This window comes from Desmodus rotundus, chromosome 3, assembly GCF_022682495.2.
Source record: "Desmodus rotundus isolate HL8 chromosome 3, HLdesRot8A.1, whole genome shotgun sequence".
Taxonomy (NCBI): domain Eukaryota; kingdom Metazoa; phylum Chordata; class Mammalia; order Chiroptera; family Phyllostomidae; genus Desmodus; species Desmodus rotundus.
Window position 1 is genome coordinate 155,407,381 of NC_071389.1, and position 123,811 is coordinate 155,531,191.

The 123,811-nt window shown below is 50.0% G+C and overlaps 1 protein-coding gene and 2 long non-coding RNA genes across 4 annotated transcripts; all 3 read left to right on the top strand.

Annotated features, from left to right (window-relative positions):
- The first annotated feature begins 7,950 nt into the window (after nucleotides 1–7,950).
- LOC123478182 (uncharacterized) lies at nucleotides 7,951–14,682 on the top strand. The gene is made up of 3 exons (XR_006653321.2): nucleotides 7,951–8,873; nucleotides 13,406–13,804; nucleotides 14,468–14,682. It is a non-coding gene; the product is annotated as an uncharacterized lncRNA (long non-coding RNA).
- Nucleotides 14,683–26,025: 11,343 nt separating this feature from the next.
- Nucleotides 26,026–40,349, top strand: LOC123478183 (uncharacterized). 2 transcript variants are annotated; one of them, XR_008426501.1, is made up of 3 exons: nucleotides 26,026–26,144; nucleotides 36,799–36,937; nucleotides 40,240–40,349. It is a non-coding gene; the product is annotated as an uncharacterized lncRNA (long non-coding RNA). The 2 variants fall into 2 exon arrangements; XR_011651031.1 differs by lacking the exon at nucleotides 40,240–40,349 and adding an exon at nucleotides 39,081–39,345.
- Nucleotides 40,350–46,745: 6,396 nt separating this feature from the next.
- On the top strand, nucleotides 46,746–102,281 carry VDR (vitamin D receptor). The gene is made up of 10 exons (XM_024575542.3): nucleotides 46,746–46,836; nucleotides 67,520–67,601; nucleotides 70,455–70,602; nucleotides 81,145–81,275; nucleotides 88,308–88,492; nucleotides 88,723–88,846; nucleotides 91,339–91,510; nucleotides 97,114–97,265; nucleotides 97,461–97,577; nucleotides 98,927–102,281. Exons 3-10 carry the CDS (start codon nucleotides 70,457–70,459, stop codon nucleotides 99,184–99,186), a joined length of 1,287 nt encoding a protein of 428 aa, XP_024431310.1. The 5' UTR covers nucleotides 46,746–46,836; nucleotides 67,520–67,601; nucleotides 70,455–70,456; the 3' UTR covers nucleotides 99,187–102,281.
- Nucleotides 102,282–123,811: the final 21,530 nt, after the last annotated feature.

The following is a 123,811-nucleotide window of genomic DNA, read 5'->3' on the forward strand; positions in this document are numbered from 1 at the left end:
CCTGGCTCCGTGTCTCCCTGCCCTCCTCCTGTTTTCCTTCCTCTCTTCAATGGCAGCTCAGGAATACCTGGTGTTGCCTCCCCAGCAAACCAAGCCACTGATGGAAGATGGTTCAAGTGAGTCTTAAAGTAGTCTTTGAAGAACTATGTCTACCCCACAGAAATCAAAGTAACCCAAAGGGCTGTTAGTCTTTGGAACAGGAGGCAGAAGAACATGGAAAACCCGAACATAAGCTAACAACCAAGGGAATGCCCGAACCAGGCTCCTGTAGGTGAGCTTGCAGGCTGAGGAGACTGACGCCTGGCCCTAAACACTACTAACAACCGTCCCCAGGCTCTGTGTGATGGCTGTGGGGGACTCGGTCCTTAATAATTGCCTGAAGTCCCTGCAGTGCCAGCAACCTGAGATGATGCACCCTCTAAGTCACACCAGAGTGCATGCTATACACCTGCAAACTGCATGATCCTCTCCCCCCACCCCCAGAACTGCCACCCCTAAGCACCCCTGCCTCAAAGTTCTGGACCTCCTCCTGAGTGTGAAATCTGTGAGCGGTGGGCACCCTTGGGACAGGTGTGGCAGGAAGGTTGCCTGTGCTGGAGAATTCGGGAAGCTACGCCTGAGGGCTAGGCCGGGGGTGGGCTTGCTGGATTTTAACTTTGCAGTGTTTGATGAAACCCAGGCAACAGTCAGTGAGTCTTTGTGGTCGCCCTCCCCCAGCACTGCCCTTCTCACCCCACCCTGCGCCAGCGTCAGGGACAAACCTGGGGGCTGGACAGACCCACATGTGCCTGTCACCGCCGCTGACCTCCTGCCCCCGTCTGCTGTGGGCTGGGCACTGTGCCTGGGGCCTCAGCCAGCAGAGCCTCTGCTTTACCCCAAACAGCCTCCGCCTGAGATCCAGCCAGACAAATGGAAGAAGGACAAGCCCGGAACGAGGGAACACCCTGTACAGAGCAGGCAGTGAAAACATGCGAGGGTGATAGGAGCGAGGGAACCACAGGGCAGAGCCTGAGGACAGAAAGCAGAGATGAACTCCAAGAGGCTTTCAGAAAAACAAAATCCAAACCCAGCCCCGTCCCAAAGCCAACAGTCTGAAATAGCTCTTGGTGTTTCCTGCCCATCCGCAGCCACGGTGAAATTCAGGCCCCTACGCTGTTTGCCTAGGTAATGGCAGTGGCTTTTTGGCTTAAAAAGTTATAACTTAGTGTTTCGTTTCAGGTACTAGAGTAGGTACTTCCAGCACACGATCTCGTGTAGTCCTGTCAACCTCTCCTGGCTGGGGGTCAGCCCCGTTGGATGGATGTGGCCTCCGTGGCTCAGAGAAGTGAAGTGGCTTGCCCAGTGTCACACAGCTGGGCTACAAGTGCTACGTCATTTCCAGCCACGAGCCCTTCCTCCACATTCCACTGGTCTAGTGGTCTAGTCTCGTGGTCCTTTCCTAAAATGCAAGTGTGGTCATATTGTTCTATCTGTTAAAACCTTCAGTGATTCCTCACAGGCTTCAGGAAAAGACCCAACCCCCTCCACAGCTTGCGAGTCCCTTTCCACCGTCCTGCTGCCCTCTTCCCACTAACCACAAGCTCCTACCACACAAGACTATTTGTAGCTCCCTAAACATGCCGGTACTTTATGTGCTTGCTCGCTCGCTCTGTCCTCCCCGCGCAGGGTATTCTTTTCTCCCTGCCCCGCCCCGCTCCACAGCCCATTTCCTGTGCCCAGAGAGACCCCACACCACCACCCAAGCCCAGCCCCCATGACACTGTGAAATCTTCCCTGCAAACCGTCAGCTGCGCCCTTGTACGGACCACGCTGGCCCTGTCTGTCTCTTCCTCCGAACTCTTCTCTAGTGCCTGTGCTTTCCCCACTCCTCTGTGTCCTCAGCCTGCCTGGATGTCCTGATGGACTGTAAACCCCCTGAGGGCTGGGATGGTGTCGCCAGAGCCCAGAGGAGAGCCTGGCAGAGAGGAGGAGCTTCGTAAATACTTTATTGATTGAGTGAGGGAGCTGAGTGAATGAATGGGGAGCACCTTGGGGCAGGGACAGTGTCGTAGTGCCAGGACAAAGTCTGTGTTCCCATCTAATGGCGCACGAGTGGACGTGGAGTCAGGGTGAATGAGTAGAGACAAAAGGAGTAGAGAGAATGGAGGGGAGGAAGGGAAAGGAAGATTGGACTCAGACGGCAGCCTGGGTGCAGCTCTGTTTCTCCACCAGGGGGTGCTGGAGGCCCTAGAGTTGTGGCCTCCAGACCCGTAGTTTTCTCCCTGAGGCTCAGCTTTAAAACCCAGAGGTGTGGGTTGGTTGGTTGGCTCCACAGAAGGGTTCAGGAGGCAGCCAGGATCCAAGGGAAGGAGCCCACCCAAAGCTAGGTTACCGCAGCAGCAGGCAGGGGGCTGGCCTGCCCTGCCCTTGCCTGGTGGGACAGGAAGGACCCAGGTCCCTGTTCTGGGATCAGGGTACACCCAGGTAATGCCCATGTTGGGACAGATAGGTCCTTGACGGCTGTGACTGGAGTGGCATCGGTCTGGAGCTGGGAAGAGGCTCAGAGCCCTTTCCATCATGGGGGGAGGAAATTGGCACAAACTCCTTAGAACTCACAGCTTCGTCTCCCTTCTCCACCCCATGCCGGTCAAAGCCACCCCAATCCTCCATGAAGTCGGGGCTCTGGGAGACGTGAGCAGCTGGACACTGTCCCTGCCCTCCAGGAGTGCCCCCGATGGACACCCTGCTCCTGTGCCCTCCCAGCGGCTGCTGGAGCCAGGCGGCCTGCATGGGAATCCTGGCCCAGCATCTCACCTGTGCCTCAATTTCTTCATCTGTAATGCTGTTAGAATGATGAAATAAGTTATTCCATTGGAGCCTCTTAGATCATGCCTGTCAAGCAGCAAACACTCAATGAACAGAAGCTGTCATCGCAAGGAGGGTTCTGTAGAGGCAGGACCTTAGGAGCTTGTGGGTAAAGACACCAGCTGGGCCTGTGCCCTGGCGGTATTGCCACCGTCTTTGGATTAGCCTTGAGCTTCCACCAGCTGGTCATTCTATGGCAAGTCCTCAGCTGTTCAGAAGAGGTCTTAGTAGTCTGAGTTCACGGGGCTTTTGGACTCAAAAGGGAACACACCAAACAGATCCAGAGAGAGAACTGTAGCCCAGAGATGCCACGTGACCTGGAAAAGGTCACAGAGACAAGTGGAAGCAGGGCGGGGAGAGGGGCCCAGTCCACTGACCAACCACACCATCTTTGGGTTCTTGGGGCCACATGGCTGCACAGCCGCTCCACTGGGCCCTTCATCCCGACCAAGACAGCTTGGTGCCTTTTGCCTACATTAGATGCCACCAATTTTGTATTATAAAGAGTTTTTGCAATGTTGTGGCTTTTGTCTTTCACCCTTCCTGTGCCAGGAGACCAGTACCAATAGTTAGAGTGAGAGAGTTGAATGGGCAGCGAGGCCTCGGAGGGAGGTGAGAAAGTAGCTCAGGATGCTGGGAGATGGAGTGCGGCCTGCAGCTGGACCTGGCCTGGCTGTGCATCCTTTCCCCTGGCACAGGGCTACTGTGAACACAGCCTCTCTTTTTTATGTCCTTTTTAAAAAATTATATTTTATTGTTTATGCTATTACAGTTGTTCCAATTTTTCCCCTTTTGTTCCCTCCACCCGGCCTCCCCCAACTCCCTCAGGCAACCCCCCCACCGTTGTCCATGTCCGTGGGTCATGCATACATGTTCTTTGACAGATCCCTTTACCTCTGCCAATCAGTCCCCTCCCCCCCCCTCCCCTCTCACAGCTGTCAGTCTATTCTGTGTTTCTGTTCCGTGATTCTATTTTGGTCATTAGTTTATTTTGTTCTTTAGATTCCATATATAAGTGAGATCATATGGTATTTGTCTTTCACCAGATGGCTTATTTCATTTAGCATAATGTTCTCCAGGTCCATCCATGCTGTTGCCAAAGGTAAGAGTTCCTTCTTTTTACTGCTGTGTAGTATTCCACTGGAGCACAGCCTCTTGAGTGGTGGGGGGCAGTACATTGGGAGGTGGGCCTCTTGGATCTTGTTTCTGCCTCTGCTCCTGCTTCCGCTTTCTCTGCTATAATATGCCTTCTGACCCTCTCACTGAACATAGGCTCAAAATGTCCACTATTCTTCCAGAAGCAGCACATGTTACTTCCTCCATGAAGCACTCCTTGATTCTGACCCTCTGCCAGAGACCATCTCTCCCTTCTTTGAATTCTCATATCGGTTTGTTTGTACTTCTCTCCTGGGTGTGTAGTTCTCAAGGCCTCACTCCTGAATGATCGTCTACGTAGAGGTGCGGAGCACAGCACCTGAGGGTGTGGATTCTGGATGGGCCCCTTGGGCTCAGAGGCTGCCTCCACCGTTTACCAGTTGTATGGTGGTGCGACAGTTTGTTAACTTCTGTGTGCCCCAGTTTCCTCTTCTCTAAGATGGGGATAACAGTAGTGCCATCCTTACAGGGTTGGTAGGGCTCTAAATGAGTTCGTGACCCGGTACGTAGGAAACACTTTCTAAGTGTGTGCCGTTATGTCGCTGGGGTGTTTATGCCTGTGTCCTGCCTCCTAATGAAGCCCACAGCTTCTTGAGGAGATTAATCTCTTACTTCAACCAATCTGTGCCCCCCCTGGTCTCAGCACAGGGCCTGGCCGTGGGGAGTCCTCACTGACCCTCTGTGGAATGACGATGGGACCCGAGTGTCCTCCTCTCTCATCTGCTGTCCCTGCTTCGGTCCCCTGCAGAGCAAGCAGGGCTGTCTCCGTGGCCATGGCCCTTCCTCCCACAGCCCTGACTGAACTCCAGCAATTTTCCCTGGCAGCTCCCACGTTCTGGACTAACTTTAGAGTTGGTTTCCAGCTGTGGTTGGATTTTTCTGTTTGAAAAATATTTTAAGCAGCTGATGGAGAAGAGGTGGAGAGGTGGGAAAAGAATAATAAATAAGCTAGTGAAAAGAAGCTTGTCTAAATGTCTTGGAGCTGCGGTGGCCTACAGCTTGGCTGGGGGTCATGCCTAGGACTGGGGAGCTCTCAGGGGGTCAGGGGTGGGGAGGGGACACACTGGTGGCTTCAGGCCAAGGAGAACGATTGCCCTCATAGGCACCTCCTTGTGCACGTTCCACTTTCTGCCCTGCATGGATTCTGAGGATGCAAGAATTAAATGAATGCAAAAGAACTAGTTTTGCAACAGGCAAGATTGAGGTTAGACACTGAAAAGAACATAATATCAGAACCTATCCCAGAAACCCACCTTTATGTCACCCAAGACTCTGTTTTCTCCAGAACTCAACTTTCTTCTTAGCACTTATTACACAGCAGCTCATCCCGAACCACACCGTCCCAACCGCAGGCACCTCAGGTTTCCTCAGTCTCCTCTTCCCTTTGAGTTCCACTCTGCCACTGAGGCTCTTGGGCTTTTTTTGGAAATCTTCACCTCAATCACCTCCATGGGCCTGAGGTGGGGAGACCTCCCCAGCAGGAGCCTGCAGCGCCAGGCTGAAAGCCAGGGGTGGAGGCCCGTGGGCCACCCGGCACGCCCATGGAAGGTGTCCGCTGCCCCTGCGCTGGCTGGGGAGGGCTGTGGAGACAGAGACGCACAGAAAACCGGGGATGGGAGAGAAACTAAATCACAGAGTGGAACAGAAGCCGAGTCAGAAAGAGACAGGGAGCAGGTCAGATGTGGGGGTAGGGAGTGGGCTGTCACCAGGCAGGGCCCCTGGCCAGGGCCACATGGAAATTCCTGTGGCCTCTGATGGCAGGGTGGGCTCGGCCCTGAGGGCTGCCCAGTGCCTGTGGGGCTGGGGCCCGGCGTGGGGTCTCAGGCCCCGTGCAGACAGGGAAGCCCTGCCCTCTACGCCCAGTTCTCCTGAGCGCTCCCTCCACCGGAGTTAGAGCTGGCAATGGGGTGATGCCTGGAAGGGCCGTGGGTGTCAAGGAGTGCCTCACAGTCTAGGGGAGCCAGAGGCAGGGTGCAGGGGGAGTAGGAAAGTCTGGGAAGTGGGGAGCTGACCTTCTAGCACAAGGTGGATACCAGTGGAACAGGTAAGTCCTGGGCCTGGGGACCAATGAAGGGCTGTGCTGCTGAGGATTAAGGGGTGGTGGGCAGGTGTGTAAAGGAGGTGGTTTGGGGTTCAGCTTTGCAGGGCATGAGTATACACCAGCCAGGGAGTCTGGGCAGACGGTGCGCCTGCAGCTCTCAGCAGTCTGCAGTGGGGAGGAACTGCGGGGCAGGGAAAGCTCGCTCCGATTTGAATGGGTTGACAGATTTCTTCAAGGCCACCCCTATAGCCATCCAAACCCCTGAGGCAGCTCTGCCCTCCCAGGCCTCCTCCAGCAAGGAGAACTGCACTGGTCCACATTTATAACTGAAATCTCTGCTTGTTAGCTCATCCTTGCCGTTGGCTAACTCGGACCACAGCAAAATCTGAGAGTCCCAGGAGCTACTCAGAGGGTGGGGAGATGGGAATTGGCGCTTCCTAACACCATTTTACATTTACGCGGAACATGAAAACTTCCAAAGCATTTTTTCTTACTGTGAATCATATTATATATAAACTATTATATATATGTAATAGTTTAATAAATAATTATAAAGCAAACACCCGTGTTTCTATTGCCCAGGTCACGAAATAGAATCTTGCCAGCACCTCAAAAGTTCCTGCATGTTTCCCTGATCACAGCCCCACTTCTCCTCCCTGGAGGGAACTGGTACCCTGACTTTTGTCAGGCGAACGTGATAACCACTACACTACGGAAACAGGTACCCTGACTTTTGTGATCGTCATTTCCTTGTTTGTCTTCCAAAGCATTTAGTCTCTCAGATATTATCATCTCTGAGTTTCACAATACCCCTATTATTCCCATTTCACAGATGAGGAAACTGAGGCTCAGGAAGGTTAAGTAATTAACTAGTTCAAGGACACCCAGTCTGTAAGCGTCAGAATGGGAATCGTATTTGGATAGGCTGATTGCCCCCAGGAAAGTTTCTTGGTCACACCAGAATCCACAGGAAGTGCTGGGCCAGCCCCAGCACTGGAGGCCAGCACTGCAGGGCCCCAGAGAAGGGGAGGCACCTTCACAGCCAGGCCAGTACTCCCCTCCGGGACTGGTTGCCTCTTGACTCCCCAGGGTCCTGCTCTCTGAGTACCTGGCAGGAACTGATGGAAGCCCAGTGGAGGGCAACTGGAGGTCTGGGAGGCAAGCGGAGCTGGGAGTAATATGGGATGGGATCCCTGTGGAGAGGGAGCTTTGGGCCCTGCCTGACACGTGCCACGGGCTCCCAGGACTGTGGGGATGTGCCCAAGCCAGGTGTGTGCCCAGGTGTTTGCCACATTTACCAGGTGTGCCCTCCTTGGTGGGCCAGGTATGCTTGGTTTGAGTATGCGTGTGTGTGCACCTGGCATGTCCGTGTGTACACCCAGCTCTGGCCACACACTGGAATCACTCTGAAGCACTCCCCCCGCCCCCACATCTTTTTCTCTTCATTCTAAAATTGTACCTGCTCATTATAAAAAATTCTAACACAAAAGTCTCTCCTCTAATTCTAATCCAAATGATCCCAGAATGATCCCATAATTTCCAAAAGCAGTAGTTTTAGGTTTAATTATTTTTTACAACATAGTATCAGAATCTACTTATTTTTCAACTTCTTTTTTTACTTAATATACCTTTGCCATCTTTCCTGTCAGTATGTATGGGTATATGTCACTTTTTTTTTTAACAGCTGAAGAGTGCTCCGTTCAACAGATGCACCATCATGTGTTTAGCTGGGCGGACCCCTCTGTGTTCCAGCTCCCCTAGTCCCCTGGAAGAGCAGGGTGCAAGGGAGGGGGTGACAAGGAGACTGGCTCCTCAACAGTCAGCCTGCCCTGGGGGCAGCCCAGTCCCGGCTGCCCTTTGATCTGCAAATAGATTCCCTTACAACCCCACCCACCCAAAGTCCACCCTGTCTTCTCCTGTCCTCTGACCCTTCCCGCTCTCCCTCCTGACCCTGGACCTCTGTGCAGCGCTGCAGGTTGAGGGTCAGCTGGGATAGTCTCCTGGCCTCTGAGCCTATCTGATCTCAGAGAGCTGTGAGGAGCCAGGCTGAGGGACCAAGAGTTCAGGGGGCTCTGAGCAGAGAGCCTGCGTGGGCCAAGGCTGCCCCAGGAGAAGGCACTGTGCCGATGGCAAGGCTGGCGCTGCCTCGCCCGCAGATGGCAGCTCCCTGCTTCCCAAAGGGCCCGTGTGATGGGAGCTGTGCCACAGAGGCATGGTGCCCCCGCCTCTGCCCCAGTGTCATGGAAAATCCGAAGCCTTGATCTTTGTTCTTGATTGCTCCTCCCCGATTTTTACTACTGGAAACTTTCGGCTTCTTTGTTCCCATCAGCTTGGGAGGGAGGTGTTGGGGGTGCAGTGGGAGGTGGCTGGGTCAGCAGCCAGGGTACAGAGCTTGGAACTTCTGAGGATCAACCCGACCCCTTTCTCTCCCTTTCTCTCTCTCTCTCTCTCTCTCACTTACATAGTTGACCTATAGACGGACTGCACTTCTGTGGGGGGTTGGGCAGGGGAACAGGGTGGGCACCGCCTTTGAGGTCCTTGGTCTTTCCCAGGTAAGCTGCTTCCCCGCACCCAGGCTTGGCCTCCTGTTGTCCAGGGCCGTGGTTCCCCTTGTTCCAAACACCCCTGGTGTCCCTTTGGCAAGTGGTTCCCAGCCCTTCTCCTTCCTCAGGGCAGGTCTAGAGTGTCTGTGTACCACGGGATCCAATTGGAAGTTTACGGCAGGGAAACCACTTTGCCAGTTGCTTCCCTCCCCAGCGCCTTGCCCGGCTCTGCTCTGCTGCCCTCTCGCCTCCCTCCTCCCTCATGGCCAGAGTTCACGGAGACTTCTCAGGTCAGTGGTTCTCACCTCCCTTTCCTCCTCAGCAGAGAGGAGTCCACCCCATCCCCCATTCTCTGAAGCCTGCATCTTCCCTCCTCAGGGGCAGCAGGCTTTGGGAGAGGCGGGGGTGTGCCTGGGGGTTAAACCCACAGCAGAGCACCCCCTCAGGCCCCGCCTCCTCTCCCGGTATTGTCTGCTGGATGAGCAGATGTCTCTTGCTTTCTGCACCTTAGAGGTGAGCCTGGGGAGGGAGAGGTGAGGCAGAGAGAGATGGGGGAGACTTCAGCCCAAGACGGGGGAGGGCGGAGGTGCAGAAGCAAAAAGGGAGAAAGCCCAGATTTTCTTTCAGCAGCTTCTATACTCGAAAACCAACCTGTCCCTCATCAATTCATAGATTCATCTGAGGAGCTTATGATGTCGCTGTGTGTGGAGGTGTGTGGGGGGGAGATGTGTGGCGTTGGAGGGGAGGTGACAAGCTCAGAAAAGGGAGATCTGGGAGAGGCTGGCGCAGTCAAGGCCTGCCTCCCAGCGACTGGGAGACTAGGCCAGCTGGAGTGGTCAGAGAGGGTGTGGCAAGTGGGGTGGAGGGAGGCAGGGCAACCTATCTGCACTCCTGTGCTCAGGCCTTGTCTGCCCGGCTGGGGCTCAGTGGGGCTCAGTCCCATTCGTCTGTCTGTCTGTCTGGTGCACTGGCCTGGAGACAAGCAGGCAGTGCTGTGTGGCAGAGGCAATCACACTCACTGGCTGGGTGCTGAGTGCACAACCTTCCTTTGATGATGCTCTGTCTACTGGGACTGGCTGGGCCAGAGCAAGACTGAGAAAAGCAGTGCTCACCCCTGCAGGCCAGAAAGGGGTGCTGCCGGCTGAGGGACTACTGGCCAGGCCGCTCCACCACCCACATCCGATTCGCCTCGCTGCCCAAGCGGGACAGATTATTTTTGCTCCTTCAGACTCTGCCAGTGCCTTTGCCCCCTTTCCAGGAGTTACTCAGTTACCAGTGTCGGTTTTCTATTTCCAGAGCAAGGCAGGCCCTCCCAGCCTGGCTTCCTCCACCACAAGCCTCAGGAGCCCTTTCCCTTCCATCCTGCCCTGGACAGGCTGGGTGCCTAGGGCCAGGTCCAAGGGCCGGGTTGCCCTGGTCGAATCTGAGGGAGGGTTAACTCCTCTCTCCTCCACATCCTCATTCTCCTGCTTCCTCCCGACTGTTCCCATCAGGACAGGAACATGCTCTAACACTCATCGTTAAAAAAATTCCCTCTCTAAGACCCAGGCCCCACCCCGCCCCTGCTAGGGCCGGTCACCCTGCTCCTTCCATAGCCACACTCTCCCCAGCGTGGGGGCACTTGCCACTTCCTCCCCAGACTCTCCCTCTTCACCCCTCCACTGCGTCTTCTGCCCCTCCACCCTCTCTACTGCACCTGTCCAAATTTAACTCAGCAGAGCTGTCAGACACTTCTCGGCCTCCCTTATCCCTTCTCTTAGCAGCTTAAACTCGGCTGGCCGGCACCAGGAAGCCCTCCCATCCCAGTTCCCCCACAAACCAGGTGCTCTCCTGCTTTCCTTCCTGCCCTGCTGGTGGCTCCTACTTAGGCTTCTTGGCAGGTTCCTCTTCAATGCAACTCTACTGCCAGTGCCCTTGGACTTGGTCCTGGGCTTCTATCTCTATGTTTCCATGGCTGCAGACACCACCCATGTGGTGGCAAGTCCATGTTTCTGACCCTAGCCTGCTCCTCCTCTTTGAGCACCAACCCCCAGGATCAGCTCCCACTTTGTGTTTGTACTTGAGGTCTCAGGCATTTTGAAATTCACCTGCCCCAACAAGAACTCTTGATTCTCATCCCGTTACCCTCCAGTCTTGCCTACATCACTGCCACCTTTTAAGTTGCTAAAGATCATGGACCTTGATTCCTCATCTTTCACATCCAATTTATATCAAGTCCAGCAAATCCTACCTCCAAAGTGTGCTTCTACGCCTACATTTCTCTCAGTCGCCACCCTCAGCATGCTTTTCTTACACTACCACCCTCTCTTGCCTGGATTCTGCGGCGGCCTCTCTGCTTCCAGCTCAGGGCTCCTTCATTTCAATGTCCATCAATGTCCATGAAGCATTAAGACTCATCATTCGGACCCTAAAACCCTTTCCCCGTAAGGCTTTCAGTGTGTGTGTGTGTGTGTGTGTGTGTGTGTTCACAATGTTACTGAGTGTTTCTGGGCTTTTCCATTTCCCCAGCTTCATCTCATGCCTTCTCCACTGGCCAGGCATGTGGGTCTTCTTCTAGTTCCTAACTGTCAGTTATTTTCCTGCTTCAGGGCCTAGAATCTTCTCTCCCCACAACCCTCAGCCAGCCCCTTTTCATCCTTCAGGTTGGCCTGAGCATCATCTCTTCAGAGAGGGTTTCCTCACTGTCCTGTCAAAAATTGACCTCCCTCCTTAATTTCTTTTCTTTTTTCTTCCCTCCCTCCCTCCCTCCCTCCCTCCCTCCCTCCCTCCCTCCCTCCCTCCCTCCCTCCTTCCCTCCCTCCCTTCCTTCCTTCCTCCCTTCCTTCCTCTCTTTCTTTCTTTCGAATACAGTTTGTATTCACTCTCCAAGAAAGGAGAGGGGCATGTGTGGAGAGATACACCAAATCCCTTGTTTAATTTCTATTTCAACCCTCTGTTTGGTTTATCGACACACTAGCACTTACCCCATTTATAATCATTTTACTCATTTGTCCACTTGCTTTTACTTTTGTCCTGTGTCAGTTCTGTGTGGGCGGAAATATGACATTTTCCCTCTTGTGCCCCAATGCTTAGCAGAGGGCTTGGTGTTTGGTGGGCATGCTGGCGTGTTTGTTGCATACCAGCGCCTTACTGCGTGTCTACCAACACGAGTAACTGAATGACTAGTCTCAGCTGCTAAGGCCAGTCAGGTTCTGGTGCCTCTGGAAGAAAGGTGTGGAGGAAAGGAAGACTATGGCTGGTAGAAAGACACTCCCCAAGGGAGGGAGGTGGGTTTGGCTGGGGTGGGGAGAAAATGCAGACAAGTGTAATTGAACAACAATAAAATAATTAAAAAAAAAAAAAAAAGAAAGACACTCCCTAAGTAGGGTTTCCAGATTTAGCAAATAAAAATACAGGATGCTCAGTTAAATTCAAATTTCAGATACACAACGAATTATTTTTTAGTATAAATGTATCCAAAATTAAATTTAATTGGGCATACTGTATTTTATCTGGCAACCAGGCGAGTGAGGAGGGTGAGGCGGGGGCGGAGCCTGATGGGATAAGGGGCTGAGGGACAGCATGGAGAACCAATGGAGTCAGTGGGAGCTGTCATGAGACCTAGTCATGAGACCTCAAGTAACAGCAGGGCACGTCAGAAGTGTACCAGTGTGCGGTGCTGTGACTGAGATTGGCCTGGGGATGCGGGACTGGGTCCTCAGGTGGTGGTGGGAATTCTGGTCCTTGAGGTCCTTGCCCTTCTAAGGTCACAGGTAAGACCTGTTGGACTCTTCATTTTCCATGACTTCTGACTTGTCAAATTTAGTGTGTTCAGCATCCACTTACAGGGTGCTGTAGGGCATGCTGGGCTCTGGGCCAGGCACTGAGGGCAGAGAGGAGTAAGGCAATGTGACCCAGCCCTGGGCGGCGAGCCTCGCCAGCACCTGCCATCCCCAGACACGGGCTGGCCGCCTTCTTGCTTTAACTCATTTCGTCCTTCAACCACAAGAGAAGGCATTTCAAAAAAAGGTTTTATTTATTTATTTTTAGAGAGAGGGGAAGGGAGGGAGGAAGAGGGAGAGAAACATCGGTTGAGAGAGAAACATCACTCAGTTGCCTCTTGAATGCACCCTGACTGGGGCCCACACCCACAACCCAGGGATGTGCCCTGATGGGGAATGCAACCAACAACCTTTCGCTTTGCATGATGGTGCCCAACTAACTCAGCCACACCCGCCAGGGCAAGAGAAATGGCATTTCTGCTCTCATTTCATACACAAAGAGGTAACTGTTTAGGTGATTCTGTAACTTAGCAAACATCCCACAGGAAGTAAGAAATGGTGCAGTGCGAACCTGGTGTTTGACCCCCTGGAGCAGGACCCCTCCCCCTCAGAGGCTCTCAGCCATCAGAGCTGGTCAGAGCTGGGGGCTGTGGGAGTCGAGCAGGGCAGGACTCCCCATTGCGCCCTGCAGCAAGGACCAGAGCTCGGACTTCCTAACAGGCTCTTCACACCCAGGCCCAGAGTGGTTGCCTGGACATGTGACCAGGCAGCCATTGCACATGTCCTGGTCTCACCAGCCGATCCCAGTGACATTAAACATATTGTCTACTGACTGCATTCCCCCCAAATTTCCAAGCCCCTGGGAGTACAAGCAGGATGTAAGAAAGGGCTGGTGAAATGCTAACCCCACCTGACCTCCTCCCACTCTGAGAGCCCCTGTCCCTTCTAACTCTGGGGCTCCAGCTGGGCTCACATTCCTTTGCTTGGAGATCCCATGTCTCCTAGAGGCTGGGATGAGGCTGGGCTCTAAGACAGCATCCTTGCTCCCCTTCTTCCCCCAGGAAGGCCTGGTCCTCCTCAACTGTGACAAGTAGGCTCCGGTAGCATCACAAGTCCCTGCGAAGGAGAGGCTGCATGACCCATCTCGCTCATCTCCCCAGAGTCTCCTGTGCCTCAGGAGTAGAGACTGCCACCCAGCTCTGTCCCTTCCGGTGGCATTTGTGGCAGCCTGCTATAGCCCATGCCTCTGAGGGTGACCTTGGAACTTGCTGTTCAGCTAATTCTCTTCCTGTCTTTCCAGTTTCCCATGGCTCTGTATCTTTATTTTCTGTGTCTCTATGTTGCTTCCCAGTTAATTAATTAATTTCCAAGGGGATGTAGCTTGAGTGTGGGGGATCTCCATGAGTCCTTCATGGGACCGACATGCGGGATTTCTCAGCGCTGGATCCAACACCTAATGAGTGAGTCTAGACACACTTTATACATTTTCTTAATTACATTTGGTCTAATTCCTAGGGCTGCCCCCTGTACAGGCATGCACATACACAGTCACACATGTGCGCAGTTGCACATATGTGTTCTCTCACCCATGCTTATCCGTACATTCCCACACTTACACCAGCACCTGGAGGCCAGCCGACTGTCTCCCCTGTAGCAGAAGGCACTGGTGTGTCAGGGAAAGTCTGCGGGAAAGTTCATCCGTGGGCCCTCTGCTGAACCAACATCATGATGGGCCATTTGGGCTGAGGAAGGCAGTCCTTGAATGGGATGGGCTGGGGCTGAGACAAAGAGATAATCAGCAGGGGAATTTGTGGGTGAGGGCTGTTTAGCTTAGAAGGCGCTTGCATGAGGAAGGAGCCATAACATAATAGGAGGCTTGAGCCCAAGTAGAAGACAATTCCCCATGGTGAGCATGTGGGGACGGGGAATAGCTGAAAGGCTTTTAAGGACAACGATTCTAGTAATCAGCGTTATGAGTTATGTTATTGTGTGGAGGAGAACCGCCCCTCGCTTACTTGCATATCTACAGGGAAAGTGTACTGCATCTACTTGCTGACCTTGATAAGTGATGTTTTGAATAAATCCTGATAAATGGACTGAATTAGATGTTTGATTCAATGCAGATGGAGAGTGTAAATGGTCACAGGAGGCAAGACATAAGGGAGAAAGAAAATTCCACAGAAGCAAGAACTTGGAGCCAGAAGTCACTGGGAAGGTGGGGGAAGAGAGACACAAGCTCAACCCCATTCCCGCCCCAGCCATTTCTAGAGATGTTGGGAGAGACCTGTGGGATGCATGTGTGAGTTCACATTATCTCATTTGACCCAAACTGAACGAAATGACCCAAGCGGAATCACATGTTAACGCACACATTAAAACACACATGTGTGCGTACTCACACTCACACGAGCATTTCTTTCCCCTTTATAGAATGCGAATGAGGCAGTGATTTGGCAAGTATCAGGTTAACTTTAGAAATGCAGACAGCCAAACCAGAGTATTTAGGTTCAGAAAATCTACCACCGGCTGAATTATTGGTTTGGCCATCTAGAGTTAGCAAATTAACCAGAAAATTGCCGAAGTCCTGCACTAACGCTGGACAGACACAGTTTTAGGGTGGCCCACATCCTTGCAGATACACAGGTATCACCCCGCACGTTGTTATTAAGTCTGTGCCTCCACATATTATTACCTCTAATATGTATTTGTGACCAACTCGATGATTGTCCCAGATTATCTAAGGACCAATCTTTCCTACAAGGCTGGTTTTCTGCAGCCGCCTATCATGTGACTGAACCAAGGACATAAAACACTGAAAAAGTAGGACATACTAAACAAAGGCCGTGATTGCTTCTGTTCTTATTATTATTTTCATTCCCTACTAATATGTGCTCAGAAAATGAAGTTAACTATTAGCCTAAATTGCACATACCTGGCAAAGAAAGCCTCTTTTAAAACAGACCCCCCAATAAATAGCAGTAAATATGAACCTAAAGAAAAGAAAGAAAGAAATAGGAAGAGGGAAGGTATAATGAAGGCTTCTGAGACCCAAGCGAAATGTGGGCTTTCACCTCAGGTCTGCTGGAGACTTGCTTTGAAAATTGGTGGGCGTCATCATTTGCATCGTGATAAAGTGGGTCCAGGTGCTTTTGAGAAGTCCCTTCCAGCTCTAAAATACTGAGACCCCCCCCAAGACTGTGCAACTCAAGTAGATCATCAGGTATTATGAGGTGTGGAAATAGTGCTTCTCAAATTTTAACATGCCTATTAAATGTGAGTCGCCTGGGGATCTTGTTAAAATGCAGATTCTGATTCACTAGGTCTCTGTTTGAGATTCTGTATTTCTAACAAGCTCCCAGGTTGGCCAAAGCTGCTAGTCCAGGGCCCACACTTGAGAAAAAGAGACATAAAATATACTGGGAAGAATATACTGACAAGTCCAGGTCTGTTCATCCTGTCTTGTCTTTGCTGAGACCCAGTTTCCTCTTTTTGCAAAGTAAAAACAGTCATAAACACACACTCCCAGAGGATGTTGTGAGACTATAGGAGATAGCCCTTTCTATATCATCGAGTGCCTAAAAGTGTTTGTTACTGTTTCGGGGCTGCCAGGCTTCACCTTTAAAGACTCTTGGGTAGTGGACTGATGGAGTGATAATCCTGCATCCTCGCATCCGGTGCACAGAGTGCTTACAGAAGCTGTTATTTGCACAGCCAGTTGCTCTGGGTTTCTCCCTCCGCCCTCTGATTGCAGGTCAGCTTGTGCTGAGGCAGTGACCCGGGGAGGCCCCATGACTTCCAGCTGTGCTGGGGCTCTGGAAGTCATTCCTCCTCCTCCCAGCTTGTGGGCTGGCCCTGGGCAGAACTCTGCACTGAGCAATTTTTCCTCCCTCCTTTCCCCTTGGGCAGCCAGTACCCTCATGCCCTCATGCCCTCCTGTCCTCAGCTCACTCCACCCAACCCACTCCCATCAAACCTCAGGTCAGGAAAGTGCCTGATACTCAGATTTGTGGAGTTGGCAATGGCTGATAAGGCTTAGGGGTGACCGCTCCTTGGAGGACAGAGCCAAGATGAGGGTTAGAACCGCATAGGAATGGTTAAGGCTGCAGTGCCTGGAAGGGGCAGCATTTTTGGAAGTGGTTAGGAGGCTTCTTACTACCTCTGAAATCCTAGACCTTGGTGTCCTGCATCTGTCTGCCTTGCCCTTTTCCATTTCCAGCCAGAGACATTCCAACCTTGCTGTGGTTCCTGAGCTTGCTCCTGACCCACTGGGGTGTCTGTGGAAGCTGAGAGCAGCTCCTTCGATTTCATAGGCTGACGTGAGAATCTGGCAGGTCCGGGTTTCTTGGCCACGTGAAAACTTGGGCACAGCTGTCATTATCAGCCAGGGGTTCTCAGTCTGCTTCCCCCAGGATGGCCGTGGCAGAGGACTCTCTGTGTGGGACACAGTCTTTCCTGAGGGCCTTGGGCAATGAATACCAGCGCCCACCCTGGCCCCAGGCCCAGCTGTGGCTCTACCCTTTTCTCTCTCGTTCAGGCCAATCTCATCCAAATAAGGGAGAAGAATATCATTATAAGGATAATCTTGATTTGCTCGGATTATTATTTTTTAAAGTATGGCATTCCTAAACGTCGGTGCTATACTTAACATTGGGAACAAATAGTGACGTATGGACACTCTGCTGAGAACTCTGTCCACAGAGTCTGTTGGCTCCAATACTGGGGCCAGGGACTTGCCCACCCAGGAGCGGGACTTGATTTTATACAACAAATCCACTGAATATCTGTTAGGTACCAGCTCCCAGCCTTTGAAGATACAAAGATAAATAAGACATGGGCATTCTGTGGCCAGCTGGGAAGAGGGGGAGAGATGGTTTCCTCTAAGGACATGATGTTCTCTCCGGCTCTTATCATGTTACATGGCCTCTAGCTGCCATTAAGGCTATTTTAGCCACCTCTTTCTTTCTTTTTTCTTCCTTTCTTCTTCCGAGATGAACCTTGCTATTTTATTTTTCTTTTTATGTTTGTCAGGTTAGTAATCTGAGAAATCAGCTTTTGAGTTTGTTTGAATCAGGAAACCAGTTTGTTTCCTGATTCATCAATTTTTGCTTTTATTTTTGTTTTTACTTTCTTTGAATATCCTCTTGATTTTTTAATTGAATATGTGGCTCATTAACATTCAATGCTATTTTCTTTTAAGTATATTTTATTGATTATGCTATTACAGTTGTCCCATTTCCCCCTCCTTTATCCCCCTCCATCGTTCACCCCCGTTCCCTCTAGCATTCCCTCACCTTAGTTCATGTCCTGGGTCATACATATAAGTTCTTTGGCTTCTACATTTCCTACACTATTCCTAACATCCTCCTGTCTATTTTCTACCCACCAATTGTTTCTTCTTCTCTATATCTTTTCCCCCATTCTCCCCCATCCCCGTCCCCACTGATAACCCTCCATGTGATCTCCATTTCTGTGATTCTGTTCCTGTTCTAGTTGTTTGTTTAGTTTGTTTTTGTTTTTTAGGTTCAGTCGTTGATAGTTGTGAATTTTTGTCATTTTACTCTTCATAGTTTTTGATCTTCTTTTTCTTAGGTAAGTCCCTTAAATATTTCATATAAATAAGGGCTTGGTGATGATGAACTCCTTTAACCTGACCTTATCTGGGTAGCACTTTAACTGCCTTTCCATTCTAAATGATAGCTTTGCTGGACAGAGTCATCTTGGATGTAAGTCCTTGCCTTTCATGTCTTTGAATACTTCTTTCCAGTCCCTTCTTGCCTGTAAGGTCTCTTTTGAGAAATCAGCTGACAGTCTTATGGGCACTCCTTTGTAGGTAACTGTCTTCTTGTCTCTAGTTGCTTTTAAGATTCTCTCCTTATCTTTAATCTTGGGTAACTTAATTATGATGCACCTTTGTATGTTTCTTCTTGGGTCCAATTTCTTTGGGTCTCTCTGAGCTTCCTGGACTTCCTGGAAGTCTATTTCCTTTGCCAGATTGAGGAAGTTTTCCTTCATTATTTGTTTGAGTAAGTTTTCAATTTCTTGCTCTTCCACTTCTCCTTCTGGCACCGCTGTGATTTGGATGTTGGAGCATTTAAAGTTGTCCCAGAGATTCCTCAGCCTTCCCTCATTTTTCAAATTCTTGTTTCTTCATTCTGTTCCCAGATGGATCTTCATTCTGTTGGATGGATTTCTTCCTTTTGTTCCAAATCGTTGATTTGAGTCCTGGTGTCCTTCCTTTCACTGTTGGTTACCTGTATATTTTTCTTTATTTCACTTTCTATAGCCTTCATTTCTTCCTTTATTTTGTGGTCATACTCAATCGTTTTGGAGAGCATCCTGATTACCAGTGTTTTGAACTCTGCATCTGATAGGTGGGCTATATCCTCATTGCTTAGTTATTTTTTCTGGAGTTTTGATCTCTTTTTTCATTTGGGTCATATTTCTTTGTCTTGGAGCGCCTGTTATGTTGTAAGAGGCAGAGCCTTAGGTATTCGCCAGCGTGGGGCAACCCACTTTGCTGCGCTGCAGCACTGTATATGGGGGAGGAGTCAGAGAGGGAACAATGCCCCTCACTCAGCTCTCACCCTGCTTTCAGTCACTGCCCACCCCTGCTACCCACAAGTGAATTGTGCCTTTTTTGGTGCTGATTCTCAAGTGGGTGGGCTTGTGTACATTCTAGGACCCCGTGGGTCCCTCCAATGGACTCTCTTGTGAGACAGGGAGTTTCTCTCACTGCCACAACCTCACAGGTTTTTATAGCCAGAGGCTTTCAGGCTTTAGTTTCCTGCCCTGGAACCCTGGGTTGCATGGCCTGTCTTGCTCCCCAGTTGTTCCTCCCAGTTTCTCTGCACACTAATGTGGGACCACCCGCTCCACCAGCCTCCGCCTCACCCGCCCTGTCTGCCAGCTACCACCTTTCCACGAGTACTCTCTGCCACAGCTGCCTGTCTCTGCCCCTCCTACCAGTCTGAATGAATGTTTCTTCTTTAACTCCTTGGTTGTTGGACTTCCATACAGTGAGATTTTCTGGCCTTTCTGGTTGTTTTTTGTTTTTAAATTGGTTGCTGTCCCTTTTTTGTTGTGTGAGGAAGTGAAGCATCTGTACCTATGCCTCCATCTTGGCCAGAAGTCCAACTTTATTTTCTAATCAATAGATTTTAAATTATACATTTCCTGATAAACACTGCTTTCACTGTGTCCACAAATTTTCATACAGCCTTCATTATTTGGTTGTACATTTAATATAATTATTTTTCTTTAACCTATAAATTATTTAAGAGAGCACTTAAAGTTTGCCAAATAAAATTTTATTTATCTTTTTGAAGTTAAATTTTGATTTTCCTTCATGTGGTCACAGAACCTATACAAATATTTTTGGTCTTTTTTTGAGGCTCGTTTTATGGTCCACTTTTGTAAATATTGCATCACATGTTCTTGAAAAGAATATGTATTTGCCAGTTTCTGGGTGCAAGCTTTTCCATATGCCCTTCAGATCAATATGCAACAATAAGTTCTGTTAAAGTGACTTATGCTCTTACTCAGTTTTGACTCCTTAAGTTTTGAGTTTCTGAAAAAGATAAGGCAATCTCCTCCTCTAGGGTATCATGCTAGGGGAAGACCAAGATAGATTCTACTCCCAAGGTCTGAGTGGTGTAGTAGTAAAACATCACACTAGCCCATATCCAGGAAGTGGTGAAGGCTGCAGAGAAGCAGGCACCTGATGTACCCAATGTCACAGCGGAGGGCCAGAGTTGTGTCTTCATTTTTATGAAAACTTGACACAATGTTTGTTTTCCTTCAAACAGCTTTATTGTGGTATAATTGATGTACAATAAATGACACCTATTTAAAGTATACAATTTGATAAATTTTGAAATATACATGTGAAGCCATCAATGCAATTAAGGTAATGAATACATCCGTCACTCCTAAAAGTTGGGTTGTGCATCATTTTAATCCTGCCTCTCCCCGCCCCCCACTCCATCCCCAGGCAGCCACTGATCTACTGTCTGCAACTATGAATCAATGTGCATGTTGTAGAATATTAGGAATGGAATCAGATGTTATGTGCTCTTTTTAAAAAATCTGGCTTCTTTCACTCATTCATGATTGAAATTCATATGTTTGCTTACATGGCTCATAGTTCATTCCTGTTTATTGTTGACTGATACTCATTGTATACATTTACCACAATTCGTTTATTCATTCACATGTCGGTAGACATTAGGTTGTTTTTATTTTTTAGATCTTACAAATAAAGCTGCTGAACATTTTCAAAAAATTCCCACTCTAATAGTGGATTCGTTGATTTCTCCTTGTAATTTTGTCAATTTTTGCTTCATGTATTTTAAGACTATATTGCTAAACGCATGCAGATTTAGTCATTACTATATCTTCCTGGTATAATATCTTTAAGTGATGGCCCTCTTTATCCCTGCAATGCTTGCATTTTTTTTCTTGCTTTAAAGTCTATTTGGTCTGACATTAATGTTGCTACAGAAACTCTCTTTTTATATCCTTTTACTTTCCACATTTTTTGTGATTCCAAATTATGACGGAGTATAAGATGACTTTTAAAAATCCAGTCTGAGAGTCTGTGTGCTGTAGCAGAGCTGGGTTATTCGTTGTCGTGGTACACATTTACTCTTTTAGCATCCCTGGGTTTTAAGCAGGAGCTGCCCAGAGTAATTGAGGTCAATATGGCCATTCCCAGGAAAGTGAATGTGAATTGTTTTCTCAGGATTCTCCCGAGTCCTAGTCTTGGAAGTTACTTTATCCTGCATTTATTTTACCTTTATCTTCCATTGAAGGCGCAGCTGTCTTTGTGGCCGCCTGCGTCTATTAGCCCTGGATCTCTCCCTGTCCCCCACTACTTGGCCCAAACAACCCGTAGGGAGGTGTTTGACTTGGGGTGCCCATACTGTGCTGCACGGGGGAGGGATGTACAAATGGGCTGACTCGGTGCAGCACAACGAGCTCCACTGGTACCTGCAAGTCTCAGTCAAACCCCCTGCTCCCCGAGGCTTTGTCCACCTGGATCTTCCTCTGTCCTCCTCATCCTGTGTCGCTGTGGTTTCTCACAGTCCCTCCACAATCCTTCCTCCTTGCACACATAGGCACGCACACACATGTGCCCACAGATTCCTATGCTGGCTCCAGAATTAATAGGCTAGGGAGGATTTTGCTCTTATGAGTCCCATTGGCAGGAGTGTCGCTGCTTTTATGGATGTTAGCAAAGCAAATATTTGTGTTTGGGGGTGAGAGTATGCACAGGGGAAGAGTAGGTAGAGGCACTGATCTGGTGACCAAATGGTACTGGGAGATTCACTCAGTTGTGAGTCCCATGTTTCCTGCCCACCCAGGGCTGGGATTGGAGTGTCCAGGCTACCTCCTCACGCAACCAGAGGTCAGACCTCCAAAGGCGGAGCTGAGCTTAAGTGGAGAGATGGCATCATTTCTGAAAGTTGCACCCTAGTGGCTTAGGGGTTGGAAACTGGAGGCTCGGTGAGTGTCTGCGCTCTGGAGAAAGCCCTGAAAGGTAGGAGGCAAGGGCTCTGATGTGCAGCGGTGCATGGAGACCCTGCCAGGGATGTGATGTGGGCAAGTCAAGGGAGTCCCCAAGAGCAAAAGAGAACCTAACCTTTGTGCAATGCCACTACCTTTCAGCCTGGGAAGAGGGTACTCTCTTAGGTGCCAGGTGAGGGACAGGGACCCAGGGAGGCAGGGGTGACAGAGCCTGGGGGTGGGAGTGATGAAGGGCCACCACCACCATTCAGCCTTCACTGAACTGTCAGGATCTGAAGACCAGCTCATCAGAGACTCTACCGGTGGTGGGTCAGCAGTGGCTTCTGTTGCTGGAAAGCCTTCCTGTTGGTGGGAAACAATGGAAGGGGCCAGGTGTTCTTAGTAGCAAGAGGTTTCTCAGGAGCTGTAACTTATGCTTAGGAACCAAAACATAGGTTCACACAAATCAGTGACCCAAATGGTACATTGAAACAATTTCTAAACAATTTCCTTTGGCCAATCACCTTAGTTTTCAGTACTCAAGGATAGGATAAAAGGCAATAACCGTGAGGGTGGGCACATCTGTACAACACCTGCTGTTTAAGCTAAGAGATCAAAGCTTCTTCACCTGCTGATTCCAAGTGAGCTCTCTGGCTCCCACTTCTACAACAGGATCAGGTAGCAATTTGGTAACTTCCTCTCTTACTTTGGTTTGTCCCAAGCACACCCAGACATAAACTAGCCACCTAGCATCAGCTGGTCAGGCCTGACCTGGATGGCAGGGCTAGATAGGGACAGCATTCTCGGTTCTGGGCACAGGGCAGCAGCCCACTGTGTGGAGTGGTACGTGTCTAAATTTAGGATCCCTTGATCACCCTGGATCTCGGGTGTTCTCCAGGCAGCTCCGCGCAAAACCAGATCTTTTTCATGGACTCAGTACAGATACCACACCTGTGTCACCCATTTGCTTGGCTGAGATGGACTCGAGGTTTTTCTGTAGCATCTTGGAGATGGGGAGGGGCTCCCTGCTCGCCTTGACTTGTTTTGGGTCCTGTCTCCTCTGGTGGCAGTGGGGAGGGGAGTTGTCGGGAGCAGTGGGTACACCGAGTTCCCGGAGAGCACCAGGGTGTCAGCCCTGCTCAGAGCTCTGGAAGAAAGTATCTCAGCAGCGGGTGTGTGGGTGGGTCCCTTCCTCCCCAGCACCCAGCAGTTAGAGTAATTGGCGCGATTACTGATTACTGCCACAGCAGGTGAGGTGTGTAATTGTGCTGGGGTGTGTGTGTGTCATGGGGTGGGAGGGGGTGTGGGGAGGGGTGTTGAACCTCACAAAGTGAGGTTAGGAAATTGAAAGCTGGCTTACTGATGGGGAGAGAGCTCTTGCATCTGGTGCCTCCAGAAGGAAGAATCTGCTCCAGGGGGCCTTGGGGCCAGGAGTTGGGGGTTAGGTTGTGGATGGAGGTGCTGATGGTACCCAGAGATACCCAGCTTGGGATTACTTGCTTACAGTGAGTTTGTAAGAGCCTGTAAGAGCTAATAAACTCTAAGGCCTGTCTGGCCCTCACATCAAACCAGGGAGGATCCGATGATGGCTGCTACCTCTGCCCAGCCCCCAGCCCCACCCATCTTTCTAGTCTGCGCTTAATGTACGCAGTCTGGCTGAAGGCTTCATGCCAAGCTCCTGGGCCCCAGGAGTCCCTGGGGAGCCATGGAGGGCCCGGGCAGCAGGGGCTGTGATGCCTGCATGCGTCTTGCCTGTGTCCCTCAGGCAGGCTGCAGATACCCCAGGGCAGCGCGGTCTTGGGCTCAGCTTCCACCCTCCCCCCGGCCATGCTGACCCGACCTCCCACCCCCATCTTGGCCTGGTCTTCCTGTGTCTGGGGACCCAAGGAAGAGGGCCCGATTGTGCAAGTCGGGACCAGACCTCTGCTGTGGGGGCTTTCTCTGGGCTCGAGAGGGAATTTAGGCCGTGGAGTGGAGTCAACAGACTGTGTTCCTGGGAAGGACTGCCCTGACCAACTGCTTGAGGTTGAGGGAGAGGGCCCAGTGTCCAGACCCAGAGCCCGTGGGCCAGGCCACACAGAATCATCTTCAGGGAGGGGATACTGCACTCAGCCCAAGGGCGAGTCCTCTCTTGTGCCTAGTGCTTTCCCTGGCCCTTTGTGTGGGGCTTCCATCTGCCTTAGTTTAGCTCGCAGTCACTGACCTGGTCCTTAAAGTCCCACAGGGCCTGCCTGGGTGAGTCCAGGGGCTGGGCCACCTATGGGTTACCCCAGAGGTGAGAGATAATATCTAACCTTTCTGAGCCAATCTTCGAGAGGGAGCAGGGGGCTGTCCAAACTGGGCAGGAAGCTGGGTGGTGCGCACAGTGGGATCTGGGTCATTCCAGGTCTCCATCGGTCCCATAGCACTGACTGTGGCTCTTCACCAGAATTAATTTTTAAGTCTCTGGTTGGTCAGAACATTTCCTAGGATCATTCTAAGACTAAGGGAGATATTTTTTTGGGGGAAAAAAATGTCCTTATTTAAAGCTGAATAAAACAGTGTGATTCTTGCTGTTCTAGTAAATTTATCAAGCCCCTATAATTTTCTTGACCCAAAAGATAACAAGCTGTGCTCTTAAAGGAGGACTTGACCACATCCTTCCCCTGTGCAATCTCTTTGCTACCCCTTTCCCTCCGAAACACAGCCTTGTAGCCCTGGCAGAAATGGTCAGTCAGCCCACAACTCTAAGCATGGTTTCCCACCACTCTGAGTATGTAGACCCTAAATAGTTCAGGCTGGGATCTCTGGGAAGCCCCTATTGTCCTCAGGCTAGAAGGTCGCACAATGACATACAATACCCCTGTGTTTCCCCCCCAAGCCCTCTTCCGTCATGGGAGGTGACTGCAGTCATAGAGGGTCCCGGAACTGGGGGCCAAGATGTGAGCCTTGCTGTCCCGGGGATCTTTCCCCCTTTCAGATCATCCCTCCTCTGGGCCCCGCCGGCAAGGGGACAGCTATAGAGAGGGTCCAAGGGTTAAGAGTCTTCGTGGTTGAGCCTGTACATGGCCCAGGTCCTGGCAAAGTCAACGTCACGGCAAGGCCAACGGGCCTCTCGGTTCCCTCATACACTGCTCCTTCCCTGGTCCTCACTCCCACCCGGGGTGTCTCATTTAGGCAGTATTGTTAGAAGTGTGGGCAGTGTACCAGATCCATGCTCAGAGGCTGACCCCTCTGAACTACCTCTCCTAGGTCCCCTTGCCAACTGGCTTCTGACTGGGTGCAACCATAGGAGGCACTTTCAGAGGCTCAGAGCACGACAGGAGGGAGAGCCTGGGTATTTCTCCCCACTCCTCCTTGCTTCAGAGTAATCCTGTGGCAATAGGTCTGTGCCTCCATGACCGAGGTTCCTTCCAGGTGGCCCATGCTCCATGGTTCCAGCTCTCAGTGGGCTCTGGTTACTATTTTTCCCTTATCCCTCAGGCCATTGAGGTGGAAATGGGAAAGATTTACTTTCTTTCTTTTTTTTTAAACGAGTTTATTTGTTTATTTTTAGAGACAGGGGAAGGGAAGGAGAGGGAGGGAGAGAAACATCAATGTGTGGTTGCCTCTCGTGCACCCCCTGCTGGGGATCTGACCTGCAACCCAGGCATGTGTCCTGACTGGGAATTGAACTGTGACCCTTTGGTTCCCAGGCCCGCACTCAACCCTCTGAGCTACACCAGCCAGGGCAGAAAGATTTACTTTTATTCCCACACTCCATTTTTTCCCCCTTTACCTTGCCCACACATCTGTCAATTGACCTTCTTCAAAGTCTCTTCATTTGAATCATCTAGGCTAAGTTGTATATCCTACTAGGGCCTGACTGATACATCTCACCTCCTTCATTGCCCAAATAGACGGCACTTTTCTGACTAAGAGGATCCTAGGGCAAGGCTCAGGGCCTCGCTGCCAGTACTTCTAACAATACTACCTAAATGAGACACCCAGGTCTGGTCCACTCTGTTCCTTCCATTTGGGGGAGTTGATTCTGCTCCCTCTCACCATCAGCCAGTCCCTTCCTTGGGGCCTGGTGGTGGACACTGCTGGCTCAGACAGAAGGACATTGTCAAGGCGATGGCCACGCAGCTATGTCTTCTTTCTGCTGTCACCTGGCAGGGCTCCTGGGAATCTTTCTGCCTGAAGGGGACGAGAGCCAAGAGTGAAGAGCAGGAATGATGCAGGTGGATATTAAACAAAGAACCACAGAAGCATAAACAACTGTATGAACATTCCAGACATTCATCAAATAGGAGAAGTGTTGTATTTCCATGCTGGGTAGGTGGCGACGTCACTGCTAAGGGGAAAGGGGAGGTAGAATGTGGCATTTAAGAGAAAACCCAAACCCCCCGGCATGCGGGAAACTTAGCGGCTTTCCCAGTCTGGCTCGTACTCACCTTTGTGGACTTGCCATGCCCCTCCCTGGCACTCGTGCACCCCGAGCTTCTCAGCTATGTGCTCTTCCCCAGAGTCCCGGAGCACTCGGGCATCACCGTGCTCGTGCTTTGCCCTTTGGGTGGGAATGCCACTCTGTATCACTTTCCACCGCTGGGTAGTAAGTGCCACGTACACCATGGTTTAAAGTAACACCTACTTACGATCCCACAGTTCTGTGAGTCAGAAGTCCAGGTGGGCTGCCCTGGGTTCTCGGTTTAGGGTCTCACAAGGCCAAAATCAAGGTGTCAGCCAGGGTGAGCTCTCATCTGGAGGCTCTGGGAGGAATCGGCTTCCAGGCTCACTCACGCTATTGACAGACTTCATTGCCTTTTGGCTGCAGGTCCTTGCTTCCTGCTGGCTGTCAGCCGGGGGCTTCTCTCAGCTCCCTAAATCCACCCCCACGCCTTCTCATGTGGTCCCTCCATCGGCAAAGCAGCGATGGCACATTGAGCCCTTCTCTCTGACCTAGTCCCCTGCCGCCAGCTAGATAAAAGCCTCTGCTTTTGAAGGGCTCCGTGATTAGATTAGGCCACATGGATTCTTTTGTTGCCATATAATCATAGGAGTTGCACCAGGGGTGAAGGTCGTGGGTCCATCTTAAGATTCTGCTCACCACAGCCCTCCTCCTTAGCGCATTGGTTACCACTGCTATAAAGCCTTCCTGGTCCCTTCACTCAGAAGTAACAGCTCTCCTAGCACCTCGCCGACACGCCATTTGACCTCTTCCCACTTTGTCTCATCGGCCAGTTTGAGAATAGGAACCATGTCTTACTCGTCTTTGTAGCTTTTATTGCACCAATGCCTACCCCTTTGTGGGTCGTCAAGAAACATTTGTTGAAAGTCAGGAAGGAGGGAGGAGGGATGGGTAGAGGCTATAAGGGCATAATGATAAGCACCCGAAAGGTCACCTGATTTGAAGAATCACATTTCTATAAAGTTATTGAGGATTTTTTAAGAAGCTTGCTCCACCTCCTCTCTACCGCCTCCCCACACCCCACCCCAGCCCTTTTTCTTCAAACTTGACTTGGAAAAGTTTCGGACTCAGTGTGTGTTTACTACTCCCAGGAGGCAAGAACTGATGTTTTATACCTTTGTTTCCTACCAAAGTGCATTCTCTATTCATCCAAGAAGTTTGTCCTAAATGGTGCAAGTCCAGCGGTCGTTCTCTCACAAGAATGTCCTAGAGGACAGGTCACAAAGGACAAAGCCTGGGAGGTCTGGGAATTTTTCCAATTTCAGACAGATAGGAACACAGTGAGGTCTCTGAGTTTAGCACCAAGATCTTAAAGGGAAGGAGAAAAATCCAATGCTTTTCTATTTGGAGAATGATACATTTCAACAATAGGGTATCAGATTTCCTGCATGTATCCCACCAGCTGAGGAGTGTAGGCGACGATCCTTCTATTTCTTTAGCAATAAGACAACCCAGTGGAGTGGCCAGACCCCAGTTCCTCCTGCAGAACTCCCAAGCCAGTCCTTTCTGGCTCTTCTTCCATGTTTCCAGTTTCCTCTTCTTCCTACCCCAGACCCAGGTACCAGCATGGAGAGGGGCCATTCAGTGAAGGAAGTGCGTCCTTCTGGTGCCCCGACATTGGAACGGTAACAAATGTAATACATGTACTCCATGTAATACATATGTGGTAACAACCTAGGCTGAACAGAAATATTAAACCAAAAAACCTTTCTCCACACCACCCTCACCCACCCTGAGTTCCTCTTTCCAAAGACCATCACTGTTGACAGTTTCTTACGACTCCTTCCAGAAAGATTTTTTTGTGCTACCTGGATTTTAAGCTTAATCATACTTTTCTGCAGCTAGTACACAGTTTAAGTGGGGCCCGATTTCCATAAAGATCATTTTCTCTCCTCTAAACTATTAAGCCAATTTAGCAATGTTTAGCAAAATCATGTTTTCAAGCAAAGTATTGAACCTGCTTATGGTTCATCCAAGACGAGGATGAGATCTTATTTTAATTTCTCCAGATGGTAGCTTTCTCCCTCCCTCCCCCCAACCATCCCCTTACTCCCGAGTTCATCTGTCTGCTACCCAGATGAAAGCAGCCAAAAAGTTTGGAAAGATGTTTTCACAGCCATCTCAGTATTTTTCTCTCCAGAAAACAGCAAGTGGACAAAGCCATCTCTGCGGCATTCTCCCAGTCTGCTCTGACTACAGCCCTTGATGGATGCAGAAGGAAGACAAAACTGAGGCATTCAAATAAGGAACCGCTGCAAAGGCACAAGAATCCTTGCCAGTTCCAAAATAACCACCTTGCAGTTACATTCCAATGTACCTGTCACTCATTCAAATATTTATTGAGTTTCTATAGTATGCCAGGCACTGTTCTGTGCACCAGAACTATGGCAATGAATAGGATAGCCATTCATTTTAATTGGGGGAGCAGATAATACACAGAGTCACACTGTTAAATATTGTGATGAAGAGTGATGTGGTGGGGGTGGGGGTCTCTGTTTTAAATGGCATGATCAGGGAAAACCCTCTCTGGGTATGTGACATTTAAATCAAGACCTTAATGATCAAAAGAAGCCAGCTATATGAAGATCTTGGGGGAGCATTTCTGGCAGAGGTTCTAGCAGACGCAAGGGTGCTCAGGCTGCGGTGGGCTTTTGCATGTCTGGGGTCTGGCACCTGGACTAGAGGAGAATGAGGCAGAGAGGAGAGATGTGGGAAGGGACCAGATCACTTAGGACCTTGTCATCCTCAGAAAGGTATTTACATTACCCAGTATTTCCCAGCCTTATTTGATCAGAGACCTTTTCTCCCCCAGTATAAAATTATCTGTTAACACCCCATAGAACTAGTATGCTAGGGATTATAGTTTGCAAAACCGGGCCTAAAAGCGTTATCCTTCTCGGAATGTTTGCATCTCCCTGCAGGGGGGGGGGGGTCGTGTTCTCACAGGGGTTTACTCCAACAGAATTAAACTCTGAAGTAGAGCGGCAGACTTCAGCAAGCAAATGGGGGAGTATTTTCTTTTCTTTCTTCTTTTGATTTTTATTTTAATACTAAGACATGTCTTGTCAGAAGTTGTTTTAAAAGTTTATAAAAGGTTATCTATGTAAATTATTGGTTTTGTAAGTTTTAAATATTTTAATGCCAATGTTTCTTGAAGGTTGGCTTTTCAAATTACATCCTAAAAAGTTTTGAAATCAGTGTGATTGAACAACAGAAAGAGAGGAGGGAGGGACAAACCAGTTAAGATTCCTTTGTGTGGAAAAGAGAAGAAAGGGGGATGGGGAGTTTTCAGCTATCATCACAGAGTTCAAGATAAAGGCCATTTATCCCTTATCCTCCCTGAGGAATGAATAAGCAAACAGGCAGGAGCCCAGCACAGGGAGTTGAAATCAGAGATCAGGAAGAATCTAAAGACTAGGAGAAGAATGTGGCACAGCAAGAAATTACTGAGAAATAGTATAGAATGTTCTGGCAGCTCAAGAGCCTGGGGAGATTTTATGTTAGCTTCCTGGAACTTTGTTTTGATGCCAAGGCAGAGGACGTGACAGTGGCAGGGTAAGAAATTTGGGGAAAGGTCTGTTTCAGAGCCTAGGAAAGTTAACAAGGAATAATTTCACCACAAGGAAGAACTCAGCTTCCAAAGCAAATCACGAATATTACGATAAAAACCCAGAGGAATAATACCTGCCGGCACTGAGTGCTTGCCCCACTTCAGACAACCTGCTAAGTGCTTTGTGTGGATTGTTTAATTTAATGTTCATGACACCTCTGTGAAGTAGAAAAAATCCCTATTATATACATTAAGAAGCTGGGGGTTCAAGTGGTCATATAACTAGCTCAAGGTCGTGCAGTTATTGAATGGCAGGCCCGGGGTTCAAATGAAGATCAGTTTGAGTCCAGAACCATAATACTAATCACTATTCTCTCCAGCCAAAACATGGAGGTAGAACATTGATTGTTAACTTGCTGAATTTGAAGGTAAGATGGGGAAAAGGAATTTTTAAATCTTAGATCAGGATGAAGACCTCTAAACAATTTTTTTCTGTCTTGAGAGGAAAGGAACACAAAGGGCAGAATAATGAGAAGACAGATGTTGTGAGTGGGCAACATCATTCCTGCCAACGATGGCGGTCAGAGGTTCACAGGAAACATGGGGACCTTCAGCACTGCATTACAGGATGGATTTGTGATACTGAGCCCGGGGAGTGTGGACAGATGTGCAAACACGAACAACTCCAGCCCCGGTGGGAATGGAGGAGAGCAGACCTGAATGCAGGTGCCCAGGAAAGACTGGGAAATTCAGAGGGCAATTACCTTTGAATACCACACCGACAATTGCCTGAAATGATTAGACAGAAAATGAAAATACTGTAAACACACATTTAAAGTGAAAAACTGGGTGGACTGGATAATGGAGTCAGCCTTAGTGAGAAGAAGTAAGAAAGGGACCCTACCTACCCAATGCTCCCAGCTCTCTCTCGCCATTGCAATATGTCTGCATAGCTCGCTCGTCAGCGCGAACTTCACTGAGCCAGTGCATCGGTATTAACTGGCAGGCGTGTAATACAAACAGCGCACACTGTCGCTGCACACGCGGTTAAAGTCTAACACTAACGCATGTTACTGTGCACACCCATATACCTAGATTAAGACAGAGACCAGTATCAGTTCATCAGAAGCCCCCTGTATGCTTCTCCTCCACCAGTTTACTGTTATTCTAAACTTTGTGTTAATGATTTCCTTCTCTTTCCTCATAGTTTTGCCACCTTTGTGTGTATGTGTATATATATATATATATATATATATATATATATATATATATATATAATTATTATATAATCTAATTTTGCATGTTTTGGACATTAAATAAATGAAACCATTCTGTAAATATTCTTCTGTCACTTCTGTCACTTTTGCTCAATGTCATACTTCTCAGATCGAACCATGTGGATATGTGTTATTGTACTGCCTTCATTTTTTTACTGATTTATGGTGTTTGATTTTTGAAACATTCTACACCTTACCTACTATACCACTGATGGATGTTTGTTGGGTTGTAGGGTTTGAGTATATTCAACTTCACTAGGTGGTGATAAGCTGTTCTCGTGGGTGGTTCCAATGTAACCCCTTCAGCAGGGGATGAGAGTCCTGATTCTTTATACCTTTGCTGAAACTTGAGTTGACTTACTTTTAATCTGGGAAGTGTGAAGTGGTATTTTATTGTGGCTTTAATTTGTATTTCCATGATCACTAAGGAAGTTGGACTTTTTCTTTCCATATGTTTAGGGACGATTTGTGTTTCTTCTACTGTGAGATACCTGTTCAAGTCTTCTACTCACCTTTTGATGTGATAGTTTGTATTTTTCTTATTGACTCATAGCTGTTCTTTATATTTCCTTGATACTGACCCTTTGTGGTTATCTGTGTGGTAAATGTCTTGTTCCACTGTTTGGCTTATCTTTTCACACTTTTGGTGGTTTCTTTTAATAAATAGAAATTCTCCATTCTAATACAGTCAAATTTGTGAATTTTTTTCTTTTAGTTTACCCCTCTCCTTTCTTGTTTAAGAAACTTCCCTTTGAAAACATTCAATAAACTTTAAAAAAAAAAGATTTTATTTACTTATTTTTGGAGAGAGGAGGAAAGAGAGAGAGAGAGGGAGAGAAACATTGATTGGTTGCCTCTCGTGTGCCCCCAACTGGGACCTGACCCACAGCCCAGGCATGTGCCCTGCTGGGAATCAAACCAGCAACCCTTCGGTTTGCAGGATGACACCCAACCCACTGAGCCACACTAGTCAGGGCTCATTCAATAAACTTTTAATTTTAGAATAGTTTTTGATTTATAGAAAAGTTGAAAGAGTATTATAGATTGTTTTCATCTACCCAAGCCCAGTTTCCCCCACTGTTAACATCTTACATTGCTATGCTACATTTGTCACAGCTAACGAGCCAATATTGGTACATTATGATTATCTGAAGCCCATATTTTATTTATTTTTAAAATTACATTTTATTGATTATGCTATTACAGTTGTCCTGATTTTTCCCTCTTTGTTCCTCTGCCCCCCACTCCCTCAGGCAATCCCCCGCCATTGTTCATGCCCGTGGGTCATGCATATAAGTTCTTTTGCTGCTCCATTTCCTATACTGTACTTTATATCCCATGGAAAAGCCCATATTTTATTCAGATTTCCTTAGCTTTTCTGTTCCAGCATCCTATCCAGGTCACCATATTACATTTAGTCACCAAATCTCCTTGGGTTCCTCTAGACTATGACAGTTTCTCAGACTGTCATTGTCTTTGGTGACCTTGACCGTTTTAAGGAGTCCTGGTAGAGCATGTCATAGGATGTCCTTTGATTTAAGTTTGTATGATTTTTTTTCATGGTTAGACAGGAGTTATGGGTTTTCAGGAAGGGGGCCAGAGAGTGTAAAGTGCCATTTTCGTAATATATCAAGGGCATGTGCTGTTAACATCACTGAAGACGTTAACCCTGATCACTTGGGGGAGGTAGCGTTTGCCACGCTTCCTCACTGTAAAATTACATTCTTCACCCTTTTCTACACTCTACTCTTTAGAAGAAGGTCACAATGGGCCTGCTGTACTTAATGAGTAGGGAGTTATGCTCCACCTCCTTGAGGGGACACTTTTTCTAAATTATTTGGAATTCTAGTGTATGGAAGAGCTGTCTGTTCTCCCCAACTTGTTTACTCATTTGATTGCTAATTAATATTTACTTATCCTTGATATTTATTTATGGAATGTCAATGGTGGAAGCCAAGTTTGTCACTGTTGGAGAGGAAGGTTACAGATAAGCAAGGAGACAAGGCTGGAATAAACCATGTCGTTCCAGCTGAGAGCTGGAGACATTAATATGAACTCATGTTTAGCATAATATATTGACACTTAATATGGATATGTAGAAATAATTATTGATGTGTTTATGCACATATACCGTATATACAGATATATTTTGTAGCTCTGTCTGCTGAGAGGGTCTACAATACCCCAACAGTAAGGGGCACACCCAACACCCAGTTCTTAATTTCTAATACCATCCTCCAGTAAAAGGAACCAGGGATCTTAGAGAAAGGGCTGACTGTAGGGCTAGGCAGGAAATATACACGATGAGCCTGGAGCATCTGATAGGGCCAGAAAGTAAGGAAGTGCTCAAAACCTTGCAATGATGGGGCATGTCAAAAGGACACAGAAGCCTTCAGAGCTCCCTGTGGCCAAAGTTGGAACAATTTGCACCAGAAATAAATTAGAGTATTAGGTTATAACCCAAAGTATGAAAAATCCCTTATTAATGTCAGAGTCCTATCAGTAGTCTCCTATATTACCTTCTAAGGGTTTTCTAGGTTTGCATTTCCCCATTTAAGCCTTTAATCAACTTGCACTGGGTTTGTGTATACTGTTTGAGGTAGAGATCCAATTTAATCTTTTTCCATATGGATAATTGGTTGTTCCAGCCTTCTGTACGGAACAGTCTATTCTCTCCCCACTAGCATGCAATACCCATTCTGTTACAAAGAGGACTGTGTACATGAGCGGGTCTGTGTTTCAGTGCTGATTCGTGGGTCTAATTGTCTGTCTCGACCTCCAAGAATATGAATTCTCAGAGGTTTAAATTGTGACTTGATATTGAGTAGAGTGAGTAACCCACCTAGTTTTTTTTTTAATTAGGAGTATTTTGTGTTTGGTACTGCGTTCTCCAAGTAAATTTTAGAACTAGCCTAGCCATTTCCAAGAAACACTCTGTTGGATTTTTATTGGGATTGTATTGAATTCATAATTCAGTTTGTAAATAATCGACATCATCATTATACTGAGTCACCTTTGTTAAGAACATACGTAGAGAGGCACATCTCCCTACTTATCTGATGTTCCCTAATACATTTCTACAGAGGTTTATATTTTTCTCCTTAAAGAACTTCAACACCTTCTGTTCAATTTTATTCCCAGGAACTTCATATTTTTGCTATCACAAGTTGCTTTTTTACACTCTTTTAATTTTTCTACCAGATAGTTGATGGTATCTAGAAAAGCAATTGATTTTATATATTAACTTTGTATCCAACAATTATCCTATACTATTATTAATTCTAATGCATATGTATGAATAATTTGGGGTTTTCTACACAGATAATCACATCACCTACATATAATGACAGTTTAACTTCTTCCTTTCTAGTCCTCATAACTTCTGTTTATATTTCTTGACTTAACATCAGCTGGATGGTACTTCCAGTATACGGTTGACTAGAACTGCTAGTAAGGGGCATTCTTATCTTGTGCTAGATCTTAATAGAAATATTGCAAAGCATCATTGCTAAGGATGCTGTTTTTTACAATATACATTTTATCAGGTTATGGAAGTTCCCATCTATACCAAGTTAGAACATATTTTTTTAAAAAGTCAAGAATTAATGTTGCATTTTATTGAACACTTTTTTTTGGAATCTATTTAGACAATTATGTTGTCCTTTTCCCTTTAAACCATTAGCGTATTACACATTGCTGGATTTGACTTGCTAATGTTTTGACTAAGATTTTTCTTTTTATGTTAATGGGTGAGATTAGCTTGTAATATTCCTTTCTTATACAATTCTTGTCTGGTTTTAGTATCAAGGTTATACTAGTCTCATAAAATAAGTTGAGGAATGTTCTGTAAGTGTTTGTGTAAGATCAAAATAATGGGGTCCCTTTGAATGTCTGCGAGAACTTACTGAGTGCATTGTCTCTTGCGCCCCACCGCACACCAATTTCCCTCCAGCAGTCACAGTGACCATCAGCTTTGCACAGGTGTGAAGATGCAGGTGCCACCAGATCAGAGTGGTCTGGAACACGGAACTCACATAGCGGGCAGCTACCCTGGACAGCTACCCTGGACAGCTACCCTGGAGGGCAGTCTGCACCTGAGCAAAAAATAAACGTCGGTGTGTCCAGCTACTCAAGATTTAATGTTGTAACCACAGCATAATCTAGCCTATTCTCTTTGGTATTATTTCCATTTAACTGAATTATGATCAAAGAATACAACTGGTTTGAAAGCAACCCTTTAACCTGATGGCACCTCGCCTCAGCTGCCTCGTTCCTCTGTCTCTCCCGTTCTGTCCTAGGGTTTCCCCACCACTGCTGTATGAGGGGAGTCTGGAGAGACCCCCAGCACTCGAGGGTTTACAAATCTGGAATTTCAAGAACGTTAACACTGCCTTGACCAGTGGGGGGTGGCAAGTGGTGGATAAATCCTTTCCTTTTCCATCCCCCGGGCAAACAATTCTAAGGCACACTCCACCTAGCAGGACTGAGCCGTATTTGCCCACAGTGGTGACACCATTGTGTTGGCTGTTCCTCCTTTTTGTTTCATTTTTCCTGGCTCCCCTTCCTAAAATTAAACATTTCACTTTCCAAAGTCAACCTCCTACACCCAAGATCTTGACTCAGGCGCTGCTCCATGGAGGAGCCCGGGTTCGGACGCTTCCCAGTGATTAAGCTGTTTGGTCTGGTGTTTTCTTTGTGGGAACATTTTCAACTGTCAAGTCATTTTTAAAAAACAAACTGTTCTGGTTTCTATTTCTTCTTAATCAGTTCTGGCAATTTGTATTTTTCTAGGAATTTATATATTTCTTCTAAAACTTCAAATTATTGGTAGAAAGTTGTTTCTAATTTTTCCTCAACTATTTAATTTCCACAGCGTCTCTAATTAGACTCCCTGGGTTGTTCATATCATTTCTTTGTACCTTCTTCCTCTTCTCGTGACTAGTCTTGCGATAGGTTTGTCTCTGTTATAGTTGTGTCAAAGAACCAACGTTTGACTTGGTTGATTCTTCTCTACTATATCTTTTTCAACTAAATTTCTACTTTGTTTATTTTTTCTTATGCTTTTTGGGGCCATTTTGCTCCCCCCTGACTTTTTCAACAAGATGCTTAGGCACATTAATTCTGAACTTAAAACTGTCTACTGTAAGCATTTGCGGCCATAGTGCACGGAGCCTGAAGCCGGACTGGATGCAGTCCTGGTTCTGGGGCTTGCTGGCCGCGCGGCTTCATTTGCTCTCTGTGCTCCAGTTTCCTCATTCACACTCGGCTCCAGGGTCATTATAAAAATTAAATGAGTAAAATCCATAGAGCACGTAAATCAATGCCTGCCACATAGGAAATGGTATGTAAATGTTAGAATTATATATTTCCCCTCAGTACTATTTTAGCTACATCCATAAGTTTGGATACATAATATTGTTAGTATTAAGTACTTAGTATTTTCTCTTTTCCACTATAATTTATTCTTCAGAAGAATGTTTTCCCATTTCCATTTCCTGAACATTTTGTCATTGATTACTATGGTGTTCTTCAATATTTCCAGTTGTCCTCCCTTCCTAGACCTGTGGGAGGATTACACTTCTCCGACCCCTGAAGTTGGTTCATAGTCCACTGACTTCCTTTGGCCAATGGAATGTGAGTGGGAGCATTTAGGAAAGCAGCATGCTATTCTCCATGCCTTTCCCCTTTCCACAGGGGTTAGGGAAACACATGTGGAGATGCAGGTGCCACCAGGCCAGAGCAGCGTGGAACACTGAGCTACACAGAGCGGGCAGCTGGCTACCCTGGACAGCTACCCTGGAGGGCTGTCAGCACCTGGAGCAAAAAATAAATGGTAAGCTACTTAAGTTGTGATGTTGTAACCACAGCATGATGTAGTTTATTCTCTTTGGTGTTATTGCTATTTTAATTGAATTATGGTCAAAGAATATAATTGGTTTGAAAGCAGTCCTTTAAAGTTATTGAGACTGGTTTTATGGGGTACCATGTGGCCAATTTCCATAAACATTCCACGTAGTGCTGGAAAAGAATATTGTTTCTCCAACTGTTGTGTACAGTGCTCCTTCAGTGAATATTAGATCGAGCTTGTTAACTGTCTTCTCAATTGTCGTTGACTTTTTCCCTTGGCTTATTACCTCCTGAGAGAGATGTGTTCAAATCTCCCACTATGATAGTAGATTTACCACCTTCTTATCATCCTGCCATTTTGTTCTTTATTTTTGAGGCTGTTATTAAGTCATGCAAATTTAGAATAATTTTTTTAGCTTCCTGATTGACTCTGAGCAGCACATATCTGGATTTTAAACATCCATCTATCTTCATCCTGTACTGGAACATTTATTTACCTATAATTTATTGTGGTTATGAACATATTTTGATTTATTGCTCCCACCTCATTAAGTGCTTTGTCTTGATTTTTGTATCTGATTCTTTAAATACACCTTTCTTGGTTTGAGGTTGTCATATACTCTATACCTGTATTTGATGGTTGTCTTAGCTACTTTTATATTTATTCTTACCTTAATGAAGATGGCAGTTAATTTCTGTATCTTCCTCCTGAACAATACAAAGATCTTAGAACATTTCAACCCTAAACACCCCTGTCCAACCTTGATACTTTTCTTATCCATTCTTTTAGTTCTAGTCTTCCTCCACTACACATAAATTAGACATTATTGTTATTGCTTTAAACCATTAGTATTTCTTAAGATTTATTTATATGCTCACTAGGGTCTATTCCCCATTTCAGCTTGAGTATCAAATGGCCAATCTAAGATCGTTCACCTTCTGCTTGAAACAAATCTCTGAGAATTTCCTTTACTGAGATGTGTTTGTTATAACTGCTCTCAATTTTTATTGGAAAATATCTCTGTTTTGTCCTCATTATCGAAAGGTGGTTTTACTGGACATAGAATTCCAGGCCCACAGCCATTTTCCTTCAGCACCCCGAAGACACTGCTATATCTCTTGTTCTTCTGGCCCCCATCTTTGCTGCTGAGAAGTCAGCCACGAGTTTAATTACCAGTATTCTCCGGTAGGTCTTTCGCAGGTGATCTTTCTCCTTAGTAATTTTCATGATCTTTTTTTTCTTTGGTGTTTAGATTTCTGTAATATTCCTAGTTGTGATTTCTTAAATTTATCTTGGCATTCGTTGGGCTTCCAGAAGAAGGCATGTTTTCCGCAGTTCTGGAAACATCGCAGCCACTGCCTCTTTGAATATTACCTCTTCCCTGTTCTTCTATTTTACCCTAGAACTCTAATTAGGCACAATTAAATTTTCTCTCTTCTTTAGGTCTCTTAACTTTTCAGATGTTCCATGTTTATCTTTATGGTCTACATTTTAGATATATATTTTTTTCATCTCTAGTTCACTACGTTTTTCCTCAGCCATGTCAAATCGGCTATTTAACTTCTTTACTGAGTTTTAAGATTCAACACTTGTTTTTTATTCCTATAAATTCTTCTTGGTTCTTTTCCAAGTCTAATTAAATATTTGTAGTGTCATTCTGTGTTCACTTTTCTGGCTTCTTTTATGTTTTTTAAAACCTATATAACTTATATTCTGTGTCTAAAAATGTCAACATCTGAAGATTTTGTGGGTCTATTTTTGCTGATTCTCACTCAGTGTGATTTATTTCCACGTGTGTTCTGTGACTCGTTACGATGAGCTGTAATTTTCCTTAAAGATTCATCTATGGCAAGTCTTTGTGCTGGAATGAGGTTGAGTAAATCCTGCAGAGCAGATTTACATTTGATCCAAAAAGTTACCTGAGCAGAACCATCTGGGATCATTTTAATTTTTCTACTTAGTTTTTTTTTAATCATACAGCATGTGAATTTGGGCAGCAAACCCAGCTGAGCACTGGCTTGTGGTTGAGGGGGTATTTATTATTTTTCCTACCATCCAAGATGACCCAGGCCAATTTGCTTGCTGTCACCTTCTATGGAAATGTTTATTTCTCATTCTCCTTACACAGAGTTCTGGAATGTACCTTCTGAGGGCCCAGCCCTATGCAGAACTACCCATCAGCTATATCTCCCCTTCCTATGCCGTGTATAGCCATCAGAGTGAAAGCTCGCGATTCCCAGGGTTTGAAAGACTCTCCCAGAGCAAAGACCAGCTTTGTTCCTTGTTTACCAACCTGTGTTCCTACTTTTACTTTGAGTTCCCCAGGTTCCTTTCTTTTGTGCCAGCTTGGTAATGTATGTAAGATGAAATGTTGTTTGATTAAAATTGTTGTTCTTAAAATTGTTGTTTCAATTGGAAAGGTTGTTCAGGGTATATAATCCATTGTACTGTTAGAAATAAAACATTTTTTTCAAGTCTGGGGTTGAGATAAGAGTAATGCAACCTTGACACATGCAATTCTTTGTCAGTTGTTCTGGTTCCAACATCATTTGTCCTCAAATGCTCTCTACTTCAAGGGTGTATGCTGCTTTGGGGAAAGAAACATGGCAATAAATCTTTGATTGCTGTAGATCAAATAGCAACGAATAGCTTAATGCAGTAGATAACAAGGGATTGCAGGGGAGCCTCTTGTTAATCACAAAGCAGGAATTGTGTTTCTTCACATTCAGAGCTGTGACAAGGAAGTAAACCAGCTGTAGCCACAAAATCAACTTCTCTATCAGCGTTGTCACAACTAATAGTATCAGTCCAAAGTTTAGGCCTCATGGAATGGGGGAGCATACCGGGGAGGAAAAGGTGATGTAGAGACGTGTGTTTCTTGAGAGTTTCAGCTCCCAACAATGGGGGAAATGGTTGAATTTCTCCAGTCATCTCTAGGAAGCAACAGTGGATATTTTGACATATGCCTGTGGGGTTTACTTCCGATTCCTGTTGAGATCTAGCATAAGGCTCAGGACAGGGAACCAGATACCAAGATTATGTCAAGGACATAGGACGTAAATTCAACTGCTGTGATTTATTGTTCTGAGTCCTTCAGAACCTTCATCCCAACACTGCAAGGAGCCCCTAAGCTGTGTTTTCATGCTGGACACCTGAACTACTTGCTTAAATGTTCTCTCTTGACTTACCTTCACCCATGTTTTGGGTTTCACTGGAGGGGAAGGAGAAAGGCAGGGAGAATGCGGGGAAATGTTGACAACTGGAATATTCTTCCCCTTTCTGGGCAGCTCCAAGTCATAGACTCATTGACCACCAGCTCTGGATGGCCCTTAAACGCCTCAGCACTTGGCAGATGTGACTGACAGATGAGGAGCCTAGTGATGAATAATGCGTGCAGGTATGTGAGGTAAACTGGGGAGCAGAGGGAGGCAGGAAGGAGAGTTTTAGGAAGGAGTACTTGGCTTTTCTGGATGGAGGAGAAGAGTGGGTGGAGAAAGGTTAAAGGGTAAAACGTCCCACTGAGATGAGACCTGCTAAGGAGGGATGGAAAGCCCTGATGTTACGGGCCTCTTCACCCTGTTCTTTCTGGGCTTGGAAGCTGCTACGTAAAGGTCAGTCAAGCTGGTTATCCCTCCTTCCCAGGTTCCAGGAACCCCAACTGAGTGACGGCTCTTCTTGGGAATGTAGGTTCCAGGAAGGTTTTGGTGGTGGCTGAACTAAGAATTTACAGGCTCTGTCCTATTCCTGTTTACCACAGTAGGACACCTCCCCCTTTCCTGCTGGTAGCCATTGTCTAGAGAGTCTCTGGTTTAATCAGCTCAGGGGCCTGTGGCATCAGACTGTTAGCAGCTATGGTCCCAGACACAGATCCCAGTGAATTCTACCTGGATCTTGCCTCAGACCCTGATTAAATAAGCCAGCCGTTTAGTTTCTCCGCCTTCAACAGATTCTCTCATACACACACAGAGCATGCTTCTATTTCTCCACGAAGCAGACGGAAGAGGAGACACAGGGTGGTGAAAAGAGTGAGACCTGGATTTTAAAGCAGTAGACGTGGCCTCTAGTTCCTGCTTTGAAACTCACCGATTATAAACTTGGATGGGTCACTGAAACTTGCTACACCCTTTGAGTCTAAATTCTACTTCTCTCTTCCCTAGAGCAGAGGTCTCCAGGGGAGGATGAGCTACACGATCCACTGGGTACAGGAAGACAGTATCAAAGGGTTGCTTTTTGATATTTTACCTCTTAAAAATGAAGCTTTAATATGTTTAACATACAGATTGACCCTGGCACCCACACTTGGCCCTCTTATCAGACAGGCAGCACCTGAGGTCTGTTGGGTGAGGCACCTGAGAGTGAAGAAGGGGTGTCAGGGAAGTCAGTCAAAAGGTTCAAAAGTATCAAGAACACCATCTGACATACAAATTATGTTCGTCCATGCTGATGATAAGTCTCACCCTAACTGTGTAGTGTGACTTGACATGTGAGCTAATGCTAGAACCTTTAAAATCACATTCATATATGGAGATGACAAGTTTTTTTGTCAATGGGGTCTTACAATCAAAGCATGTACAATACAAGCATTTGGAGACCATTCTCGGTTGCAGGACATGGGACATGTGGGTGACCCAAAGCAACACTACACCACTGCCGTGTAGTCCAGAGTAAACTCTGCTGGAAGTGGAGGTGGACACCAGAAACATCAGTCTCAACAATGGTGACGTGTTTAATGACATCAGACATCGAGGCAAATGCAACAGAGAGAGGTATTCATATCGGGCAGTATGTCTGTTCTGGGTCAGAGACCAAAGGCACAAGAGAAGAGCTGTCAGCACACACATCTTTCTGGAGTTGGGGCCCCAGGGGAGAGTCGTTTAACGCATCCCCGGGCTGCTTACACAATGTCCTCTTCTGTTCTGGAGCGTGAAGCAGGCGTGCCCACAGTGAGGCTTGCAGGGCTCCTGCTCATCGGTGTGAAGAAAAGGAGATCCTCGCCTCATTGCCTTCCTTCCTTCCTCGGGGAAGGGAGGCTTCATTTGGAAACAGTCAGCCTTCCCCTTCCGACCCTTCCAGCAGCAACGTGATGCTTTTGCCTGCTCCCAGGGCCCCTACCTCGTGCCACAGAGCCTCTTATCTTACCTCCCTCGCTGGGCTCTCCCACAAGGCTTCCCTAGAGGAACAAAATCAGACTTCCCCAAGGTGAGGGGGTAGGGGTCACTGTATTTCCTGCTAGAGTCGTCGTAGTGTTTGTAAAACTTACAGCCACAGGAGTAATAGATGGGAAAGGACCCCGAGCCTCTAGTTTATTCCTCTGGTCTCTGTGGTTGGGGTTGGGGCTCGAAGAGTCATTATTGTCTGCTGGGGTTTGTATGGAAGCCAAGCAAATACCTGGGAGCTTGGGAGAGCTCTGGTCCTGCCTCTGCCTGGAAGTGCAGGTGGGAGTAGACACCTTCCTTCATCCGGCCCCAAGGCTCTGTTCTACCGTGCCAGCAGACGCTGCGTGAGGGCCAGCAGACTGGCAGCCTAGGGCTCGAGGAGTTGGAAGCAGGTGGTAAAGACAAGTGCCAACAACCCCGAGGATGGAGACATGAGCTGGGCTACTGGGAATGGAGCCCTCGGGCCAGACGGATTTGGATTGAATAACCAACAGTGCCCGATGCTCTCTAGGGCAGGCTGAGACTGTGGACACTCACTTCTCAAGGCTTCGCACACAACTTCCCCAAGCTGGCCTGTTCTGGAGGAGTTAGGATTTCTCAAATGCCGTAAAACTTCCTGAGGCTGAAAGAACCCCCCAAAACTGGAACATGCAGGAACGTGGTAGGATAACAACGAAGTTTAGACCACAAAGGCAAGCACTGGGGAGGTTCATCCTGCTTCAGTGACTTAACCCTGACCACGTGGCCCTGAAGGGAGAGTCCTCTAAAGCCCTGGAGCCACTGTGGAGTCACCATGGGGTTCTGAAAAGGCTCTGTGTAAGCTGGGCTGGTCTCTCAAAGGCCTTTCTGGGAATCGCGCATGGCAGGTGCTAAATGAGGGCATCCCATGATGAGGGACTTTTGCAGACTTGGGTCACAATCTATTATGGACTGTGTAATCAACCTGGTAGATCCCCAAAAGATAGACAGAAAGACAAAAGGAAGGGAATAGAAAAGGATAAAAAGCAATGCAGGGTGTCTCTTGTTTAATAAAACTTATATGTAGGCATGGGTGTACTAGGTCATGATAAAATCTTATTTCTTAGTATGGGTTGCAGTTAAAATTTTGAAAAACACTGTCCTGGAAAGATACTTTTGTTTGGGTTGGTTTCATTGTTTACAGCTCCCTTCATTAATTCATCCCACGTTCACCACCTGGAACATAAATGCAGAGAACAGCCCTCGTGTGGCATAGAAAAGATAAATGAATTAATCTTTCTGGACCAGCCTTAATTATTATTTTTTTAAATCTCTAAAACAAGGGAACTGCCTGAGAGGCCTGGTGGTTTCTGTCTCTATGAATCCATGACTCTATGTCTCTCAGAATGTTCTTTGGGAATTGGCTGAGTGAGAGTCTTCCATTCATTCCCACCATGCCCATAACCACAAAATTTTTAAGGGGGGAAAAAAGGGCCCTAAAAAAAGGGAAAGCAAACAGTTTGATGGGAGTGCTCCAGGGAGAGCTCAAAAGGTACATTTTACCTGGAGAGCGGCCTCTGGACAGCTTACAAACCTCTGTCCCTGGGGACAGAGTCTCTGGGAACCTCTCAGGGACAAGGTGATCTACTCCAACACTGGCTCCATGGCAAGACGTGGTGTTTCAAGGACAGCGACCAGCCTGCAGTAAGAGCCCGTCAGCTGAGGACAGGCTGCAGACCTGTGGTGTGACGGCGGGCACCTGCAGCCTGGCACAGAGGCGGAAAGGCCAGGCTCTGCCTTTCCCCGGATTTTGTGAAATGACATTCACTGAGGTGGCCTCAGCCTGGCATCTCTGGAATCTTTTCTCCCAGGCAGGTCACACCTGGAAGGGCTCTTTGTTTCTATACAGATCGTTGAGTCTATAGCACTATACAAAACATAGTATCCTGCGCGTAGCAAGTGCCTAGTAGATGGTCCCTGAAGTGATTTTTCAGAGATAAAAACTGATAAAAAACACATCTGAACATTCTATAAGGACTACCCCTCCCAGGGACAAGTGAGAATACAAGAAATGTTAACTTTTGGGAAAGGAAAGAGAAAATGAGTGTTTTCATCAGAGGTTCTGGTACGTGTATCATACAGCTGTCAAGCAAGAGGATTTTAAAGCTACTAATTCTAGTACAGGAATGCTGTCTGTCATCGAGGTCCTGCAGAGAGCAGGGTACGGACAGCAACCCCCTTCCCAGTCCCTGGCTAGGAAGAAGCAAGATCAGGCGACAATTTGTGATTACAACAAAACCGGAGAAGTGAATCTCATGTATTTTGTTTTTCTACTTCCACAAAATGACCTTCTTTCTAAGAATAAAGCTGAAGTACAAAGATCCATCTTCGTTCAATACAAACACAAGATGACTCTTTAGGAGGTGATAAAACATGCCCTACCTAGACTACATGCTGCAAAGACCAGAGAGTCGATAGACCAGAGAATCATTCCGGCCCAAAGATGTTAGGAGAGGCCTAATGTGACAGATGGGATCTGAAAGAGGAGAGGCGCTGGAGAGACAGATGAGAGCGCGAAGTTCAGGCTATTGGGGGAAGATAAAAAGAACTTGGTCAGGGACATATTGATGGGACTGATGACATCATATGTGGGGGCAGGGGGAGGCGTGATGACATCTATAATCCTGCAAATCTGCCAAACCCAGGGCTTCTGAGTCCTCCGAGGCTGAGTTATTTAGGTCATGGTCCAACAGGTAAAAAGCTCATGGATAATTTGTTTTTTTTTTTTTTTTTTTTTTTTTTTTTTTGGAGAGGCAGCATGGAACAGTGTAGAGTGCAGAGAGGAGACCTGGGTCCAAGTAGCTCCCAGGCTGGAAGAACTTCGACAGCTCTGACAACTGTGCACATCAGCTGTACAATGGAGAGAGTATTTCCTACTCTGCCTGACTCATCAGGTGAAGAGCTATGAAAAGAAACTAAAGGTCAATACTATGGAACACTTAGTACTCATCTTCTGTCACTTTTTGATAAGGTTTATTTTCAAGAGGCCACGTTCACCTGCTTGGCCAGTGAAGCTCCACAGAAGTGACTTCTGAGGCATTACCTCTCTCCAGAGGCTTGTGGTACTTCCTAAGAATGTCCCAAAGCATCGATTGTCAAGAGATTTCCTCTTATACTCTACTGCCTGTGAGAATCACTGCTGGCTTTCTCATAATGCTTTGGGCAAGGAGATTCTTTTACTTCCATTGCAGCTGACAATCCATCCATCAGACTAGCAGGACCTCCAAAGGGGCACATTCCTCCATGTGTTTCTCAGAACAGATTCTGGCCCATTCCCTAGTTCAATCAAACAGTGTATTTCCTATTTAGTTAAAGCTTTCCAGAGAAAAAGTTTCCATGGTACTCCCTTAATGAACTGTTTCAGTGCTTAACAATCCTCACCATTTGAAGGTTCTTCCTTCTGTTCAGACTCAGTCCATTTTTCTTGATCCAATTATCGAGAGTTTGAGAGGGGCTGGTTAGCATATAGGCCAGCAGAGCTGTCCCAGAAATGGTTTAGGGGCTACTGTGCCAGCAGACTTGCTGGGCTCTAGTACTGTCCTTCATCTGCGTGATGCTGGGCAAATCACTTAACCTCTCTATGCCTTAATTTCCCACCTGCTCAATCTGTCCATCTGAACCACAGTTTCCTCCTTTATTAAAGGCAGTATCTGACTAAAGGAGGTCAACAGCTGCTTGGTGCCTTGGTGGGCATCTCTCCTGTAGAACAGAAGTTTGGAATTACTGTTTTCCTGTACAATCTCCCATTGGACAGTGAACTTTAAGAAGCAGGAAACCATGTCTTTTTCATCTCTCCTCTAGCATCTAGAGTGGTGCCTACCTAACACATTGCCAAAGAGGCAGAGTAATTTTTAGCCCAAATGTTCTAGGGCGAATTTTCCGCATCCATTTACAATTCCAGGTTTCAGGATGTAAATTCTACCTCCGCTCTTCTCTTCACACCAATTGTCAGATGGTAGGGTTGGGGGAGTTGGGGGACTGGGGACCAGGGCCCCCGGAAACTAAGACTAAGCTCACTTGGAAGAAGTTCGCGACGGGCCAGGAACGTGGTCAGTCGTGTCGCGAGTAGGGACAACGATACAACTCCACATCGGCCACGTTTTCCGTTTGCTCTTTTACTTTAGCGTGTGGGGTTGGGCTGAGCTCCCTGGCGCTCTGCAGAAGTAACAGCGGCGCCCGGAATTTCCCAGGAGCGCGGTGAGAACCTTTGGTGCCGGCAGCAGGCGCCCCCCAGCGCCGCGAAGACGAAGAAGTCCCGGCCGGGTCAGCCCAGGTGGGGGTGACGCACCTGAAGAGGCGTCCGCAGCAAGCTGGGTGGAACCACAGCAGCAGGGAGTAGGGGGTTTCATCACAGATGATCCAGGAAGAAGCGTTGATGTGCACACACGTAACCATCGGAAAAACTCACGCACGGAGGACAGAAGCATGCTTTGCCCTGTGGACGTCAGTCGTGGAGGACTACACCGGGCAGAGTCTCTCAAATCACAGCGCCATGGTTGATTCCAAGTCCAAGATGGTTGCAGCACCGATGGAGCTCTAGGCAAGTAGGGACTGGACCTGTGGGCGGGGCCAAGGAGCGGGGGCGGGCCGGAGGCGGGGCCTCTAGGGGGCGGGGCCAGGTGCTGGGCTGTCTCCGCTTGTCAAAAGGCAGCGGAGGAGCCCGAGGCGCCGGGAGCGCGGAGCAACGTGCCCACCAGCTCGCCAGACCAGGTGCGGCCCCGGGAGCGGCGGGGAAGGGGGTCCCAATGTCGGCATTAGGCCCGATGTGGAGGCGTCGGCATATCAGGCCTTAGTGCCCCGGTGCAAGCACTATAGCCTAAGTCGTAGGGGCAAACTTGGTGACTAAGGTCTGGGCTGTCGTGCCATGAGGCTGGGGCACTGAAGGGACACTGCGGTCTGAGAAACAGCTGAAGTTTGTGCCAGGCTGGCGAGGGAGCAGCGACCTCTTTGGTGTTCAAGCAGCTTAACGCAGAAATGCTCCCCTAGCACAGTGCTCAGCACTTGGGCAACAAGAAGCATTTGTCTCCTTCCTCTGTTGGGGTGCCTTGGCATGGAGTGGAGGAATAAGAGAAGGAGAGACTGGCTGTTGATGGAGCTCAGTCTCTAAGGGTGGACTGTGTATACACCTTTATCTTGTAGGACCCAGGAATGGTCACCTGCTGTCGTGGAGTTGGATCTTTTAAGTGTTTCCTTTACTTGACTTTTTTTTTTAACCACCAATGATTTTAGATCTAGTTGGCCCTAGGGCACTGGACTTATTTTTCAGGAGATATCCATAAATGTCCAGCAGAACCAGGGGCAAACATCTAATAGAGGAGGGGGCTCAGGGAGTAGTTTCTGTTTGGGAAGGGAGAGGCTGGCATGTTGTGGGCCATGAGTGAGGAGGATTCAGGGGAAGTATCTAGGAGGGAACATGTGGTCTCAAGGGAGCCGTAGACACTGCCAACCTCCCCCATGGGCTACTGAGGCTGAGACCCAGGCCGCCTGGGCTGAGGGAGCCCTGGGTCTCGGAGCCCAGGCCCTTCCCGCATCTACTCCTCCTCCTTCTCCTCCTCCTCTTCCTCCTCCTCTCTGTGGTGAGTGAGTCAGCCTCCTGTCTGGGCTCAGTTGCAGCCAGAAGGGCCAGAGCCCAGGCAGGCAGTTGGGCAGACATTTTCGGAGCATTGCTGAAGCTCTCCTGGGCAGAGTTCAGCTCTGCTCCAGCTCCCTGCTGGAAGGCTGTCTTCCTCATGGCTAGTGGTGGCCACTTCTGAAGAAAACACAAAACACAGCGATGATTATGGGACGGCTATGATTTGCTTCCAGAAGGGGTTGTCTGTGAAGGGATTATGGCTTTATGGTGAATCCACATCTCTTTTCCTTCTAGGATCAGGAGGTGCATCCCAGCACCACAGACTTTGTGAGCCTCCCATTCCATCTCTGCCTAGTGATCTTATTAGCTGCCCCTCTCTGTTAGTGAGGTGGGTACGCACTAGAAACAGGAAGGTTTGGGACTAGGGAAACTGCGATGTTGGCAAAGAAGGTTCTAAGCCAGGCTAGGAACTAGGGGTGGTTTGCTGAGGCAGAAATTGATTGTCTGGACCCTGGAGCCTCATCTCTGAACTGGGAGTGCTGTGTATTGGGGGACCTTCCTCATCCCTACCTTGTCCAAGAGCTGGAGGGATTGTGGATCCTTCTGGAATGGTGTGCAGTCAAACCTGGAGATAGCAAGGTTGCAAACTTTTCTCTGGCTTTTGTTTTGGGTGCTTCAGATCCATGAGCAGAAATAGAGGCCCCAGAGTCCATTGCCCCTCGCTCAACTGGCCTCTCTGGACCCATTTGAGAAGATTCCACAACCAGACTGTGGGACTGACTCAAACTGAAAAAAGGCTGGGGAATTCACAGTCTGTACTCCGGCTGGTTCCCTGGCTTCTGTTTGGGGGCCCTTCATCAGCCACAACTTGGACCCTTTCCATGATAAAGGGTTAGAAAGGAGGGTAGAGAAAAAGGATAAGAAGAGAGGAGAGTGGGCTAAGGAAGGAGTGAAAGGAAGAGAGTTAGCAAGCTTTCCTGACCACTCATAGCTCTTAAGCCAAGACTTTATTTCTGTAAATATTGTGGAAGGCCTGATGCTGTTTGGGGTGCGCTGGTTATTGGTGTTTAGGGTTTCTCAGTCTCCTTCCCCTATTCTACCTCAGAACTGATCTCCTTTTGGGACTAAGTCCCAGAGGAAGCACCAAGAAGCCCTCCTGAACTCCCACCCTTCACTTCCAGAAAACCAGTGTGTTTCATGAGGAAGGCCTGTGGCTCAGTGGGCCAGACCAAACAGTTGCCGCAGACAGGAGAGGATATTCCAGTTGCTCAGTTCTTTACTCCACATCCTTAGGAGGCAGTGGCCATCTTGGCTGAGATCTGCCTCTGCTGGGAACCTGCCATTGTCAAGGTCTAGCAGTTGGGCTTAGTGGTCAGAGAGCTGGAGTCAGGAGCCCCTGGAAGTCTGAGCTGAGATGGCATTCTGGTTTGTCACTGGACAGGATGTGTTATAGGACTCCAGTTTTCCATTTGTCACACTGCCAAGTCTGTTTTGGGTGCAGGTAGAGGGAAGTAAGGAAATGACAGGATTTGAGGAGTCTCTTGTATGCCCAGCACGATGTCTGGCCCCCAAGGGATGACAGGAAGCAGAACCCACCAGACCGGGCCTCTTCCCCGAGAAGCTCTGAGTCTTGGATGGGCAGCTCTCCCTCCATTACTGTCCACTTCTGAGGGGGTCCAGTGGGCAGAAGCAGCATAGCTGCTGCTCTGGACCACCAGGGTCTCATCCTATTGACATGTCTAACTGCCCCTTGACCCTCCTGTGTCAGTGCCCGCCTGGGTGTGCTAGAGAGTGACTGTAATAATTTATTAATAATTTATTCTCTAAACTGGGATACTTTTGAGTAAGAAGGGGTGCCATTCATAGTTACGTCAGCACAATATCCCAAAACTGTCCAGGGAAAAGTGGCACAGTTATTCTAGTGAATGCCATTGGAGACCTAGTGGACTTCACAGAGGGGAGGTGGGTGGGAATGGGTTTAATTAGGAGGAGAAAATGAGGGTGGTATTTAATGAGGAGGGGAAGATGGAGGTAGCTTAATTCTGAGGGCAACCTCAACCTTCCTCCGCCCACCCCAGGCTGCTCCCCTGTGTTACCGGCCAATTCCACTCTTCCCCCTGAGGGCGGTGCTGCTCCTAGCCACCCTCTCGCAGGGCTCAACCTACTGCTCATTCTGGTGACTTCCTTTCACCCTTGACTGTGACCGGCTTCACCTTTGGCTTTCCTGCCCCACCCCTATACCTCAGACAGGGACATCAAGGCCTGCCAATTCCCCTTCAGCTGCCCCTGGGGGAATCGGATTTATAATGGGGCCAAGTCTCGGCCCCATGCTTCCTCTTCCCTCTTCCCCCAGTTCTGCTTCCCAGATATCTGGGGGCCACACCATTCCACGGGAAAGTCCAGCTCTAAATCAGGTAAACAACCACGAAGGGAAGGGAAGTCAAACCTTGCCCATGTGGAGGAAGGGCACAGGTCACTTGTAATTGGGTTCTAGGGAAATGGGAAGCAAAGTGGAAGCCAGAACCAGAGAGAAGCTGCTCATCAGGAGTTGGGGTCAGTTTGTTGGCCACTGAAGTTTGACTCTCTGGTCTCGTCTGCCTGTTGGGGAAATGGTCCAGGGTGGAGGCAGGCTGTTCTTGCTCAACCCAAACCATAGGCGTTGGTGGCAGTGACTGCATCCTGCCCTGGTGATATGTGGAAGAGAAACTGCCCTCCCTTCTGAGTTGTTGGTTCTTGTGGTCCAGATGCTCAGGGTGGGCTCCCTGGAGATTCCCCCGGGGAACCGTCTTTGAGTGACTGGGACGTCGGTGTGGAGGGGTGGGGCCCCGTTGATGCCTGCCGTGATTGATGCCATCTACCCTGGCAGGAAGGAAGTTGCTCTCATCATGACTACTGACAAAGACAGGTGAAGACCTCTTGGGAAGTCCCATCTTTTGAAGCGACTTGTGGGGAGGTGGGAAGGGGAGAGACCCCCTGGGCCCGCAGGCGGAAGGGTGTCTGGTAGGTAAATGCAGGAGTGAGAGCAGAAGCAGCAGGCTTCCGAGCATGTCTGATGTGTGCCATGCTTCTGCAAACCTGCCCTGCAGGTCCCGTGCCAAGGAATAGACCAAGCAGTGTTCCCAGAACCAGATGCCACACAAAGTCCCCATTCTGCGCAGGGGAGAGTCCTGGTCCTGAGCAGGGCGTGGGCAGCTCCACCAGCGGGAAAGTGGAGTTTGGGCAGGACCCAGCAGCTGCTTCCTGGGAAGCTGCTGCCTCTCACTGGCCTTCTGACGACAGGTTGAATCTCTGAGGTGTCTGTCAGGCAAGGTGTGACATTCAAGGCACTGTGGGGCACCCAGGAGGCCGGAGGCTTTGCTGGAGGCACATCCAGTGTGTGTCACCTGCTGGCACTGAAGTCGGAGCTCCAGGAACAGCTACTCCCTGAGCACTCAGTTTGGGAGGCCCAGCTGCTGTGCTAGATCCACGGCCTGCACAGCCTCCCGGGCCTGCCACAGCCTCGAGAGACAGAACCACCAGCGTGATCCTTTCTCACACAGGAGGCTGAGTCTCAGTGAGACTGAGAAGTGTGCCAAGGTGGCACAGCTGGCGAGTGAAAGTGTCAGGACTCACCCTGGGGTCGGTCTTTACCCCCATGGAACTCTACCACCTCTGCATTTATGAATAGCCACAGGGCATTCAGGGCTGTGCCTTGCACATGATAGGCCTGCAATGAATGTTTGTGAGCGGCAGGGTTAGATTCACTAACTAGTTTGAACAAGTTGACCTGGGAGCAAGCTTGGTTTGCCCAAAGGTTACTCTGGGGACAGTGGTGTCTCAGAAGGAGACTCCCTCTGCCAGCACCCCCAGGTTTCCATGCCTCTCCAGTAGTCCCGGGTAGAAATAGCTGACAGGAATGGGAGGGAGAGGTAGCTCTGTGCAGAGCGGTTGCATGGGAGCAAATAAGGCTTGAACGGTCTAGAAGGCAAATGAGAAACACTCTTTCACTTTCAAACAAGCCACTGTACTGATACTCTTCTATGAGTTAAGTAAAAAAAAGAAAAAAAGGGCATTGTCACCTGGGAGCTATGTTCTCCTTGTTTACCTCTCCCCCTCCTGGCTTCCCCTTAAAGAATATTCTTGAACCTACCCCACCTGGAGGGCGAAGTGGCCTCCAGCCTCATCCGACAGCAATAAATGTGTCTGCCAGGCATTGCGCCCACCACTCTGCTTGTCTCCTTCCATCATCACAGCTTCTCTTTGGAGTAACTTCCAGTATTCTCTCCAGCATGTATATGGGGAAAACAAAGTTTAAAGAGGTGCAGTAACTTTCTCATGGCTGCAAAGTTAACCCCTGACTACTGCTCTACACTGCTTGTGGTGCTAGGCCTGGCCTTACAAACCACTCTAGTGCCAGAGCCCAGACACAGGTGGAAAGAGGAGAAAATGCTCAGCCTACTGACCTCAGCTCCGGATCCCGGGGTTCCTTGGTGTACAGCTGAAATTGTAGGCAGCACTAATAGAAGCCTTGCCAGCAGCCTGATGGAATGCATTAGACACACTTGGGGTTCAAATCCTGGCTTTATCACTTTCTAGCTTGTGGCCTTGGGCAAGTTTCTTAATCTCTCTGAATCTCAGTTTTCTCATCTATAAACTGGGGGTTATAATAACTCCCTTGTAGGATGGTGTCAGGATTGAAGACAACATAAATCAAGTGCCTGGCATGAAATAGGGCTTTGAAAGGCATGTGCAGACAGTCACTCAGTAGATACACATCAAAGGCCTACTGTGTGCCAAGCACTACTCAGGACACTGGGAATTTAAGAGTGAAAAGTAAAGACTCTTGCAATTGTCTTCAAATGTACTAGACCGGAAACTCACCATTGGAGAAGTCCCCTTAGAATCCAGGGATGTCTCTCTTGGCTCAACTAAAATTCAGTTCACTGATTTCTCTTTCTGTCATTTGTTAGCTGATGAGCTTGGGAAAGTTACTTCGCTTCTCAGATTCTTCGATTCTTTTTGTTTATTTCTTCAACTGTGAAATATATCATACACACGTGAGTATATAATTTGCTTATGTGTAGGTTACAGGATAATATACACTGTACCCACCACCTGGGTTGAGAACAGAACATGTACAGTAGCTTAAAAACCCCCCTTCCTCCTGCCTCTTTGCATCCCCTTCCTCACTCTCTACCCCACAGTAATTAATATTTTGAATTTTGGTTAATTATTTCCTTGCTTTTCTTTGTAAGTTATCTGTGTATGTTTTTACAAAACAATACTTTTAGTTATACATGTCTTTGGAGTTTACATACATTTATGTTCTCTGTGATGCACTTTTTTTTTTTACTTAGTATGTTTCTGAGATTCATCCATGTGGATACACACAGCCGTAGCTCATTGGTCTTCACTTGGGTGTTGTGTTCCATTGTGAGAATATACCACATTTTGTGTCCTCCTTCTTGTTGATGGACATTTGGGGTGTTCCCAGTGGGGGGCTCTTATGATGGGATAACACTGCTTGGAATACGTTGAGCTTTTCTCCTGGCACATACGTAGGAATAGAATCGTCAGCTCACACAAAAGTGAAATTCCATGTTTGGCAGTACTCTGCAATGCCACACTGTTTCACACGGCGGTTGTACCAAAACAAAACAAAACACACAAAAAACCCCACTCCTTACTGTAGTGAATAAAAGTCCTCATTGTTTCCCATCCTTTCAATCAATACTTGATACAGACTTCATTTCTCAGAGTTGTACCAGATGAATTTCTGAAGTCCCTTCTAATTACGGTAATTGTATCGTCCTCCACTTGAGGACCTGGTTTCTGGCTTAGCTGCACGCCGGTCTGATGCGTTGCGTCCAGGTGGCTCCGGTCATGCCACAGCCTGACTGAGAGCCCTGTGCAGAGCTTCTGGGTGCCATCAAAGCCTTTCCTTACTGAGCTTCCACCAGCAGTGGGCGAGGGAGCCCTTGTCTCTACATTGTCCCCCACACTTGGCATTCTGTTCCGATTGCCCAAGAGCCTGGTGTCGGTGCTGAGCCCAGGTGCTCAATAAATGCCCACTGAATTGCATTTTTGTCAAGTGCATTGAGAGGGGCGTGTACTTTCCCTGGGCATCAATTTTGAGAAAAGGACATGGAAGTAACAGAACCCTTTGTGAGCTAGCTAATCAAAGCACATGGGGTTGGGCACTGTGATGGGATTTACGTCTGTCCAGCACTTCTTGATCACTTCAAGGCTCCAGGTGAGGTGAACTGAAGTTTCATAGTCTCCTCTGACTGATTGTTCAGTCTGGCCTTGTTCTTTGACCCTCTGACTTGTCCAGTTTGAGACGCAGGGAGTGGCTGAAGGACTGAGGGGGAGAGAAGGGAGGCGGTACCATGTGGAAGGAGCCGAGTGCCCACGGAGAACCGGGGTGGTGGGTTTAAGAGGTGTTAGATATACCCAGCGTCCTGGCTGCCAGAGAGACAGACATCTGCCCACTCGTGGAACAAAGAATGTGGCTGGCCGGGCAGTTGCCTGGGCCACCCCAGCCCACAATCCTGTAATTACTCATCTAGTCTGTGCCTGTCAGCTCCAGAGGCCGGGGAGCACCTCTGCTCGGGGCCTCATCCTGGCCACCAGGCCCACGCTGGGCTCCGTGGCAGGGCCCCCCCAACTCTTCAGCCACCCCCCTCCCCCACCTCTGTCCCAGTGTCTCTCTCTGCATCAACCTTTGATCCTCATGAAGCTTACATGTCATATAATAGCTGACAGTCATAATCAACCGATGATTATTGTAACTTACTACATTCCAGGTGCTGTGTTAACTGTTTTCATGCATTTTATGCCTCTCAATGATCTTATGAGGTAGATCTGATTATCTTCCCCACTTTAAAAATGAGGCAACTGAGGTTCAAAAAAGTGGCTAAATTTCTTACCCAAAGCCATCGAGCTCCTAAATGAGAACCAGAACTTCAGTTCAGGTCTTCCTAAGTCTTGAATATATGTCCCTTCCTCACCTGCTCACTGCCTTTCCTACACAGTGTCTAGTCATTCAGTTCAGCTTTTCCCCTCCCCCACTCCTGTCCGAGGAGGGCTGGAAAAGAGGCATCAGGTGGTGCCAGCAGAGGGTGAATGGGACAGTTCCAGGCTGGCCAGGATGATGCTGGAAAACACCTTCGGGGCAGAGTTCTTTGTTCCAAATGGCTCTGAATTTTTCGGCCTCTGCCAGGGGTGGGAAGTTACTTCTGTCCAGCCTATTTGGCAAGCACACTAACATCTTGGGTGCCATGATGTTAAGAAGTGGGGGATGGGTTGCCTCAGGTAAAATTCCATTATAATGAACCCCATCTGAGATCTGAACAGCTTTGTTGAAATGGAATTATGTTAACCTGTGTGCAGTGGAAGAAGTCAAGTATGCAGCCTAGGAATCTGGAGGTGAAATGGAGCTAATGGGCCATGAGTGTCTCCTAGAAAAGCTCTGGAAGGAAAAGCACATCCCCAGTTTCTTCCTGAATGCTAAGCTCCTGGATGGTTGGGGCAGGGCCTGGAGGGGAGAGCTCGTGCTCAACTTGGCTGTCCAACCCCGCTCTGCTGTGAGCCCCTGAGAGCCGGTCTGACACCCATCTCACGGGTGTCACCATTCACCACTATACCTAACCCATCGGAGAAACATGAAAGAGAGGTTTAATGAATGGAAATATGTTTGTTGGTAGGCCAAGTCCCCTGAGCAAGAAAGGAGATGTGAAAGGCAATTGCTTTGTGTAGCTATAACATCTTTAAAGAGCTGGGCTGCGACTCAGATAAATTCTTCCCAGTTATTGAACCAAAGGCATGTAATAACAAGCGGGTACCTTGTGCCAGGCACTGTGCTGAGCAGTTACATGCATTAGCCCAGGTCACTGGTTCTGGTCACACAACTGGTAGGAAAGGAAGGTGGGGTTCGCACCCAAGCAGTCTGTTCTCTTCCTCGTGTCTCTGCCCATGGAGCCCCACTGCCACTGTGGGCTGGTTCAGGGCAAGGGGGGCAGGAGGCTAGGGCTAGGGGGCTAATGAGTGAGGCTGGAGGGATGCAAACCCTGGCAGGAGGGACTGGAGGGCACAGCCTGGCCTAGAGAGGCAGCTCTGTCTCTGGCCAGCGGGGTTGCCACTGGAACTGCAGCCCAATGTGGCCAAATTATCTAATTTTTTTAATAGGAAACTAGACATCCAGATTTTTTTCAAAAGTGCAGTCTCTCTACTTTTTAAACAGGGACAACCAATTAAAAAATGTATAATTACCTGGCTGGTGTGGCTCAGTGGATTGAGCACCAGCCTGCAAACCAAAGGGTGGGCAGTTCGATTCCCAGTCAGGGCACGTGCCTGGGTTGCGGGCCAGGTCCCAGTGGGGGTGTGTGTCAGAGGCAACCACACGTTGATATTTCTCTCCCTCTGTTTCTTCCCTCTTCCCCTCTAAAAATAAATAGTAAAATCCTTTAAAAAATGTATAGTTACTGGTGGTGATGGGGGCCGCTGGCACACAGAACACACGCACAGTCAGGGGCAGCCTGCAGGCTTCCATCATGTCCTCTGGCAGCTTCTTCCTTTAACAGGTGCCTGTTACATAGAATGGGACCAGGGAAGTTCTTGTTGATATAGGATTTCTTCCCAAGGGCATGGACGATCACTCTCCATGGGTACTTTGTAAGGCAGAGTGGTCTTTTTTTTTCTGTAGCGTTATAATGAAATCTTTCAGCCCAATGATATCCCGCAACAAATCCTCTCCTTCCTTCCCATCCTCCCTTGGTCCCTCCCTCCTTCTTTCCTCCCCCATTCTGTTTTCCCAGTTATTTTCCCATATTTATTAGAAAGAAAGTTCTGAATAAAAAAATCAAAAGGAAATTAACAGGAAGAAAAGGATCTCTAGGTGAAAAAATAAAAAGTGGAATGTTTCGGAGCACTTGGCTGCGAGGACCTCGCGCTGCCGGAGAGGATCGTGCCAAGTGGACCCCTTCAGCATGTTTCCTCACAGCCTCTGCCCTGCTTGACACCGGACCCAGCTCTCCTCCTTCTCTTACGTATCTGGGAGGATAATAGCAAACTCTAGCGAACATTTTTATGGAGTGTAACAATTTTTATAACACACTTAAATATGCCATCTCTGCTCGAGCAGCAAGCAGTCCTGTGAGACGGGCTTGGTGGAGGGGCAGTGCTTTCATCTTCTCCCCTCCGTCCCGTAAGAGAGCAGTAGGTGTGGAGGGTGGACACCCAGTGTGCCGGGAGCTGCGGGCTCCCACCCGCCTTCCCTCACCTGCCGCCCCCATCCTCCCCTGGGCTCCACCGGTGGAGGTTGGTGGGGCTGCTGGTAAGTCCTGAGCCCCTGACTAAGGTCCCCACTTCCCTGAAAATCCCTATCCAGGGGGAGTATGAAGTAGGCATGGAAAAGGCCCTAAACCGACGCTGGGTGGCCAGCAGCCAGCCTTCTCCCATGCCTACCCCTACCGCTTGTCACCCTGAGCTATTGTTCCCAAAGCTGGACAGAAAATAGCTCACTAGGGAATTATTTTTGTCTCTGTTAAACTTCAATCCCAGGCTCTTGAAGAGCCTGGCTGCAGAGTGTTTTTTCAGGTCAGGGGGAGTTCTGGGAAAAGTAAGAGGTGGGGGGACAAAGGGGAAGTGGTGGGTGGAGGGGCCACCACCTCTCCCCACAGGGCAGTGATGGGCCACAGCCACTGGCCTCCTCCCTGCCCATCAGGCTGCCTGCCTGGCAGCAACTCCAGCGGACAGAGCGGAGCCTGCCCAGCCAGCTGGCGCCCGGTTTCACTCACAGCTCCTTTCACTGAGCGCAGGCTGTGAGCTGGTGCATCAGATCCCTTCTCCAGGGACGTTTGCCTTTGCTGGAGTGTTGAGTGAAGGGACAGGGGAGTCTGTTACCCCATATGGAGGCCCAGGTGGACAGCGAAGGGGAGGGGAGGAGGCGGACAGCTGACTGCTGAGGAGAGAAAGAGGTTGTCCCTCCGGAGACTCTGGTTTGGTGCCTCCTAAAGCAGCACTGAATGCTGCTCTGTGTAGCAAATCTGAGCCATCTTTGCTCCTGGGCACCCAAGACAAACAAGGAAGAGGAAGATGGCCAATGGATAAGGCTGGAGGAGGGGGTTTGTAGTCTGGAGAGAGTTCATGGATTACCACAAAAGCAGTTATTTCACACCACACAGTGGCCCTTGGGAAGAATCCTCCTGAGAGATTAGGGTGTTTCTGGCCCAAAACATCGAAACAAAAGGGTTATCTTTTATCATAGCTCCGGGGGGAAGGCTGGGCTTGTATAACATCGGCTAGCAGTGAGCGTGGGCACCCTGACTCAGAGTGCGGGCTGGCATGTGCCCACACGTGTAGGGGACTTCCCACACGTGTCCAACGTGCAAGTTGTTTGTGACCATCGTGTGTCTGTGGCCGATGCCATTCCTTAGAGCGATTCCTGGAAACAAGGAAGTGACCTTGTTGACCGGGAGAGCGGAGTGGGCCCTGTGGATCGGTGGAGTCAGGCTTGGGATCGCTCGGCTGTGGGTACCTCAGGTCTCCCTGTGCCCAGCAACCGTATCTGGCCACCCTGGACAAACCGATGCGTTAAATAAGGATCGAACTGGTGATGTGCAGCTGAGCTGTTCTCCAACGTCCACCAGCCCTTGTCGAACCTTTTGTTCTTTCTTTTACTTTTCTCTCACAAAACAGTTTTTTCTACTTAGCTGGGCTGAATTTTCCAGAATTCTCTCCTCTACTTCTCCCTTCCAGCTCAATTACTCGTGGTGCTATTGCCAGCGTAAAGGATTCCCCGCAAAGGAGGACAGCCGGGGGCGGTTCTGGGTGTGCACCAGCTGGGAGCTGAACTGCTGCAGAAGAGGGTCGCTGCTTTGCTGACCTGGGGGCCCTTTCTGAATGAACCTATGGGAGAGGGGCCTGCTTTAACTTTCTCTATAGCACTCAAGACTGATTCAGGTTGGAATGGGGCTCTGAATGGAGCCTGAAAGTCTTCGGTTTCAAAATACTATTACAATAATTAAAAATGTCTGGTATTCAAGACTCAATGGGTTTACTAGAAGAAGAACTCAGCAGAAGAAAGAATGGGATATACTTCCTATTGAAATGGTTGGTTGGTTGGTTCATCTCTTCCTGGTGCCCTTTCTCTCTCTCCAGCCACGCAGAGCTGGTTTTCCTGCTTCACATACACTCTTTCCCTTTTGCTCCTTAGCCTTTGCACATGTACTATTTGCCTGGGACCCTCATTACCCTTCTTACCGCTGTCATGCCAAACTGTGATCCTTCACGTCTCAGTTGAGAAGTTGTGAAGTTACCTCCTCTTGTTGATAGTTGTGAGTTTGTTGTCATTTTACTGTTCATAGTTTTTATCTCCTTTTTCTTAGGTAAGTCCCTTTAAGATTTCATATAAATAAGGGCTTGGTGATGATGAACTCCTTTAACTTGACCTTATCGGGGAAGCTCTTGATCTGCCCTTCCATTCTAAATGATAGCTTTGCTGGATAGAGTAATCTTGGATGTAGGCCCTTGCCTTTCATGACTTGGAATACTTCTTGCCAGTCCCTTCTTGCCTGCAAGGTTTTTTTTATGAGAAATCACAAACTCACAACTATCAACAATAGAACCTAAAAAACAAAGCAAAAAACCCCCTAAGCAAACAAGTAGAATAGGAACAGAATCACAGAAATGGAGATCACATGGAGGGTTATGGGGGGGGGAATGGGGGAAAAGGTACAGGGAATAAGGAGAATAATTGGTAAGCACAAAATAGACAGGGGGAGTTTAAGAATAGTATAGGAAATGGAGAAGCCAAAGAACTTATATGTATGACCCATGGACATGAACTAAGTTAGGGTGGTGGGGGGAATGCTGGAGGGTAGGGGTGTGCAGGGTGGGGGGGGATAAAGGGATGAAAAAAATTGGGACAACTGTAATAGCATAATCAATAAAATATACCAAAATAATATTTAAACCAAAAACAAAAAAAGAAATCCCCTCCTCTCAAGAACCTTCTCAATCTTGCCAGCACAAGGCCAGGTACTCCCCACATGCTCTCGCCACACCGTGCTGATCTGTATTGGAGCGTGGACTGTACTACATTGTAGTTATTGTTGGTCTCCCCCAGCAGACCGTATGCTTCCAGAGGGCAGGCAGTGTGTGCGTGTGTGTGTGGCTCGCCATTGTGTCTGTGACTCCTAGTACAGGGCTTGCTAGTCAAGTGCTTAAAACCAGGCTGGGGTCAACTCAAAGATGAGACATGAGACACCCAAACCAATGCCCATCACAGTGTGAGGCCAAGAAGAAATGCTGTAGCCTCCCTGGCCAAGGGGGTCCCCAAGAGGAAATCTACACAGAAGGGTGCTGCAACCCAACCAAACAGAAGCTCTGGAGAAGCTCTCAAGGGGGAAATCATTCTACTCAGGAATTGAGGAGCAGCTGGTGTCGCCTTGGGTGACTGCTCTGCTCTCTAAAGTGAATGGAACCCCGCCCCCCCTGTTTGGCCTGGGCCCGAGAAGCTTCAGGAATACAGGATGAGTATCCACCCCCACTAATAACCCAGAAGACAGAGAGAATCCTTTGGGTAAGTCAGTCCCTTATGGTACAGAAGCTGCCAGGTAGAGAGTTGTCCTAGCCCCACCCAGCTCAGAGGACCTGGGTTCCTTTGCTGATCCTGACATAGGCTTCAGAATCTATCCCACGCTGAGTGAATGGCCTCTGAAAACCTCCAGGAGCTGGAGACAACCAGGAGTACAGGCCCACTGGGCCACAGCCAGCCTAGTGTCTAGGTAAGGGGCCATAGCAGCACCACCCTGCTGCCAGGGCAGCCACAGACCTCACTGCCACCTCCAGGTTTCAGCTCCTGACATCCCATTGAGGCCTTTCCCAGTGCCCTGCCTTCTGCTGCCTGCAGTGATGGGCAGGAGTGGGGTAAGGAGGTGCCACTGCCCAGGTGACAGGCAGGGGGACATCACTGGATTGCTGAGCTTCAGGCCCCACTAGTGGGGGAAGAGATGCGTGACAGATGTAGGACAAAGTCTCAGTGACAGAGGACATAGGAGACAGAGGGCACTGGGTGGGAGAGGGAAAGGAAGGGTGATGAGCACAGGAAAGGTTAGTCACACCAGTGACCCCTGGGAGCCACAGGCCTGACCTTCCTTACAGAGGGAAAGTCCGGATCCATGACTCGGCCTCTCTGCTTGTTGGAGAGACCGTAGGATGACCCATTCCTCCCCACCCCGAGCACTAGATTTTTGGAAGCCACAGTCAATGGGTAGGGTGGTCAGTTTCTTCCCAGTTCAGCAGACATGTGGCTCTCTGAACAATGTTTTTTGGGGGTGGAACATTTGGAACTCAGAGCAGCCTTCCCAACTCTACAGCACCTTCTGGGCCCTGCAAGTCTTCCCGTTTTCCAGACCCTAAACTCACCAACTACTGTGCTGGCAACAGCCATAGTTCTAATAATGAGAGCTATGTCGTATAAGATGCAGTGTGCCAGGAGACGTGCTGAGTGTGACCCAGAGATCTTGGTCTCCACAGTAGCCCTGTGACCTAGGCACTATCATGTCTCAGGGATGGGTTTGGAGGGAAGCTGGACAGTGGCCAAGTAACCAAGGCATCAGCTGGCCGTGTTGGTTGTGGGGTAAGCAAGGGATATGGTGCCAAGGATCTTGAGGATCTCAGAGCTGGTGGGACCGGTGACTGGGTACAAGCGCAGGAAGAATCTGAGTGATTCGGAGATCACATTGGTCCTGGAAGAAAGATGAGGAAAAGAAGGCTGGCCAGGGTGAACTTGGGCCCAGGTGGACTTGGGCTGGGGGATGCTTAGCCTGGGTCTCTACCAGGAAGCTGGGCTTGGGGATTACTTGGGGAAAAGCAGCAGCTCTCTCCTGCTGTTTTGAGGCCATTGGGGTTTTATTTGGGGGGAGGGGTGGATTCCATTTAGCTATTGCCTGTGTCAGCAATAGCATAGTTCAGGTCTCCCCAGAGGAGGGCTGAACCCACTCTCCTTGTACTCTGGTGCTCCACCTTCAGACTGCTGCATTTTCTATTCCTTGGTCTCCAAGTCACTGGACATAAAGCCTCCCTGTCTCATTAACTCTTGCCTGTAACAGATACCCAGTGAAGTACCCCCATACTAGTATTCCAGGAAAGCAACCCAGAGGAGACAGAGTCCCAGGCATACCTTGCTTCCTTCTAAAATATTCCCTGTCTTGAGTCCTCATCTATTTCTTCAGGCCTCGGAGGCCAGAGCAGAGAGCTGGATTGGTCGGGCAGGAGCGAGGGTAACCCTCACCTACCTCTGTGTTTCCCTGTATTGCTTGTAAGGAGGGAGTCCCTGTTGGGTGGTCCTACTGCAGTCTACGGCAGGGCCTCCTCCGTGGCCTCCCACAGCTCTCCTGCTCTGAAGAGTGAAATTTCCCTTCCTCCCATGGCCCGTCTCTCTCCCACCCCACTCTGTCCCCCTGAAAGCTGCTCAGGCTGGTGATGAGAGGTCTTGGGATTTGGCCAGGGTGGAGGCAGAGAATCACTTTTCCTCATTGTCTGGCTTTGGACAAGTCACTTCCCCTCCGATGGTCTCAGCTTCTTCAGCTGTAAAACCAGAGATATTGGGCTGCAGCTTGTGAATGAGTTGGTTCCCTGTGCTTCAGTGGCCACTGTTGTTGCCCACACTTTCCAGCAGTGATGGGGCATGGCCTGCCTGTTACCTGGAGAGAAGTAATCAGCCCAGAAATCTTGTTGACAAAGCTGAGGGCAGTTTCCACTGGAAAAAAGCAGCTTGCAGGAATAACTGTTGTAGATAAGAAATGGAAATATATCAAAGTAAGCTATGTATCTCCTGCCCCATGGTCTGGGGCCTTGCGGGTTCCTGCCTCTGGCCACTGCTCAGCTCCAAGAAGCTGCCAGTGCTCCCAAGAATGACAGGACAGTCAGCCAAGAGAGAGTCCTGGTGAATGGCCATTGGAGGGGGAGTTTGTAGCCTGCTTTCTATGAGTGAGCTGTAACCCTTGACACTGTATGGGGTATCAGTCGTGACCTTTATCACGTTTTCCAAGGTGGTGTCTATTCCCCAAGGGTTAATTAAGAAGCACCTCCAGGGCTGAACTCCTTCGTGAAACTGCTGGGTCATCACCCACTTCCTTTCCCATCAGTCAGTCATCAAATAGCTCGGTACACCTCATGCGTGTTCTTAGAGCTGCAGTGCTGGCGCCAGCCTACCCTGGGAGCAAGGGAGCCAGAGAGGGAGGAGGCGGGCAGACTCTGCGGGGCTCGAGCAGCTGCTCCCACTCCTCCAGAGTCCTCCACTTGGGCCGAAAACTGTTATCTCCAGGTGGAGGCCATGGAGGCAGATGCTGTCTGCATTCAACCCTTACCTATTGCCCTGTGGGAGTCAGGATCGTACCTGGCCAGTTTATGAGGTCAAAATCAAATTAAATGTAGCCAGGCTAGCTTCCCCTGCTTCTCCCCTGCTGCCTCACCCACATCATAAAAATTCCACATTGTTCTATTTTTGTGACAATTTTCCAGCAGATGAGGAATGGGCCCCTTTTTCTCATTGACACAATGGCAGCACATGGCGGCCCTGCGGACTCCTCCTCCAGAGACGCTGTGGGACTGGCCCACCAGGCTCATCTCAGGTGCATCTTAGGTGGCTGCAAAGAGCTGGTCTAGAACCGGTGATTTAAGAGACATGATGAAGAACTTTCTAAACGTAGAGCAATCCCAAGAGAGTGGATTGTCATGGGAGAGATTCTCCATCAGGAAAAATGTTCAAGCACAGGCTAGAAAACTAGCTAGAATATTATGGAGGGATTTGAGATGGTTAGACTGGGTAGTGGTAAGTTTCCTTCCAATTTTTAGATGTTCTGAGATGACTGGTATCTGTTTGATTTTACTTTGGACATTGTAGTCTGTAGAAAATAATCTTCAACCATTATCACCCATATTTAAAATATGTTTATGGAGCCCTGACTGGTGAGGCTCAGCAGGATGGGCATCATCCCACAAGCAGAAAGGTCGCTGGTTCGACTCCCAGTCAGGACACGTGCCTGGGCTGCGGGCCAGGTCTCAGGTGGGGGAGCGCAAGATGCAACCGATCCACGTTTCTCTCACACACTGGTGTTTCTCTCTCTTTCTCCCCGCTTCCCCTCTCTCTAAACATAAATAAATCCTAAAAAATAATACGTCCATGGGGAGACAGTGGGGGCAAAAAATGGTTTGGATAAGTTCTATTTATACAGAACACTTCCTCTCCCCTTGCCTTCATTTTCTCTCTATTCCCCTTCAGCTTCTTCTTCCGCTGAGACTGCTCTGGAAAAAGAATGTGGATATATGTTAGGGATAGTGGAGAAGGAAGAGAGGGCATCACCCTGGCTGGCCATGGTGTTGCTGTGCCTAAGCTACACTAGCATAAAGAGATGGCAAATAAAAAGTAAGCTGGGCCACACGGTGTTCCGCCCTGCGCGGGCAGAGCAGGGGCTGACGAAAGGAGAAAGCAAGGACAGGGCGTGCACGCACAAGCGCAGTTGTGGCTGGCGTCCACAGGGGCTGGTCTGCTCTGGAGAAAACCCCACGTGAGGCTGACTCTGTTTTATCAACTTTAGGAAGCAGAAGAATTGTCTCCCCTTCTTCTGGGAAATCACTTAGCTTTCATTTCTTTCTAGAAAGAGGGAGGGCTTTGAGTCAAGGCCAACAATTGGAAAGCCCAGTTTTGATCACTCTGGTCCTGGCCCCTCTGAGCAAGCCCCCCTCTCCTGGGCTTCCATTCTCCATGGGGCTCATTAGGGGCCACTCCACTCATGCCCTTTCTGCTCCTTAGCAACTGAGGGCGAGTGGGCCTCACTTGCACTAACACGTAGGTTGGAACTCACCTGGTTACTAAGGGGGTCAGGAAGAAAGCTCAGTGAGGGAGGGAATCTCACTTCCTGGATGGTCTTAAGACCTCATCATGATGGGGATTCTGGCCTTGGAGTTGCACACTTTCAGAGCTAGAAAAACCCTCAGAGGCCAGAGCTCTTCTCCACCGTTTGTCCTCCCAGAGTCACAGCTGCAGCACCCCAGGACTCTGAGGCAGGCCCAGTGAATGTGGTGGAGTTAACCTGAACCCAGTGGCACTTGGGTCCTGGTCTTGCCAGGGCTCTGCCCAGGACACCCTGCAGCCACAGCTCCATGAGGCTGTCCTGGTGAGACTCTGCGGGGGGATGCCCGTATATCAGAAACCACTGGAAGATGGGGTGTGTGATGTGTGAGCTGATAGGCAGACGTGTAGGAGAGGCAGTGGTTTTGGCTTGTATAACTGGAAGGAAACATGTTATCTCTTCATTTCTTGCTAAGGCGAGGTCAGGCCTGGGGTCAGGTTCAGGCAGGGGTTTGATGTGGGATGCAGACCCCAGAGGAGTGGAAGCCTGGGGCTTTCTGCAGGGCGGAGCTCTGCTTCACGGTGGCCCTGTGCTGGGGCTTTGGGTATTTCTAAAGCAGAGGCAGGGCGAGGCTGCTCTGGGGACAGCCCCAGCAAAAGCAGTGGGATGTCCTGTGTACTCAGAACATGAATTGGGGGTGGGGGTTATGACGTGGCAAAGGGGGCTGGTATTAAATGGTGTTTTTCCACTTGTCCTTTTTTTGCATCCTGTGTCTTTGCCCCACTTTCCATGCACTTGGACCTGTAGGCTACAACTAAAATCATCTAACAATGACCATCCAATAGTGCACAGTAGTGCCCGGGGAGAGGAGGCCGGTGTGCAGAATGGTATTTTCCCAGATAACAGGGGTTGGCTGGCAGAATGGGGGTCCTGGCTGAGGTCAGCCATGCCCTGGTTTTGGGAGCCTTGGGAAGAAAAGATGCTTTTCCTCGTGGCCTGGGGATTATTCTTTCCATTGCTCCCTGACTCAGTGGGAGTGAAAGGTGTCCAGGGCTGAGGGTTGGGGAGATGACAGGTGTTTCCCCTGGGAAAGGCAGCAGAGCAGAGAGACTCAGGGCCCAGCTGCCTATGTTCCAGTCGGAGCTCCAGAGACAAGTAACTTCTCTGTGCCTTAGTTTCCCACCTCTAAAACCGGGGTGATAACAGTGCCCACCTGCAAGGTCATTGTGAGGATTAAGTGAGAGAGCGTATGTGAAGAACTGGCAGCAAGGCCCGGCACAGAGCAATAGTGTCTGATGGTTGTCGATGGGGTGGGAGGGGTTGGCGGAGGCAAGGGACACACTTGGGCATCGCAGCCGGCCTGTCCTCGTTTAGACCCTGGCACCAGCACTTGCCTGGCTGTGGAAGCCTCAGCAAGTCACTCACAGTGCCCTGGACTCTGGTGTTGCCATCTGTGAAAGGGGGTTGCTGCTCACCTCGCAGGAAATTAGGAGGCTTGCGTGACGTCACATGTGTGAGCTTAGCAGGTTGGCACCCAGTAGGGACCCCATGGACTTCATTTTTTAAACTCAAGGGTGGCGGTCTACCTGGATCTCCTGTCTGACTTCTGAAGATCTTAGAGGTGGAGGACAGGAAAGCAGTAGTCCTTCCAGTTCCCACTTGGCTCTCACCTCAGCCTCTGGGAGCCAGCAGGGAATCTGGGAGGCTGATAAGGCCAAGGGGTAGAATCCAGAGGGTGTGGTCAGCTGGAGCCTTGGGCAGTATAAGTAGAAGGAGCAAAGGAGAACTTAGCTTGGGGGTAAGTGACAACATACCTGTCCCCAGCAGGTATGCCTCCTCCCACCCAAGGTCCTTGGGAGTGGGCCAGCCTAGCTCAGGTTACCTCAGCTTGATCCACTGGTATTTTCCTCAGATGTTCTGTCCGGGATGGTAAGTGGGCTCAGTGGGTCAGCAGTCCTAGAACTGGGTGCAGGTCTTAGAAGCCCCTTCCCTGTCTAGTTGGGCCACCGGAAAGCAGAGAAACCAAAGCTGGGGCTGCAGACCTTCCCCATCTGGGGTTTGACTTAAAGGCCTTTGCCAGATTGCAGGGTCAGGTGCCTGCAGAACTCTGTATCTCCCCAGCCAGCTCCTGTTGGCATCAGTGAAGGGAGGACATGTGTGTGCGTGTGTGTGTGTGTCTACGGGTGGATAAGCAGGGCTGGGTGTGGGTGGAAGTGGGGAGGGTGAGGTTCTGTGCCCGGGGAGAGCCCCACCTTGGCGACCTATCATGCCACTCAAACCCAGACTCCCGGCAGCAGTCACCTTCAGCCCTCACTAAGGCCGGGGGTGTTGAGGATGTCTGGGGAAGAGCTAAAAGTGGCAGAAAACATCCTGTTTGAAAGTGCGTAGCTGTATTTAACCCTCGCAGCACTGTGCTGCCTACGCTGGGTCTCCACACACAGGAGTTCCCAGACACCTGTCTGAAGCCGTCCAGGCCCTGGGCTGAATCCCAGCACACACCGTCCCCAGCTCCCCTAGGCTCCCCTGTATCCTGCATGGGGTATCTGTCTCCTTCCTGCCCTCAGCAGCAGGCTGGGCCATCCAGTGGTTCTACTTCTCCGAGCACCCCTCAGATCTGGGGTGGGGCTGTGGGAGCAGGAGTGCTCCCCCAGGAAGAAGCCCCCGTCCCTCCTGACACCCTCGCTGTGAAGGGAGAGGCTCCGGCAGGGCGGCTATTGCTGCTCTGCCCTCGTTGCTCCTCTCTACTCCCTGCCTCACAGGAGGGCCCTTCCTGGCTGCTGCCTGGTCCCCACCCCCACACCCCTGCCAGCTATGACATGGCACAGCTGCCCTCGACAAGTCACCTCTGTCAAGTTTTGGTCCCTGATCTGGGAACTACTGTCCCTGGAAGATCCTCTGCCACCTGCTTGTTGGGCTCCTTAGAGGACTGGCCGTGAGGCTAGGCTCACCTGTAGATAAAACGTTTCCCCTCTTTTCCTTTCAGAGTCCTTTTGGTCAGAAGCATCTGTGAGCCCTCACAGACGGGCACCCCTGGGCTCAGCTCACCTGCACGCCTGCTCCTTCAGGTGGGTGTTTCCTCATCAGCCACAGCCTCCCTGGTTTTCCATTTTGCAGCAGCAGGGCTGGGCCGTGGGAGGCTGGTGGTCAGGGGAAGGAAGAGGACACCACCCTGGGCTTTGCACATGCAGGTGGTCCTGCGTCGGCAGAACTAGAAATGGCCTGCTGCTGAGACCCAGAGGTCTGCCGGAGTGGCCGTGGGGGCTCAGAGGGGCTCGGCCAGGCTCAGAGTGGGGGAGCCGCTGTCTCCCAGGCTGGGACTCTCGGGGGGCCATCCAGCATGGTGATGTAGCCTCTGCGGTCCCAGCTCCTCTTTCTCCCTCCTGCCCTCCAGTTCTGCCTGTGTGTGTTCCTGGGACCGCCAGCACCCAAGCCACAGATGCCTGGGCCTATTTTCTACTCTGGTCCTGGGCTCTGGGTTCTTGGCAGCAGCAAATAACTCTAAGCAGGGCTGCATTTTCTCTCAGCTCACCTGAAAATGGTCCTCCTCACAGTAAGCCTCTGGCCACCTGAAACAGCCCTCTCTCCTGCTTAATCCAGTGCCTGGGCCCCCACCCACAGCCAGGAGCCTTCCTGATAGCAAGGCACTACCTTGCCCTCTTGTGCCCTCAGGAGCCCATGCGATGCTGAACATTTCTTACACGGATTTGACTGATGTTCCCCCACCCCCACATTTGGTTTCTCTTTTTCCACCAGATGTTTGGGCTCCCAGATGACGCAGACTCTGTGGCAACGTCACGGTAACTGCGAGTTGCGACATCTCAGCTGACCTGGGGTTAAGCCACAGGCATCCTAGACAGTTTCTCCTATTGCCCCACAGTGCCACGGGGCCTCTGGGATCCCCGCCCACATGTCAGATGCGTGCGACACTCTGGAAGCCCAGGGAGTCAGCCTAGACTTGGGATGGGTTATAGGGGCACTGCTGATAGACGCTCAGCCACTTCGTCTTCCTTTTGTTTTAACTTTATGAAATGTTTTATGTATACAGACAGGCATATGAAACATAAAATAGTGTTTTAATATAAGATACCATATACCTACCACTCAAAAAACTAGAATGTGGCTACTACATAATACCTCTACATGCCCTTTCCCATCTCACTCCCTCAAAGGTTTCTGTTAATCATTGCACTGTTCTTTTTCTAAAGTCTCTCTCTCTCTCCCCGCATATATAAAACAAATTAGTTTAACGAGTGTGAATCTAGTTGTGATAGGGGAGGGTAACAGTGTCACTGTTATTACATGAAACTTCCCAGGAGAAGGAGAGTCGAAGGAGAAAGTTAGGGGACCTAAGACATCTGTCTATGCTCAGGGTCCCCTCTACCCCTTTGGGAATGACAATGGCATATCCTTATCTGTCCCACTTACTTCCTGTGGCTTGAAGCTCTTTGTGGAATTTTTAAAAATTAAATATCTGTTTTGTGCATTTTATAATCGCAGTTGTAGTGTTTGGGCTTCTCTGGGCCTCATTTGTGAGGAGAGTGGTACTGGCCCTTGTCTCACTGGGCGATACGAAGTTGAAATGAAGTACGGCTCCCGTGGGCTTCGATGTGCCAGACCCTGGCGCAGGGATCAGGTGCCCAGGCTTGGAAAAGAAGCTCAGAGCCTCCCGAGCTCCTCCCACCCCCCACCCCCCAGCCTCTCTCTCTCTTTCACCCTGGGGTGGGAGGATGTGGTACCATGGGTGGGAGGGAGTGGGGTGCTTACCCCTCACCACTGGCCGCCTCTCTTGTTTTTCTTCTGGCCTGAGGGACCCTGCTGTTGTGAGGCCCAGGGGCCACTTAAACCTGAAATGACCCTGGGGGGGGGGACTCAGATAAAACTGGGAGGCAGCAGGGTCTGCAACCACTTTAGGGAGGCCCGGGGTACCCTAGAAGCAGCCCTGAGCACGACGGCATTCAGGATCAGGGGCAGCGGGTGAAGCCAAGGCCCAATTTGCTTAATGGAAGCGTTAACTCGGCTGCTTTCTGGGCAGAATTTCTCAGAGCTATTGTGTTTTGTTCCCTCTGTCTCTTTCCCCTTCCCTCAAGTGTGAAATCCATCTCTGGGTGATGATGCTTATTTATAAAAGCCATTTCTGAGAACAGAATCAGTTCATTGTATATGACTCACATTGCTCAGAAGGACATTCAAAACAATGTGTTAAATTTATTTGGGGGAGGGGGGAGAGGGAAAAGATTTGATTACCTTGGTACAGCACAGCAGGGGCACAAGGCCACTCGGTCATGAGCCGGATGGCTGTGAGGAGCTGGCACAGGAATGGCAAGGGCTCTGATTTGGGAATGTAGGTCCTTCATTCCCTTGCCCTCAAGAATAGAGAGGGACTGAGGGTTCTCTCTGCACTGAGGTCTCGGGCTCTCGGTGGTCTGCCTTTTTCTCTTGGAGGGGACCCTGGGCAGCACAGCGTCCCCGGACCCGCTGCTGACGCCAGCAGGGCACGTGTGTTCATCCCTCCCTTCACCCTCAAAGTAAAACTCCATTGCTCAGGAGAGGACAGTGGGGCACGGAGAGGCTGACCACTTCACCCAGAGTAGCCCAGAGTAGCCCCACTAGCGCGCGGCAGAGGCAGCCCTGGAAGCCAGGCAGTCTGAGTCCAGGCCATGCCGTGAGCAGCATCACCAGTGCCCCACAGATCCACTCCAGACCTGGGAGAGGGAGCCCTGCTTCTGCTCAGCGGGGGAAGCAGGGGTATGGAGAGTCACATCGTGAGGGCACCAGAGAAATCCTGCTCGGGGCTGGGCCCCGGGGAACTGCCCAGCTTCACCGAACTCCCTGGAGATGGGGGAAGGGGGAGCAAAGCATGCCCGCTGGCCCTGGCGCTGACTCTGGCGCTGGCCGTGGCCTGCCTACTGTTCTTGCAGGGATGGAGGCAATGGCAGCCAGCACTTCCCTGCCTGACCCTGGCGACTTCGACCGGAATGTGCCTCGAATCTGTGGGGTGTGCGGAGACCGAGCCACGGGCTTTCACTTCAACGCTATGACCTGTGAAGGCTGCAAAGGCTTCTTCAGGTGAGTGCTCCCCAAGGGCAAGAAGAGAGAGAGGAGGCGTGCGTCCTGTAAAGGGAACCCCTGCGGGTTCCATGTCTCCTTCCTCACCATGCCCACAGAACATGCCGTTCCCTCAGGGGGGTCTCCTTCCACCCCTCTCTGCACTCCATCTGTGTCCTTTGACCCCTCGGACTGTGCCTTCTCGAGGTCACTAGGTAAGGCCCCACCTTTGCACTACACCTTGACCCACCCCTCTGCACTAACCAACGTGTCTATTCTTCTAGAGGAAGTTCCTCCCTAGCCGACATGAGCAGCTTCCTAATCTGAGAGACAGCTGTGTCCTCGGGGAAGCCCAAGGACTTTATGTCAGAACTTGCCCTCCCATCCAAATCAAACTGTTTCTTAGAAAGAGAAATGCACCCCTGGTTGGACCTCCATGCTTGGTCCACGCCCCTGTCCTCCTTCACCCATGGCTTGCTTGTTCCAGGTTGGAAGGGCAACCCCAGGAGGCGCAGGCAGGGTCAGCAGTGTGCTAGCATCCCGTCTGGTCAGTGCCCGTTTCTCTAGCACAGTCCCTTCTCTTTCTCCATCAGCCCGGCATTGCCATTGCAAACAGTATGGGAAAAGTACTGGAAAAGCAGAATTAAGGAGGTTCCCATTCAAAGCCAGGAAGAGAGGATGGGAAAGTGACGAATTACAGGATGGGACTGGGAGCTGTGAGGAATTAGCATCGGGCATATATTGGAGGGAGAGAAACCAGGAAGAAGGCATCCGGAAAAGGGCTATGCAGTAGTCTTGACTGTAAGCAAAGGGAAGGACAGGGCGGTAGCCATCATGAGTGGAAAGAGCAAACCGAGGCCAGAACAAGGACAGGGAGGTCAGCCTGGCTCCCTGAACGGAAGTGCTCTTTGCTTTGAGGACAGAGTGAATTAGAGGCCTCAGGACCTCTACAGTACTCCCCTCTGGCTCAGGGGCTCCCAGGCTCACCTGCCCTCTACCCGGGAATCAGCAGGCCTGGAGTTTCATTGCCTTGAGCAATCGCCAGGCAGCGGGGTTTCTGTGGGTGCTAATTGCCTGTTTGGCCTGGCACGGGTTGCCCGCTTGGCTTCTCGGCAGCCTGCTCACCAGCTCGGGGAACCAGACCAGCGGCATCGCTGGCTCTGGGTCTGTTGCCACGTCTCTTGTTCCTCTGGCCCAAAGCCTGTACTTCCTACAGGCTGAGCCTTCCAGATCCCAGGCTGTGTGTTCCAGGTGCCCCGTGGACCCTTTTCTGCGAGGGCCTGGGAGTGGGGGGTTGCTTATGAGGGGTAATAGAGGGGTCCAGGAGCACAGGTCAGGTCTGCTTCCTCCCGTGAAACCAGGCACAAATATGTGGGCTCTGCAGGGGGCCATGCTACCAATCAGTTGTACGTCCTTGCTCAAGTCTCTTGATGTCTCTAGGTTTGTTACCTCAACCAACCACATGATACATTCATATATAATCCCTCTAGTATATAGAGTTAACCTGAGGACTAACAAGGTTGTATACAAAAGTGCTTTGAAAAGCATAAAGTACAATACAAGTATATTATTTTTTATTTTTATCAATTTATTTTTAGAGAGGGGGAAGGGAGGGAGAAAGAGTGAAAGAAACATTGATATGTAAGAGAAACATCAATGTGTGGTTGCCTCTTGCATGCTTCCCAGTTGGGGACCTGGCCCACAACCCAGGCACGTGCCCTGACTGGGAATCAAACGAGCAACCTTTCGGTTTGCAGGCCGGCACTCAGTCCACTGAGCCACACCAGCCAGGGCAAGTATACTATTTTTGAGCGTGAGGGGTCAACACTGATGTTCTTAGTAGAACCCTGCCCTGTTTGTTATAAAATAAACAAAAGTTTCTCCACCCACCCACCCTCCTTTTGCGTTTTCTTTCACGCCCTCCCTCCTCAGATTTTAATGAGCATCTATGCTCCAGACATGGGCTGGGAGCTGGCAGTGTGAAGACCTGGGGGTCACATCGCACCAATCTGCACCCCAAAGGTCTCCAACGGCTCTTAGGGCTGTTTGATTAATCTGTGGATCCCACCCTTGAATCCCCTCTCTTCCCAGGCCACCTGCTGCTGGGTTCGGCTCAGGAAGATGGGGCCCCTAGTGGTTGCTGGTTGGATTATGACAAGTTGGAGGTCAGTTTCTCACTAGAGAAGCTCGAATCTCTGTGAGCCTGTGCTTGCTGCCCTGAGACACACCGGTAGGCTCTGAATCCCCAGGACAAGACTACACTAGGCATCTGGGTGGAGGAAGACAGGTTCTTTCATGCCCAGAGCCAAGTGCAGGAGATGGAAAAATGGACAGGGATGACACCTTGCAGAGCCATGTCACACCAGACCAATAGTGTGGTTGTGTTGCCCGTGGGCATGTCACACTGCCACAGCCCACCCTCAGCCCTTTTCTCCGAGACCCCTTAGAGTCTGTTGCTGGCTGAGGGCCAAAACCCCTGCCTGCACTCCTGGCGCTCTGGGCGGCTCGCTGCTTTTGTCTTGTCACCCTGTCCTCCGTCCGCCTGTATCTTTGCTGTCCCTGACTTGGTGGCTGAGTCCAGCTGCGCTTGTGGTTTGGTTTGAATTTTGTCTGATAAACACACACACACGGGGCCGATCCTCATTATTTGTGGATTCTGTATTTGCCAGTTTGCCCACCTGCTAAAATTTACTTGTAATCCCTAAATTGATACTTGCAGCAATTTCGCGGTCATCTGTGGGCATGTGCAAAGCGGTGAAAATGAGTCTCCCCACGCAAACATTCCCAGCCTTCTGTTTCAGCTCTTGCGCTGCAAGTGTGTCCTTTTGGCAGTCCACTTAGTGGCAAGTTTTTCGCATTTTTGTACTTTTTGCTGGTGATGTCATTGTTTCAGATGGCCCCCAAGCATGGCATGTTCCTAAGTGCCAGAAAGCTGTGATGTCCTCACAGGGAAAATACATTGTTAGCCAAGCTTGGTTCAAACATGAGTTCAATATCAACAAATCAACTATATATATATGTATGTATATATATATATGCATATGTATATTAAATAAGGTGTATTTAAACAAGGTTATGTATTGGTCGATTGATAAAAATATTGTGATTAGAGGCTCACAGGAGCCTGACCCTGTGTTTCCCCTGGGAGCAAGGGCTCAATATTCACTAATTCAGTGTTGGAGTTGATGTTATAGAATCTAACTACCGAGCATAACAAGAGTGGACTGTGTTTACATAATGTATCTTTTTCTCTTTCGCTCTCCCCCTACATCTCTCCCTTTGCTTCATTCAAATTCTATTTGGCATTCTTTCATTTTAGTCTAGTTCAAGTAGTTGTCTGAGAAGCCCCTTGTCACTTCTGTCTGTGAAACCCTGACCCGAGTGTTGGTGGTGGGCACCGTCTCTGTGTCAAGCACTGCGACCGCGGGACACAAAGATTCGGCAAACAAGTCCTTCCTCTCAAGGAGCTCACTCAACCCTTTCAAGACAGCACCCAAGGACGGAGCATCACTTTAGTGTCGGGTCACTAGCTGTTTTCCAAGCCCTGGGGACCAGTAATCCTGTCTGGCCATTTAGTGTTGAACTGACTTCTAAGACAGTCAAACTGAACTGCTCTAGGACCTAGTTGCAGTCATTCCAGCGGGTCCAAAACTTATAATCGAAGCTCCCGGGGGAAATGCAGGGTTAGCTTCCTCTGAGCCTCTGATCGATTTTCATCAATCGATCAATATATAACCTTGTTTTGTGTGTGTTTGCTGTTCAAAGACACCTTATTTAATGTATAGTGTTGATTTACATAGTGTTGAACTCGTGTCTGAACCAAGCTTCTCTAACAATGCATTTTCCCTGTGAGGCACATCACAACTTTCTCACACTGGGGGACACTTCGGTCATCTCAGCAGGTCCAAGACTCACCATCAAAGCAAAGTGCAATTTTGCAGGCCGGGCAGTTCTGTTGCTGTGTGGTCGGGAATTGGAGACAATCGTGAACCAGTCCTCCTGCAAGCTAATTCATGCTGCTCCTGCTTCCTGCTCCTTTGGAATCTATGGACATCTTCAGAGAAAGATGATACTTCCAGTGCATGGCCAGGCTTGTAGATGTCTACATGTCTTGGCTGTATGTTAACAACCAGAGAATAAGTAAGGGCCAGAGCGGGGAGATATGTAGGTCTAGTATAACGTGTATTATGTGGTGGGTGATCTGTGGTTGTGGGTAAATCTCTGGTCATGAATGGCTTTGTTCAAGCTCTAATATGAAGGAAAAGTATAAAAGACAGAGAAGAAAATCAGAGGGTCCCCTTGATGAAGAGAATGAAGGTTATGGTGAAGTTTACGAGGTGGTCCTGGAAGGCAAGACTGAGAAACAGACCACTGTTGGCCTCTCCATCTTGTGTTCATCCTCCCCGTTGACGTCTCCTTAATCTGCACCCCGTGAAGCTGTGGGCTGCGAAGTGCCAAGCTAACAAGGGTGGTGTGGAGAATACTTTCTTGACTGCTAGCCCTGAGGTTCTTGGGGAACTCGTTAATTATGGGTCTGGTGGAGTTCAGGGGCCAAAGGGAAGGCTGGTGAGCATCCAGGATCACAAGGATTGTTCTGGCTTCCAGGAAGCTTGCCCAGCTGATAGTTGCAGAAATCGTGATGGGAAGGGAAGCAGAGAAATGGGGCAGATGTCCACTCTGAGACTTAAAACTCCAAGTGCTTAACGGGCAATAGAGTATATAAAGAGAGCAGTGGGGAGCATCGGCCGCACAGACCAGTCTACAGGCACAAGTGAATGAGTCGCCGAGAAGTCAGTGCTGCTGGACAGAACTTTGTCCGGGTCCGCTAGGTGCTGGCCTCCCACCGCAGCCGCCCAAGGGTGTGAGTGGAAGGGAAGGAGAAAGGTTCTCTATGGATGGTCAGAAGCTTGGGCAGAGAGCGCCAGAGTATTCGGGGAGGAAGATCACTGGAGTTTCCAGAAAGGCAGCTGGGCGGATACAAAGACCTCATGTTTCTTTTTGGCCAGTGTTCTGTTTCTTTGGAACTCAGCGTTCGTATCCACAGGCACGAATCCCCTCTGTGCTGTGGCAGAGTAGGGCCAGTGGAGAGGACGGCACATGTTACCCCACCCTTCCAAGCCACACATCTCAGGTATGCCTGTATCCCGGTGGCTCGTTAGTCTGGATGAGTCCCTTAAACAACCTCTTCTTCATGCTCACGGGCAGATGGGATATATTTTTGAGTGCTGCTCTCTCTGGCACTGAGATCTGGTAGCTTTGTGATAGGAACCATATTATTAAGGATACCCGAGGCTTTGGAATCAAACAGATCATCACTCTAATCCCAGCTTTCACACTTGATTGTGTGACATGAAGCAAGTTATATCCCTGTGCTTTTTCTTATCACCGGGAAAACAGGAGTAATACCTATTCTGAAATGGTGTTGAGAGCCTTAGAGATAATATGTGAAGGACTGGCATAAAGATTGCTGTAAAATTGCAATTATTATTATTGTCCAGTGAATCGCGGTTGTTATTATTGTCCCTTTTTAATGTCTTAGTTTGTAAGAATGGATAACCCTTTCCTCTCCTCTGCGGTGGCCCCTGGAAGGCTTGTGACTGTGATGTGTCAGCAGGGGTCTCTGAGAGAAGGTCCCTGAGCGGAAGGAGTTAACTATCAGGTGTGAAGAAGGAAGGGCTGGGCCAGGGGCTCTAGGTGACCTTTACTGCAGTCAGAGGCTCAGTGGGAACCAGCTGTCTCAGAGAAACTGGACAATGGTCGCTGTAACTCACATAAGGTCCAGACATCCGGAGCAACAACGTGCTTTGAGCCCCTGGTGCCCGCAGAGCCCTGCACGAGGCACCCAGAGGGCAGGTGTAAGACACGTGTCAGCTTCTGGGTGCTCAGATTCTCACCGGGATCCTTAATACTGCCTTCTCCAGCCGCTGGCAGCACCCCTCCTGCTGCCTCTCCCTGCCAGCTTCTCTCCCTTCCCTTTATTGACTGTTTACTTTGTGCCCAGTCCTGCTTCCTTTACAACAGAATCCTTACCATGGCCCGCTCTGTAGGGTTGCTTTCCTTTCACAGATGCAGAAACTGAGGCATGGGGAGATGAAGTAATTTGCCCAAGATTGTGTATTAGGATTTAAACCCAAACAGATCAATCTCTTGAAGCCTGTATTTCCTTTTAAATTGTTACATACTTATAGTGGGTGATAGATTTTTGTGTGTGTAAATAACCCATGTGTATGGTTTTTTTAAAAAGATGCAAGCAGTTCACAAGGACATATAAGTGAAAAGTAAGTCTCTTCTTAACCCAGTTCTCAGGTGCCTATCTCCTCCCCCAGAAGCTGTCACTGTTACCAGCTCATTGTGTTTGCTTTCATACTCTTTATATAAAGGTGTGGGGGACGGCTGGGGGAGTGAAGTGTATTACACTGGTCTCGCTCTCATCTAGGAATGGGGGCTGCCTCAAGCTTGTTCCCCTTGCAGCGTCCTTCCCGTTCACAGCCACCTCCTTTGTATGGCTGTGCTCTGCCACAGTGAACCGGGCGCTGCCGATGGGCGTTTAGGCTCCATCTGTTGCTCTCTGACGGTGCTGCGGTAACCACCCTTGTACCTGCATCTTTGGGCCCGTGGGCTGGATTCCTGGAAATGGACTTACTGTGTTAATGACGCTGTGCATTTTGTGTGTTGGTCGATATTGCCAAATTTCTCTGCAAAAACGGAGGCCTGTGCTCTTTACCACATTGTTCACTAACCTACCTTCCTTTACAGTTGCTTTTTTAAACTCACCTGCTGAGAACCCGTTGATGCCGCCACATACAAATGGCCATGCAGGTTCCACGGAGCAGACCACACGGGTCTTTCATATAAGGAGCTCCAGCCCTCAGGGTTCTGTATCCAGACCACATTCTGAGTTTTCTGCGACCCGCAGGCATCAGTGGAGACAAAGCCCAGAGCTGGCACTTGGCCGCAGGCTTGGGTTTTGCAAGGTGTGTCTCTGCTGGCAGGGTCACCTATTGGCGAAGGACCCTGCTGTCCCAGGCCTGAGACTCTTTTGGCCCCGGGCACTTTATGTTTTTGTGAACTGCTTGTCTCTCCTGTTTTGATGAACTGGTCTCTGGAACGAGATTCGGTCCGTGTCCTCTCTCACCCCTGACTTTCTAGAAACTGCATCTATATTTAGCCTTGTTGCACTGTCCCTACCCCCTTCCTGAGCAGAGGTATAATTGCCAACCATCCAGAGGATGACAGGGTCCAGGCTCAGGGCAGCAATGGCAATGGGCTCCCATGGAAACCCGAGGCTCTGGTTTCTCCAAACCAAACCAGCTTACAGGCAATTAGCATTGGGAAGAAGGCAGGGCGGGGTGGGGCCTGTCAGGACAAAGCACAGAGCCAGGGCCAGCCAGTCTGGCCGCCCTGAGTCCTCATGGGCAGAGACTAGACGACAGCCACATGTGTGGAGGTGCTCTGAGAGGGCAGGGGGACAAGGAAGAGTTAGGCCGTGGAGCCCGTGGAACCTGTGTCCCAGCAAACAGCCGTGCTGGGACAGACACACCTGACAGGCAACTCTGGGATCTGGGCTCCAGAAAGGACCTGGGTCTGCCTGCTAGAGCTGGCGAGGGGGCTTTCCGTCCCCCACACACGGAGCTGCACTCCAGAGCCTGAGGATGTTCTATACGATGTGTGAGCTCCACCTTCCAAAGTAGAATTCCAGGGCCTTTCCTCTGTAGCTGTATTTAGCTTGGGAAGAACTGCTTACTATAAAATCTCTACTTTAACATAGTTTCAAAATGATTTATTTATTTATTTTTAGAAAGAGGAGAAGGGAAGGAGAAAGAGAGGGAGAGAAACATCAGTGTGTGGTTGCCTCTCACACGCCCCCAACTGGGGACCTGGCCTGCAACCCAGGCATGTGTCCTGACTGGGAATTGAACCAGCAACTTTTCGGTCTGCAGAGTGGCACTCCATCCACTGAGCGACACCAGCCAGAGCTGTATTTTTTTTTAATAATAATAATTTAAGAGCTTCATAAGCTTATTGGCTGCATTCTGCATTGCCCAAATAGTGTGGAGACCCGCTGCAAGGGTGGTGGGCTTTGGGAAAAGGTGTGGCAGAGGGCAAAGCGCATAGATGGCATTTCCACCACAGGTCTGGGTCCTACTGTGAGATAGTGTGCCTGGCCAGAGGACGGTTAACATTCCCATTTTCCTCCTCCCTCCCTCGATTTTTCCCTGCCTTCCCTCTTCGCCTCCCTCCTCCTCTCTCCCCCTCCTCCTCCTCCTCCTCCTTCTTCTTCATCTCTCCCCTCCTCTTTCTCCTCCTGTTTGCTCAGTACTCTGCAGCTTCATGCTACTGTAAAGCTGAGAGCAGGAATATTGTTTTTCTCACACAGCCAGGGCTGGGGAGAGGCTTTGGCTCATGTGCCTGGAGTGCCCTGTGTGCAATCTCTTGGGGCCCATGGCCTCAGAGAATGAGCAGGAAGAGCTCTGAGCCAGACAGGACAGTGGGTGGGAGGGCAGAGCAGCCCTCAGCTCCCAGAGAACATGCCTGGTTGTAAAAAAAAAAAAATAAGAAAAAAGAAAAATGAGAGTTTGCTCTGAATTAGAAACTCCTGGTCTTTGAGTAGGTTTTAAGAATTATGGGCATTCTGGGGCCTGAACATTTTATGGTAACAAGTAGAGCCTCAAAAACCACAGAGTGGAAAGGAGTCAAGTGGGGACCGATCTCATGTCCTGGAGTGGAGAGCTGTGCCCTGCGGTGATGACAGTGGTATGTTCGGGGTGCCTCTAATAGTGCCCAAAGTACGTCCCCACTCTTCTGTTGTTCTGGAAAGTGGCAGTGGAGGAATGGAGGCTCAAGGGGCGGGTTTCTTGTTTCCATAAAGGTGGATAGAAACCTGGGATACAGTCTCTCCTGGGTAGTCGCCGCAGGGGCGGGACACGGCCTTCAGTGGACTGGACTCGGGGCTGTGCTGCCCCCAGTAGCCTAGGCTACTCCACCTCCCTGTATAGCCTGATCTGCTGGTTGGTCCCTTGCATAATGAGGGTTGTGACAGGAGGGGACAAGGGCCAAGGTCCGAAAACCAACAGCAGCCACTTCCTGGACCACTGAGCTGTCCTTCACCTTGAACTGTGCTCAAGGGCCAGCTGCCTGGAGCCGTTTGCCTGTGGGCTCAGCTTCAGTGAGCACACTGAGTTTCTGGGATAAAACAGTGCCTTCAATCCAGGAAGCTAAGAGCAGAGCCTCGCATCCTCGAGGCTTCCAACTTGGGTGCCTTTACTTCTTGCTGAATCACCTCACTGATATGTTTATTTACATCAGTGGTCCTTTCCATAAAACAAGGGGGTACACTAACAGTCTCTTGGGTCCCCAAAGGATCTTAGAGTCCAATTACCTGTGACTGCCGGCAGAGCTGATCCTCTGGTCTCTTGTCCCATGTCCCATGGGCCACGCTGGTTTGGTCCCCAGGTGTCCATGTTGACTGATGAGTGTGTTTGTCCTGACCCCTGCGTATGTTCTAGTGAGTGTGAACAGTGAATCATTTTCCACCGAGAAGCATAACAAGTGTGTGACATCTGGAGAAGGTGGTATCACCAGCTCATCTCCAGGAGGGGGTAAAGGTCAGGCCTGGGCCTTTGTATCTAAGGCTTGGACATTGCACAGCTCCTGGGAAGATGCCCCTACTCGGGGAGAAAATGATTCTGCCATCATCTTTCCCCAGCGAAACCTTGTCTCCAAGAGTGGGCCTCCCCTTGCTGGGGCTGGGGAGAGAAAGAAGAGCCTCTAAGACACAGATGATGGCAAGGCTCTAGGGAGGTGGCCCTAAGGCAGCCTCTCAATGTCCCATTCAGTGTGCTTGACAGCAGGAGAGGAAGCGGAATTGGGTAGATGAGCTTATACACACAGACACACTTTTACAATGGACACTCACTGGGTGTCGATTCCTAACTCAGAACCTTTGAGAGTTTTCTGTTCTTATAGAACCCTTGCTTCCCCTGCCTGTGGGAAAGCCAAGGCCAGACCTTAGGGCTCCTGCCTGCTCATCTGGCCTCTTCTCCTTCTGGGCAGCCTGTCTTCATGTCTGCAGCTGTGGCCGGGCCTCTTCTCCCTTCTCTCTGCACCTGTGCCCCTGTCTGTCCCTGCATCGGGGGTGCCCTGGTCATAGATCTCTGGGATCCAGAAAGTTAAGGCTGAGACTAGCATCCTTGCCTTTCATAATGGCCCCTTCAAAGCAGTGAGGGTTACTTTGCAGGTTTCAGTACTTTAACATTTTTCTGCTAGGCTGATCACTCATATATTTCCTGTGTACTTAACATGTGGAAGTAGAGTGCTGTAGAAGTAGGTAAGAGCAATGCTGGGAGTGGGGCAGGCAGTGAAGGGGAAGGCAGGCATGCTTGGCATGTGCCCAGTGGGGGGAGGCTGTCACGGAGAGTGGCCCGGGCCCAGGCTGGACCCCAGCCCTCTGCGGGAGAAGCGCAGATCTGGAAGCCTCGTGGCCAGGTCCCTGCGGTCACAGCAGCCGGCGCTGAGGAGCGGGAAGGTGGGTGACACAGCAGAGGGCATGTCCTCTCTTGGCAGGCGCAGCATGAAGCGAAAGGCATTGTTCACCTGTCCTTTCAATGGGGACTGCCGCATCACCAAGGACAACCGCCGCCACTGCCAGGCCTGCCGGCTCAAGCGCTGTGTGGACATCGGCATGATGAAGGAGTGTGAGTGCCCAGGGGCCAGGGCAGGGGGTTGGGGTGGGACTGGGGACAGGGGAGGCTCTGGCTACTGTTTATGCAGGTTTGGCCAGAGAGGTGTGGCCACCCTTCCTCTGTAGCTGCTGGCATCTGGGGCCAGCCACCTGGGCAGGGTGGCTGGGATTCCAAGATCAAAGGCACCAAGGTGTCCTGAGAGCCTCTGTGGGATTGGTGTATGGGTCTCGGAGGCCAGGGAGAGCCCCTCTGGTGTGAGGCCGGTGAGGGGGCAGAGGCTGGGAACTGCCTGCGTGAGCCCCCGGTTAGTCTTCCTCCAAGGGGTCATCATATGCTCACTGCTCCCTGGACCTGAGGGGAAAGCGCGTGGCTCAAGGACCCCAGGGTACTTTGGCTTTGTGGGGAGGGGCTGCTGTGATTGGGGAGGGGAAGAGCGATGCAGAGAAGAAATGCTCAGAGCCTGGCTGGCACCCGGGCTCTTCCCCACCCCAGCCTTCCAGCCCCCCTGGCCCCCAGGTACAAATCTGAGGGCTGCTGCGCAGGGCACACTGGGTGGGAAGGTTCTGTGGAGGGAAGCACTGTACTCTCGGATGACCCTCTGGATCCAGACAGAGGAAGAAGAGCGATCCTTTAGGACTTCCTGTCTAGCTCCGGGGCTGGAGGAGAGGACAAGTGGGATAGTTTCGCATGTTCTGACCCCTGGACTTTGCATCTGAGCTCTAGGACCAGTTACTTGGTAACTAGAGTAGCCATTGAATTTAGTAGGTCCTGGGAGGGGCTAGCCAGGCCCTCTGGGGGCTCAAGGCAAGGGCACCGGGCTGGCCTGGGCAAGGGCACCCTCTGTACTTCAGCACCGGCTTTGTACCTTGCTCACTTCTCTCTGCAATCTGCACCTGGGCCCCTTCCCAGCCCTGGGATAGGGCCTAGGCCCTGCAAAGCTGTAGGCCCAGGAGGCTGGGGAGGCGTGCTCAGATGCAGACACCCGTGAAGGCTCTCCTGGCTGTGGGCTGTTTTACTGGGGTGAGGGGAGTGGGAAGTGGTATAAGGAAGGTGTATCTAGAACAAGAGGAAAAATCACAGGACAGGGCTGAGGGGATGGGACATTTCTTCCTTGATGGGAAAAAAAAAATCTGTTGTTGGGAAACAGAGGCAGAGTGGTGGCCCTCACATAGGGCCCCTCCTCAGACCTTGACAGGGTCCCCTCTGGTAGGTCTCGGCCCCTCACTCCTGATTCCAGCTCCCCAGCCAACACTGGCAGCCCTGGAAGAAGTTTCCAGGCCATGTTCCTCCTCGCCCCCACGGGAACATGCAGGCCCGGACTTGCTCATCGCTCTGTGCCCAGTCCCCTGCCCCGCCCGACTCCTGTGTTTATCCTGGAGCAGTGGAGGCTCGAGGCCTGGGTGCCTCCTGGGGCTTCTCACACATTGGCTTATCGCGGCTGCTCTGCGTGAGACGCCAGGCTGGGCACAGAGCAGAGACTGCGCCCACAGCCCCTGCCCCCACGATGCACAGGCTGCAGGGGGCAGGGAGCCAGATTCTAAGGCTCCAGCCAACCAATAATGGCACAGGGTAACACCGCTGGGAGTTGGTCAGGCTCTGCCTCAGGAGTGCCAGTCAGGGCCAGCCTCACTGATGTCCCAGAGACCCCTCTCCTTAGTCTCAGGAGGAAGGAGATGTTCCATTAACTGGGAATAGGGAAACACACTTGGAAGTCGTCTGAGACCCAGAAAGGAAAATACCGGGATTGGAGTCAGGAAGCAAGTTGAGACTAGAATCTAAACTCTGTGTCCCTAGATCCCTCCTGGTCCCCTGGAGAGTGCTGCATCCATGGTGATGAGCAGGCCTTGAGGGAGTCAGGGTGTCCCTGTTCCAGGAATGCCACGTGGTGGGGGGTCAGCCATCCAGAAGTGGATGTCCACCCTCAACCCCCAATCGGCTTTGTGCCTTGGCCACTCCAGCTCTAGCCTCAGTCACCCCCAAAGAAGCCCTGTGTCCCCCTCTGCTACCTGCCCGGCGTGGCCCCATGCCCACCCCTCTCCAGAAGCCAGAGCAGGGAATGACGTTGAATGTGGGATGAGCCCCAGGGCTCCACTGAGAATGGAAATCTTGGTCCAGCACTAAGGTCTTAGTCCGCTGCCCCGAAGGGAAGGTCTTCCAGGGACAGGTGTGGTTCCCTGCCTCGGGTCAGCCTACTTTTGGGAGGCCTATCCGTGTACCTAGGGCTGGAGCTCCCAGCTCATGTCCCGAAGATGGCTGCTCATTTATTATTACCAGGGCTGGCTGTTGTCCCCAAGGCCTAGCCACCTGGAGACAACTCAGTGTCAACATCTGTAAACCACAGGATGCCCAGGGCTCCCTATGAAGGGAGATGCAAACCCAGGTCCTTTCTGATGGGGCAATGGGGGTGGCCCTTTCCTGGGCGGGGGTGGGAGGGGTTGGCTAAGAAGGCAAAGGGGATGAGCCTGGGAACAAAGGTTTGTTGACAACCTGCTGAGCACCAGATACGTGCCAGGCACATGTGTTTTCTTGCTAAATTCTTACAACAATTCCTGAATATCTGAATACTTTTTAAGATTCAACAGATGAGAAAACTCAAAAGAATTAAAATAACATGCCTCTAAGACAGGAAGATGATGGTGTCGGCATTCTCACCTAGCTGTGTCTGTGTCCCAGGCCCAGGCCCACGGGCTCCACCCCAGCACAGCCCCACTGGAGCCCACAGTGGGCCGAGCTCCCCACTGTGCGGTTCCAGGCACTGCCTTCAGCCCTACCGGACAAGCTGAAGAGAACTCTGCCCCACTGAAGCCTCCCTTTCTCTTCTTCAAGTCCTCATTGACTTTTTGTCCCTTGGAGCCCCCCAAATTTCGCAGTTGAGTCCTTGCTTCTCGTGGGCCAGTCTCGCACAGAACGACTTACTATGCTAATTTGTTTAACATTTCTATAGTTGTCCATCTTTTCTACTCTGCCTTAGCACAGAACCTGGCACACAGTAGGTGCTCAATAAATGTGTGCTAAATGATTGAATGTTAGCTATCAACTATGTCTCCCACTGGTCCGTGCATCAGGCAGGTCCTCCAGACCTGATGCCGTGTGTGCCACGAATTTGGGAAGCCTGTATGTCTGCTTCCCTGGTGGTGTCCTTAGGCCACCAGCGATAGTTTGAAATGTTTTTACCATAAGCTGTCTGTGCTTTCAGATCTTGCCTCCCTAACTCAATTCTCTTGCATGGAAAAAACTTGCCCAGAGCCATTTTCTCACTAAGCAAGGAACTCAGAAGGAGTGGGAAAAGCTACTGGGAAGCCATGTGCGTGTTTCACAAAGTCCGCATACAGCAGATTTCCGAACAATGATGCAGTAGGAACTAGCTCTTGTTTATATCATTTAGCCCACGGTAACATTGTTTTCGTTACATACATTTTGCTTCAAGGCATAGAAGCTACTGATGACCTTGGGTAAGGACTTAACTGTGCATAGTGCATGCATTTCAGTTTGGAGAGAGCCCATCAGATGCCTTTGCAGAATCTGTTTGTTCTTATTCTAGGTCAGTAGCTTTTAACTGTAAAACACATGTCCTTCTACATGATGGTAGTGGTATGTTTAGTAGAAATTCATTGAGAAAGTGATAATCTCCTATGAAATGAATAACCCCCTTAAATAAATGACATATTTCGTAAGTCACAACAGCATCGGCCTACGTGAGAGACTCAGGACTTCTCAGCCCCCAGACAGTGTGGCCTGGGGGAGGCCCAAGGACCGGTGGCCGTTTGGACCAGCAAAGCCCAGCACTTCTTCCTCTGGTACTGCGCACGGGATGAGGGTCCCTATTTGATGCAAGTGATCCAGAGGAACGGTTAACATTGAATCTCTTTTAAGTATGTCCTTTCAAAGGAAGTCATTTACAAACTTTGCTACTTTCTTTAATTTTTCACACTCTTCAGATGGATTGAAACACCTTGTGTGTTCAGTGCTGAGGACCAAGGTCCTACTGAGCCGTCATGGCCAATCCTGATCGGGGGCAGTGCGGGGTCACGGTTATAACCATGGACTCTATCTAGAACCATCCTGGCCTGGCCTGAGCACCAGCTCCACCCTTGTTAGCTCTGTGACTTTGAGCAAGATACATAGCCTTTGGGCCTCAGTCTTCTCATCTGCAAAATGGGGATAGTAACACCTGCCTTCAGTGGTTGTTATGAGGACTAAATATACATGAGTTAATAAAGAAGACACATTTAGAATTATGCCCAGTACATAAAAACCTCCATATATGTTATCCATTTTTATTAACACTTTTTTATTATATAAAATTTGATCACCGGAATTTCCAGCTCCCAACAGAATGGAAGTAACTCTTCAGGGGGAGAAGGCACACTTCCAGGGGCAGGCAGCAATAGGAAGAGACAGCACATAACTAACAGAGAGAGGGAGACTGAGAGCCATGCAAAGCAGCGCGAGAACTCAAGTCATAGCAGGCTGAGTCACGTGGTGCGAGGGGGCAGCCCTCTATAATCTGAGGCCATAGCCTTGTTCCTGAGAAGTCCAGTAATTGTTCAGGATGATGCCTCTGAGTCACCAAGAAAAGGTTGCATGATGTTACAGGTGTGCCGTTACAAGGTATTCTGTGCACAGAGTAGTCCAGTAACAATTACCTAAATGAAAGGTAAGCTTGGCTCAGCTGTCCAGTGGACTGGCATTCAGTGAGAGCTATTCCCGACATTGCAGGTGCATGCAGTCCTGGTTCACCTGTTACGGTCCTTTCCTGAGCCTGGGACAATGACTAGCACGCAGTAGGTGCAATCAATGTGATGTGCTGGGAGTCCAGTAGATCAGACTACTGAGCAAGTAACATGTCCAGGAAGGTCCACTGGGCTAGTGTTTGTGGCAGAAACAGGACTTACAATATGTGGCTCCTTCCCTTAAAGTAGCCTATATTCCTAGTGAAGGAGAACTTAAACTCCTTAGGCTCTCTCTCCACAGGCATTTATTGGAAACTTTACTAGTAATAAATATTACAGAGTGGAAGGCAGTTGGGTGCCAATGTATGTAGGAAAAACTAGACCTACTGCAGAATTAAGAAAGGAAAGCCCAGTGCATATCCAGGCAATCAAGAAAGCCTTCCTGGTAAGAGAGAGCCAGCTGTAGGCCGGGTGCTGAAGAATAGATAGAACTTGCACAGCTACTGGGGAGAGAAGACCCCGCTGGACAGGCATCCAGCAGAAGTGGAAATACGGTGCGAGGGTGAGCAGCTCATGGCCATAGGTCAGCAGCCCCAACATGGCCAGAGCAGGTCCTGGGATACGAGGTTGGGAAGTTAGGAAGAAGTGAAATCATGGAGAATGTCGACTTTAGTTTGGATGTGGTAAGCAATAAGCACCCAGGAAAAGTGTCTGAGCAGGAGAGAGATGCCATAGAACCACAGAGTGGCTCAAGCCTGTGGACGCTGTGGTGTGACTAGCAGAGCCAGCTGCCTCTAGCCCTAGTCTCTTCGCCTCTTGTCCCCACCCCTTGGGTGAGCAGGAAAGACCAGACACCTAATCTTGGGTTCTCCAGGCCAGAGCCTTGCACCCTGCCTTGACCGGGATGCTCCCTGCTCCTTCCTCTCCCAATCCACTTGACCTCTTGGGGTCTGAGCAGACACCCTCTGTGGGAGGAGGGTTGGCAGCAATTTGGGCAGGTGAGTCAGTAACCTGGCGTGGCTTCCTCCCGGTGCTCTCCTTAGTATGGCTTACCTCAGCTGTGGCAGGAACACGCCATCTTTTGCTGCAGGCGTCCCTTTTGTGCTGTGCCTGAGGCTTTGGTTGCCCACTCTTCCCACCCCCAGGCTCCCTCTCAACCCCTACCAACTTCTTTCATTCTCCCCCCACCCAAGGCACCTGAGCCAATGGGCCTTTCTTGAAGCCTGGAACCCACCCACTCTGAGGTTCTGTTTCCTTTCCCTGCTCTTGTGAAATTCCCCAGTTCTGTGGGCAGAGGCCCTGGCAACACCAACACGGAGCAAGTAGCTACAGGCCAAGGGCCCCAGTGCCCACTCCTGCCGTCAGCTCTCGGCAAGCCCTGGCCGAGAGGTCTGTTTGCCTGGCTTCTGTGCCAGGCACCCCTGCTCCCAGCCCCGCCCTCCTGGGCAGCTGCCCCAGCACCACCCGAACCCCCCGCACAGCATGAAGGGGGTGGGCAGTCTCCGCATCTTCGGACGCCTGGCTAGCAGCTGGAAAGAACTTCCCAGATTAGCACTGTGAGGTGTGGTCATCAGGGACTTCTAGAGGCCCCCACAACTTCCTTGGGCAGAAACTTCAAGACTGGGCAGGCTAGGGGCGGCATCGTTTTGCAGGGAACCAAAGGCGGGAAGTCCTTCTGTGCTGGTTAGACGGGTGAGAAGCCTGAGGTCCATGCCTGGACAGTCGGACACGGGGGTGGCCACATGGGGGTCCTCTCAGCACCTCCTGCGACTGTCCGCACGGTGGCTCGCTCGCTGTCTTCCCAGTCACATCTCCATCAGGGTGGGGGGCTTGGGGGGCAAGGAGAAGAGGGAGAATCAATGCTGGATGAGCGGCTGCCCTGTGCCAGGCACACACTGCATCCAGTTCTCAAAACTGGGCCTCTTTCAAGGCAGACATTTCGCTCTGCCCCCCCCCCCCCACAGACACACTTTACAGAGGGAGGAACAAAAATGGGACCTTGGAGGAGAGTAGATGGACCAAACTTGTCATTTTGTAAATGAGAGAACAAAAGCCCAGAGTTCGGTTTGCCCAGATTCACACAGTGTGTGCGTGAGAACCCAGCCTGCCCAGATCACCCACCTCTCACATCTTCCTTTTCCTCCTTCCTCACGTGCCTGCCTTTCCAACATAGAAAATCCAGTTTTCCACCCACGGAGTGGGTTTGGCCTCCCATGAGGCAGGCAGCCCCTTCCCGCCCCTTCCCATGAGCTCCCAGTGTGTTTGTTGGCGGGGAACAGCCCCCACATCTTGTATCTTTAGCAACCGGAGAGGAAGGTTTCTCAGAGGAGCTGGTGGCCCAGCCCTCGTGATGCCCTGTTCCCGCCCATAGTCATCCTGACGGATGAGGAGGTGCAGCGGAAACGAGAGATGATCCTGAAGAGGAAGGAGGAGGAAGCCTTGAAGGACAGTCTGCGGCCCCGGCTGTCAGAGGAGCAGCAGCACATCATCAGCACCCTGCTGGACGCCCACCACAGGACCTACGACCCCAGCTACGCCGACTTCAGTCAGTTCCGGGTGCGTCTGCCTGCTGGCCGGGAGGGATGAGCCGCAAAGGGAACCTGGGCAGGGAGCGAGGGACAGAGGGCCAGGCCACCCTGGCCCAGCAGGGAGACCCAGTGGGGGTGCTCTTCAGACAGCACCCCTTTCATGGGACTTCCTTAGGGCTACTCCTGTCAGAGATCAGGGCCAAGGCAGGAAGGTGGCCCAGAAATGTGAGCTGCTGATACTCCATCTTTCTCTTCCAGCCTCCGGTTCGAGGGGCTGAGGGTGGAGACAGCCATCCCTGCAGGTCGTTCTTGAGACATGCACCCAGCTGCTCCGGGGACTCATCCTCCTCCTCCTGCTCAGATCATTACAGCACCTCCCCAGGTAACGGGACTGCAGCTCCCTCCTAGTCAGCAGGGGAGAGGAGCCCAGAGCTTCCCCACCTCTGCCCTAGGCTGCCAGTGGCAGGGTGGCACTGCCACACTGTGGGCCACTTTGTGTCCTCAGAACAACCCCTTGTTACAGAAGAGGTGGAACTCTCCCAAGGGCCCCTTCTGGGGAAGAGGCCCAGCGAGGGCCCTGGGCGAGGTCTGCCTGCAGGCCCTCCTACTCTTCCCTCTAAGCCAGGCTTCTGCCCCGGGCTCCTTCCCTGGGGGCAACCAGATTCCTCTAAATGGTATTTGGAGCCTGGGCCCTTTGGGGTTTTTTTGTTTGTTCCTATAGTGTTTTCAGTTTTATTGAGATGATTGACAGATAACACTATAAGTTTAAGGTGTACAACATAATGAATTGATATATGTATACATTGCCAAATGAACATCTATCACCTCACGTCGTTACAAAGATTTTTTTGTGTGTGTATGATTATTCTCTTAGCAACTTTTGATATACAAAACAGTATTGTGAACTATATTCACAAGAGCCTGAGCATTTTGGAAGGTGAAATTCAGTGTGGAAGGAGAACATGTGGGTCCCTTTGCCGCCCACCTCACACCAGAGTCCTGGGGGATCATGTGCTCCTTTTTCACCATACTCTTCATCTTCCTGCCTCGTCCTCCCCCTCGCTTGTCCTTCATCCTCTGCCTCTCACCCAGCCTCAACCTCGCTGCCCTCTGCTTGGGGCCTCCCCTCCCCTCTGGGGAGCGAGAGCCCTCCAGGCTCGCTGATGAATCTGTGCCTAGGTCCACGAGAGGTGGCAGGGGTCCCAGTGCCAACGGGACAGAGGTGGTAGTAGAGCCAGGCATTGTGTCCACCCACCCACACTGACCGCTGCATGGACTGACCAGCCCCCTGAGCCCGTCACCTGGGATCCCCCCTCTCTCTTCGCGGCACACTCACTTTCGTCGATGAGGGTCAATCTGCATGTTATACATTGGTCTGTCCTTCCGCTTTTCATAATAATTTTATGTTATCTAGGAGTTCTGGTACCTTCTCATAGGTTAATTGATTTGAGATGCTCACCCCCCACCAATGTTATGATCTGTGTAGCATATATTTATTTAAAAATTCAAACTAGTTAACTTTTTTACTTAAAAAAAGTATCATACAAAAGTAGTACATGTTCATTGTAGACATTGAGAAAATGCCAGGTGATGAGAGACAAATACCATATGATCTCACCTATGAGTGGAACCTACTCAGCAAAACAAGCAAGCAAGCAAAATAGAACCAGAGACATGAAATAAAGAACAAACTGACAGTGACGGGGGTGGGAGGTAGCAGCGGTAGAGGGATAACGGGGAAAGAAGGGGAGGAGTCAAGTCCAGGAACATGTATAAATACTCATGGACAAGGGCAAGGGGGGAGGACTGAGTGGGAGACAGGGTGGACAGGGCAGGGGAGAGCAATGGGGAGAAAATGGGGGCAACTGTAATTGAACAACATGAGAAAATTAAAAAAAAAAGAAAAGCTAAATTATACACACACACACACACACATATGTATATATAACCTTTAGTTCTACCACCCAAAGACAATCACTGTCAGCATTGGGAGTCGCTCTTTCCCGTTTTTTTAACACATGTGTGTATTCAGAGATGGAATTGTGTCATAAGCAGACTGGTAATTTGCTTTTTTCTCACAAAAATACATTGTATCATCTTTTCATGTCATTCAGCATATGTCTAGATTCTTTTTAAAGGCTGCATAGTCATCTGGGGTACGAGTGCACAGTAACGTATCTAAATCACCCATCAGTGGACACCCGAGATTGTTTCCCAGCTTCTCATTAAGATAACTGTATGCTTGTGGCTAAATATTTGCACTTATTCAGAATGTTTTCCTTATGATGAACCCCCAGAAGCGGGGTGGCTGGTGAAAGAGCCCGCACAACTGTGGGATTTTGACCCCCGCTGCCGGCACCTTCCTAGATGAGTCATGAAAATCCCAGCCTCTTTCAGCGCCCCAGTACCGCCCAAGGGCTGCCAGCTCCCCGCGTCTTCGTAAATGCTGGCGTCAACATTGAACCACGTTTGTTTCTGGTTTCTAGATGGAAAGTGCAGATGTTTTACTTGGCAATTTTTTGATCACTAGTGAGGTTAAACATTGTTTCCCACAAGTGCCTCGGTTCCAAATTCATTGTTGATTTGAGATCATTAAAGACAAGATGCAAGGACATAAAACCATGGCTCGAGGAAGCCTCGTTTTTCGTAGTATCTGCGATCTTCGGTTTTACCGCCCCACCCTGCTGAAAGAAGAGACAGGGGAATCCTAGAGGAAAGCCTGGGCTGACAAGTGACCTTGGACAGAGGCGATCCCTGTGGGATTCCCACCTGGCCAACCTGCCAGGGCACAGGAGGTCCTCCCGGGGCCACTCAGGAGGAAGCCTGGCTCCAGCCCCCTTCAGCAGTTCCTTTTCTCCCCTTATCCTCCCTCAGACATGATGGGGACGACCGGCTTCTCCAACCTGGATCTGAGTGAGGAAGACTCAGATGAATCTTCTGTGACCGTAGACCTGTCCCACCTCTCCATGCTGCCCCACCTCGCTGACCTGGTCAGTTACAGCATCCAAAAGGTTATTGGCTTTGCCAAGATGATCCCAGGGTTCAGGTAAGAAGCTCTGGGGGCGTCTGGGAAACACAGTTAGAATCCTAGAGTCAGTTGGAAGGAGGCTTGGAGATCACAAATCCACTGCTTCCCCAGACAGAGAGTGAGGCCTTACCCCAGACCTCCTAAATCAGAGTCTCAGGATTCTGTACTTCAGGAGGTCTGTGTTTTAGGAAGTGCTGCCCATCCAGCATTACTTGGGGGCCACAGTGGAGAGCTATTCATCCCCCACACTTGCTGGATGGTGCAACGGAAGCCCGGCATGGTCAAAAGGTCAATGCCAGTCTGTCTAGTGCTGGAGCCAGTTGTCAGAGCAGGTCCGGGACTCTTCGTCCACTGCTGTGCTCACTCCGGTGGCTTGGGTTTAATCCTCATGTTGTGCCTTTAAATTAAACCTACATTCGCCCTCCACACTTGATTCTGAAACCAGGATGAAGTGGTAGAGGGGCTGGAGGGCTGGGCACAAAGACTTGTGAGGTCATTTAGGAGTCCTAGAGGGAGACAGATCATCTGGCATATCTGATCTGGGCATCCTTTGCCCAGTTTACCCTTCACTCAAGGCCACTTCCTAACCGTGCTGAGAACTTTTTGCCCGAAAGGATAAGTATAAGGAGGCCTACTGGAGTAGAGATCCTCTGTTATGGATTCATTCATACAAATTTCATTCATTCATTCATTCAGGTGTTTTATTGTCTTGGTGGAAATGGCATGTATAATACTTATATTTAAAGAGTCATGCAGTATCAAATATTCTTAAAATACTTCAGAGTTGACACTTTTAGTAGATATGTGGGAAATAGTTATATCTAAATGTATATACATTCATATCCTCATTCTTCAGAACACTGTCATAAAATACATGCATAATGTGGTTGAGAAATAGAGAGAAATAAATTAATACCAAGCAATATTGCCATCGGCAACAGTTGCAATTGCAGCAGCAGGCGCAGAATGTGTCCTCGGAACTGATGCTCAGACTCAGTGCCGGAGCACTGGGAGCCAGAGCACCAGTTGGCATCGGCCAGCTCTGGGCAGAAACTGCAGTGAGGTACCATTTATTATTTTGTGAATCTCTCTGCTATGTAGGGAAGTCAGCAGTTACTGTCTAAGTTACTGCATTACGAACTAGATAATGGTAATTCACAAAGCTAAACCCAGCACTTTCCAGTTTGTTTCTGCCCCGAGACAGCTGGCTCTGTTATTGTATGCCTCTCACCTCTCCAAATACCAGGGATTTTCCAATGCTCTTTCCCTGGACCTAATGTGAAAATTGTGAAGAAGAGAAAAACATCAAATGGCATTGAGACATTTACTGCATTGTACACTTTGTTGTAGCAGAAGGAGCAAGGGCCACTCTGGCAGGCAGGCAGGCAGGAGCAAGCTGCTGAGTGTCACCTGTGAGCTCAGCATTGTGCTGGGCCTGGGATTTACCCTCCAGAGCCTGTCCTTGGAACAGACAACACATTCCACTTGGTACAAGTTCCAACCTTCTCCTTAACTCTTGTGGTATTGTTTGCAAACTCCATGTGTTCCAAAGTCTTGTTTTATGTAAACAGCTAGAGAAAAAAAACAGTTCAAGGTGCTGATAGATACACAGTAGCACTCAGCTTTCATCATAGTTCAAGGCAGCAGCTCTCCTCCAGGCAGGGTGCATCTTTCCCTGCCTCGTGGGGAGAGGGATGAAGGGTATCTGATGCCCTGTCCAGATGCTAAGGTTCGGACATTCCAAGTGGTGGCTGGGACGGCATGCGAGGGAACACTCTCCTAAAGAGAGAGCCACTCATTTAACCAGATTACCCTATTGCAGCCCCTCCATTATGTAGCCCAAACTCTCTTTTTTTCCTCCCATGCCCTTGGCCCCTATCTCTTAACCTCGGCTCATATGCCCTTATACAACTATCACGGCCAGCCCTTCAGTTTCTCTCCCCAAGGATGAGCTGAAGTCTGCCCCTTTCCTTCCCTTTCAAGCCTCATTTTCCAGAGTTCCTTCAGCGGGCCCTGCACTTGTAGCCAGTGACAGGCACACAAGCAGGTTCAGCAGCTGTCCAGTTACCGGTGCAAACCCACTCCAGTTGATCCTGGACCTGCTTGGGTTGGCTTCTCTCTCTGCACCTGACTTGAGAAGTCCTGGTGCAGAATGTGTTCTAACAGAAGTGGAGCAGGCCCTGGCAAGAGCTCTTGGGGGCACACTGATGTGGGTACTCTCTGTGACTGGACAGAGGTGCTGTTGAGCCTGGACTGGGGCCAGAGCCCAGGTCCCAGTGGGGCCCAGGTGAAGCCAGCCCTCTGGCTCTCCAGTTCTGCTGGTTTCTGCACTGAGGGGTTCTGTTTTTCCAAGAAGTGAAAGAACAGCGGCTAGTGCCTGGTGGCTTTGATCTTGCTGCCCGCAGGCAGGGGTGGAGGGTGTGGGGAGGGCAGGATGGGACTTCTGTGTGGGTGAGTTGGGGGTGGGAGGACGGGATGAGACTCCAGTGCGGGCACGGGAACTAAGTGGGGTAGGACTGGATGGGCTGTGTCGGGTGCGAACTGTACTGCGGTGTGGCCCCTGGCTCTGCTCCTGACTCCTTCCTACTCCGCTCTCCGGCTCTCAGTCTGCACCCCACAGATCTCCCTCCCTCACTGTTGCAAAAGGAATGCACGGAGGAAGTGGGCCCAGGAGCAGTCCTGGGTCAGAGAACCAAGGACCACAGGCTTCACTGCCAAGAGATGTGCAAGAGCAACCAGGCCGAATCAGCTGGAGCCCAGCCCTGTGGCTCAATGTGTTCGACCTCACTGTCATTTCCATTCCCAGGGTCTCCTTCCTGGGTCTGAGACCTGGGGGTCATAGTACTTCCTATGCCCTTCGTTCTGTATTCATGTGTTCATCTACCCAACCAATCACTTTCTTACATAAACTGAGGGATTACAGTTGACAAGGACAGTCTGTCCTCCCCGGGGCTCAGTGGCTGATGAACAACTGCTGGGAAAAGATAAGAGCTCTAGAGAGGCCTGCTAGAGGGACCACAGGAATACCAGCGGGAGGGGCTGGAGAAGCCCAGAGGGAGACACATTTCCAGAGCACCACTCAGGTGCCAGAAGCAGCCCCAGGTATGAAACCATCTGGGTATAAACATTACACAGGCCCAGGGAGGACAGAGCCCAAGCTGGTGTCTACCATAGCAGGAACAAGGTTTTTTTTAAGGGTTTCTTCACCTCTACCTCCACTCCCCTCCACCAGCTTCAGTCTGGCTGTGAGCTGCACTTAGAAATGCCCCACATTTCCAGGCTGTGGGTAGTAATTCAAGATCATTCTAGATTTGCTTTCACGGAAGTGGCATGTCCAGATCACAACAGACAGCTGTCCCCCTGCCGTCTCTCTGGCTAACCTCACATGGGATACTGGACCACTTCGGGCATTCATTTTCAGTGGGCCATTGAACAAAGGGCTATGTGCTGAAATAATCCCCACAAAATGACATATAACATCACAAAATTAGAAGTGACCAAAATGCCCCAAACTAGGTAGATAGGAGACTGATTAAACAACTTATAGTTTGTTGCTGTAATAATGCAACATTTTGCAATCCTCTATGCACTGGGCTAAAGAAATTTTATTGACGTAAGAAGTGGGACACAGAATTACTATGAACTTCAGGGAAAAAGATATTTGCATAGAAAAAAGATAAGGAAATATACCAAAATGTTCATTGTGGTTATGAGTAGTTTTTATTTGCTTTTATTTCTTTTTTCTGTATTTTCCAAAGATGTATGATAACTATGCTTACCTCATACAATGAACTAAAACCCAAGTGGGGGTGCTGTTGGTTTTTATTTGTTCAGATGTGGACTGAGCATCTAGAGAAAAGTGACAAGGATGGCAGGGTGTCTAGGCACCGTGTCGTCAGGGCTGTCCGTCCTGGGGAAGATGCAAGGGGTGCACGGCTTTCTTTAAACAGTTAAAGGGAACCCATGGCTAGTGGAGAGATCTGGCTCTGTGTTCCTTGAGAAGGCAGCCAAGTGCAAGCAATGAGTGAGCATGCCGTCATGTGAGTTATAGATCAATAGAATCAGAGGCTGTTAAGGAAGAGTAAACAACTTCATGGCTATCCCTGGAGGCCATGAGCTCCTTGGCACTGGGAGAACCCTGTGGAGGCTGTGTGGGAACCAAGTGTCAGGAATGCTGGAGAAGAAACTGGACCATATAACCTCTAAGAGGGGTCTTCCAGCTCTAGCACTGCGATTTTTTTCGATGCAGACTTTTTGTCGTCATCCCAATCATCCTTCTATGGACCGAACTATCACCACAGAGAGGATGACAGCCTATCTATGGGATATCCAGGCAGAGGTGCACAGTCAGGAAGAGAAGGGAGGGGAAACCAGAAGCAAATTGATCTGTGGGTCCTGATTTTTTTTGTCATTGTTCAGACAAGCCCCGCTTGTGACTCACAATAGTGGAACCAGTCGTTGGCTGTGTGACTCACTGACATATTTGTTGACCCTCTCTTGTGCTCAGGACTAAGTGATCAGTGTGTGGGCGACATTAAGGTAATTAAGAGGTGGTGTTGGCCCTCAAGTAGCTTACAGTTAAGGTCCAAAACAGGCCTATAAACAAACAAACAAACAAACAAGAAAAAAAAAACAAAGAAAAACAGAGCCAAAGAGGAAAGGGGAAACTGAGAGTAAAAGCAACGTGCAGCGAGCTGTAAAGGAATGGCTCTGACTCCACTGAAGAGAATCAGAGGGTGGAGGACTCCAAGGGAGACCTCACCAGGTTCAGGGTCTGAAGGATGAGGTGGAGGGGCAGGGCATTGTCGGCCACACGCTCTCTCATGCTCAAAGGCATGATGATGTCAGAACAGCATCTGAATGTGGAGTCGCCCATAGTCATTAGAATGGAGGGTTGGTGGCATTTGCAATGGGAAGGGGGGCTGGAAAGACGGGTTGGAGCCAATTTATAGAGTGTAAGCTTGATCCTGGGGTGTCTGATAATCAGTGAGGATTTCTGAGCACAGGAGTGCGATACTTCCCTGTAGCAGCAGTAGAGATGAATGAGAGACCCTAGAGGTTTGACTCCAGGACTCTAGTAGGAGGTGACTCAAAAAGAGGATGGGGCTCTAAGCAGAGAAGTCCTGGTGGGAGAGGGAATGAGGTCAAGGGTTGCAGAGACATCCTGGAGACAGAGTTGGCTGAGCTTTACTACTAGGAAGAACTGGAGGATAGGAGGAGGGAGAGGGAGAAAAGCATGGGAGCTGTTGAAGATGACCGTGGCCATACATTTGTAGACCACCATATTCATGCCATTACCCTGGGAGCCTCCTCAGGCTCTATCTTCCTGTTCTTAAAATACTTCTGGCCGCTTAGTACTGGGAGATCCTGGCAAGTCACTGGGTTTTCCTTGTCTTAGTAACTGAACTATTTCATTTCTTACCTTGACATATAGTCTTGAGTTATTCTCCCTCAAGAAACAGCCTTGTTCTTTCCAACCAGGCTTCAACCTCCTCAGTGGAGGATCCAGGGCACATACTGATCACCTGGCAGGTGTAGACCTGTCAAAACACTACACTGATTTGCATGACTAGAAGGTCTTGACCAACAACCTGACCCTTTCTTCTGCCCTTCCCTGGCAGAGACCTGACCTCTGAGGACCAGATTGTGCTGCTGAAGTCAAGTGCCATTGAGGTCATCATGTTGCGCTCCAACCAGTCCTTCACCATGGATGACATGTCCTGGACCTGTGGGGGTGAGGACTACAAATACCGCATCAGTGATGTGGCAAAAGGTGTGTCTGGGCTCTACCTACACCCTCTCTAGCTCCCAGACTCTGATTCTACCGATCATAAGGTCAGGGGCCCTGATTAGGCAACAGCAGGGAAGAAAGGGCAAGGGTCAGACCCAGTCAGGGTTTGATGTGGGGTGGGGTGTGATGGGTGGCTCCTCAGTTCTTCCCACAGCATGTGGCCATTCTGTCTCATAGCTGGACACAACCTGGAGCTGATCGAGCCACTCGTCAAGTTCCAGGTGGGACTAAAGAAGCTGAACTTGCATGAGGAAGAGCATGTCCTGCTCATGGCCATCTGCATTGTCTCTCCAGGTATGATAAGGCCTAGCAGTGAGGAACTCAGGGACCTGGGACACGAGGACTATGAAAAACGAAGCCCTGCTGAGAGCCAGCAGGACAATCTTGAGGGATAAGTGAGCAAGAGGACGGGAAGACCAGGAAACACCCTCTTTGCTGGGTTTGCAAAGCCCATATGGTGTCTGTACCCTGAAGCCATCGGCGATTCATAGGCAGGATTCTTAGGAACAAGATAGATGAGGTTTCTCAGGCCACAAACAGGCCTGGATATTCCCAATATTCAGGCTTTGCTTTTGTGTGAACTGGACTGAACTTCCTTGACCCTTGAGGTCCCCTTGACACTTGAGGACACTTGAGGGGGACAGGTTAAAAAAGGCCCTGGGGCCTGATGGATGGTTCTGCCTAGACAGTTTACCCAACTAATTTCAGAGGCAGTGTGCTGTGATCTATGAGCTCCTCTACGTGTTTGGGGTGATGAGAGGGAGACAGACTGCGGAAGAGGTTATTGTGGTCCCGGGGATGCTATATTGGTGATGAGGCCCAAAGTGAGGCAGCCCTGCCTCAGCCTGGACTGTACTCAGGAAAAAAGTGAGTGGGCTCCACCCAGTGATGCTTTCCTAGGCTTGGGAACCAAGGAGTGGGCATGGGCTCACCTCCCCTTTTCAGCCAGCATTCACTCATTTATTCATACATACACTCAGCAATAATTTATTGAGCACCTATTAGGTATGAGACACTGTGCTGGGCATAGCGATTCAGTAGCAAACAGGACTTCTCCTCTATGAAGTGTAAGAAAAGACATTAAACAAATACTATTTAACAACTAATTTATAATATGATGAGAGTTTTTAAAAAATAAAGAAGTATGTGATACTATAGCTGGGTATAATGGAAAGAGGGAACCTGATGTAGTCTGGGGCATGGAGGTAGGAAGTCATCAGGAATGGCCTTCTTGAAGGTCTTTTAAGCTGTTATCTGAATGATCAGTAAGAATCAGGCAAAGATAAAGAGCTGAGTTCCAGACAGAGGGAACATGAATGTGAATCTGGAGGCCAGAGGGCATGGTGCATCAGAATCCTAATGAAAGATGGGCTGTAGAGATAGAGGGAGAGAGATAAGGTGGAGACAGGGCCAGATGGGTCCATAAAAGGACTTGAGGCTTGACCCTAAATGCAATGGATGGTAGTTGAGGGGCTTTAAGAAGTACTGTGATGTCACAGGTCAGCAGCCATGCAGGGGTGACTTAGGAGGATGCTGAAGTTGGGTTTCTGCCTCTGTGGACAGAGGGGTGGAGGGGACATTGAATAGTAAGGACCCAGCTCAGAGCTCCTGTGCCTCCTCCTGCTGCCTCCTTATGCCCACAGACCGCCCCGGAGTGCAGGATGCTGCACTGATTGAGGCCATCCAGGACCGCCTGTCCAACACACTGCAGACCTACATCCGCTGCCGCCACCCGCCCCCAGGCAGCCACATGCTCTACGCCAAGATGATCCAGAAGCTGGCTGACCTGCGAAGCCTCAATGAGGAGTACTCCAAGCAGTACCGCTACCTCTCCTTGCAGCCTGAGTGCAGCATGAAGCTCACACCCCTCGTGCTGGAGGTGTTTGGCAATGAGATCTCCTGACTGTAGCAGCCTGTGGTGGTGCCTGGGTGGGGCTGCTCCTCTGGGAACCTGTGCCTGGGCCTAGGGCTGGCTGCTGCCCAACAGCCCTTCCTACCCACTCTGGAGTATAGCCCCTCCTTCCCACCTCTTCTCCATCCTGGCCATCCTCTCTCCTGCCCAACCTAACACCAGGTCCCTGCTACCTATAGGCCACAGGCTGACCCCAGTCCCTCAAGACCTCAATTGTGAGGAGTTGCTGTTTATTTGACAGAGACTGGAATGGGGGCAGAGGGCAAAGGCTGAAGGTGGGCCTTACCTGGGAATGCCAGAAGTAGTTGCTGGCTGGTGCCCAGGGATTAGGCAGGCAGGAAAAACACACCTATTCCTCAGGGAGAGATACCCATACCTTCCCCTGATTCAGGTCCATATGTCCAGACTCTGCTGGGGATCTCCCTCCCCTTCCCCCACCTGTGATCAAGAACTGGCCACCACCCCCACTACACCCCCACCTCATCCTGCCTCCACTCTGCGTTCTGTTCCAGGGCAGCATGCCTTGATGGGGCCTTCTCCCTCTGCCTTCCTCTTCCTGGCCTGTCTAGGAAACTCACTGCCAAGGATGACCAAAACCAGGGTGACTAAGCTCACAAGTTGCCCCTTACTCACCTTTGCTGGCCAAAGTGCACTTGCCTAACCCCTCAGAGCCCACCTTCGTCCCATTACCATGGTAACATTCTCCTTGAAAGCAACTATGGTGAGAGGGCTTTCTCCCCATGGCCCAGAACCCACCTGCTCAGAGACCCAAGGAGGGAAGAAAGCAGGGCCCAGGTGGTGGGGGACAGGCAAACCCAGCCTCATAGACGAATGGTGGATGGTGGCCCCAGCTGTCCCTGTAACCAACCCCATGGCTTTGTAGCCTGGATCTAAGAGTTAGTTGAGGCAGGAGCTTTTCTTCCAACAATCCACATGGCAGGACTGAGTTGCCCCCAGGTTGCAGGAAAGCAATGCGCACCACCCTCATCCTCCCCTGCCAGTGCCTTACCTCCCACCCCAGAAAAAGAACCTGCTGCAGGCTCCAGAGCCCTCCCACTCTGGCCACAGATGCTGTTGGGGCCCGGCTCTAGGATGGCCACAGGTGACCCAGAGATTGGCCCAGTCTCCCAACCACCTCACAGTCTGGGAAGCAGTGCCCGCTCTGCTTACCAGTGGGGCCACATCTCTTCCACCTGGTGGGAAGGGATGGAGGTGATGAACTTCCAGACCCCAACCCCCTAAGTCACACCCTCCCTGCCCACCTAGGTATTGTTCTCAGATAGTTGTTCCCCCAGAAACCCAGGAGCTGATGCTCCAAGACCTCAGGGTGTGGGCAGAGGGAGAGTGGGTTTGCCTCATTGGCTAATCAGAGTGCATTTAGGGGTGGAGTCATGTGGGGCTGGTCCCCTTCTTATTCTCTCTCCACCACCCAAAGCCAGAAGGATCCCTGGGGGCAGGGTGGGAGGTGGGGTATATAACTTCAAACTCTAGGTCTGTTTATTCTGGGGTGAGGTTTCTTGGGGAGTGAGTTGTAGGTATGTGGGACCAATGCAGAGAGGGTTCCTCCAGGAGTCCCAGAGGGTTCTTCAGATCGTTACTTGAGTTTTGGGAACATGGCCATATTTGATGTCTGATCACGGAGGAGTTTGTGTCAGTAGGATGCCCCTCCCTCTGCCTCTGTCGTCCCCTGCAAACCCCGGGAGCTATCGGACTTACCACTGCCAGAGCCATCGGTGCCCGCTGGTCGTGTCCTCAGGTGGGAGAATGTCCGACAGCCACATTCCTGATTACTGAACGCCACCCTTGTGGCCGGACCTTATGTTCATTAGATATGAGTTGTTTTTAGAATCAGACTCTGTTTTGTACTGCATTCTAGTATAGCGGGTGGTAGGCACCACTGATTAGGAGATATTTATGGGGGAGAACTTATATTGTGAAAATTCTATACATTAATTATTATTGCTGTTGTTATTTTAGAAATTAGGGGCAGACCCTTGTTGTTTGATTTGAGCTGCAAAATACATTGGTCCAGCTTGCTATTCAGTGGGAGAAAGGTTTGAAAATCGCTAAAGTCCCCCAACCCCGTGTTTAAAGAGCGTCGACACTCAGTGGAGGTGCCGCCCGCCCCAACCCACATAACTAACTACTCAGAGGCGCGCCGGGCCGGACCCAGGCTTTGGGCCTGTGGTCCCGAGCTCCGCTCACTGCACCGTGCTTGCGCTCAGACCCTACTCCCCTTCCCGAGCCTAGTCTTTGGGGGAAGTGCTGGATTTTAGACAGAGCACGTCTGGATGCCAACCCCCTGCCTTCTTTCCCTGGGTTGTCACCTCACTGACCCAGGCTCCAGGGGAGGGTGGAGGACACCTCAGCCTGTGTCTCAATGTGAATCAGAGCTTCCCCCCACCCCCAATGTGGCCCTGGCCAGATGGGGTCTCTGCCTCAGCCCTTATAATGTTGTTGCCTTAACAATAAAGTGCATCTGTCTTTGTAGTGTCTCCACCTTCCCAGCTCTTCCAGGCAACTGTTGACTGGCCCTGCCTCCTCCAGGGATTCCAAGCAGACACAGGGAGAATGCCAGTTCTGCAGCTCTTGGCCCCACCGCAGCCCAGCCCATTCCCGGAGGGAAGTTTAGGAGCTGGGAGGGGCAAAAAAGAGGAACAGTGAGGTTTCCCGGGGCTGAATTGGGAGGAAATGTGATTATCACTTATTTTGCTTTAGAATGAAAGAAGGTGAAGGTGGATGTTTGTAAATCTAAAACTTTTAAAGAACATCACTGGAAACCCTGGAAAGTGCATACATCAAAATGCCAAATAAATGAGATTCCGGGAGAGAGCTCCTGCTGCCACCTAACTGGAAAGAAGTGGGAGAATCCACTGAGGCCAACAGAGAAGATTGGAATGTGCGAGACTCAGGGAAAGCTGGGAGTGAAGAGGCAGAAAAGTGCCTCCTGAGTTATTTCCAAAGAATAAAAAATGTTTGCCAGAAATAAACCAATGAAGAAAGCTTTGCTTATGGTAATAAAAAGTGGATCATATTTACATAGCACTTACTTTGTGGCAAGTACTGCTGTAAATAAATGCTTTGTGCAAATCAACTTGCTTTATCCTTATAAGGACCCCAGGGGAGATGGATGCCATTACCCTCATTTGTCAGAGGGGATAACTTGCCCAAAGCCACACTGGTGGAGAGAGGGGATTTGAACCCTTAGCAGCTGGCTCCAGAAGCCTTTAATGAACTGCTACATTATGCTGCTTCCTACTGAGTTGAGTGACCTGACAAGTCACAGTCTTGCCAGCTCTCTGCTCTAGAGTGTGTGAGGGAGATTCCCATCCCTAAAGGCGCCCCTGAGATGGGAGAACTGGAGGGGCTGGATCAATCAGTGTTCAACTCTCAGGAAGCAGCCAGTCACTTGTACTGGCCCCCAACAAGAAGGAAAACCAAGCAATCTTGACAAAATGTGTCTTGTCTTTGAAATGGCTGCTGTGCCAGTAACAGAGAATTGCAAATGACTTCTGGGCATAAACAGGATTCCTGAGGGACCCAGAGGAACCAATGCACCCAGCTCTGTTTCCCACGGAAGTGGGGTTTATGATAAAGGGCAGCATCACTAAACACAGTGCAGAAGTAACCCACCAAAACACAAGGTAATCTGCAAGGGGCGAAGTCATGCCCAGCCCGGGGCTGTATTTAGGGTAAGTTGGCCTGGGAACCTGGGGATGTGATTTACTTTAATTTTTCCAAAATATCTGCAAAGATTTCAAATCACAGGTTTTAAACCAAGGGTGCCACTGGGGGTGAGGTGGGAGTAGAAGAACTGAGGGTAGGGCGTGCGGGCCCTTTTGTCATGACAAAACAGGCGGACTTAGAAACGGCTGCTTAAATGCACGTGTCTCCGGCAGGAGAAGTGCGAAGGTGAAATTCTTAGAAGCTGTTAGGAGAGCCTTATTTGGCATTTTATAGATGATCTGGAAGAATTTCCAAGCCTGCAGGTTACAATAAACTTTTCCAGGTAACCTCAGAGGAATGCCCTCAGAAAACCTTGTAGTTAGGATAATGTGATTTTAAGTTTTCACATTCCAAGCTCTGGTTTTAAACGTGTGCTGTTCAATAAAGTAGCCATGTGTGATTTTTCAATGAATTAAAATGAAATCAAAGCAAACATTTAGCTCTTCAGACACACCAGCCCCATATCCACTACTCAATGGCCCCAGGGCTACCGGACTGACAGTGCAGACACGGAACATTTCTGTCATCGCAGAAAAGTTCTGTTGGACAGCACTGGTCTGCTCAACACACTCTCACCTGCTACTCATCGTGGATCATAGGCTTCTGTTGATCTGCTGGGCAGATAGCCGCTAAACTGTTCACCATCACATGGATGGAACATAGCGAATATCCTCCTTCTACATCAGGTGATGCTGCTACTGGATGCTGTGAACAGGTCCTCAAAAGAGGCATAAAGGAAAAACATCTCACAAGGCTGTGGGGCAGAAATAGGTCGGTGGTGTGCCTGGAAACACTGATTCTGGGGACAAGCAAACAGGGCCTGCCTGGAGTGGCCAGAGAGCTCGGGACAGTGTCTCTAGCTTCAGCTGGAGCTCCTCGGAGGCTGGCTGTGCAGTGTGGGGTCTTCCAAAGGGGATGAGTGACATCTCAGCGCTCTCAGCACGTGCAAGGGGATGCCCGCCGACACCCTACGAGACATTAGCTCTCATGTGGGCAAGAAGCCTGTGAGGCTCCTGAAGGCGTCTGTGCTCCAAGCGACCAGGAAGCACAGCGGGGTGTGCAGCAGTGGCTGCTGGGGGGATTCAGGAGCTGGGGAGCCCTGCTGCAGGCAGCTGCTCTGAATTTCTATTCAGACATGGCATACCTGATACATGAGGTAATGTTGCAAGTTGGGTTCCAGGTTCCGAGGAAGCTGACTCTGACAAGCAGGTGGAAGCACAGGGAGTTTACTGGGGAGAAGGTCACCAGCTTTGGTGGCAGGGAAGGAAGTAGCATCAGGTAGAGAGGGAGCAGTTGGGCTGCAGTGGCTTCTCCACAGAGGTCTCCACCAACCCCCATGGGGAATTCTGAAACTGGGATGGCCCTTGCCCAATTTTGTGTGTGTGTGTGTGTGTCTTGTTTAAAATTACATTTTATTGATTATGCTATTTCAGTTATCCTGATTTTTCCCTCTTTGCCTCCCTCCACCCAGCACCCCCCACTCCCTCAGGCAATCCACCCACCATTGTTCATGTCCATGGGTCATTTGTACAAGTTCTTTGGCTACTCCATTTCCTACAGTGTACTTTACATCCCCATGGCTATTCCGTAACTACCTATTTGTACTTCTGAATGCCATCACCTCTTCACCCATTCTCCCCATCCCCCCTTCCATCTGGCAACCATCTCGTAACTCACTTCTTTTCTCTTGCTTCTTTTAAGAATCTCTCTTTATTTTTAACCTTTAGCCTTTTAATTATGATGTGTATTGGAGTGGGCTTCTTTGTATCCATCATAATTAGGACTTTCTGTGATTCTTGGACTTGCATGTCTATTTCCTTCACCAAATTAGGGAAGGTTTTTTTCACATAGATTTCCAATTTATTGCTCTTTCTCTTCTCCTTCTGGCACCCCTGTGATGTGAATGTTGAACTTCTTGAAGTTGTCCCAAAGGCTGCTTACACTATCCTCATTATTTTGGATTCTTTTTTCTTCTTGTTGTTCTGCATGGTTGTTTTTTGCTTCCTTATTGATTTGATTCTTGGCTTCATCCACTCTACTGTTATTTCCCTGTAAATTGTTCATTATTTCAATTAGTGTACCCTTCATTTCTGACTGGGTCTTTTTTATGTTGCTGAGGTCCTCACTAAGTTCCTTGAGTATCTTTATAACCAGTGTTTTGAACTTTGTATCTGATAGATTGCTTGTCTCCATTTCATTTAGCTCTTTTTGTAGAGTTTTAATGTGTTCTTTCATTTGGGCCATGTTTCTTTGTCTCTTCATTCTGGCAGCCTCCCTGTGTTTGTTTCTATGCATTAGTTGGAGCTGCTGTGACTCTGTGTCTTGGTAGTGTGCCCTAACGTAGTGGATGGCTTGCAGGGTCCACTGGTACTGCCTCCCCTATCACCCAAGCTGGGTGCTCGAGGTGTACCTCCCACATGGGCTGAGCACACGCTCCTCTTGTAGTGGAGCCTTGGTTGCTGCTGGTAGGTCAATGGGAGGGATTTACCCAGGCCAGTCAGCTGCAAGGACTGGCTGTGACAACTGACCACCAACCTCTGCCCTCTGTGGAGGATTAGGTGTGCAGGGGCAGGGTGGTGGTACGCCCACATGGTCTGTAGATGTTCACCAGGTGCGCTGGCCCTGGGGTTTCCTGGGTGGTGCAGGCCAAGGTCAGCCCCAACCTGTGTTTTGCCTGGGGCCACCCTGCCTGATCTGTAAAGCAGTTTGAGATGGCTGCTACTTATGCTGGGCTTGGAGATTTGCAGGTGGAGCCAAGCTGTGAATCTAATTTGGCTGCTGCTAGGGCTCACTGAAGACAGCTGTTGCTTGTTTGATAGGATTTAGGAGCCAAGGCCAGCCATTTTTATGGAAAAACAGCTTGGGTGGGCTGGTAAGTTGGGTGGGGCAGAGCCTCTGGGATCTCCAAGGTAGGTCAAACAGTGTTAGCCAGGTTGATGGAGTCTCAGATATGGCAACAGCTTACCAGCTCTGTTGGGGGAAGGGTTCAGCAAAAGGACAATGGCCTCTGCTCACCCCGATGTCAGACACTTCAGTCTCTCCCTGTGTACACCACTGGTGACCTTCAGGCTGCTACCCTGGTGCTGGAGCTCACAGAGAGTGAGTCCAATCCGAGCAGGTGAGTCTGTGGGTTCTTTAGGAGGAACTGCTTGGGGCTCCAGAAGTTTCTTCCACCAACTCAATTCCCACTGGTTTTTGCAGCCAGAAGTTGTGAGGACTTATCTTCCTGGCACTGGAAACCTAGGCTGGGGGGCCTGGTGTGGATCTCGAACTCCTTGCTCCCGATATATCCTTCCTGAATTTCTATCCAGCCCATTCCGTGTCTGCACCCCTATCAGTCTGGACAGATGTGGTTTCTTTAATCCCATAGTTGTCATACTTCCATGCAGCTCAATTTCTGACGTTCCTAAGTGATGGTTGTTCTATATTTTAGTTATAATTTTGATGTGGTTGTGCAAAGAGGCGAGCTATGTCTGCCTGCGCTGTCATCTTGTTGACCAGAAGCCCCTGCCTAGTTTTTATATTCCTTAATCAGCTAGTCATGGGATGGTGGCTGTCCCCATGAAGAGTGTGACCTTCATGTGACCTTGAGCTAGGTGGCTCTCTTCAGCCCAGGGCAAGTAGAGCTGAAGGTTGTTTCTTCACATTTTGTACAACCAGGTGGGCCCTTTGGGAATGGGCTGCTCTGCCTTGGGGAAGGATTCCAAGCCCCTCCCTGGGGCTCTTGCTAGGCAGACATCAGAAGTCTGGAGTATTTTTAGCTTCTCCCCAGTTCTGGACTGTTCTTTTCCTAAATCATCTTGAGTTCCACCACTAGGTGGTGCTACTGTCCTGTCGGGACAGGTTTGAGCTGGAGGCTTGTCCTCTCCTCCCCACTTCTGCCCCTTCTCTACTTCTGTGAAGCTGAGTCCCTGACACTGTAGCCACTTGGTAGTGTTCACCTCTCCTCACACCAGCAACCGAGCAGAATGCGTAAGGGACCTGCTCTCTGGCTTTCCAGGTCACCTCTGGAGTCAGAGCCAGGGAAGCAGCTGCCACACACATTAGCCAAGGGCCCTCTTGGTCTGAGCTCTGGTGCCTGGGCCTCTGAGCACCTTTCATGCTGGCCCCAGGTTCCCTCTGAGGTCCAGCCTGGTTGTGTAGTCCTTGCGGGGTTTCCAAGCACAGACACAGCCCTGAACTCAGTGCTGGGGATGCAGTGATGACTGCGACAGTCACTGCCGCCTGAGAAAGGCACAGTCCTGACCATCACCAAGCAGTACAAGCAGAAGCCACAAAGTATAACATTTAACAGCATAAACTGCTGGGTGTCTGTCCTGGCTCTGCCACTTGTTACTTGTATGACCTTGGACAAATTACTTAATGTTTTTGAGCCTCAGAATCTTCATTTCTACAACAGCAACAATAAGAGTGCTTAACCCCAGGTTTGTTGTGTGATAGAACCTGTGTAAAGCATTTATTACACTACCTGGAGGCAGCCATCAATCACAGATGCTGGCCCACATCATTATTATATCATAGAGTGGAGATACATTTTCATCGGGAGTTGACATTGCCCTCCTCCTCTGACAGCTGATCCTGGCAGCGTCCTCTGGACTGGCTCCAGCTGATCTCTTAGGTCTCTGGAGCTATGGGCTCCTGCTCCATGAATATCTGCCCCTGCGGGGAGACGGCGACATTGTGCCATGTGGCCACCAGGGGGCAGGCACGAAATTTTATAAGCCGAATGAGCCCCAACTGAAACAGCCCCGCTTGCAGAGAAAAGTGTGGGAAAGCAATGGGAAAGCAGGCACATAAAACTGAAACCTGTGGACCTCTAGTTAATACTGTCCACAACTTCTTTCAATTATGGTCTTTCTTTGCCAGCTTTGCTCCCTCAGTGACCGCCGCCACCCGACCTCACTGCGCACAGAACCAACCCGTAATTAACGTCAGTGCTCTCGGGTGGAAAGTGGGAATCGAAATGAGCTGCAAAGGTCAGGTTTGCCCCGTGTACTTGTGGTGTCATTATTTTCATTTTCACCCCCGCGCTTACTGGACCCTCGCCCCTTTGACAAGCGACAAAGCCCACTATGGACGGGTCTGTTTGCTCCTCCGGGGTCACTTGTAACTGTCCAGACATTGAAACTGAACCTACTGACACCTCCGACCATTTGCAGGGCTCCCACCGAGCACCTCCATGGGCCCACGGTTCTCAAGCAAAAAATTAGGACCCTGAAGAGTTTTGGTCTCTGTTATTATATCCATCCATATTTACCATGTGAGAAGTTTAAGAAATTTGAAAAATATTTTAATAATAATGAATCTACTGATATTATAAGTTAACATAACTTTTATTAAAGCAACCTTTTTTCCCAAAGCAGAACAAATTTAGTGATGAGAGTATGGTTTCACAAGAGATTTGCAAGAATCTCTTTAATGTCTGGCTTACTGGAAGGCAGCTAGATTCTCTTGTCTGGTTCTGCATTCCATCTGTTAGGATATCACACATCACGGGACCTCTGGGCAACTCCTCTGTACACAAGTGAGCAAATGAGGGTAAAAAGGAAAACGGAAATACTTTGGCCATGCAGAACCCCTAAATGGGGCTCAGGGACCCAGGCTACACTTTGAAACCTACACACAACATTTTGCGAGTTGTGTTCTCAGCCTGACATGCCCTCTGCTGGCTCTGTCTCCCTTAGTTTTCTCAGCTGGGCAAGCCCCCACTACTCCTTCCATTTCCTGAGGCTTCAAGTCTCCCATACACTCTTCCCTGAACTTCACTGTGCCATACCCCTGCTTGCCACATCTGAGTAGGCTTGTGCAGCAGCCCTGTTGTAGAATGAAGCGTACACTGTAGTGGGTTTTAAATTTCTGTTTTGCCTTGGGGCTCCCTTCCAGACTGGAACAAAGGAGGGAGGGATTCCATAAATGTGGCTGAATATAAATGGATGAATGAATGAATACAAGGCCACATGCTACCCTGTTCACATCTAAAAGAGCTGATCTTCACAAGAGACGTCAAGTTTAAAAAACTCTGCTTGGGTCCCTACTAGAAAATGAGATGCAAACAGACTTATGCAAATTTAAACACCTTCCCCCGAACTTTGGAAACTGAGAAGTTGAGTCCCTGTGGCTTCAGAACCCACATGCTAACTACCTCTCCCTAAAGCATCTGCCACAGCTCCCCCATTCTTCACGTGAACAGTTTTCTTTTTGGACCAAAATGCAGAATTAGCATTTTCCCCTATTCATATCTATCTGATTTGATTTACCCCACATCATAGCCTGCTCAAATCTTTGAATCCTCATTTTGTCATCCAATATTCTGACCATCCCTTCTGGCCTTGCATCTCCCAAACGTGGGTTCTGTTGGACCATGTACAGCGTCGACTGATACACTGCCAGAGACTATTGCCCTCCTGCAGGTCGGTATCAGTGTGCTTTGGTTCAGTTGTTCGTGACCTCACTGGCAGCTGGGAAAGGGGGTGTGTAAGGAGAGACTGAGTTACAGAAGGGAATAGTTGCCCAGACCCAGGCATGGATGGGAATTTGGGGAACTTGTCAAAGCTTCTACAACTCCCCCCTTCTTAGGACCCAATAGTCTCATCCCAAGTCTGGAGAGATCCTCATGGAATTAAACCATATCTGCGCAAGGATCAGGGACCCAGTGATATCTGATATAGGGGATGCAGGAAGGGGTGGGTCAAGTATCAAATTCCAAGCTGGATTGTTCTGCAAATTCTGTCTGAGCTGGACTCCAGGAGGAAAGGCAGAGTCTCCTAGATGCTGGTTGCTGAGAGGAAAAAGGCAACAGGCAGTGGGCAGAACTCTCCCTAGACATCCCTATCCTGGTGGGGGATGGAGAGATGACATATAGCCCAGCCTGGCAGCCCTTATTTAGCCCCATGGAGCCTCCTCACTGCCCTCTTCACTTGCACTCAGAATCCGACAGGCATCTGGAAAGGCCTGTGCCACCCCATCGAATTAAAAATCCTGTAGATGCCTGTGAACATCTGTAGCAGCTGGCGCGGGGCTATGGTGAGGGGGGACAGGGGCCCCAACTGCATCTGTGCCTGGTTCCTGTTTCTCCATTTGCCTACCCGATCAAGCAGCCCATCAGAAAAGGCTCAGCCACCAAGGCCAGCCCACCCTGGGCGTGGAGGACTGTGGGCATCAGCTTCAGAGAGCCAGGGAGACCCCTTCCTGGTGTCCCTCTGTTTTCTCCACCACCCTGGGTCCCACCCCCAGTTCCACCTCCAGTTCTGCTGATTTAAATATCTTCCCCTCTCCCACCCTGGAGCCCCGGGGGAGTGGAAGGGAGGGGATGGTGGAAGAGCCCTGGGCAATCAAGTGGGGATGGGGAGAAGAGATAAAGGGGGTGACAGAGAAGCCAGCCCCATTTCCGCTCTGATAGGGACCCCACCCCAAGGAGCTCTCGACCTTCTGCTGTGTTGACAGGAAGGCCTTGAGGTGGTAGAGGAGTGGATGGGAGGGGAGGGAACACTGTCAGTGGGCAGGATATCAGTGGCCTTGGGAGATGACCGTTCATTGTTTGTTTGCTTGGTTGTTAGTTCATTCTCTGAGCTAATGCTGACCACAGCTCTTCCTACCTCAAGCCAACAAGGTGCTCAGCTGTGAGGGCCTCAACGAAACGGCAGCTAGAACTAGGGTGCTCTCCCAGCCCGCTCTCCCTGACACTCCCAGCCTCGAGAAGTGGCCACAGTAGTGAATAAGAGCATGGACTTTACAAATGGGTCGTGCTGAATCCTGATCGTGTCTCCCACTAGCTGTGTAAGTTGGGGCAAATTACTTGAGCTCCCTGGGCCTCGGTTTCCTCTTCTATGAATGTGGATATAGAACCTTTGTGAAGATAACATGAAGGAAGGCTTGCAGTGTGGTGCCTGGCAGGGTGCATCTAGGGTAGCAGGTGAGACCAGCGGAAACAGCATTGAGGGGGAGCAGGGTCCAAGCTCGCTGTGGGGCTGCTGGCAACCTGTACTTGTTCCATCTCTACCGTAGAGCAGAGATCACAGTGGCACTCAATACATAGGTGTTGTGAGGACTAAATGACTTAATACACAGCGTTTGGAATTGTGCCTGGCAGTAGTAAATGTTTGATAACTATTCACCTTTGTTAGTATTTTCATCACGATCTGGGGATCCTCTCCTCTAACTAGACATCCTCTTCCTTATAAAGAGCACCCTCCCACCAACACATGCACATTCCAAGTCAGGGCTGGAGGAGGTGGACGTAGAAACTCACAGGTGGGCCCTCTGGTTGAAAGACCAAGATGGCCCCCCAGCGATGCACACAGCCCTGCTTACCATGCCCCTCCCAGTCGCATGTGCAGTAGGACAGCTTCTGTCTTGAGAGGAGCTACTCCAGGCAGGGGGTGCTGGTGGGGGAGAGCTGGTTGAGGGGCTCCTGGCCCTAGGGCCCCCTGTTTCAGGCCAGAGCTTTGCTCTGCTCCATTATCTCCTCCTGCAAAACCTCCTCCACCCATCCACCCCCAACCAAGATTATAGACCTCAACTGTCTCCAACTGCTCTGATTCTCAGGGATAAGGCGGGACCCCTGTCCCCACTCCACACAGCCCCTGGCCACCCCCACCTCTGCTTCACATGGTGTGGAGGGGAAGCTGCATGCTTCTTTGGGAGCAGGGGAGCTGGAGAAGCCGGTGTCCTGGGAGCTGAGGGACCAAGGAACAGGGTGACCAGGACACTGCCCCCAGCCCGTGGGTGGTTTCCAGAACTTGAGGAGGAAAGCCGGTCTCTGAGGGGGAGGGATCCATCTCCCTCTGTCCCCTCTTGGTTTGGCGCAGCTTAGTCTTTCTTGTCTCTGTGTCTCCAGCACTCTGCAGTTTCTGCCTTCCTCTCAGGCAGCTCTTCCCCACCCCCAGAGCACACCTGGCTCCTCACATCAGATAACCAGACCACAGCAGCTCCCCTAGCCCAACCCCACTTCTAGCAGCCCCCTTAGTCCCCTTCTTGCCCCTCGCTCGCTCTCTTCCTCCCCCGCCTCCCACACTTTACGGCTCCCCAGGCTCACCTAGATTCCCCTGGGGAGGACTGGGGGCCCCCAAAGCCTTATAGCCTCATTGGGGTAATGAGGGTGTGAAAGACAACTCTTCTTACCCCCCAACACACACACACACACACACACACGCACACGCACATGGTGGAAACTTTATACCCCTGTGCCCTGTGGGAAACGGAGTGAGGGGGAGGGACCCAGGGACCAGCAGCCCTGAGGTATGAGGAAAATCCAGCCTGAGGAAGTGAGGGGGTGGGGGGGTTGCAGAAAGGGGCTGCCTCTGGGGCTGGGGGTTCCACAGCTTCCTGCTTCTAGGCAAAGAGAAGCTTCTTCCCTTTTCCAGGGCTTCCTGCTTGCATAAGGTCAGCCTAAGTCCTAGGGCTAGAGGCCTTCCTCTGGCCAGGGTCTGGCCTGGGGAAGCAGATGGGTGTGATTTGGGCCATTCACAGCCCCAGCTCCTGCCTCCCACTCCCCACAAAAAGCCACAGAAGGAGGAGCTTGGGTGGGGGTGCAAGTGGGGCTGGGGGATGCTGGGTTCAGGAAGCAGGGATGAAGGTGAGAGCTGGGCCAGGGGAGGGGTGGGCCACAGGAGGGAGTGGGCCAGGGACTGGTGGGTGCCTGGGAGCTAGGGCTGGAGGTTTTAATGCCTCCCAACAACAAATGAATCATAGGCAAATTATGTGGAAATGATGGCGTAAATAAAGACGTGTTATTTCAAGGCCCTGGTTTGTCATTGTAGGAAGAGAACTGAGGGGGGAGGAGCAGGATGCTTCCCAGGCCGGATGGTGCCGGTAGGTGGGGGCCCAGGTAGAGTTCCTGTGGGGGGTGGTGGAGGTGATGGCCCACTTACATCTCATGTCACCTTCAGGGGGATGTGAAATGGCAGGTGGCCAACCACAGCCCGCCAACCCCTCCCCGGAGCAGAGCAGCCCACAGTCCCCTACGCTCCTTGGCGAACCCCCCAGCCCTCCCCTGACCTCACTCGGTACCCACACACGCTGTTCCCCCCCACCAGTACCTGCTCTTGACTTCCCTGGTTCTGTCCTCTGGGGGCTGCCCTTCCAGGGCCAGGACAAGGTCTTGCTGGCAGCAGTGGCACAGAAGCCAGTTGAACTTCCAGAGCTTCCAGTGGACAGAGTAACTCTTGAACCCAGACAGAAAATCTGGGTTTTTTCCATCAGAACAGGGCTGAGCTAATACCCACAACAACAGCACCTGGCTCATGGACAGAGCCCAGTACCTACCTATACCTGCTAAAGGAATAAACTCACGACCTCCATGAGGATCTCAGGGCTCTCCTTGTTGCCAAGTCTAGGCTTCTGGTCAACCCGCATCCCCACACTCCACAGCTCTTTACAATGTTGACAATTATTAAATAACTAGAAGAATATGTATACTCATACCACCTTACATAACCATTACCTGTTGCATGAATTTCCTCTTAATCCTTTTCTCCATGCTTCTGTTTTGTTTTTTTGATACAGTTGCTATCACGGGGTATGCTCAAATCTTTATTCTCCTGTGATGCTATGTTGCATTCACATGCGTCTGTTTAACAGCTTCATCATTTTCTATTAATGATGGTGGAAATACAGTTTACTTCACAATTTTCCACCTGTAGGTGTTTAAATTGTTTCTAACTTTCCACATTACAAATAGTGTGGTGGCGAACACCATTATGCACTTATTCCACTCCCTGCTCCCTGAATTTTGGCTATAGAAATCTAGTTTGGGTACATTGGGTGGAGTTATTGAGCCAAAGGGTAAAAACATTTTATAGCTCTTACTATATATTGCCAAACCGATTTCAAAAGAGGTTACACCACCGACAACAACATGTGCATTTCACCACATTCTCACTGATGTTTGAAAGTGGCTTCTACCTTGATCTTATTTTAATTGGCACTTTGAACATTTCCCTACCTTTGCTGACTAGCTGTGTTTCCTCTTTCCCTGAAGAGTCGTTTCTGGGCTTTGAACTTTAGTCTGCCACTCTTTCAGTGTTTCTTATCAATTTGTGTGAGCTCTCGCTAGAAGAATGATTTTAAAGCATGGTCGATTGCAGCTGAGCCCAAACTCTCCTTCTTGACATTTTCTCCCACTTTGGATTCAGACATGGTACTTCCTCTCGCTTCATTGAAATCTGACTGAGCCCACCTGAAATCTTTGTTTTTACAAGTGTCTGTATTTAGCCTTCTTCCGGGTTCCCTTCATTTCCCTCCTCTCCTTTCTTCTCTGCACCCTGGTGGTCTCATCCACTCCTACCTACAAGTCCAGCTCTCACTGATGATCCTGAGTCTTTATTTGTCCCGCCCCGCCGCCCACCATTCAGAGTGCCAGAGAGCGACTGTCTGCTCAACACCTCCTCCCCCGCAGTGGTCCCACCGGCATCTCAACGCCACATGTCCACAGCTTGACCGTATTCCCCTCCGATTGAGCTTCTCCTCTTGTATTCCCTAGCTCTGCAGCCCCAATGCCTGTGGGCTGGGTGGGTGTTTGGAAGGAGAAACAGGATAGAGGAACGAGATTCTGTCAACCTCCAGCTTTGATGGAGGGTGCTGGCCAGAGGCCGAGGCGACCAGGTGTCTAAGACGCCGCTCTGTGATTCGGTTTCCCTGCTTGCCTGTATAAAGGACTGGTTCCAGGTCTAGAGATCGATGCTTGAAAGGAAAAGTAGGTGTCTGTCCTCCTAGACCTAGAGCAAATTCACTCTCAGCATTGACCTCACTGGCCTCCTCTTCCACTTCTTGTGCCTCTTCCCCAGCAAGGGACTCGAAAGGCTGAAGAAGAGGTTAAGCTACAACTTGTGAAAGCCTGTGCTGGTCAATACCATAGCTGCCAGCCACGGGTGCTGCTGAGCACTTGCAGTCTGGCTAGTCAGAACTGAAGTGGGCCACAAATGTGAAGTCCAAACTGCATTTCAAAGACTTAGTATGAAAAAAAGGATGTAAAATATTAATGATTCTTTTGTTCTGATTATATGCTGACATGACATTTTACATATATTAGGTTAAGTAAATATACTATTAAAATGAACTTCATCCATTTACTTTTACTTTTTTTAAAGAAAATTTAAAGTTACATATGGGGCTCACATTCTGTTTCTATTGGACGCTGCTGGTCTAGATCCTCACTGCCGACAAAGCATGGGGCTCCAGGATGAGAGGCGAGGACAGGTCACAACAGATACAGATGCAGACATCACTGGAGATACCACAGGACAGACTCTCAGGGGCCCAGGGGTCCAGGGGCCCAGGCGAGGCACCATTTCCAGGATAACTCCTTTAACCCTGGACTTCACGAGACCCCCCGAGTTGGGGCTTGGCTCTCCAGAGCTTGTCTCTGTGGATTCCCTGTTGCTCCAGACAAACAGTCGCCTAGAGCTGCCTCAGAGCTTCGGATCTCCTCAGCTCTAGTTCATGGGGAGGTTCTCCATCATTCCTTGTGGCCAGGCCTTGGGCCCCTCTCCAGAAGCCCAGAGGCATCCTTCCTCCAGTCTAGTGCCCTGTCTCCCACCCACCCAGGCTTAGGCTCAGCCCACTTGTGGGCTGGGAGGTGATGAGAGTGGAAGGTGGGCTTGACATATTCCTGGGCGTGTCATAGCCCTGGGGCTATAGATACATTGGCTGGGTCAGCAGATGTATTTTATGCTCTATTTCTACTGCCTGTCCTTCCTGTTGTCCCACTGATAGGGGAACAGAAAGGGAACAGGAGGGAGCAAGGATGGAGGGCGCAGCCCACTGGGCTGCCCTTCTCTACCTCCTTCTTTCTTGCCTGTGGGAGGCATTGGGAGGCACCAGGAGCTGGGGCCCTGGTCTGCGTGGGTCTGCCCCTCCTTCTCCTGCCTAGATGACTCCACCTCTCCCAGGTCCTGGCTGGGATCCGAAGGCCCCAGGCAAGTGAGGGAAGAGGAGTCACTCCTACTTTCCCAGCAGCTGCTGCTGCTGCCTCTTCCTGTTTTGCTAAAACTCTGGCTCTGGACCCAAAGGGGTGGGGGCAGTCGCCAGCCGCTCCCGCCCCCCAAAGGTCAACCTCGTCCCCCTGGTCCTCTTAGCTAGTTATTTATAGCCCACCAGGCCCTGGCTGAGGAGCTAGATCTCTCCTCCCTCAAATGTCAGCAGCTGTGGCGAGTGCCCCAGGGATGCAGCCAGATGTGCAGATCACTCCAGATGTGCTATCGCCAAGGTTGGGGAGAGGAGGCAAGGCTCTGTCTACCTACAGTCGGTTTGGGCATTCCCTGCAGCCGTCCGCCTCCCCTCAATTCTGAGGCAACTGGGACAATACCAGAGGACCCAGGGAGGGTTCGGGAAGGTTCCAAGTAGTGTACCCATTCCCTCAGCCCAGCCAAGCCACCCTGCACCCCCAGAGGGGTCAGCCTAGGCTAAAGACCCATTTGGATTTCTTTGTATAAATTAGGTCAGTATCATTGAAAATGAACTTGTGGGGAAAACTGCAGCTCAGAGGGACAGAAGAGACAGGATACTGTCTTCTGTTACTAACGTCAGCCTCGAGCTCCATCCCCAAACAGGGCCCTGTGTGCGTCAGGCTCCGTGCTGAGCACTTTGCGTCCTGGTCTCGGGAGGCTCACAACAACCCTAAAATGAAAGGCACTCCACGCTCAGGCTTGCAGATGAGGAGACTAAGCCTCGGGGAGGTCAGATTTCGTGCTTAAGATCATACAGTGGTTAAGGGACAAACTTCAAATTCTTGCTTTTAACCACAATACACCACTGCCTCCCTTTACTATTCCTCTACAGGTTTTTAAATGGTTCCTTAAAAGCTCACTGTGGAGGAGCATGGAGCCCATCCTCAGGGTCTGCCCAAGGGTAGAGTGGCCTTATCTCTCTGGCCTCCCTCGCCCTCCTAGCCCCAGTCACTCAGGCCAAGCTGGAGTGAGATGGAATCACTGTCCCAGCACAGAAGGGGGCAGGTCAGAGTGGGACCCATGCCACAGCCCAGAAGGATCGGTAACAAGTCAGTCCCTTCCAACGGGGAACTTCTGAGACTCTGTGAACCCGGCATCGCCTTTGCAGCGCAGGTTGTTGGAAGCCCTTGTCTGACAGTTCCCTCACTCCAGGCTCTTTTTAAAATTTTTTGGTTTTGGCTGTATCCTGCTCTCCAGGAAATGATGAATTCCTCCATGGTAGGAACTGCGACTTCTTTCAACTCTGTGCACAAGAACCTGGCACTGAGTAAACAATAAATAAGTTCTAAGAGCATAGTGATGGTCCTATGTGGGTGGGGTACTTCAAGGTCTTGGTAAGGACACTCACTACACCCCGCCCCCAGCTTCATAGCCACCCTCACCTCATTCCACCTTCACCTCAGCTTAGCGCTCCTTTCCTGCCTCCACTCCCCTGACACGCAGGGGCAGAGCCCAAACCCACCCCAAAGGCACTCCTGGGGAAGACAGGTGAGTGAGGGTCCTTAGGCCAGCACCTCTTCCCTGGAGCCAGCAAGGTCTTCCCTGGAGATTCGATAGCCGCAGGTAAGTGCCTCCTAAGAGGAACCACTACAATTTGTAACAAGGTGGGACCCTGCCCTCCAGCCAAAATAGCCACTGGGGCTCCAGAGGGTCCTGTTGGGGGCGTGTAGCAAAGTCGAAGCCTCAGGCGCACCAGTGGGTGGACCACAGCGTTTCTGCAGGACCCACGGGGGAGAGTAATCGTGAGCTGGCTGCAGAAAAACATTCTGCAACTCAGACAAATTTCTTCTTGCTCACGATTAGACTACGGCCTGGTGGCTGCCTCCCTGACCATAATCTCTGCTGGCACAGGCATCTGCGGGGCGGGCAGTGCCGGCGGTGGAAGGAGCGCTGCCCTGGAAGCCGAGAAGCCTGAGTTCTCTGCCTGCTCCTCCTTGCTGACCGACCATGTCATCTCTGGCAAGTTATTTTCCCCTTGGGTCTTCAGCTTCCTCATCTGTAAAAGGGGTGGTTTGGATTAGGTTAGGGTGTCACAAACTTCACCACACTTTAGAGTTACCTGAGAACTACAGATTACTGGGTGCCCCTCACCCCAAAGAGTCTAATCAGGCCTGTAAGGTGGCCCAAGAATCTGCTTTCATGGGTTCTTCTCAGTGATTTTGATATATTATTATCAGGTTTGGGGGACCTATAAACTAGATAATCTTATAAGTCATTTGCAGCTCTTAGGAGCAAAGATTCTAGTAAACAGAATAGCCGTAGCAAGAGGTTTCGGTGCCTCGAGGTTTTGTCAGAGGGCAAGTGAAGGGTGGTCGATGATGATGATGATGATGATGATGATGATGATGATGATTGTTCTGGCATTATTGTTATGGAGAGACATGGCAGTGCCCTCATCTGCTCGTTTCCATCACTCATGAGGCCCCTGGCTTCATGGGGCCCCCACTTACCTCCAGGTTGGGGGTGGGCCTGGGAGAGAAGAGAAGGGAGGAATGAGGCCTTCTCTGGTGGGTGAGGCCTCTTGGCAGAGGAACCTTTCTTTCCCTCTCTCCTGGGTGGAGTTTGGCTGGATGGGCTTTGGCACTGACCTCTGGGGCTGAGAGAGTGTCTTCCCACTGATATTCCTCCCCACCTTCTTGTCTCAGCTGCCTCAGGCCTGGGGACTGCCCCTTCTTCCCCTCCAGTCCTGACTTCCTCCCCAGTCTCCCTCCGTCCTCACCAACCTCATTCCAGAGCCTGTTAATCTGTTTGCCACCCCTCCGCTTCCTTGCCTCGCCCTTGCACATGCCTTTCTCTCTACCTGGAATGTCGCCCCCTGCCCCCACACTGACTCACATTTCTGGGCTCCTGTAAAACCCAGCTCAACACTCGCCTGCTTCATTCCAGCCAGGATCTGCTCAAGTCTTTCCTCTCTGCTATGTACCCACTGGAGTTGCAAAATCAGAAAACAGTATTGGACTCAGAAAAATAAGTAGAAATAACCTAAACCAGCTCCCTCATTTGACAGATGGGAAAACTGAGACTCAGAGAAGTTGTGACTTGGCCAAGATTGCACAGAGAGTGAGATTTTTTAAATAGTTGGCTTCTCAAAAGGCTCTCAAGTATTTTATGTGTTTGTTTTGTTCCCTCGATCCTCTGATCTGTGTGAGGGCAGAGGCTATGTTTTTGTTTTTGCCTTTAATGTCCTTTATCTCCACGAGGGCATGTGCGCGTGGTTGTGCCCAGGGCCAGAGTGAGCAACTATAGCACTTTTTGTGCTATAAGGACACAAATTCTAAAACTCACAGTGGTCCAAGGTTTTGCATTAGTTGTATGGTCTCAGACCAGCCCAGTGAGGTAGGTAGCCAAATTATTGTTATTTTCCAGAGCAGGAAACTGAGTCTTAGAAAGGTGAGACCCAGGAAGTTAATGGCAGAACCAGGCCCAGAACTCAAGTTCCCCGGCTCCCAGGCCCAGCCCCAGGGCCCTGGTACCCACAATGTCTTTCTTCGAGCTCTTTCCTGATGTTCCCGACGGAACCCCTGGAGTCGTCAAGGGGGCGGGCGATCTCTGCCATCTTATGCATTCAGTGCTCCTTCTTCGTCCTGGGGTTGAGGAGAGCCTGTCTTTGGCTTCCTGCCCCTCCCCATCCTGTCCCTCTGCTTTCTCCTCATGTCCCCCACAGCACTGTTGGCTCGTAGACACACACACGGACTCAGAACTGCAGGTGTCTAGGGCAACAAACCACAGGGGAAACCACATCACCTTCGTTGACACTGGAGGGAAGGGTACGGGGAGGGGACTCGCTTAGTTCTCTCCACCTGCCACAGTCCCCACGGTCATCTGGCCTTCCAACCAGAGCCATGCGGGCTTGTGGCCATGCCCCAGCCTCTTTGTGATTTACCCATCCAGTTCTGGCCCAGGGGGATGCGTCACTTCTTCTCTCAGATCCTGAAGTCCTGGATGGGGGTCTGCCTGGCTGCACCCCAAAGCCACACAACAGCTCCCCCACCCACCACCCACCACCCACCCAATCCTAGCCAGAAAACGTATGTAGCTCCGTAACCCTGCTGGTGCAATACAACAGAGAGCGATGGGAATGAGAGATGAGACTACAAGGCTGGGGGTAGTGAGGGAGAAAACTTGGCATCTAGGATGTCATGCACAGGTCAGCTGGGACCTCAAATAACCAGGTTTACACCGGGCAGGAGACCTGGCTGCAGTTTCTCCACTGTTCTGACCTGCTGAAAGAAGTCGCACGGGCTCTGAGTCAGGCATATTCAGGATTAAGTCACTTACTGGCTCTTTGGCCTTGGGCACATCATTTTGTCTTTTTGAGCTTTGGTTTGCTTACTGACACAATAGGGATAATGATGAAATATAAGTGAAAGGGCCTTGAACAGCCTATGATACAAAGGAGACACTCAATAAATCCTAATTATCTTCTCTCCCTCCCTTTCTCCCTTCCTTCCTTCCTTTCTTCCTTCCTGCCTTCAACTTATTATATCTGGTCCCATGAAACCTTTGATTTGGAGTTGGGAAAGTATGTCCCCTATTAATCTGCAAGTCTAAAACCCTGAGTATTGGTATTTGATACCAGGTTCAGAAACTGGAACGCAAGACCCACCCCAACGCAATGAGATGGTTGTCCTCAGAGATCTCACTAGGCTTTGGGGCCCGTGTGCTTTCTGATTGCCTTTGTGGAGTGTATGGAAGTGTGGGCTGCGAATGGATTGTGGCTTTGTTACCATATCAAGAAAGCTCTGCCCTGGCTGATGTGGCTCACTTGGTTAGAGACTAGTCCCAAACCCAGATCGGAGATTATGGGTTTGATTCCTGGTCAGGGCACATGCCTAGGTTGCAGGTTCAGTCCCTAGTCCGGGTGCTTAAGAGAGGCAATCAATTAATCAATTGATTGGTGTTTCTGTCTCACACGGATATTTCTCTCCCTCTCTCTCCCTCCCTTCTCCTCTCTCTCAAATCAATAAGCATGTCCTCCGGTGAGGATAAAAAATATATATATTTAAAAAGAAAGAAAGAAAGCTGGGGCAGGAGTGATCTCAAGCCCTGAGGTCTGGACCAGATGACTTCCTGGAGCTTTGTATCCTGGCATAAGGTGGACACCCAACAATGTTTGTTGAATGAATACGAGGCCCCATTACTTACTAGCTGTATAACTTTGGTCAGGTTCTTAACCTTCGTGGGCCCTCCTTTAATCATGAGCATAACACGGATTATTGTTAAGAATAAATGACCTAATGTTTGCCAAGGGCATCAAGGGGATAGTTTAGGGCTACTACATAGTGAATAGTTAGGAACCCCCCCCAAAACAAACAAACAAACAAAAACAGCGAAGTATGGGAAGGAGGGGAAGGAGGGGTAGGAGAGGAGAAAGAAGCAGAAGCAGATGCCTTCAGGCTTTGTGCTGGCCAGAGAGTCCAAGAAGACTTGGGGGAGGCAAGGCAGGCCCTAAGGAGGCTGGCGCTGAGCTGAGCAGTCTGTGAGAAGCCTGGGCTCAAGAACTTAAAAAAAAAAAAACCTTCCTATGGTAACCAGGGCAGAGGAGAGAGGTAGCTTGTACTTTTCGGTCTCCTGTCTCTTAGGGTTCTTGGAGGCTCTCTAACAATATCCCCCAGCAAGGGACGTGTGACTTAGAGACTGGCTTAAGACTGCCATGGGGGGAGGTGGATGTGAAGTGGTAAGTGAAGCTGGCAAGGGAGGGAGGGGCACAGTCCAGCTTCCCAGAGGCAGGTCTCATGTGCTATCTTTCTCTCTGTCTGTACTTTGGGGGAGTGAGCCCTCGTGTGTGGAGAAGGCCACGTGCTGGGTACCATGGGGATCTGTACCAGCGGCGGGAGGTACTGTTTGGCTCAAATCTCTCAGAACTCAGTGATTAGGCCAAAAAAGAAAAAAAGGCTCACAAATAAATACATGACTGATACACAAGGAAGGAATGAACAAACAAGGGCCCGAATTCAATCCAGAAATAACGACAGGAGTCCTGGGGGGTTAGGAGCGGGCATTAGGGGGTTGCAGGAGAGAGACTGCAGGGGAAAGGCTGAGACTCTGAAGTAACCAAGCAATTTTTCTGAAGGCTGTGGGCACAGAGGAGGGATCTGGAAAGAGTCTGCTCTGGTTTGGAAGTAAGGGCTGGGAAGAACACACCTGAGGTAGAAGACTATGTGTCTTACAGAGTCAGCATGGGGAGTCATGGGGGGAAATGGGGTATATTGGAGGTGTCTGGCTCGGGTACAGTCCTTGAAGGTCATGAACATCTGTCCCAATTCAGCAAATTACCCACAGGGAGCTTGAATACCGAGTGAGGCACTTAGCAAGACACGACGAAGGCAGTAGTTGGGCTCAGGGATGTCTACTCTTGAATATTCTTGAGAAGAAGGAGAGTTGAGATGAGTAGACAGACGAGGTGGATAAAGGTCAATGTAGACAGACTGACGACATGGTTGGGGTCCTATAATAGAAGGGAAAAGCCCTCTGGCTATGGGACTCAGGGAAAGGCTCCTGGAGAAGTTGATATAGACTTGAGGATTGGAAGGATTTCAACAGGAGGAGAAAGGGACTGTGAGAACATTGATGGTTGGAGGGAACACAGTGAGCCAAGGTGAGGGATTGAGAAAGAATGAGAACACAAAGGGGAGCAGCCAGCAGCCCACTTTGGCTGACATAAAAATAGTAATAGTAGCAACTAACATTATAGAGCTCTAAGTACCAGCAGGCACTGGGCAGAACAGCAGAAAAAAAGACAGAGGTGTATGTGGTATGGTGCCATGTAGCAGGAGGGCTTGAAGGCCAGCAGAGAACTTTGTGAGGATAAATGAACAAGTGCACTCACTGCCTGCCGAGTGAGTGCTGGGACAGGAAAGGGACAATCAGTTGCTAAAAATCCCAGGTAGCAACAAGAGGTGAGGCTGGACCTGCGTTTGTGGGAACTAGGATTCTATGGTCAGAAGTTGGACCTCCGTGTGACCAAGCCCTCCTAGGCCACTGTGGACTCTTGTTTCCTATCTGTCATAGTTCTGCCTCTGGTTCAGCCTCAATTTCTCCTCCTGTGGAATCGTGAGACTCTTGGGGTTCCTAGGATTAAGGGAGGATGGGGTGAGAGGGAGGTTGCTTTCTGCCTTCCAGCGGTGATGCCTCACAGGAGAGGAGAGCTCTGGTGTTTCATGTTGTGGACTTCTCCCTTTCCCAGGAGCCAGAGTGTCCCCGACCCAGCAGATTGCCAGAGACCACAGAACTGGTAGGTAGGCTGGGGAGCAGAGGGGTGAGGTCCTCAGCCTCTGACCCCAGAATCTGACCTCCTTCTGCTAAAATGGGTGGGTTGGGGGGGGGGTGGGCAGGCAGGGCTGCTGCGCAAAGCCGGCAGGAGCTGAGTTTATTAGCTGAGGGAGGGCTGGAGGCGGCTGCATTCCGACTCACAGACTGGAACATTTCTGTGATCCGCTGTAATGCACTGGGAGACACTGGGCACATTGCTGAAGTTTGACTCATAGGGACCGGGAGGGGGGTAGGAGAGGGGAGAGTTGAGGGGGGGAGAGGAATGGGAGGAAGAGAGGAAGAGGAGAGGAGGGAAGGAAATCCCTTGAGAAATTTCTTTAAAAAAGGAAACTTTAAAAATCCACACCGCCCCCATCTCCTTTTTCTTTTAATAGGAACAGGCTGGACCCTTCTGTTCCCCTCAGCAGGCGTTGGGTGGGGGGTGGTAAAGGGGGAGGGCTGGGCAGTGATTCAAATCAGATCCTGGAACTTTCCTCAGGCAAGTCGTGAACGAAGAGGGGGTCTGTCTGAGATTCCTTGCGTGGGACTTGGGATTCCACGCGTGTCCAACTGTCCTTAAGTGTGACTGTTCGTGGACTGTACTCGTCTGCACTTGTGCGCGCGAGGGTCCTTCCCTGAAGTGTGTCTGCATAAGGGACCGTAGCCGTGTGTAAACATGGATGTATGCCCATGTT

What these genes read in the sequence shown, in the direction of transcription:
- VDR (XM_024575542.3), top strand. Translation starts at nt 70,457, where the DNA reads ATGGAGGCAATGGCAGCCAGCACTTCCCTGCCTGACCCTGGCGACTTC. An exon ending in AAGATGATCCCAGGGTTCAG is followed by an intron (nt 91,511 to 97,113) that starts GTAAGAAGCTCT and finishes CTTCCCTGGCAG; the next exon opens with AGACCTGACCTCTGAGGACC. An exon ending in CATCTGCATTGTCTCTCCAG is followed by an intron (nt 97,578 to 98,926) that starts GTATGATAAGGC and finishes TTATGCCCACAG; the next exon opens with ACCGCCCCGGAGTGCAGGAT.